Source organism: Ranitomeya imitator, chromosome 1 (genome assembly GCF_032444005.1).
Source record: "Ranitomeya imitator isolate aRanImi1 chromosome 1, aRanImi1.pri, whole genome shotgun sequence".
Taxonomy (NCBI): domain Eukaryota; kingdom Metazoa; phylum Chordata; class Amphibia; order Anura; family Dendrobatidae; genus Ranitomeya; species Ranitomeya imitator.
In genome coordinates, this window is record NC_091282.1 from 373,337,065 (window position 1) to 373,481,243 (window position 144,179).

Below are 144,179 nucleotides of genomic sequence, written 5' to 3' on the forward strand. Positions count from 1 at the left end.
CGGTGACGTCACCGCTCTGCTTTCCAGCCGCTGTGCTCACAGCCAGACCAGAGAAGCAGAGCGCCGAGGACAGACAGCGGTAGGTAAGTATGTAGTGTTTGTTTTTTTACTTTAACGATGGTAACCAGGGTAAACATCGGGTTACTAAGCGCGGCCCTGCGTTTAGTAACCCGATGTTTACCCTGGTTACCGGCATCGTTGGTCGCTGGAGAGCTGTCTGTGTGACAGCTCTCCAGCGACCAAACAGCGACGCTGCAGCGATCCGGATCGTTGTCGGTATCGCTGCAGCGTCGCTTAGTGTGACGGTACCTTTAGAGTGGAGGCCACAGAGCAGGAGGTTGCAGTAGTCAATGCAGGAGATGATGAGAGCATGGACTAGGGTTTTTGCAGATTCTTTGTTTAGGAATGTACGGATCCGGGAAATATTTTTTAGTTAAAGTCGGCAGGAAGTGAAAAGGGCTTGGATATGTGGTTTGAAGGAGAGATCAGTGTCAAGGATTACCCCGAGGCAGCGAGCTTGTGGGACTGGGGAGAGTGAGCAGTCATTTACTTTAATGGATAGGTCTGTTGGGGGAGTCGAGTGAGATAGGCGGAAAGATAATGAATTCTGTTTTGTCCATATTAAGTTTTAGAAATCTAGCGGAGAAGAAGGATGAAATAGCAGACAGACATTGTGGGATTCTGGTTAGTAGGGTGGTGATATCTGGTCCAGAGAGGTAAATCTGTGTGTCGTCGGCATAGAGATGATACTGAAAGCCATGGGACTCTGAGCTGTCCGAGGCCAAAGGTATAGATGAAGAAGAGCAGAGGCCCTAGGACTGAACCTTCCAGGACTCCGACAGATAGGGAGCGATGTGAGGAGGTGGTGTGAGAGTGGGAGACGCTGAATGTCCGGTCTGTTAGGTACGACAAAATCCAAGATATGGCCAAGTCTGTGATGCCAAGAGAGGAGAGGGTCTGTAGTAATAGGGAATGGGCCACTGTGTTAAAGGCAGAGGGCAGGTCTAGGAGGAGGAGGACAGTAGTGTCGCTTGGCTTTGGCAGTTAATAGGTCATTGGTGACTTTAGTTAGGGCAGTTTCAGTGGAGTGATGCAGCCAGAAGCGAAATTGAAAGCGGTCGAAAAGGGAGCAGGGGGAGGTGGAAGCACAGTTCAAGATGGATGTGTTGTTCCAGTAGTTTTGAGGCATAGGGGAGAAATGATATGTGGCAATAGCTAGATGCAGAGGATGAGTAAAGAGAGGGCTTTTTGAGGATAGGTGTGATTGAAGCATGTTTAAAGCTTGAGGGGAAAACACCAGGTGGTAGTGATAGGTTAAAGAGGTGGGTTAGGGTTAGGATGAAGACTATGGTGAGGTTTGGGATGAAGTGGGATGGGATCGGGTGAAGTGCACAGGTGGTGAGATGTGATCTTGAGATTAGAGTGGAGAGTCGATCTTCTGTAATGGTGGAGAAGTTGGTTTTGGAGGAGGAAAGCTGAGCAGTTAGGAGGAAGAGCTCTGGGGGTTGTCGACCAAAACTGTCTCTGATGTTATCAATCTTCTGATATATATATATATATATATATATTCACATTCAAATATATGTATGCCATGAAAATGCAATTTCGGAATCTATAGGCAGAGAAAGGAGGGTATGGGTATAATAGAGTACCAGCTCATGCTGTATAACCAGCAATTAGGCTAGGTCCACATTGTGCTAGGGCATTCCGTTTAACAGATCCGTTTCTAAGCGGCACTAACGCGATGTAACAAATCCGTTAACGTGCCCATAGACTTCAATTAGCGTAACGTATCCTAACGCATGTCAAAATCGGCATGCGTTAGCAATGGTCCGTTACTTTGTGATGCACCTTCGAACGCAGACTACCGTGTTTTCGGGTACGTTACGGCGAACGCACAGAAGAGTTCGCTGTGCATAGACCTCTATTGCTAACCTATGCCGACGCAATGCAACCATGCGTTAATGCATGCATTAGCGCGATTGCAAAAATATAGACAATTTGGGACACATCGCTAGCGCATGCCCTAACGCAATGTGAACCTAGCCTAAATCATGTACAAAAGTAGCAATGAAGAATAATAAACAATAAATAGTGATAAGATATAATCAATCTCCAACATATACTGGCTTGTAAAAGTTTGGCCATCCCTGGTCAAAATGACTGTCATTGTCAACAGTTAAGCAAGTTGAAATGATCTAAAATGACTAAAGTTAAAGATGAAACATTTCCTTTGTATTTTAGGCAAAATATATATAACGATGAACCAGCACCGCGCCATCCCGCCTGATGTCACTATTACGTCGGAGGGATCACGTAATGTGGTCTTCCCACTTTCACCAACGTGATGTTCCACCTCCCCTGGGGACATTTATGGTCAGCTTGGTACAGTTTTCCACAGACACCCCCTGTCCACATAGACCCAGGGAGGCATGGGGAGTGAGCGAATGTAGCCCTGCAGTCACTGGCGTGGCACCACACTCGTTCACAACCCTGACAGGCGGAGAGGTCCCTTTCACTAACACCAGTGAAACAGCACCTGGTCAGCCCGGTAGGACTGCCACTGGTTCCTCTTTAGATATAAGCCCGGTCCGTTAATGGGATTATATCGGGCCAGAAACCAGCCCCGGTAGCATGGAAAGATAAACCAAGAAACGGACATGTGCATTCGTGGACCGAGATTAAAGAGAAACCCAAGGTTAAATTATATATTTAATCACCTTAAGTGCACACTAGACAATACACTATATGCACAGTGGTTATGCATATACAATGGACAGATATGCAAATATAAGCAGATGGATAATAATAATTACCGGGTTGATGTTTGACCATGTGTGTGCTGGGCCACAGGGGGCATGGGCTACCATCTGTTTCCTAGGTCCTTCATAGCACGTTACTCAACATGGCCTCCACCTTCTAAGCGAACCGCAAACATAACAGAGAGAGCCCAGATGGAATTACGTTAGCTTTTATCCCCCTTGGGTCACTCCCTTCCTACCCTCTGGGCTGAGCCTAAATTCTGTCCCGTTACCTCTAGCAGCTAAAAACTCCAAAACCGAAGATGGGTCATAATTCCTAAATGGACGGTCCTAGGGAGGCAGTTTTGGGGACATGGCATCCGACCCGGCCCCTGCTACGCATTGAGACCAAGCACAGCTTTGCTGCCTGGCTCCTACTAGTCATTCTACGAATCTCCCCACTCTGTGGTGCTAGAACGGATCGAGACCCTGGGAGACGAGATCTTGAAAATGTAACTGGTGTGTGATCAGGATGTATTATAAATGACAGAAAAACGACTGGCACATCCAAACTAGTGTGAATAGGTGCATACCAGGAGCAGCTACCTCCATATACAATATACAAAAAAAGGTTGCACTCTATCGTGCCAAAGCATGCCGAATATGAAATACATGAAATATGAATAGCAAAATGGCTTTTTTAACATTAGGAAAAATTTGTGAGACGCTTTGCACAGAATTTGGCCAAATAGTGTGAGCCCATCAACCATCGTCAAGGTGGTCTCATTAATCTGATGGGTCCCTGACCTCCCTGTGCAAATGTGAACACTTACCGAAGGCTAATGTCTGTATGCTTGGGTGAATGTGGACACCTCTCTCAGCAAAGCCTACATATGGGTTGGCCGGAACTAAGTGTGATTAGATGTAATTAAATACCACATGGTGAAGGGAGGAGTGCTCAGTCAGTAAGATAACATAGAAATGACAGAAAAATGACTGGCACATCCAAACTAGTGTGAATAGGTGCATACCAGGAGCAGCTACCTCCATATACAGTATACAAAAAAAAGTGCCAGTCGTTTTTCTGTCATTTCTATGTTAGCTTACTGACTTAGCACTCCTAGCTTCACCATGTGGTTTTTAATTACATCTAATCACACTTAGTTTCGGCCAACCCATATGTAGGCTTTGCTGAGAGAGGTGTCCACATTCACCCAAGCATACAGACATTAGCCTTCGGTAAGTGTTCACATTTGGACAGGGAGGTCAGGGACCCATCAGATTAATGAGACCACCTTGACGATGGTTGATGGGCTCACGCTATTTGGCCAAATTCTGTGCAAAGCGTCTCACAAATTTTTCCTAATGTTCAAAAAGCCATTTTGCTATTTATATTTCATGTATTTCATATTCGACATGCTTTGGCACGATAGAGTGCAACCTTTTTTTTGTATACAGGATGTATTATAAGTCCATATTTTCCTTATGAAATAATAGCTGACTCAACAAAGCAGTTAGACAGCATGGTATCTATTTTGCAAGCAAGCCTTTTGATCTGAGCTTAGCTGGCTCAAGGTGTGAGATCTGTCACTCACAGCCTTTTGAGGCTTGACCACCTGCTGAATAAGGTGTCCTGTTACAGCTGCACATGGGAAGGGGGTTTTATAACCCCCTACCAAATAGGATACAAAGGATTGACATGAAATAAAATCTCCAATTTTTTCACATATACCATATTGTTCAGACTATAAGAGGCACAGGGCCATAAGACGCACCTAATGTGGTCAATTCTGTACTAATATCCCCTATCCTAGTATATATATCTCCATAATCCAGTTATACATGGTCCCCTCATCCCCTTCATGGTATGCATGGCCCCCTCATCCCTATCCTGGTATGCATAGCCTCCTCATGCCTATCGTGGTATGCATGACAACCTCATTCCTATCCTGGTATCTTGGCATGCATGGCCTCCTCATCCTTATCCTGGTGTACATGGCCTCCTCATCCCCATCCTGGGTTGCATGCCCCCTCATCGCCATCCTGGGATGCACGGCCCCCTCATCCCCATCCTGGGATGCACGGCCCCCTCATCCCCATCCTGGGATGCACGGCCCCCTCATCCCCATCCTGGGATGCACGGCCCCCTCATCCCCATCCTGGGATGCACGGCCCCCCTCATCCCCATCCTGGGATGCACGGCCCCCTCATCCCCATCCTGGGATGCACGGCCCCCTCATCCCTATCCTGGGATGCACGGCCCCCTCATCCCCATCCTGGGATGAAAGGCCCCCTCATCCCCATCCTGGGATGCACGGCCCCCTCATCCCCATCCTGGGATGCACGGCCCCCTCATCCCCATCCTGGTGTGCACGGCCCACCCATCCCCATCCTGGTATGCATGGAACCCATCACCATCCTGGTATGCATGACCCTCTCATCCCTATCATGATATCCATGGCCCCATCATCCCTATCCTAGTGTACATGGCCTCCTCATCTCTATCCTGGGATGCAAGGCCCCCTCATCCCCATCCTGGGATGCACGGCCCCCTCATCCCCATCATTGGATGCATGGCCCCCTCATCCCTATCCTGGTAGGCATGGTCCCAATCATTCCTATCCTCCTGGTATGCATGGCCCCCTCATCGCTACCCTGGTATGCAGCCGCCTCATCCCTATCCTGGTATGCATGGTCTGCTCATCCCTATCCTGGTGTGCATGGTCCCATTCATCCCTATCCTGCTATGCAGGGCTCCAATCTCCATCCTGGTATGCATGGCCCCCCATCAGAAAAATTTTAAAAAACTAAACCATTCCACTTACCTTCCTGTGCTCCCTCGCAGCTTCCTGTTCCGATGCTGGCAGCTGATTTATACTTGTAAGCAGCACAAGGCAGTGACATTATGCGCTGCCTACAAGCAGAGGACAGCTGCGAAAATACTCACTGCTCCCCACGCCAATATTATAGACGTGTAGAGCAGTGAATATTCACTGATCTTTAATAGCGGGCACAATGTTAGCCACAGCCGCCGGCTTCCTGCAGCTGCTGGGCGATCACGAGTGCCCGCTACTAAAGGGAAAGAATATTCATTGAGAGCAGTGAACATTCATTCTCTTTAACAGCGGGCACTCGTGTTCGCCCAGCAGCTGCTGGAGCTGGCGGCTGCTGCTCCTGTGCCTGCTATTAAAGATCAATGAATGCACAAAACCACCAGGGTATGTGAACTTTTGATCAGAGTCATTTGGATGTTTTGGGTTGTCATTATGATTTAAAAAGAGGCAACACAGTAGTTTGACAATAAATGGCTTCACACAATCACTAACCATGAGTGGAGAAAAGGTTTTGATGTTATCATTCATATTCTTTGAAAAAAGGCCAAGAAAGCAAAAATTCTGCCGGGGTATATAAACTTTTGAGCACAACTGTATACTTCTCTATGTGCCTATAGGAGTGGAGAGCAGTGAATATTCATTCCCTTAAGTAGCAGGCACACGAGAAAACCTGGCAGCTGCAGGAAGTTGGCGGTTGCAGCTAACAGCGTGTCCGCTATTAAAGAGAAATGAATATTCACTGCTTTCTACTCCCATGCCTTCTGTGACCTGCTGCTCTGCCGCCGCTGCTCCCCCACCACCCCATCCACAGCCAGAGCAGGTACATCTGGACTATAAGACGCACCCCCCTATTTTCCTACACAATTTGAGAGAATAAAGTGTTTTATAGTCCGAAAAATACACGGTATCGTAAAAATGACAACAAGGAAAATGGGCCAATTAAAAAGTCTGCACAAATATGGCCTTCATGGAAGAGTCATCAGAAGAAAACCTCTCCTGTGTCCTCACCATAAAATTCAGCATCAGAAGTATGCAAAAGAACATCTACACAAGCCTGAGGCATTTTGGAACCAAGTTCTGTGGGCCGATGAGCGTAAAATAGAACTGTTTGGCCACAATGATCAAAGGTATGTGTGAATATAAAAGGGCACAAAATTTCAGGAAAAAAACGGTAATTTGGAGAAAATTTTGAAAATTTCGCAATTTTCCAACTTTGAATTTTTATGCAATTAAATAACGGAGATATGTCACACAAATACTTAATAAGTAATATTTCCCACATGTCTACTTTACATCAGCATAATTTTGGAACCAACATTTTTTTTGTTAGAGAGTTATAAGGGTTAAAAATTGACCAGCAATTTCTCATTTTTTCAGCACCATTTTTTTTTAGGGACCACATCTCATTTGAAGTCATTTTTAGGTGTCTAGATGATAGAAAATACCCAAGTGTGACACCATTCTAAAAACTGCACCCCTCAAGGTGTTCAAAACCACATTCAAGAAGTTTATTAACCCTTCAGGTGTTTCACAGGAATTTTTGGAATGTTTAAAAAAATATGAACGTTTAACTTTTTTTCACAAAAAATTTACTTCAGCTCCAATTTGTTTTATTTTACCAAGGGTAACAGGAGAAAATTGACCCCAAAAGATGTTGTACAATTTGTCCTGAGTACGCAGATACCCCATATGTGGGGGTAAACCACTGTTTGGGTGCAAGGGAGAGCTCGGAAGGGAAGGAGCGCCGTTTGACTTTTCAATGCAAAATTGACAGGAATTGAGATGGGATGCCATGTTGCGTTTGGAGAGCCACTGATGTGCCTAAACATTGAAACCCCCCACAAGTGACACCATTTTGGAAAGTAGACCCCCTAAGGAACTCATCTGGATGTGTTGTGAGAGCTTTGAACCCCCAAGTGTTTCACTACAGTTTATAACACAGAGCTGTGAAAATAATTTTTTTTCCCACAAAAATTATTTTTAGCCCCCAGTTTTGTATTTTCCCAAGGGAAACAGGAGAAATCGGACCCCAAAAGTTGTTGTCCAATGTGTCCTGAGTACGCTGATACCCCATATGTTGGGGTAAACCCCTGTTTGGGCGCATGGGAGAGCTCGGAAGGAAAGGAGCACTGTTTTACTTTTTCAACGCAGAATTGGCTGGAATTGAGATCGGACGCCATGTCGCATTCGAAGAGCCCCTGATGTGCCTAAACAGTGGAACCCCCCCCCCAATTATAACTGAAACCCTAATCCAAACACACCCCTAACCCTAATCTCAATGGTAACCCTGACACACCCTTAACCCTAATCCCAACCCTATTCCCAACCGTAAATGTAATCCAAACCCTAACTTTAGCCCCCAACCCTAACCCTAACTTTAGCCCCAACCCTAACACTAACTTTAGCCACAACCCTAACTGTAGCCCTAACCCTAGCCCCAGCCCTAACCCTAGCCCCAGCCCTAACCGTAACGGGAAAATGGAAATAAATACATTTTTTTAATTTAATTTTTCCCTAACTAAGGGTGTGATGAAGGGGGGTTTGATTTACTATTTATAGCGTTTTTTTTATCGGATTTTTATGACTGGCAGCCATCACACACTAAAAGACGCTTTTTATTGCAAAAAATTTTTTTTGCATTACCACATTTTGAGAGCTATAATTTTTCCATATTTTGTTCCACAGAGTCATGTGAGGTCTTGTTTTTTGCAGGACGAGTTGTCGTTTTTATTGGTAACATTTTCGGGCATCGCTTTTTATTCTGATTTTTGTGAGGCAGAATGACCAAAAACCAGCTGTTCATGAATTTCTTTTGGGGGGATGAGGGGGGGGGGGGGGGGCGTTTATACCGTTCCGCGTTTGGTGAAATGGATCAAGCAGTTTTATTCTTCGGGTCAGTACGATTACAGCAATACCTCATTTATATCTTTTTTATGTTTTGGCGCTTTTATACGATAAAAACTTTTATAGAAAGAATAATTATTTTTGCACCTCTTTATTCTGAGGACTATAACTTTTTATTTTTTTGCTGATGATGCTGTATGGTGGCTCATTTTTTGCGGGACAAGATGATGTTTTCAGCGGTACCATGCTTATTTATATCCGTTTTTTTGATCGCGTGTTATTCCACTTTTTGTTCGGCGGTATGATGATAAAGCGTTATTTTTTGCCTTTTTTTTTACGGTGTTCACTAAAAGGGGTTAACTAGTGGGACAGTTTTATAGCATGGGTCGTTACAGATGTGGCGATACTAAATATGTGTACTTTTATTGTATTTATTGGAACAATATTTTTTTATTATTATTATTTATTTAGGAATTTTTTTTTCCACACATGTAGAAAATAATTTTTTTACTTTTTTATTTTGCCCCGGGGGGGGGGGGGCATCACATTTTATGGACAGATCGCTGATCTGACACTTTGCTGTGCACTGTGTCAGATCAGCGATCACACAGGCACAGCAAGAACGCTTACCAGCGTTTGCTCTGAGCAGGCGCTGGTAAGCCACCTCCCTGCAGGACCCGGATGCAGCCTTGCGGCCACTTTGGATCCGGGCCTGCAGGGACGAGGAGGTAAGAGACCTTCGCAGCAACGCGATCACATCGCATTGCTCCGAGGGTCTCAGGGAAGCCCGCAGGGAGCCCCCTCCCTGCGCGATGCTTCCCTATGCCGCCGGAACACTGCGATCGTTTGATCGGAGTGTGCCGGGGGTTAATGTGCCGGGGGCGGTCCGTGACCATTCCTGGCACATAGTGCCGGATGTCAGCTGTGATAGTCAGCTGACACCCAGCCGCGCTTCCCCCGTGAGCGCGACTGATCGCGCTGGACGTACTATTCCGTCCTTGGGAAGTAGGGCCTACCCCACATGGACGGAATAGTACGTCCAATGGCAGAAAGGGGTTAAGCATGAAGCTGGAGCAATCATGCTTTGGGGTTGTGTTGCAGCCAACGATGCAAACATAACACCATCTGTAAAAAAAAAGCTGAAGTTGAACAGAGGATGGCATCTACAAATGGATAATGATCCTAAACACATATCAAAATCCACAATAGACTATCTCAGAAGGTCCAAGCTGAAGGTTTTACAATGCACCTCACAGTCCCCTAATCTGAGCATCATTGAAAATCTGTGGCTAGACCTCAAAATAGCACTGCATGCAAGATGATCAGGAATCTCAGACCTGGGAGAATTTTCCAGAGAAGAATGAATGAAAATCCCTCAAACAAGAATTGAAATAGTCTTGGCTGGCTACCAAAAGCATTTACAATCTGTCATACTTGCAAAAAGTGGGTGCTTCTAGGTACTAACCATTTTCATTGTTGTAATTTTTAAAATGCAAAAAATGACTTTTTGTCTAAAATACAAAGGAAATGTGTCATCTTTAGGCCTTTTAGAGATCATTTCATCTTCAACTTGCTTAACTGTTCACAGTAATTTTAACCAGAGGTGCCCAAACTTTTACATGCCACTATATGTGCAAATTTGTACATCTATCAAAGATACTATATCAGGTAAAGCATGATCATTATAATCTACTAGATGGCAGCCCGATTCTAAAGAATCGGGAGTCTAGAATCCATATATACTTTATTTATTCAAATGTAAGAATAATACAATTAATAAATAATAGTAAGAAAGAACAAAAAATGGCTGCACTCACCAGCTCTTGACAATTCTTGTTATTTAAGGTACAGTTACACAGGATCCATGAACATGCTTATGAGGGGAGGGATGAAAGACATCAGACGACAACTTTGCGTGTTGTGGCAAATGCCACAACAACGGTTCTTTGCTTAAGAACAATAATGTAAATAATAAATAATATGTATCAATAACTATGTATATTGGTATGTACAGTGTCCAGGCGCTTGCATCTCTCCTCTGTACTCTTGTTAGCACGCTGTTTGCGCTTACGTGCGGCATCGGCGGCTTTTCGCTCTGCATCATTACCATACTTTATATCAGACCTGATCTTACGTGCGCCATCAGCAGCTTTGGACTGTGTCATTAGTATACTTAACAGTATCCAGGCACTTGCATCTATCCTCTGTACTCTTGTTAACACGCTGTTTGCGCTTACGTCCGGCACCGGCGGCTTTTCGCTCTGCATCATTACCATACTTTATATCAGACCTGATCTTACGTGCGCCATCATAAGCTTTGGACTCTGTGTCATTAGTATACTTAACAGTGTCCATGCGCTTGCATCTATCCTCTGTACTCTTGTTAGCACGCTGTTTGCGCTTACGTGCGGCATCGGCGTCTTTTTGCTCTGCATTATTAGTATACTTTCTATCAGACCTAATCTTACGTGCGCCATCAGCAGCTTTGGGCTCTGTGTCATTAGTATCCTTACTATTAGAGCTCATGTTGGCTAAGCTAAACAGCTTTAAGCGTGGTGGTGGCAAACAACAGGTTAATAAGAGGCAGTGTCAGGTAGTAGGAAAATAGCCAGTTAATAATAGGCAATAGTTCTTTGCAGGAATGCAGATATTAATAAATAGGCAGTTTATATTGCAGAGAAATTGCTGGGCAATAATGGACAATGTCCTTATGTGGCAAATAATAGAGCAATATACCCAATGTGGCAAAGAAGAGGTTAATAAACGGCAGTCTCTCAGTATAACAGTCAGTGAATAATAGGCAGTATATGGAGAAAACACCAAACAAAAGTTCAAAATTGGTGTGAAAATGTCACTGAACCACTTCACAACTAAATATATATAGTTTTGGTAAATGGTATTATCATTTTTTTGACGAAATTCGGCAGGAGCTTGAAGAGCAACGTCACTGGGCCCGCCTCCACGCAGTAGAAACTTGCTGTGAGGTAAAAATTCAAAAATCACACCAAAATGGCGGGCGGAGTGTGTCACAGTACGGCACGTTTCTGATTGGTCGCTCGCAGCAGGCGGCAACCAATCAGACACTGGACACTGTTGACGTCACTTATCTCCGGACATTAGCTCCGGACATTAGCTCCGGACATTAGCTCCGCACATTAGCTCCGGACAAAGCCACGGAAGTTGGCACAAATTGCAGGAAGTAGTATTCTAGGCAATTAATCTCCGGACATTAGCTCCGGACATTAGCTCCGGACATTAGCTCCGCACATTAGCTCCGGACATTAGCTCCGGACAAAGCCACGGACGTTGGCACAAATTGCAGGAAGTAGTATTCTAGGCAATTAATCTCCGGACATTAGCTCCGGACATTAGCTCCGGACATTAGCTCCGGACAAAGCCACGGAAGTTGGCACAAATTGCAGGAAGTAGTATTCTAGGCAATTATATATTAGATATACATAATTGTCTAAGGGGTACTTCCGTCTGTTTGTCCTTCTGTCACGGTTATTCGTTCACTGATTGGTCTCGGCAGCTGCCTGTCATGGCTGCCGCTACCAATCAGCGACGGCCACAGTCCGATTAGTCCCTCCCCTACTCCCCTGCACTCACTGCCCGGCGCCTGCTCCGTAATCCCCTCCGCTCACCGCTCACACAGGGTTAATGGCAGCGGTAACGGCCCGCGGTGTAACGCACACCGTTGCCACTGCTATTAACCCTGTGTGTCCCCAACTATTTACTATTGATGCTGCCTATGCAGCATCAATAGTAAAAATAGGTCATGTTAAAAATAATAAAAAAAAACAAAAAACCTGCTATACTTACCCTCTGCCGCCTTTCTTGCTCCTCGCCGCGCTGCCGGGACCGCTCCATTGCAAGCGGCAACTTCCGGTTCCGTCCCAGGGCTGGTGTGCGACAAGGACCTGCCGTGATGTCACGGTCATGTGACCGCGACGTCATCATAGGTCCTGCTCACACCAGCCCTGGGACTGCAAGCTGCCGCTTGCAATGGAGCGATCCCAGGAGCGTGGCGAGGAGCGGGAAAGGCGGCGGATGGTAAGTATAGCAGGACTTCAACGGGCTATAGGTGAGTATATGTTTTTTTTTTTTTTTTTTAAGTCTCTATACTACGTGGCTCTGTGCTGGCCAATATACTACGTGACTGGGCAATATACTACGTGGCTCTGCTATATACTATGTGGCTGGGCAATATACTACATGACTGGGCAATATACCATACTATGTGGGCTGTGCTATATACTATGTGGCTGGGCAATACGTGACTGGGCAATATACTACGTGGCTGGGCAATATACTACGTGGCTGGGCAATATACTACGTGGCTGGGCAATATACTACGTGGCTGGGCAATATACTACGTGGCTGGGCAATATACTACATGGCTGGGCAATATACTACGTGGACATGCATATTCTAGAATACCTGATGCGTTAGAATCGGGCCACCATCTAGTTAAATATTACCTGAATAAACCCACACAAACACAGGGAGAACCTCCTTGCAGATGATTTCCTTGGTGGGATTTTAACCCAGGACCCCAGCGCTGCAAAGCAACTGTGCTAACCACTGAGCCACCATGGTGCTCAAGAGATGACTACACCCCCAACGCCTGTTTTGCACACTTCTTTCTCATGGGGATGTGGAGTTTTTTTATGGCTAGTGTAATATTTTACCATGTAATGATGTGAACTAACTTACATTGTTTCTACCCCTAAAAACAACAGACGTGTCTTGTGAATACCGTTGTGAAGTTTTATGTAAATGTAATGTGTCTCCATTGTAATGTATTATGGTGATGTACAGTATCTACTATATAATTGTCTAAGGGTCACTTCCGTCTTTCTGTCCTTCTGTCTGTCTGTCACGGATATTCATTGGTCGCGGCCTCTGTCTGTCATGGAATCCAGGTCACTGATTGGTCTCGCCAGCTGCCTGTCTTGGCTGCCGCGACCAATCAGCGACGGGCACAGTCCAGCGGAAAAATGGCCGCTCCTTCCTCCCCGTAGTCAGTGCCCGCTCCGTACTCCCCTCCAGTCAGCGCTCACACAGGATTAATGGCAGCGTAACGCACTCTGTTAACGCTACTATTAACCCTGTGTGACCAACTTTTTACTATTCATGCTGTCTATGCAGCATGAATAGTAAAAAGATCTAATGTTAAAAATAATAAAAAAAATAAAATAAAAAATAGTTACATACTCACCTTCCGGAGCCCCCGGATTGAAGCAGCCAGTTACCGATGCTCCTCGCGACGCCCTGGTGACCGCTCCATGCATTGCGGTCTCGCAACATGATGACGTGCGGTCTTGTGAGACCGCTACTTCATCATCTCACGAGACCGCAATGCACTCTTCAGACTGGAGCGCGCGATGCGCATCGGTAACCGGCCGCTTCGATCCGCTCCGGAAGGTGAGTATGTAACTATTTTTTTTATTTTAATTCTTTTTTTTAACAGGGATATGGTGCCTACTACGTGACTGGCCAATATACTACGTGACTGGGCAGTATACTACGTGGCTCTGTGCTGTATACTATGTGACTGGGCAATATACTACGTGGCTGGGCAATATACTACATGGCTGGGCAATATACTACGTGACTGGGCAATATACTACGTGTCTGTGCTGTATACTACATGGCTCTGTGCTGTATACATGACTGGGCTATATACTACGTGGCTGGGCAATATGCTACGTGGTTGGGCAATACACTACGTGGCTGGGCAATACACTACATGGCTGGGCAATATACTACGTGGTTGGGCAATATACTACATGGCTGGGCAATATACTACGTGACTGGGCAATATACTACGTGGGCTGTGCAATATACTACGTGGACATGCATATTCTAGAATACCCGATGCGTTAGAATCGGGCCACCATCTAGTATAAAACGTTAATGTGTAATGCGAGTATAGCATAGGATAAGCTAAGGATAGCATAAGGTATAGAAAAAGGATAATAGGTTAAGATAGGAAATGGTTAAGGATAGGATTAGTTCAGTGGGTAAGCACAAATGCTGATAACAAGGGGCACTTCCTGTTTAGAGGGCGTTCAAGGTCAGCTAGTGACGTGTATAGTGAAGGCCAAGTTCAGGTGCGGAGGGCATGGGCCAAACATTGGAGGGCAAATGGAGTTCCCTGATGGCCATTCCAACAACGTCTAGAGTCTAGGGCACAGGCCAGGTACCAAGGAGCGTGCCTGGTCTTCTGACACTACGAGGTCAGTGGATGTAGAATTATATGGGGGGGCAGGTGGCTGGTCTCGGGTGCATTGCCGAAGGGGACAACAATAAAAATCCCTGAGACTGACAGAATCAGTGGACTTAGAGGTAATCCAGAATGAACGACTACTGTAACCTCCTGCTCTGTTGCCTCCCCTCGAACACTCTCGCACCCCTCCAATCTATTCTAAACTCAGCTGCCCAACTAATCGACCTGTCCCCCCGCTATTCCCCGGCCTCTCCCCTCTGTCAATCCCTTCACTGGCTCCCCATTACCCAGAGACTCCAGTACAAAAGCCTAACCATGACATACAAAGCCATCCACAACCTGTCTCCTCCATACATCTGTGACCTCGTCTCCCGGTACTTACCTACACGCAACCTCCGATCCTCACAAGATCTCCTTCTCTACTCCCCTCTTATCTTCCCTTACCACAATCGCATACAAGATTTCTCTCGCGCATCACCCCTACTCTGGAACTCTCTACCACAACATATCAGACTCTCACCTACCATCGAAACCTTCAAAAAGAACCTGAAGACCCACCTCTTCCGGCAAGCCTACAACCTGCAGTAACCACCTATCGACCAAACCACTGCTATGACCAGGTCTATCCTCACCTACTGTATCCTCACCCATCCCTTGTAGATTGTGAGCCCTCGCGTGCAGGTTCCTCTCTCCTCCTGTACCAGTTGTGACTTGTATTGTTCAAGAATATTGTACCTGTTTTTATTATGTATACACCTCCTCACATGTAAAGCGACATCGAATAAATGGCGCTATAATAATAAATAATAATGAACAGGGTAGATGAGGAGTTGTGCTAACTAGGAAGGAAGTGTGAATTGTTGTGCCCTATCCCACCTGTACCCACCTGATGAACTTGGACTGGTTAGTAAACATCTGACAGTTGCAAAGAACCTGGTGTGCTATGGCTCCTGAGGACAGAAACCTGGAGGCAGCAGAGACCTGCGGCCTACAAGTGAGTGTGATGCACCCCACACCCTGCAGTACACTGGGACACCCCTTGTCTGTAAAGTGCCAGACGCAACCGGACAGTAGCACTGTCTTGACTACTGCTCTGCAGCATTTTACAACCACATCAACCAGACATCATCCTGCAAACACGACATTAATGGCATTTCTGGAGTCTTCATTGTAAATGACTCTCTTAAAGGCTTGGTTCACATGTGGTGTATGTGCTGAGAAATTTATGCATGGATTTCCGTATGGCTTCTGCAACAAAAATCTAGTCTTATCCTCCTCACTTCTTCACTGATCAGCAGTTTAACCTGCAGGGTCTTCATTGAAATAAATGGGTAAAATCCACATCCCCCTTAATTCTTTGCGTGATACGAGTGTCATTTTACTGAAGCGGGGATCAGGAGGTGTTCGCTGTGTGCCAAAACTGAATTCTGGTCGCCATGAAACCCCTCTTCTAAATAGATGTCTGGGTGGAGTGTGTGATGTGGCGGAGTACGTTTCTTACTCACTTTTGCTTCAGGAGCACTGGTTACCTCCCCATATATAGGACCAGATCAGGCTACAAACAAGACAGAAGACCTTGGGTCTGGGTTAACAGGTGTGACTTTACTGTGCAATTAATTTACACATGACTGCGGCATACAGATTAAGACAATGTCTCTGTTTAGTGATGTTTCCTTGTTTTTGTGATCCACCAGTCCTTGTCCCCATCCACTCCTGAGCAGGGCTGCCACTAGGAATTTCAGGGCCCCATACTGGCAAAATTTTCGGGCCCCCTTGAGACTCTGCCCAGGCTCCACTCCTCGAACTGTCCACTTTCCCACCGCCCTCTCTTGGAAAAACTCCACTTCTCACCACACATTAACAGTTCCCATCACCAGATCACACACATAGCTAGCAGCTTTTGTTTTGGCCAAAATATTTTTCTAATCTGCCACCACAACAAGGTAGACTCTTTTGGGTGGGCTCTACTCTATGCTAACCTATTAAAAAAATTGTTAAAATATGCAATACAATTTAGGTATATTTTCATTTATTTTTCAATTTTTAAAATGACCAATAAGATCACATCCAAAAGGGACAAATACCACCGCACCATGATCAGACACCATGTTACCACCACACAGTGACCTATAATACCACATACAAGGAACACATACTGCCACACCATGTCCAGATCACATATTACCACCACAGTGACCGAATAATAGTACATACAAGGAACAAATACCACCGCATCATGTCAAGATCACATATTACCACCACATGGTGACCAATAATACCACATCCAGGAAACAAATACTGCCACACCATGACCAGACCACATATTACCACCACATGGTGATGAATAATACCACATACAGGGAACAAATACCGCCACACCATGACCAGACCACATATTACCACCACAGTGACCGAATAATAGCACATACAAGGGACAAATATCGTCACACCATGGCCAGACAACATATTACCACAACATAGTGACCAAATACTACAATTCTGATCATTAATAAAAACCCCAAATACTATCACTAAAAGTGCCATTGTACACAGGACATCTGTACTCAGTATGCAGTGTCTGTGTACAGGTAATACAGTGATCACCGGTGACATTATACACAGGAGCTTTGAATATAGTGTAAAGGTAACACCGTGATCTCTGGTGACATTGTACACAGGACCGCTGTATATAGTGTCAGTGTACAAGTAATACAGTGATCACCAATGACAATATACACAGGAGCTCTGTATATAGTGTCAGTGTAAAGGTAATACAGTGATCACTGGTGACATTGTACACAGGAACTCTGTGTATAGTGTATAGGTACTACACTAACTCACCAGTGACGTCTCTAGGTGAAGTCCTTCAGCTTCGCTTTTCATCTTAATCCAGCACAGACCGCCATCATGTCTTCCAGCCAGGACTAGTCTCCACAGGGAATAACACAGTTATCTTGAGCTCCGCTTGCAGAACATATTACTTAATTTTTTCCCAACTTCTGCACTACACCAGATAAAAAAAAAAGGCGACAGTGTTGCTCTGCACAGTAACAGGACCGCAACCCCATTTAAAACAGTATCCGCAAAAAATAAAATAAATTCATCACTGCAGTAATAATATCCCTTAATTAGCCCCTATGGTAATAATATCCCCCATCCTGGCCCCGTGTATCTCATTCCTGGCTCCAGCCATATGTTTTCCCATTCTGCCCTAATGAGATTCCATTCTGCCCCCATATGATCTCTCCATCCTGCCCCATCTGTCCCATGATCCTGACCCATCTGTCCCCATGATCCTGACCAATCTGTCCTATGATCCTACCGCCCCATTTGTTCCCATCGTATCCATCCTGCACCATGATCCTGCCCCATCTGTCTCACATCCTGCCCCCATGTCTCACATCCTGCCCCCGTGTCTCACATCCTGCCCCCGTGTCTCACATCCTGAACCCGTGTCTCAGTCTGCCCCGTGTTGTTTCCATTCCTGCCCCGTGTTGTTTTCATTCCTGCCCCCTGTGTTGTTTCCATTCCTGCCCCCTGTGTTGTTTCCATTCCTGCCCCGTGTTGTTTCCATTCCTGCCCCCGGTGTATTTTCCATTCCTGCCCCCTGTGTTTTTTCCATTCCTGCCCCCTGTGTTGTTTCCATTCCTGCTCCCTGTGTTGTTTCCATTCCTGCCCCGTGTTGTTTCCATTCCTGCCCCGTGTTGTTTCCATTCCTGCCCCGTGTTGTTTCCATTCCTGCCCCATTTCCATTTTTGCCCCATTTCCATTTTTGCCCCGTGTTCCCATTCCTGCCCCGTTTTCATTCCTGTCCCGTGTTTTCATTCCTGCCCCGTGTTTTCATTCATGCCCCGTGTTTTCATTCATGCCCCGTGTTTTCATTCATGCCCCCTGTTTTCATTCATGCCCCCTGTGTTTTCATTCATGCCCTGTTTTCATTCATGCCCCGTGTTTTCATTCATGCCCCGTGTTTTCATTCATGCCCCGTGTTTTCATTCATGCCCCGTGTTTTCATTCCTGCCCCCTGTGTTTTCATTCCTGCCCCGTGTTTTCATTCATGCCCCCTGTGTTTTCATTCATGCCCCCTGTGTTTTCATTCATGCCCCCTGTGTTTTCATTCATGCCCCTGTGTTTTCATTCATGCCCCCTGTGTTTTCATTCATGCCCCCTGTGTTTTCATTCATGCCCCCTGTGTTTTCATTCATGCCCCCTGTGTTTTCATTCATGCCCCCTGTGTTTTCATTCATGCCCCCTGTGTTTTCATTCATGCCCCGTGTTTTCATTCATGCCCTCTGTGTTTTCATTCATGCCTCTTTTCCATTCCTGTCCCGTGTTTTCATTCCTGCCCCCTGTGTTTCCATTCCTGCCCTCTGTATCTCCATCAAGCCCGCGTGTCTCCAAACTGCCACGGGCTTGCTGCATTCAGTAAAACAACAAACACCTTTCTCCTTATCTGGCCGCGCTCTAGTGCCAACGTCCATCCCAGGCATTTCAGTGTGGACTCACCGGCAAATGACAATGACGTCATACACCAGCGACGTGTACGCTGACGTCAGCTGCCAGCCTCCGATTGGCTGGGAGCTTTTACTACGGTCTTGCGGGCCCGCATGGGCCCACGAGGCAATAGAGTAACTTAACCTGCGTCTCGGACGCAGGTTCAGTTACTGTATCATCAGAAGCCTGCCGCTCGGGCCCGATGGGCAGATGAGACGGGGCCCGATTCAGGCCCCCTCTGCCCACCAGGCCCCATACGCCAGAAATGCCCTGATGGCGGCCCTGCTACTGAGACCCACCATCTTCTCCCCACTCTACTGACATATTCCTCATCAGGAAGACAAATGCACGACTCTTTATACCTCTTCTGGCCCAAGACTGTCCTGGCGTCCAGACATGGCTGGAGATGTGCCCTCATTCTTCTAAGAAACTTGAACTGACTGAGCTCATTCTTCTCTGCTGTAGCTACACTGCACTAGAACCTGCTAACTTAGCTTTGTTTAGCCTTGTTCTTTAACTCCACCAAGAACTTGCACTTACTGAGTCTTAGACTCTACCTAACTGACTGTAACCCGGAAACATTTTCTATAAAACCTGGTCTCACCCCTCCCAAACTGAAATTAATCCCAACTCTTAACTTTCTACTCCCTAATGTAGTGCAAACTGTATCCCTATCTACTGCATTGTTCCCCAAATTGACAGACCTCCCGCATTCCCAGGGATGACCTTAGGCATAGCCTGTAGGAGAACCGAACACACAACACTGGTCATAGGGATAAAACATAACATTACTTTTATCACACAAATAACCTTAATATATAAAACTTCACACAAGTTCCTAAAAGCTTTTGTTGCCACAAAGTTTTCATCATCCCTGCCTCCCCCCTACATTACTGTGAACCGATTCTCTTGCTTGCGAGAATAGAATCACAGGTGCAGAAAAGATGGAGGTCTTAATTTCTCCATCTTCTCCATTGTATGAGTCGGCATATATTAAACTGCAGTCGGATGACATCTGAGTGCAGTCCGATGTTTAGCACGCACCCATAGACTTGTATAGGTGCACAGTGTCCGATATACGCTGCCAATTGCGGCATGCAGCTATTTGTTTTCTCATGCTGGCTCGGCATGCTAGTCGGCGTGGCTCCATAGCATAACATTTGAGCTAGTGCTATCAGATGGCACTATTCTGAGTAATACGCCTGCCACTTGCCAGTGTCATTGTATCGTAACAGAAATGGACATGCAAGTAGTCCTAATTCACCATCACCCCTCATCCCCCCCAAAAAAAATCCTGTGCAGATCATGCACCAAAACCACACCAAAAACGCAGCATATGGATGAGAAAATTAAAATGCATCCATTTTGCGGGTTCTGTAAACTGCGACAGATTTTTATGCACATAAAGCAGGCACAGATAGTGTAAACACAGCCTGTGCTAAGAAACCCGCAATAGCAGGATGACCTAGAAGCAGGAAGCGATTGGAAAACATAGTCCGTTCACTTATCCAATCCTTTATGTAAGGCCTCATGCAGATGTTCTTGACTCATTTTCATGTTCTATTCATGGTTTTCACAGAAAGAGCACATAGCCATTATAGTTTATGGGGCTGTTCACATATGCATGATTTTCTCACTGAGTGTCCTCGAAAAAGTCATGGAGACATGTCGGATTATAATCCAAGTCAGAAATCAAAATCACTCAAAGGGTATGTGCACACGTCAGGATTTCTTGCAGAAACTTCCTGAAGAAAACCGGACATTTTCTGCAAGAAATAGGCACGCGTTTTTTTTTAGTGGTTTTACCGCGTTTTTGCGCATTTTTTCCGGAGCTTTCCCAATGCATTATTTAGCGGGAAAAACGTGAAAAAAACGCAAAATTAATGATCATGCTGCGTTTTTTTTACAGCCATGTGTTTTTTTTTCACGGAAAAAAACGCATCATGTGCACAAAAATTGCAGAATGCATTCTAAATAATAAGATGCATATGTATGCTTTTTATGCATTTTTATAGCGAAAAAATGCAAAACAAATGCGAAAAAACCACAACGTGTGCACACAGCCAAAGGCTAAGTTCACATGGCCGCAGAATTTATCAGGTCAATCATGTCAAACTGCAGATGTGAATAGATCCTTGTGCCCATCCCCAAAGGTCTATGTGAAAAGTAGCCTGTGTGCACTAGCACATAAGCCAGGAGTATATCGAAGGGGAGACTGGTGGGGCATGATGCGGCGGTCTGAGGTGTTGCCACGGCAGCTGCATTTTGTTGTCTCCCATCCCATGATGGGAGTCCGTCGTTGTCTGAGCCGTCCTTCAAGCTATTCCTGCACTGATGGTGGTTCTTGTTATGTGTTCCTGTACTGGTGAGGGTTGTGATGCTGTGTTTCTGTACTGCTGAGGCTTATACAGATGTATTTCTGTACTGCAGTTGGATCTGATGATTAATTTATGTACTGTGTGGTGCTCCTGGTGATGCATTTCTGTACTGATGAGGGTTGTGATGCTGTGTTTCTGTACTGCTGGTGGTTCTGGTGATGGAGTCTTGTGCGGTTATTGGTTCTGATCATGTACACATGTAACAATCCATAACTTGTAAGATTACGTGATACATGGCTATGTTAATAAAGTGTTGCTGCATCTGACAAGTTAAGGATTACTATGTTTTTATTTGTGTTAGGAGCATTAAAGGGGTTGTCCAAGTTTGTAATGAGTCTGCAGTTCTTCTATGTGACTGCAGACTTTTGAATTTTCACTGCACGCTGTCAGGATTCTCTGGTGCCGATGGTTTGCATACACACAGTCATGTGCCAACTACTAGACATACTTGGCCTCATTCAATGAAAATGAATTGAGCAAGACTGTACGTGTCTAGTCGGAATGTTGCCAGAAGTATACAAATCACATACTTGAGCTCACATGACCATCCACTCTTGCCACCGGCAAGGGAGAATCCTAAAAGTGTGCAGTGCATGCACTGTGAGAATTCAGAAGCCTACAGTCACCTAGAGTGACTGCAGACTTTCATCTCAAACCTGTACAAGCCCTTTAATTATAAAATGCAGCCTGAGTGTAATATACTCATTTTCAGGATTCAGTTCTGCTTGCAGGTTCCATTGGTCATAATATAGCAATATAGTGTAGTCCCCAGCTTCAAAGACTTTATGTGCTGCAGTATGCCACATGCATTCCTCACTAGAAGCAAGCAGTTAAGAAAAAATGCATCTACTGTGTAACAGATCCATTGGAACAAAGTCATTTTTTTTCTTGCTTTGTATGGAATTTGACAAACTGTAGAAAATCAGAGGCATGTAGGCCTACAGTAAATTAGAGTGGATCTTGAACCAGATTTCATAATACAAAGACATAATATTTGACATTATTGACCAAGAAGGAAAGGTCGTGGAATTATGAAAATCACAAGATCGATACACATGTTAATGGTATGCAATGGCAAAAAGAAATGCAAACATTTAAAAAAAAACACCAAGGTTACTTACTGGTAGCCGTTTTTTCCAGAACCCATGACACCACACCTGAGAGAGAGGGATCCACCCAGCCAGGACCCTACTGAACAAAGGCGGTTGTTCTTCCCCACTTCAGATGATTACAGGGTATGAGAGGACCTTCCGGTTAAGGTTAAAGGTACTGTCACACTAGACGATATCGCTAGCGATCCGTGACGTTGCAGCGTCCTCGCTAGCGATATCGTCCAGTGTGACAGGCAGCAGCGATCAGGCCCCTGCTGGGAGATCGCTGGTCGGGGAAGAAAGTCCAGAACTTTATTTCATCGCTGGATATCCCCGTAGACATCGCTGAATCGGCGTGTGTGACACCGATTCAGCGATGTCTTCACTGGTAACCAGGGTAAACATCGGGTAACTAAGCGCAGGGCCGCGCTTAGTAACCCGATGTTTACCCTGGTTACCAGCGTAAAAAAACAAACAGTACATACTTACATTCAGCTGTCTGTCCCTTGCCGTCTGGTTCCTGCACTGAGTGCTGGCCGTAAAGTGAAAGCAGAGCACAGCCACAGCGGTGAGTCACCGCTGTGTGACTCACCGCTGTGCTGTGCTTTCACTTTCACTTTACGGCCAGCACTCAGTGCAGGAACCAGACGGCAAGGGACAGACAGCTGAATGTAAGTATGTACTGTTTGTTTTTTTACGCTGGTAACCAGGGTAAACATCGGGTTACTAAGCGCGGCCCTGCGCTTAGTTACCCGATGTTTACCCTGGTTACCGGGGACCTCGGGATCGTTGGTCGCTGGAGAGCTGTCTGTGTGACAGCTGTCCAGCGACCAAACAGCGACGCTGCAGCGATCCGGATCGTTGTCGGTATCGCTGCAGCGTCGCTAAGTGTGACGGTACCTTAAGTCAGCAGAGGAGGATAGATCCAATCTATAGTGCCTAAATAAGGTGGATGGTAAGGACCAGGTAGCAGCCTTACTGATTTGATCAATTGATACCTCTGCCTTCTCTGCCCAGGAGGTAGCCACTGCTTTGGTGGAATTAGCCTTGATGCCAACAGGGATCGGAGCACCACTAGCAGAGTAAGCTAAACTAATGGCCTCCCTAATCCATCTGGCAGTGGTACCTTTTGACACCCCGTAACCCTTCCTACTACCCTAGAAGGCTACAAATAGGGACTGGGCTTTCCTCCACTGGCTAGTAACGGATATATACTGTAACAGTGCCCTTCTAACATCAAGATTATGAAACTCCCTCTCTCCCGGATTCTTAGGATTATTACAGAAGGAGGGTAGGCCTGGTCGAAAGTGTGCTTGGTCGTTCTCTGCTCTCCTTATGTGTAGTGCCGTAAGGGACAAAAGATGTTGTTCTGCCATCTGGAGGATGTTGTTTGCTGCTACCATTAAGGAGTGGGACCTTGTTCCCCCCTGGTAATTGACGTATGACACTGTGGCCCAGTTGACTGACAATGCGGACATGGCGACCCAGGAGGAGAGGGAGAAAGCTTTCTAGAGTCCTTTCTACCCCCCACAATTCTTTTAGATTGAATGATCTTTCCAGCTTTGAAGGTGTCCAAGACCCCTGAACTTACTGGTCTTACCCATGGGACTCCTGATGTCAAGTTCACCCTGTCTGTCTACCATCTGAGGGAGTTCCTGACTTCTGAAGAAAGATCTACCCTCCCTTCTTAACACCCTTTTAGCGATCTCTGTGCAAACAATATCTCCCATTGCAGCTGACTAGTATGGAATTGGGCCCATTTGACTGCTGGGATGCAGGACGTTAAGGTTCCCAACAGGGTCATAGTTTTCCTCAGGGACATCTGTGGAAGCTCTATGGCTGCCGAGGTTAGGTTCACCACCTTCTCTACCTTGTTGTCGGGCAAGAAACAAGCCTGCAGCTTGGAGTTCAGTACAAGACCCAAGAAGGTCTGCACCCTTAGGGGTTGTAGCCTTGATCTTTTGAGTGTTCATCATAAAGCCCAGCTCTTGTAAGACTACTGAAACCTCTTTCAACTGTGTAGCACAGGGGTCCTCCGCTTTTCCAATGACTGTGTTCCGGATACGAAAAAAGGCAGTCATCTCTGCTACCACTTTGGCGAACACTCTTGGGGCTATTGACAACCCAACGGAAAGGGCTCGGAACTGAAAATGTCTGACTTCGCCTTGTCAGTATAAGGGCTACCCTCAGATATTTCTGATGGTGCAGATGGATCGCAATGTGATAGTAAGCATCCTTTAAGTCGACTACCACCATAAAACAATTGTGATGAAGAAGCTTCATGGCTGTATTCACTGATTCCATCTTGAAGGTGTGATTTTTTTATCCAGCAATAGAGAACTCGGAGATTTATGATGGCTTATTTATCAGAAAGAGGGGGAATAAAATCCCCTTCCTTTTTGTTCACCCAAAACCTCGTGTAGGACTTGTTTCTCCACTAGACCCAGAATCTCTGTCTCTAGGGCAAGTTGTTCGCCTGCCGATTTTCTGATCGGGGTTACTACATATGTTTGATATGGCAGAGGGTAAAACTATTTTCAGGCCTTCCCTCACTATATCCAGGACCCCGATGCTGGAGATGTTCTCCCAGGCCCAAAGAGGGAAAGCCTCCCCCTACTGCTGTTCTGTGAGGACTTCTTGGAAGTGGAGGAAGGACCGCTGAACATGAATGAATCTGGACTCCCTTTTTTCTCTATCTTCCCACTTTCTCTTTTCTCACAGAGGATGTCCCCTGTTGAATTTTTTTCCACTGAAAGGAAGATCTTCTCTGCTTCCCAGAGACCCGTGGAAAACCATTATTCCTGTTACCAGCTTTTTCCAGGATGTCACCCAGCTTTTTTCCGAACAAAAACTGGCCATCACACGGTAAAGAACAAATTGTTCCTCGACTGCAGATCTCCTGGACAGCTCTTGAGCCATAAGGCCCATCTTGCCACGTTTGATAGACCAGCAGACCTGGCTGCTAGTCTCACAGAGTCAGCGGATGTATCTGCCAGGAATGCTGCTGCTCTGTGCAACAGACATATTGGACAAGATCTTGGACTTAAGCTGTTCCAGCCAAATATTAGGGAACGTGCAGTACAAGTTCTGGCGATTGCTGGTTTCAGTTCTCCCGCTGCCACTTCCCATGTGTCTCTTAGATAAGTGTCCGCCTTCGTATCTAATGGGTCCCTGAGTACCCCCGAATATTCCAAGGGAAGCGCTGACCTCAGATGACCTGGACACGGCGCCATTGATTCTAGGGACCTTGTCCCACAACGCTGTATCCTTCTCCTCCTCCTCAAAAGGATATCTCCTTTTCGAGGAGTAGGGCAGAACACCAGATTTCTTCGGTCTCCTCCACTCTCGGTTAATGAGAGCTCGCACCTTAGTGTTGACCAGGAAGGTGCGTTTTTTATTTTCCTCTAATCCTCCAAACACCACATCCTCAAGAGATTTGGCTGCTTTCTCCTCTCTTAGGCCCATAGTTGTTCTAATAGCCTTAAGTAGTTTATCTCTATCACTGTACGAGCATGAGGAGGATGAGGACTCTGTATAACATTGTAGAAGAAAACTGTTTTTTCAACAAGGTTTTAAGGGAGCCCTCCACTTCGGATCTAATAACAGACCGAAGGCTTGCTGCAAAGTCAGGGGTCTCCTCACTAATGGTTCTGTGGATGCAGTCGCAGCAGAGGTCCTTCTGCTAGTACACCGATCGAGGGCTTTTACATAGCGCGCACTCCCTGTTCCTCTTTACGCTAGCTTTCCTAGACCTCTCCTAATGATTTAAGCTAACAATAAGGGGCCTATTAACAAAATGATGACATTCACTCACCACCCATTGTCATTCAAGGGTACTGGATGCGGAGGCTGTGGTGGGACACGTTTCCTTTCTTGACAACGAGGAGTCTTGGGATGCCCTGTTCTTCTGGATGGGACGGCTGCTGCTCCTACCACTCGAATGTCTGCCTCCCTTGTGTCCATGCTGATGGTGAGCTGTTGGCTGCTGCTGAAGATTGCCTTGCTCCATGTTCATATGGTATGATGACCCGGGCCTTTAGCAGCCACCTGCTCTGCTGCTCACCCTTAAGAGGTAACCAGCACCATCTTGTGGGGCCTCCCTTCCGGTCCCAACGATTGCCCTCCCCCTCAAAAGCCAGCCGGGCACGCTGTCCTGTTGAGGAACCTGGCGTTGAATAGGGCGCCATCTTCTTTCCAGAGCACCTCCCTGATGTCACTCGGGCACGCCCATACCCAGTGTGCCCTGCGCCTGTGACATCAACGGTACTCACCGGATGTTGCCCCAGCCACTCTACCATGCTGAGACCAGCGGGGAGCGCAGCAGGAGGAACGACGCAGTGGACCGAGTCAGAACAGCGCTGACTGCCGCCTGCACGTACACCAAGCCCCCAGGGGACCTGTGGATGGCGCTTCCATCCACCCGAAGGCTGGCGCCAGAGATACGCAGCCTGCACTTCCGACGTCGGGATGAGCCTGGGACAATCCTTTTTTTCTCTTCACCCATTACAGGTTACCGCCAATTTCAGGGTGGGAATCCCATCAAGGACAAGAACCCAAATGAAGCTGAGGGAGAGGTACTGCTGTTTTATTTCAGTAGGTTCCTGTCCTGGCTGGGCGGATCCCTCTCTCTCAGGTGTGGTGTCATGGGTGAAGGGAAATTTTTGATTTATTTAGTATGGAACATGAGAGCTATGAACAGAAATACTTGCACTTACAGGTGCATCTCACAAAATTAGATCATCAAAAAGTTTATCTATTTCAGTTCTTCAGTACAAAGAGTGAAACTCATATAGTTATTGGAAACAGAGTGATCTATGTCAAGTGTTTATTTCTGTTAATATTGATTATGGCTTACAGCCAATGAAAACTCAAATGCCATTATCTCAGTAAATTAGAATACTTTTTAACACCAGCTTGAAAAAATTATTTTAAATTCCGAAATGTTGGCCTACTGAAATGTATCTTCAGTAAATGCACTCAATACTTGGCCGCGGCAACTTTGGCATCAATTACTGCATCAATGCAGTGTGGCATGTAGGCGATCAACTTGTGGCACAGCTGAGGTGTTATGGAAGCCCGGGTTTCTTTGATAGCAGCATTCAGCTCATCTGCATTGTGGGGTCTGGTGTCTCATCTTCCTCTTTACAATACCTCATAGATTCTCTATGGAGTTAAGGTCAGTAGAGTTTGCTGCCCAATCAAGCACAGTGATACTGTTGCTTTAAAACCAGGTATTGGTACTTTTGGCTGTGTGGACAGGTGCCAAATCCTGCTGGAGAATGAAATTTCCATCTCCAAAAAAGCTTGTCGGCAGAGGGAAGCATGATGTGCTCTAAAATTTCCTGGTAGACAGCTTGCGCTGACTTTGGTCTTGATAAAACACAGTGGACCTAAACTAGCAGATGACATGGCTCCCCCAAACCATAACTGATTATGGAAACTCTAGACCTCAAGCAGCTTGGATTGTCTGTCTCCCCAGACCCTGGGACCTTGATTTTCAAGGTCTAGTATGAAGTATCCACAATCAATGATGGTTTTGGGAGCCGTGTCATCTGCTGGTGTAGGTCTACTGTGTTTTATCAAGAAAAAAAGTCAATACAGCAGTCTACCAGAAAATGTCATAGCTAGGGTTGAGCGAAACGAGTAGAAATTGTTCAAAAGTCGCCGACTTTTGGCAAGGTCGGGTTTCAGGAAACCCGACCCGACCCCAGTGGGGGGGTCGGCCATGAAGTCGGCGATCTTTTGAATCTGGAATCGGAATTCCGATCCCGATATGTTTAAGATATCGGGAATTGGTATCGGAATTCAGATTAAAGTGTAAAATATAGAATTAAAATAAAAAATATTCTTATACTTACCCTCTGACGCGCCCTGGTACTAACCGGCAGCCTTCCTCCTTCGAATCCGCGCTTCTAGGACCTTGCCGTGACGTCGCGGTGACGTCGCGGCTTGTGATTGGCCGCGCGGCCGCCCATGTGACCGCTCGCGCGGCCAATCACAAGCCGCGACGTCACCGAAGGTCCTGGAAGGGCTGATTCTTAGGAAGGAAGGCTGTCGGAAGGAAGCAGGGCGCTTCCGAGGGTGAGTATATACCTAATAGGAATATACTCACCCTCGGAAGCGCCCTGCTTCCTTCCGACAGCCTTCCTTCCTAAGAATCAGCCCTTCCAGGACCTTCGGTGACGTCGCGGGTGACGTCGCGGCTTGTGATTGGCCGCGCGAGCGGTCACATGGGCGGCCGCGCGGCCAATCACAAGCCGCTACGTCACCCGCGACGTCACCGAAGGTCCTGGAAGGCTGATTCTAAGGAAGGAAGGTTCCCGGTTAGTACCAGGGCGCGTCAGAGGGTAAGTATAAGGATATTTTTTATTTTAATTCTATATTTTACACTTAAATATGGATCCCAGGGCCTGAAGGAGAGTTTCCGCTCCTTCAGACCCTGGGAACCATGGAAACCCAATGCACTGCATTGGGTTTCGAGTTTCGGCCGACCCCGACTTTTTTATAGGATCGGCCGATTTCACTCGACCCGACTTTTCCAAAAGTCGGGTTTCGTGAAACCCGACCCGATCCTATAAAAGTGAAGGTCGCTCAACCCTAGTCATAGCACTTCATGCTTCCCTCTGCCAACAAGTTTTTGGAGATGTAAGGCTACGTTCACATTTGCGGTGCGTCGGGCGCAACCGCGGCGACGCATGCGCCCCTATATTTAACATGGGGGGCACATGGACATGCGTTTTGTGACGCATGCGTTTTTTGGGCGCAAGCGTCAGGGCGCAGAGGACGCTGCTTGTTGCATTTTTTGTGCTCTAAAAATGAACGCATGCGTCACAAAACGCAGCGTTTTGCTGCGTTTTTGCGTGCGTTGTGTCGCCGATGCAGCACACAACAACGCAAATGTGAACGTAGCCTAAATTACATTCTCAAGCAGGACTTGGCACCTGTCCACACTGCCAAAAGTACCAATACCTGGTTTAAAAACATTATCACTGTGCTTGATTGGCCAGCAAACTCGCCTGACCTTAACTCCATAGAGAATCTATGGGGTATTGTCAAGAGGAAGATGAGAGACACCAGACCCAACAATGCAGATGAGCTGAAGGCTGCTATCAAAGCAATCTTGGCTTCCATAACACCTCAGCAGTGCCACAGGCTGATCGCCTCCATGCCACACTGCATTGATGCAGTAATTGATGTAAAAGAAGCCCCAACCTAATATTGAGTGCATTTGCTGAAGATGCATTTCAGTAGGCCAACATTTCTGATTTTATAATAACGTTTTTCAAGCTGGGGTTATAAAGTATTCTAATTTACTGAGATAATGACTTATGGGTTTTCATTGGCTGTAAGCCATAATCATCAACATTAACAGAAAAACACTTGAAATAGATCACTGTTTGTAATGACTAATAAATGAGTTTCACTTTTTGAATTGAAGAACTGAAATAAATTAACTTTTTGATGATATTCTAATTTTATGAGATGCACCTGTACATGCCTTGGCTGCCATCAGTGAGGTTATTAGTGGTTGTCTGAGGAATGTTTTGCTGAATGCACCAATGTTGTCCCAGATGTACTTAATGTTACGCCAGGCCGCATGATCATGTTTCGGTGAGCAGCCTGTGTGGCCTAAATGTGATACCATGCTCTGCAGACTCTGTGGAATTGTCTCCAATCTATCACATCTGGAACAGCAAGGGATCTGCCAGCAGCGGATGTTGATGATTTTTAGGCCCTTGTACATTGTGTGGCAGAACATTCCTCAGACAACTAATAACCTCATTGATAGTATGCCAAGGCTTTTAAATGCATGTATTTTTGCATGGCACTCAGACATGATACTGAATAAATCCAAGCGTTTTGAATTTTTTATTTTTTTCCCCCCATTTTTTAACCAATTCCATTAAGGCTATCAATCCTATGATTTCCATAATTCCATGTCATTTCCTAATTGGTGTTGCAATTTCAACATAGAGGTCTACACTCAAAGGCTGGTTTCACACTTGCGTTTTGATCTGCAGCGTTTGTACCGCATATAAACGCATGCATTTTTTTTTACTATGTTTAACATTAAAAAATTTTTTTGCTGCATGCGTTCGGTCGCAGAAATGCAACATGTAGTAATTTTCAGAGGCGTTTTTTGACGCATGAAAACGCATGCGTTCGTTTGCGTTTGATTTGCGTCAAAAAATACATTGGTGTCTATGGAAACGCATGCGTTTTTACGTACATGCGTTTGCATGCGTTTTAATTAAGATAACCATGTCTAGACACTGATAAGCCACCCCCTACCATCAAGGTGATAAAAGGGAGGTTGGGGAAAGTTTCAGGACACTTCTCATCAGACTCTCAAGAAGACAAGACACTGGCAGGCCGCATTTTGGAGGACAAGACCCAGATCAATGTGAGTATATCCCTATCAATGCCTTTATTTTCTATTTTTTGGCTCTACATGTCCTAATTTCTTCCATTTCTTTCTTTCTACATGCCTCAGAATGTCTTCTTCGGAGTCTTCATCTGGTAAGGAGTTTGAGCCACGTCAGTCGGAAGTGGAGCATGTCTGAGGTGAGTATTCACTGTCACATCAACACATGTGACAATTTGATTTTTCCTTTTTTTTAGGGCACTTTTACTGAGGCACAGACCTGGCAGGAGCAGCGGAGTCAAGGTCCGGTGGGAAGACGGCAGCGGGTATGTATACAAGGCTAACTGTCCTCATTGTAATATTCTTGAATCTTCCTTTCTTTACACTCGTATTTCTTTAAATTTTTCTTCTGGAATCCTTTTGTATGTTGACTTTCGTATTCATGCCATTTCTCATCATCGGTTCGCTTTCTTTTGATTTGTGATTGAGCAAACTTTAATGATTTTCTTTAATTTTTAGGTTTCACTACGGGAAGATGACCTTATCGACAACGACCTCCTAATAACCCTGGTCCAGGAGCGAGTTCCGTTGTGGGACAGCCGGGATCCACTGAATTCGATGAACAGCACGCTCCGCCGTTTATGGAATGAGATGGCCCAAGCGTTGTGGGATGGCTGGGACAATGCCCCGGCACGGGTCCGTAGTGCATTTGGTAAGTATTGCACTGCAGTGTGAAGCAGCAGAGACCTTGGCCATGCTCTCTTGACTGTGTGTGATGAAAGAAACTCTCCGGAGTTTCTCTCATCACACACAGTTGTCTTTGCACGGCAAAAAGTCCATTTCCTGACCATAATGTTTTTTTTTTTTTTTTTTTTTTTTAACAGTGGACAAAGTAAAAACACGTTGGCGTTCCATGAAGGACCACTTCAACAAGCACGTGCGCCAAGATAGTCGTGCTGCCAGTGGTTCAGGAGCAAGGATCAGACTGTACAAATATCATCGCGTGCTGTCATTTTTAAGACCGGTCCTAGTCCAGAGAACGTAAGTTTTTATCACATGCTTTCGGTTGTATTGTATTGACATAATCTGTATTTTAAAATTCCACAGGATTTAGCATCTGGTTATTTTTTGGTATTAATTTTCTGTTTCCTTTTTACACAGCACGACTGTCGGCCCAGGTTCTGGAGTGGTCCTTCATCCGGCAGCCACGGACCCGTCCCAGCCATCCAGCAGCGCAGCAGCAGGTGGGCCTTCCACACTAACTGGAGACCAGGGAGCTGGCCCATCAGGTCTTCCCCTTTCGCAGTCCTGCACCTTTTTTGGGCTCATCCCGGCAGCGACAGAGGGCTTCGGACAGGTCACTCATGCCCGAGTTTTTGCACTTGAGCTCGGTTTTACACGACGCAATCAAGGCTTTAGGTGACCGAATGGATGTTTCTCATAACCTCTTCAATTGCCGCATCCAGGAGGTCACCAAAAGCCTTGATCAAGTGAAAGCCGACCTCCAGAGGCCAGCTCATCATTTTTTTAACCAAATTGAGCAGGGCATGTCGGAACACCTTAGCCCTGATCTCCAGCTCAGTGTGATGCAGGCCTGCAATGCTGCTTTTGTGCAGGTTATGCAGCAGAGTCGTTATTTACAGGAGACAGTGGCGGCATATCCAACTGTGCCGTCACGATTAACCTCCATGCCGACCTCTGCTGCATACCACTGCATGGCCACTTCAATTCCTTCCACAGGCGGACTCCAATACAGAGCCAACACCATGATGAGTGCAGTTGGATATCCCACCGCCACCACCGCTGCTCCGGCTTGGACCTCCTCCACTGACACCACGATGCAGCAGGACCCTGGCGTGGCTTTTCGGACCGGCCCCACCACGATGCAGCAGGACCCTGCCATGGCTTTCAGGACCGCCCCACCACGATGCAGCAAGACCCTGGCGTGGCTTTCAGGACCGGCCCCACCACGATGCAGCAGGACCCTGGCGTGGCTTTCAGGACCGCCTCCACCACGATGCAGCAGGACCCTGGCGTGGCTTTCAGGACCGCCCCCACCACGATGCAGCAGGACCCTGGCGTGGCTTTCAGGACCACCCCCACCACGATGCAGCAGGACCCTGGCGTGGCTTTCAGGACCGCCCCCACCACGATGCAGCAGGACCCTGGCGTGGCTTTCAGGACCGCCCCCACCACGATGCAGCAGGACCCTGGCGTGGCTTTCAGGACCGCCTCCACCACGATGCAGCAGGACCCTGGCAGGGCTTTATGTTCCCCCCCACCACGACGCAGCAGGACTCTGGCATGGCCGAGCGCTCGACAAGCGCAATGGACTGTGAGACAGTGCAGCCGGACCCTGACGGGTCTACAACCACCACGCTACAGCATATGAGCCCACCAAGACATCCCCCTACCAGGCAAAACCAAAAACTCAGAAAAACAAAAAACTCTTAGTATTCCTCCCCCTACCGATATGTCTGTATTGTCAGTTTTGTCTCACCCTTCCAGTGTGTCTCAAGCCTCTCATGTGTCAAGCCCCATCCTCGAACTTCCAGACCGTTCTAGTTTCATTGCCCCTTCTCCTGCCACCTCTGCGTCGTCCACGGTTAGCCAGGCCTCAGTTCTTCACACCCCCAGTTTACATCACTCTACCCCAAGCCGGCGCGGTCCAAAAAAATAAGTTTTAGACTTTAACAAAATAAAACAGGTTTGATTTGCCACAATTATGTTTGCTTTATTGTGTCTATCGCCGCCGGCAACACACACCGTGCGCCAACAAACTTCGCCACACACTTATTTTTTGGGCCACAACATATCTCCAGTAGTTAAAAATACATGACTGCAGCTATATGTGTGTCTTTAGTATACAGATATGAGGTGGCCCCAAAAATATAACATGTATCTCCATAATCTCTTTTTGTATATGCCTAGTGTGGCAGTATGAAGAGAAAATGGTGGAAATACAGTGCAGTCCTCTACTGAACAGGTCAGGTGTCCAAAAACTCATAAGTTATGACACCTGACCTGTTGAGTAGATAACTGCCTTGTATAACCACCATTTTCTCTTCTTTATACATAATCTATTACACACCAATTGAGTGGACAATGGTTGTCACACGCTACATATCTATGCTCACCTGCCCAGGTGAATTCATGAGCCTGTATATGTTTATCATGAATTCATTATTTCTGACACCTGACTTGATGAGTATAGATAGCGTGACAGTGATTGTCTCTCCATTTTGTGTCCAATGGATACATGAGAAGAGAATCATGACGCAATGACGTCAACAAGCTTACCAATAAAGCAACATGGCTGCCATTACTAGCAGTATGTGGCCAGTTTTTTATATCAGTATTTGTAAACCAAAACAAGGAGTGGAACAATTAGAGGTCAATTATGATATTAACATAATAACTAGCACCTCTGCCTGTATCACCCACTCCTGGTTTTGGATTACAAAAAAATGGTATTAAATACAGATCTAACTGCCCGTTTTTGGGCAACCTTGGTTTGGAGAGGAAAAAGATAGGAGACACGGTCAACACAACCAACACTAAAGTTTATTAATGTGAAATATTTTCATTGTAGAAACTTACTGGTACAGATAAAGATACAACAGGACATTTACACAACATTGTCCTGCCATGACACCCGTCCAATATCTGAATCAAAATAGGCAGCAAATTGGTCCCGCATGAGACCAACGGCTGCAGGTGACCGCAGCGGGTGATGCTGGAAATCAGGCAGTGGGTGTGCAACTGGTTCATCCAGTTCAATGTGGGGTCGCTCCTTAGTAATTATGTAATTGTGGAGAACCACACAGGCTTTGACCACCTCGTCAACTGTTTCCACTTTTAGATTTATGGCTGATGCAAGAATGCGCCATTTAGTGACCAGAATGCCAAAGGTACACTCTACTGTTCTTCGGGCCCTGGTCAGTCTGTAGTTGAAGATCCTTCTAGTGTGGTCTAAGTCACGACTGGAATAGGGCTTCAGTAGATTTTCACACATCTGGAAGGCCTCATCCCCAACCATAACAAATGGCAGCGGTGGGCCTTGAGTGTTGGGGAGAGGCTGTGGAGGGGGAAAATTAAAATTGTTGCCATACACACGCCGGCCCATATCCGAGCTCTTGAAAGTCTGGGAATCGTTGCCACGGCCAAAAGCTCCAATGTCCACGGCGATGAAGCGACAGTCCGCATCAGCTATTGCCATGAGCACTACAGAAAAATATTTTTTGTAGTTGAAAAACTCCGATCCGGTTCTGGCAGGTTTGATAATGCGGATGTGCTTTCCATCCACTGCTCCTAAACAGTTGGGGAAATCGCACACATCCCAGAATTTTTCTGCAATTTCACGCCACATGTCCGCAGTGGGTAGTGGTATAAACTCATCACGGAGTACATTCCATAAAGCCCGACAGGTGTCCACAACTATTCCGGACAGGGTGGATATTCCAAGCCGGTATTGGAAGTGGAGGGAAGATAAACTCTCCCCTGTGGCAAGAAAATGAAGAAGAAAAACACAAACAAAAAACAACATTACAATCTACTCTTTTTATGGTGTGGTTAAAAAAAAAAGAAAAAAAAAAAGAGGAAAATACACAAAAAATACATGTCAGAATAACCAAAATTTGGACTGTCATTGGTTTAGATTTTGAATGTACCTTAATGTCACCAGCAGACGTTCCTCGGGTGGAATCGCTCTACGGAGCTGGGTGTCCTGTCGCCGTATGGCTCCTTGGACACGAGACAGCAAATCCCGGAACGATTCTTGCGACATTCTCGTGTACTCCTGGAATTTCTCCGGGTTGGCATTCAGCTCGGCATAGAGCGTGTGATAGGCTCCACGGCTCTCACGCACTTCAATAATGGGGTGCCTCCAAAAACGCCTACGTTGTCTCCTTCTCCATCTTTCGCGGTTTCGGTCTTGCTCCCAAGCAAAAGCACAGGCAAGAAACATCTTGAAGCTGAAGTCCAGGTTGAAATAAAAGCTCTCCATGCGAAGATCCATCATGACAGGGTATATATATAGAGAGCCCATCATATACGTCCTCTCTAGTCCCATTGGTGGTGTCTGGTTATCTTGTTTTTGCTCTTGTGAAATTTCTCTTCTTGCGCACAAAAAACACAAACGCAGGAAAAAACGCATGTAAATGCGTACAAACGCTGCTTTTTTTTTTTTAGACGCATGCGTTAACGCATGCGTCTAAAAAACGCTGCATTGGTACACGTTTACATGCGTTTTTTCCTGCACTTGCAGATGCGTTTAAAACGCTGCAGATCAAAACGCAAGTGTGAAACCAGCCTTAGACCCAATTGCATGGATTTTCACAGTTAGTCACAAGCCTCATAATGTAGGCAGTTTGTAGTGTAAAAATCTGAAGACAGATCTGCTTTTAGCTCCAAGCTTTAGTGAGACTAATGGAAAAAAACACATGATAAATGTATCACTGTACCCAGCTTATAAGACTGGTATAAAAGCTTTGGCACTTTTTTAAAATAAAAAGCTCCATGAACCCTGAATAGACAGATTTAGATGACTGGTTCCATGGCAATGATACATGTTTCATGATTGCACACCACTATGAATTGCAATAATGCATGCAGTGTTAGTCTACTGGGTCATATGTCATCATGAATGAATTATAAATTCACTCTGTTTTGTGGTTTGTTTTTACCATTTATCCCCAAGCCTGAGAGCAAACTTTAGTAGTGAAGACATTTCTAATAAATCGGTTAGACACCACATAATAGGAGCTCCCACACAGAGCAGCAATGGACCTGATAAGTAGGTCTCACAAGCTTTGACAAAGTAAATTCCCAACAAATCCTTTAGAACTTTCAAAGATTTATTATTGTACAATCACAGAAAATAAATAATTTTAGCACAGCGTACAAACCCACATCGATCATTAACCCATTCTCTGATAAAAATGAACCTCATCCACAACAAAGTGTGTGTTAAGTCATCCCCAACACGTGGCATTGCATAACTGCAGCAGAAATACTATCAGGCCAGGTCGACATGGTTGTTTTTTTGTGATTGGATCCACAAATTGTGGAGTAGAAGTCTATTTTTGCTCTGTGTAATGAAGTTGTGGTAAAAAACTGCAGCACAACAGCCATGTGTAAACCTGGCCATAATGTTACTCCGGTAAAATGTAGCACAATCAGCTGTGGACCCCATAAACATCCAGGGCACCGAATAAAATAAATATTCAGTGATTCAGTTATACTTTTCAATACTAAAATAAGAGGTTTAAACTATTTTCACACAAAGATTTTGGGAGAGAAATATTCAGGGCGATTCCCCTTTTGTAGAAAAGTCGACATATTATAGAAAAACAATTTCCCACTGATTGTCAAGACAGCAAAGACCTAGAAATGGGTGATGGAGTGAAGATAGTCATTAAAAAACGACTGCGCACACAGCACATATTCATTTTAGTGACTAATCCACTAATCCAGAAAGGGGGCCAGCCTGTGACGACAGTACCAATCAACATACGGCACCTATGAGTGGTGGGCGATTTCATTGCTCCAACGATGATGAAAGAAAATTGTGCATTATGTGCTTCATTATTGGCCCCCCTGAAATTGAGCAATGTGCTTTACCACAAAGCTGGTTACTCCAATAACGTACGTATACTCATGCAAAATATCTTACTTGCTTACAATGTCTTTGAAAGCAGCACATAATGCCTTTTTTCTCTCCGATTATTCCCACTATTACTACATTTACCTAGGGGGCCTGTGTAGTATTTCCTTCTGGTACGATGCCACATCAGGCAGGTGTGCAGTTTTACTATTTTACTCATTATGTGACAAAATGTGCAGCATTGACACTATTTCCATTTAACCATAATGTGTTCTGGCATTTATTGCCTCAGTGACTTCACTAGTTAAACAAAAAAAAAAAAAAAAATATATATATATATATATATATATATATATATATATATATATATGTGTGATCTCCTAAAACATTCCTTACCCAGTTTTATAGGACCTTTTTAAAGCCGGCATAGAAAGTGGTCTAGCACTTTGACTGCTCAGTTGCCTGTCTAAGGCAGCTCTATAATAAATGACAACGTATTATTATAAAGCAGAATTGCATAAAAAAATACTCATACATCAACAAAACTTATATTAACTGCTATCAAGGTGTCAGAAATATAACAAATGTTGCTATAGATCAATGAACAGAGCGGGAAAGCTGGAGGCAGGTCATCTAGTAAGCAAATTACTTTTATACACGGTAGGGATTATACACAAACCTCAAATTACTTTTCTTTTTAACAGGTATTTTCATAGCATGTCTTTTAATATCAGGTGGCTATGTACTCTGATAGACAGCCTCAATCTGGACTCTCACCATACACGCTGGACGGACATTCATCTAATGTGTATGGCCACGTTTATTTTTCAGTTCTCTCAACAAACATGATGGCTCACTTTACATTGTTTTAATGTCATGTCTAAGTTTTTTGCATTTTTTTTTTTTTAAAAGGAAAGCTTTTGTTTTGTAATTTACACAAGAAAAAAGTCCCTGTAGTGCCAGCTATGTAGCAACTGAGTACAGCAACTTCAGACCCATAGATGTTAAGAGCAGGGGTGGGGAAACTCAGGCCCCAGGGCCATTTACGGGCCTCAGTGACCTTTTATCAGGCCCCTGGGCAGATTCTCAGGGACCTCATTCTTGGGCAGGGAGGTGTATTTTGATTGTCACCAGCTCATTAATTTCTTCTTGCTCTGTTATCACACACACGCAGTGTTCACTACTGAACATTGAAGGGCATGCAATGAAAGATTATGTCCTGACTAGTGTTGAGCGATACCTTCCGATATTTGAAAGTATCGGTATCGGATTGTATCGGCCGATATCCGAAAAATATCGGATATCGCCGATACCAATACAAGTCAATGGGACACAAATATCGTAATGTATCCTGGAATGGTTCCCAGGATCTGAAGGAGAGGAAACTCTCCTTTAGGCCCTGGGATCCATATTCATGTAAAAAATAAAGAATAAAAATAAATATGGATATACTCACCCCTCCGGCGGACCCTGGACCTTAGCGGTGTAACCGGCAGCCTCCGTTCCCAAGAATGACCGCTCACGCGACCAATCACAAGCCGCGACGTCATCGCAGGTCCTTCACTCGCTCATTCTTAGGAATGGAGACTGCCGGTTGCAGCGGTTACAACCAGGGCACGTCCGAGGGTGAGTATATTCATATTTTTTATTTTTATTCTTTATTTTACACATAAATATTCATCCCGATTCCCGATATCGCAAAAATATTGGAACTCGGGATCGGAATTCCGATACCGCAAATATCGGCCGATACCCGATACTTGCGGTATCGGAATGCTCAACACTAGTCCTGACACCAGTGCCAGAGTCAGGATGTACTTTGTGGGTGGAGTTTGTACGGCCCCAGAAGAATGGTATAAATATCCAAATGGCCTTTCGCAGAAAAAAAGGATTCCCCACTCCTGTGTTAGAGCCTTGGAACATTACTAGCCAAACAAGATAGCCATCAATACTAGTGATGAGCGAGTGTACTCGTTGCTCAGGTGACCGAGTATTTGTTAGTGTTGAGAGATTTAGCTCCATCGCTGCAGCTGAATGATTTACAGCTACTAGACAGCTTGATTACATGTTGGGGTTGCCTGGTTGCTAGGGAATCATTCAGGTGCCGCGATGAAAACTAAATCTCCGAGCAGTCATAAATACTCGGAGGTCACCCAAGCAACGAGTACACTCGCTCATCACTAATCAATACGCAGCATTTTTCCAGGGCCCTTTGCCCTCATTTGTACAAAACAGGATACTGGTTAACTAGATGAGACTGGCTTACAGGAAAACTACCAACTACTAGTGTTGAGCGAAAGTACTCAGATAAGGTGTTATCCGAGATCACAGATGAAATCCAAAAAAGTGCATTTTATTATCCAAAGTACATGAAGCAAAGATTAAAATTGTGTGTTAACAAAAAAAACCAGAATACAGGCATCTTTTGACGCGTTTCCAGCGACATGCACTCTTTGTCAAGATAACAGAGCGCATGTTGCTCGAAACGCGGCAAAAGATGCCTGTATTCTCTTTTTTGTTAACACAATTTTAATCTTTGCTTCATGCACCTCGGAAAATAAAATGCACTTTTTTTGGATTTCATCTGTGATCTGGATTTTTCTGCTTTCTCCATTGGATGTTGCACCCTGCCCAGGTGCTATTCATGCTTCCATGCTCCAGAAATGTGGAATCGCAGGTGGTGAGCTGGATTTTGAGTTATCTGAGCATGCTTGTGTGCTAACAGTGTCTTTGAAAATTATGTTTTGAGTCCCCGCGGCTGCATGTCTCACGGCTGTTGTAACAGTCACAAGACATGCAGGCTCGGGAACTTGAAAATATTGGCTAGCACACGAGCATGCCCGGATAACACCTTATCCGAACATATTTGCTTATCACTACCTATATGCATCACTAGAGTTTTTCTTTTTGTAGATAGGAGATAAAAGGGGTTATCTTGATTTTTATTATTTTTGTGAATGGGGCTAAGAACTTACAGGCAGGTAGTTGTTAACCAACTGCTTGGTAATGATTTCTGCTGGGTCAAGTTTACATCCATTTTGGTGTTTACGGGGCATTTCTGCTAATGTCATGCTGATTGACAGCCTGCTCTCCACTGTCTAACTGCTGGGAGCAATCTGTCAATCAGCATGACATCTGCAGTAACGCCCTGTCAGTAAGAAGACTGGAAGAGAAAGAACTGCTATGTTGGCAAGAGGAGAAATAGAACAGAAGAATGGCAGGCCGAGATTGTTCCCGGGTAGAACAGACAGATAGTTAGCGACTACCTGCCTGTTAGTTCTTAGCCCCATAAACGAAAATAACATTTCTGTATGACCCCTTTATTCTGCATACTTTCCCCTACCTTGGGCACTCCATACAAGACTTCATACAGTTGGTCTCCTCAATGAGAACCAGCAGCCCTTAAACAAGCACAAATAGGGCTATATAAATTAATCTCTGCGTCATATTGCTAATGGCTGCAGACATACGAAGCAAATACAGAGCTAGGTATCATTTGGGTTTTCCTCATACTCCATTGACTTTTATGAGGGACATAGTATCAATAAGAGTGGTTAGAACATGATTCATACTGAAATTCTGACAAATGATAAACATCGTCATCTGAATACTCGGACTGCCTAATATTGAGGCCCCTCTCACAATGCTGTCATGGGCAAGTTTGAGTACTAGGGAACTCCTGTGGGTCATCATTATTGGAGGCAGAGCTCTATAGCCGCCTACAGGGCATTAACTTTAGAGGTCAAGATTCTGTGCCTGTAGCACAGATCTAAAAGCAGCTTAAGGCCACGTTCAGTATGTGGTCAGTATTTCACATCAGTATTTGTAAGCCAAAACCAGGAGAGGAACAATTAGAGGAAAAGTATAATAGAAACATATGCACCACTTCAGTATTTATCACCACTCCTGGTTTTGGCTTACAGATACGGAGGTTAAAATACTGAGCGTGTGAATGTGGCCTGACACTGTATTCAGAATCTACCAATATAACAACCTTTATTAAATGAGGTAAAAACATGAATGTGCTAATGAATACTTCGGGGTTTTGTGTCATCTATCCTTTTCTAAACACATGATTTGTATTCATGGTGTGGTGATAAATTAAGCAAAAACAAACCACTTGTTTCCTGTAGCTCATGGGATGCATCATAGCCTGCGAAATCCCTAAATGATTGATAATACTTGTGCGTATTCCCTAAGGTCTAATACTATGTCCAGAGCACAAATATCGCCTTTGATACATCCCAGACAAGTCTCGTCACCACGGTCTACCGTGATCTGTTTCGCCATTGACAGTAGTCACAAACTACTTCTGCTCATAGGAGGGAGAGAGGGTTGAGTAACCCTAGACAGAATAGCAGAGCAGGAGTGCGTACTAGTAAGGGAAATGTACGGGTTTGTACACATAAGCACACCCTATGGCCTCGTTCATAAAAGTCTCTCTAAATCACATTCCCTTACAAATGGTCATCAAAAACAAGTCGCAAAAGGAACATTTTGTTTTCCGAAAAGGACCTTACATTTACGTGTGTGATGGAACCTTGATAACGTATTGAACAACAGTTTACAGTTCCGATGTAAAGAGGACGAGAATCTTTGCAGATACTTCAGTTTCTAATCAGTATTTTTCTCTAAAGCATCTGCTCCATTAAGTCTTTCTGTATGTCAATCTCTCTATGGTTCTTTTTATTGCTGCTTCTATCTCCACTTATCAGAATGGAGAAGCTCCATGGCAACAGTGTTAATCACGATTTAGTAACAGATTTTACTTAAAGGGGTTGTCTGTCTGGGATTTTTCAAAATTGCGCTAAGGACAGAAAATTATATAAAATTATATAATTTGTTTTACTCGCCAACTCAAACCACAGCTATTTCGGCGATACCAACTGTCTTGAAGTGAAGCATCCATCATTCACATGAGTGCAGCCTGTGACTGGCTGCAGCGGTAACGTCAATGACGGACTTCACATCATTGCTGCGGGACATGAGAGGACCAAAGACCAACAGACAGGGAGGTTAAAAGGAAATTGCTTGACCACACACACTCTTCTGATGAAGGTCGGCCTACTTTCCAAAAATAATTCTGTTCCAAGCAGATAAATTGGGGCCTTAGTCTTACACCAGCCTTGCACAATGATGTGATGAAGCTTTAGGGAAGCACCCGCTGAGTGAAACGAATTGTGAATACTGCTCTGGGCTAGAATACAGGCTGGTGCTAGAGCAGCGTTTCTCAACTCCGGTCCTCCAGAGCCACCAACAGGTCAAGTTTTCAGGATATCTTAGTATTGCACAGGTGATAATTTCATCACCCGCTCAAGCATTCATTCCATTACCTGGGCAACACTAAGGAAATCCTGAAAACATGACCTGTAGGTGGCTCTTGGACTGGAGTTGAGAAACACTGTGCTAGAGGAACATGGACATGTACAAATTTACTAAACTGCATAGAGAGATTATAGCCATATATAAAACTGTAAATTGGTGTTCAAAGCGAAAACTAAAAGGACATTAAACACAGCGGATCTAGCCCGGCCTATGGGTTATACTGAATTCCAGCATCACAGCACTAAGTGTACACAGCTCAGCTGCACATAGATGCAAGACACATGTCATTACAGTCTCCGCACAATGCTGATGTATCGATGGTAGAATTCAATAACCCCTCCATCATCACATTGTTCTTCACTAAGTTTCAAGCACTGATCAGCAGCACTATGTGCAAATATTTAATAAGAAGATGGGGAAGAAGCTATGCTAACATAAAATTAACCCCACATCTCCTGTTGCCACATCATAACCTTCTGCAAGAGGCAACAGCAACATTTCATCTTCATCTTCAGTTCCTTCCAGTCCCACAGCATCATCCCCAAAACCCTCGCCTCTCCTTCCATTTAAAAGGTCTTCACCCTCAAGGGGATGCAAAGCCGATTCTCGCACAACCTGCATCATGCCCATCATGAGTCCACTCCTATCCTCCACGGGGAAGGCTTGAGGGGCAGATGAGGGCTCAGTCAAGGAAAAAGAATAATTCAGGGACTCTAAAGGAGTCTTCAGAGGGAGTAAAGGAGCAGAGGTATGATCGCTGCCTTCTGATGTTGGCTGCAAAGGACCGGTGCTTGGATTCTGCGGTGATTCAGTTTGTGTCCCCTGCGTTCGGGGAGGAAGAAGACCCCATCTACGAAGTCTCCGCAGAAGGCGCCTAACAGGTCGTGGGGGACGACGCCTTGGAGGCAGTTCATTTAGGCCTCCAGCTGGAAGAGGTGGTGTCTGATGAAGAAACTGTAGTAGACTGCGAAGGTTTCCCATAAACGAGCCCTATAAAGAGAAGAATAAAATGTTACATATTACTGCATTTTTAATGCTGGATGTCTTAATAATAATAATAATGTTTATTTTTACATAGCGCTAACATTCTGCAGCGCTTTACAGACATCATCCTTACATGAGAATGACAAAACATTAATATTTAAAAATGGAAGTCTTAAAAGGGAGTTTGGAAGATAGATTACTGGGCATAAACAATCTTCAATCTGCATGCACAAGATTTAAGCACAAACCATAGACACTTATCGCAAGGAAATTTCTAAAAAACAAAAATCATTGTATGTTCAAAATGCTAAATAGGGCTAAGAGAAAAACCTCCAACTTGACGATCTGGTAAATGAACGTCAAGAACATTTCCAGTGACCACTAGATGGAGCAGAGAGATGATTCACAGAGACAGAAAATGTTCAAGGAAACACAGCACCTCTCTTCCATTACAGGTATAATTGCCAGTCATTAAAATGATTGGTAGTGTCAGTGTGGGCCACTCCGAGAGAATGACTGTGTGCGTGCTTGTCTTTCTTTTTATTCTCCTCTGTGTGTGTGCTTCTATTCTGAACCACTCTCGTAGGTGTTCATATTTATGCATCCTTGTACATCCACCAAGCAATCTCTGTGCCCCATCCTCCCAAAATTTCCTGTCCGTTTCTCCCCAAAACTCTACATTTAAATAGTAGTCTTTAAAAAGTCTCAGGTCCGGTTTTAATCCCGGCAGGTATAGCAAACCCATCTATCTATATAATCGTCTAAGGGTCACTTCCGTCTGTTAGTCTGTCACCGAAATCCCACGTCGCTGATCGGTCGCGGCCGCCTGGCCGTGACCAATCAGTGACGGGCACAGTCAGGCGCGAATTCGCCCCGTCCTATTCCCGCTCCAGTCAGTGCCCACTCCCTACTGCCCTTCAGTCAGTGCCCCCATAGCGGTGTAACGCAGTCCGTTAACGCTGCTATTAACCCTGTGTGACCAACTTTTTACTATTGATGCTGCCTATGCAGAATCAATAGTAAAAAGATATAATGTTAAAAATACTAAAGAAAATAAAAAATCATTATATTCTCACCTTCTGTCGCCTTTCCTGCTCCTCACGACGCTCTGGTCCCAAGAATGCATTGCGGCAATGACTGGAGATGACGTAGCGGTCTCGCGAGACCACTACATCATCACATGTTATTGCCGCAATGCATTCTTGGGACCGGAGCGTCGTGAGGAGCATCGCTAAATGCCTGGGCTGGATCCGGGGGCCGCCGGAAGGTGAGTATATAACTATTTTTTATTTTAATTCTTAAACAGAGATATAGTGCCCACATTGCTATACACAGCGTGGGCTGTGCTATACACTACGTGGGCTGTGCTATACACAGCGTGGGCTGTGCTATACACTACGTGGGCTGTGCTATACACTACATGGGCTGTGCTATACACTACTATACATATTCTAGAATATCCGATGCATAAGAATCGGGCTGTTAGGGGGTGAAGAGGAAGAAGAGCCCAAAGGAGGTAGCTTTTCCTGCTCCTTACCTGGAACCACTTAGTTGGACAGCTGGGTTGTCGGGGGGAGGACTTTCTGCCCTGGACAAAGGAGACCATGTGACTGCTGGGGGCAGAGAGGAAGACGAAGGGGCGGTGGTCCAAAAGAGCGGGCAGGCAGAGGGCGCAAAAGCAGAGCACGCCAGAGAGAGGGGACAGCACACCAGAGAGAAAGCAGGCTGCAGCACCACGCTTCCCAAGAGAGTGCTCCCCGTGAGGGCACGGAGGCTGAGATACGAGCCATAGTGAAGGCTGGATGGGAGGGTGTGGACTCGGAAGCCTCCATGATCAGAGGAGACTTTCCCCCTGACAGGGCAGAGACAGTGACCCGAGCACGCAGCCCCGGTGACCGCAGTGACAAGCCGAGACCCTTGAGTGTGACAAGTAAACTGCTCAGTGTGTGTAGCATTGCTACTGCAGAGAGACTGTACGCTTAACATACAGAGAACCCTGCAGCAGTGTGGTTGTTCTACTTCCTGCTTCCAGTTTTCACCCTGAGAAGAGACTGCAAAGATTTAACCCCGGAGTTTCCAGTTCAATGGAGACAGAGGAGAGACTTCCGAGTCGACAAGTGCCGCTGTTTCTAGGCGCCTGCATTGGAGAAGTCGACCCTACAAGCAAGTCCTCATCAGACTGATAAGTGTTTTCTCAAGAAATTCCGTTTACTACTGTTACACTGTTTGACTGTCTGGGAACTTATACTACTTTCCATAAATGTGCACAGTTATATTATTAGTTTATATTCTAATGTAAACCCCCCAACAGTTGGTCTGTCTGTTCCATGGTGACATACTCAACACATGCATACTATTACAGGGCAACCATCTAGTTCCTTATAAACGCCAACTATAGATTGTTAACGGTGGAATATAACATAAAAGGAGATACAGATACAGCTGAAGGCTGGATTATACATATTTTTGTGAGTGGTGGTGCGATACTGTAAGCTTTCACAATATGACTATATTCTCAGGTTTTTACATTCTGATCTCAAGATATATGATGGGAAATACAAGAACACTGCATTGGGGCTTAATGATTAGAAATGCTGATCACTAATATTAATCATTACTTGGATAGTCAGCAATGATGTTACAGGTTACAAGTAATGGAAATGTGTTCCATGTCAGAATACGGTCTTGAGGAGCTTCTGTGGCCTTTCACAGCGTTTCTACTGCAGTTTATTGCCCCAACATCATACATTTTACTTCTGAAACTTCAGAGCTACATTTTCTCATTTTTCAGGGAAAAAAAATTGAAGTTTTTTTTTAACCCTTAGGTGATCAATTGTTTTGCGCCCCAATAACAAACAATTTGCCGTATTTTGCGGATTATAAGACGCACCCCAAATTTTGAGGAGAAAAATAGGAAAAACATTTTTTTTTTAAAATAAAATGGTGGTGCTTCTTACAATCCATGAGTCTTATTGCTTAACCCAGTAAGCTGCGGTGAAGAAGGGTCCCAGGGTCGCTGTTGGCAGAGGCAGGAGTGTCCATGAGTCTTATTGCTTAACCCAGTAAGCTGCGGTGAAGAAGGGTCCCAGGGTCGCTGCTGGCGGAGGCAGGAGTGTCCATGAGTCTTATTGCTTAACCCAGTAAGCTGCGGTGAAGAAGGGTCCCAGGGCCGCTGCTGGCGGAGGCAGGAGTGTCCATGAGTCTTATTGCTTAACCCAGTAAGCTGCGGTGAAGAAGGGTCCCAGGGTCGCTGCTGGCGGAGGCAGGAGTGGGACGATGCTGCGGACCCCAGACTGGGAGAAAGGGGTGCTCGGATGTGCGACGCTGCAGGTGTTTGGTGGTGCAGGGGCTCCATTGACATATTGTGAAAGCCCGGAGCCCCCGTACTTCCATGGTTTACAATGCGATGGAGTCCGGGAAAATGTCTGCTGGGGGCGACGCATGCACAGATGAAGATCTTGGCGACGAGATCTCATCTCCAGAGAGATCTGTGCAGAGATCACCATTTACGCATGCGCTTCCCCTGGCAACCATTTTCCCGGAGTCCACCGCATTGTAAACAATGGAAGTACGGGGGCTCCAGGCTCTCACAAAGTGTCGGCAGGGCACCCGCAGCACTGAACACCCGCTCATCCCAGCCTGCAGTAACGCGCCACTCTTACCTTCTCTTGGGACCCTGCTCCACAGCAGTCGGTAAGGTATATTCAAATTATAAGACGCCCCCCATTTTACCACCAAATTTTTGGGGGAAAAAAGTGCATCTTGAAATCCGAAAAATATGGTATTTATTTATAAACAGCATTCACTGTGTGGATTAATAATATGACAATTGTATAGCTCAGATCATTATGCATACAATACAGAAGATTTGGAGGCTATATTGGTCACTGGTATTTGTTTGGAAATTAAATGCATTTTCTACATTTTGAGTTGTTTTGTTATTATTCTCACGTTAACAGTTAACAATAAGCAACTGAGATGGAAAATTTACTTTTCTCATTTAGTAGCATAATAATTCTGCACACCAACAGTTGCCCAATAACTCGGAACACATAGATATTATCCTAAGGCTGCCGTCCACTATCAGTATTTGGTCAGTATTTTACATCAGTATTTGTAGCCAAAACCAGGAGTGGGTGATAAATACAGAAGTGGTGCATATGTTTCTATTATACTTTTCCTCTATTTGTTCCACTTCTGTTTTTGGCTTACAAATACTGAGGTAAAATTCTGAGCATATGAACGTGGCACAAGACAGACAAACCTCCCTTTTAATTTTCTTAGATATTCAAGTTAATTAACCATTTGTGTTGATCGGCAGTTGATCAATCTTAAAATTAATCAAAATTACAAACTGCCTAATAATTGTGTACACAGTGTAATGACTACCATAAAAAGACGCATTTGGGGCCACTACATAACTCTATTTTTTTTTTTTTACCCTGATAAGTCAACCCTCTTTACAATGGAGCGGATCTGGTGTGGCAATTAGCTGATCACTAATGGGTCTAGCTCCTAGCAAACAGCTGACTCTGCAGCTAGCCAGGCATTTCCCAGAGTTAACCACTCAGACCCTGCAGTGAAAATCCCTTTCTACTTTTTGCTGAACATTCATTTGGTAAGTTATGGGATTTGAACATTCTGTGCCGATATAAGTACCACTGCTCGGTGCATAAAGGTGAGGCTAATTATTTACATACACCTTCCCCCCTGCTTGGTTTCCCTCAATATCCACCCCCATCCTCTGACAGGCTTCATAGAGCCAGATAAGGGTGGAGATAAATGGAAACCAAGCAGGTGTGAAGGTGATGCACTGAGCACCTGTGCTTGGTTTTGAACAGTCATTCTGCGCTGACAGTGTCCCTTTCAAGTGACCGTCAGCGCAGAATGACTGTTCAAGCCAATTACAGGCACTCGGTGCTTCACGGCGGGGCCAATCATTTACATACATCATCCCACTGGCTTTGCTTCTATATATCCCCACTATTGATGAGCGAAAGTGTTATCCAAGCATGCTCAGGTGCTAACTGTGACTTCGGCTTGCTCGAATATGTTATTATAACAAACAGGCAATCCCTGCATGTGTTGCGTCTGTTGAACAGCCGCGAGACATGCAGCCATGGGGACTAACATTTTTTTCAAGCATGCCAAAATGAGTCGATTAGCACCTGAGAACGCTTGGATTACATGTTATCGGAGCACGTCCGTTCATCACTAATCTTCACCCTTCTCTGGTCATCAAATGGACTCCTCTGACTTTGAGTCTGGTTTTTTTTTCAGTAAATTTAATGGAAAAACTATTGCAGTGAAAATGAAAAACTTGTAATGGAGCCTCCTAAAGGAAACTCAGAAGCAACTGAGCACCTGGTCTAAATCTGCCTAAGAGCTATGGGATCAACATTGGAAATTTTTAATCAAAACTTAACACAGAATTTCATTTTAGATGCGTTGGGACAATGATAATGGAATAGGAGACTGGCTGCACAAGCTAATAAGTTTCTAGCACAGAGCGGTCACTTTCCATTTAAGCCTATGGCAGATAAAGATATCGCTGAGTGAATGTTCTCAGCTATTTTTACATCTTCTGTTCATCTCAATGGAGGTTGTCTGTTCATGTGGAGCCACTAATGAAACAGCAAAGATGGAGTACAAGGCCTCCGATTGGTCAGACTAGGACCTACCCGATACCCCGTATGTGGGGGAAAGCCACTGTTTAGGCGTATGGCAGGGCTCAGAAGGGAGGGAGCACCGTTTTGAACGCATAATTGGCTGGAATCAATGGCGGTCGCCATTTCGCGTTTGGAGACCCCCTGATGTACCTAAACAGTTGAAACCCCCCAATTCTAACCCAAGCTCTAAAGGTACCTTCACACATAACGATATCGTTAAGGATATCGCTGCAACATCACGCTTTTTTGTGACGTAGCAACGATCATGCTAACGATATCTTTATGTGTGACAGCGACCAACGATCAGGCCCCTGCTGGGAGATCGTTGGTCGCAGGGGAATGATCAGGACCTTTTTTTGGTCGCTTATCACCCGCTGTCATCGCTGGATCGGCATGTGTGACGCCCATCCAGCGATGTGTTCACCTGTAACCAGGGTAAATATTGGGTTAATAAGCGCAGGGCCGCGCTTAGTAACCCGATATTTACCCTGGTTACCATTGTAAAAGAAAAAAAAACACACTACATACTTACATTCCGATGCCTGTCACGTCTCCCGGCGTCAGCTTCCCTGCACTGTGTCAGCGCCGGCCGTAAAGCAGAGCACAGCGGTGACGTCACCGCTCTGCTTTATGGCCGGCGCTTACACAGTGCAGGGAAGCTGACGCCGGGGGACGTGACAGACATCGGAATGTAAGTATGTAGTGTTTTTTTTTTTTTTACTTTTACAATGGTAAGCAGGGTAACTATCGGGTTACTAAGCGCGGCCCTGCACTTAGTAACCCGATGTTTACCTTGGTTACCCGGGGACTTCGGCATCATTGAAGACAGTTTCGTTGGTCGCTGGAGAGAGCTGTCTGTGTGACAGCTCCCCAGCGACCACACAACGACTTACCAACGATCACGGCCAGGTCGTATCGCTGGTCGTGATCGTTGGTAAATCGTTTAGTGTAACGGTACCTATACCCTAGCCAAACCCCAACTCTAACCCTAGCCAAACCCCAATTCTAACCCTAGCCAAACCCCAACTCTAACCCTAGCCAAACCCAAACTCTTAACCGTAGCCAAACCCCATCTCTTAACCGTAGCCCAACCCCAACTCTTAACCGTAGCCCAACCCCAACCCTAGCCAAACCCCAACCCTGGCTCTAACCCTAGCCAAACCCCAACCCTAGCTCTAAGCCCAACTCCAACCCTAGCTCTAACCCCAACCCACATAGCTCTAACCCTAGATCCAACTCCAACAGAATTTCTTTATTATTATTGTTTTTACCTAACTAAGGGGGTGATAAAGTGGTGTTTGAGTTACTATTTTTTTTATTTTGATCACTCTGACAGGGTCCATCACAATGATCAAAATTAACCAATAAAAAAAAATCTATTGTTGCTGGGTGCCGGCCGGCAGATCCTGGAAGGTGCACTGCGCATGCGCCCACCATTTTCTTTCCGAAAGACGACGCCAAGGGCTGGGGGACAGGACCGGGGGATGCAGGAGGTGCTGTAGGTACAAGGGGGCTCAGAGGGACCCCATTTATCTCTCCTCTGATGTGTTAGATCATATCAGAGGAGAGAGAAATAAATCAGACTTTTTGTGCGGTCACCGTTATTCGGTGAATAACAGAGATTGCAACACTGGGGACTGTAAAAACTTACCCAAATCATGTTTTCCGGGGTCTCAGATACCCTCCCCCCCCCGGTAGCTGAGACCCCAGAGATTTTCCGACGCTGGAGGGCGCTATCCACTTATTTCTCAGTGCCATTAAAAAACGGCGCTGAGGAATAAATACACTTAACTGCCGCTGATAAAAGGCGTATCGGCGTTCGTTATGGGGTTGAGGCAGCGCGTCATATGGCATCACTGAATCCTAACATTTCCAGGTATTTTTTATTTAGGGAAATTGTTTATTAAAGGGGATACCTCTTGAGTTATTGCGCCACAAAAATAAATGTCAATAAAGCTAGAAAGCTTCTAACAATGACATGGTTAATGTCACCCTGCAGTCTCACGCGCCAGTAACATCAGATGGAAGTGCTGAAAATACAGCAGCTCTATATGCCTTTCTGCAATAAAGGACTTATTAGTACAAGGTATATGGCATGTACACTCACATCATTAGGACTCTCAGTGGGAAAGTCATCAACAGGTGGTATAGCTCCTTGAGCAATCAACTGCCCATAGGATGGAGGTGCTTGCTGCTGGATCAATTCTGCATCAATCCGGGATAAAGGTGCAAAGACGCTGCAAAAAAAAAAAAAAAATTTAGAATTGCTGTGTTGTCTTTATCAGTATTTATAATATCCTTCCATTAGTATTGATACTCACCTATACTCACGTGCACGTGAAGTATACAGTCGGCACGTACATCCTAAAGCTACAACAAGTAACGTAGCGCAAATTAGGCTTCCTATAACAGCCGCTGCAATTACTTTCCGGGGAAGTATGTAGCCACAGTTCTTTTCGTCACTTCCATCTCGACAATCAGCTTGGCCATCACATACCCATGCTTCATACACACAGCGCTCCAAATCACAATGGAAGCCTCCAGGCTGACATCCACGACAGTTTCTTTCATCTGTACCATCTTGGCAAGAAGTTTGGTAATTACACCTCTCATTGATCGGGTAACAGCCATGACTTGAAGCACATGGAAAGTGCCCCTCGGGACAGTTTGTACAGTTAACCTCATCTCTGCCATTGGCACAGTCCCAGATTCCATCACAACGCTGCGAGTCTGAAAAACAGCCACCACCTACCTCTACTCCGTCTTCAAATAAAAGACCTGGACTGGAGCCACATGGTTGGTCCCAAGGAAGGCAGTAGCCCCGTACACGGTAAGTGGCATTAAACCCTCGGGGCCGGAATGATGGAAACCATCCATTGGGCATGTTGAAGCTAGGAAAGTGAAGTTGAGATGGTGGTGATCCAATTTGGTCAGTAAGGCGTGGGCCAGGGTCGTGGTTCTCAGTGCCAGGAAATCTATAGTCAGAGCCATATGTTACGGAAGGATCAATAATCGTATAATGGGGTGTATTTGTGTTGTACTGATATACAATAGTTACTCTGCCCCCAACAGACTCCACTGTGACAGATTTGCCATTGCTTTGGTGGTACAAGGCACGGAGAAGGCGTGGAAAATCACCAACACCATTTTCATAAACCACAAGAGCATCTAGCTCTGAAAGCTGGAGGGAAGAAAACTGCAAAGCAAGTCCACGGCTATCTTCAGAGTCAATCAACCAACGGCAATAAGACGGTAGAGGAGAAGGTGGAGAATCTGGATACCCAGGAGGAGAGAAGACGCCATAGAAATCTTTTAGTGTAACGTTGCAATATGATGAACATGAAATTTCATCCAATTTATCATCACAGTCAAAAGAACCATCACAGACTGAAAACAGGGGAATACAGCCAGAGCTGCAACGGAAGAAACCGGATAGGCAGGGTGAGGAGTCTGTAAGAGGAGAAAGAAGTAAAACAGGTTACAATTAGCACTAAACAAATTAATCCAACACAACTACCTTAAGTTTTTAACTTTTAAGTAGGTGAACATGTTTAGGCAAGCTCCTAATGGTCATACACAAAACCCAAACAGGTAATACAAGCTGCTTTTTTGATGGCCATTGCATGCACTCCTGTTTCACATAATAAGGCCTCTTTCACACTTTTGTCTTTCAGCTTCCGTCGAGATACGACGATTTTTGAGAATGCAGGATCCTGCATTTTCTCACAGACTTGTATTAGCAACGGATTGTGACGGATGGCCATCCATTTCATCCGTCGTGCACTGGATCCTGCATTAAAAAAAATGGTCCGTCGGGCAGAGAAAACGTTCAGAGGAACGTTTTTTTCTGCACGTCGGGGAAAAAAAACTGAGCATGCGTGGAAGCATTTCCCGTCAGGGAAATTCTCTCTTGCCCTCTTTTCCTTATTGATGCTGCCTATGCAGCATCAATAGTGACAAGATATCATGTTAAAAATAATAAAAACAAAACAAAAAAACGCAATATTCTCACCTTGGTCTCGTGAGATTTCGCAATGTATTACTAGGAACGCTAGCTGCCGGGAGCATCGGTAACGCTGCACGGGACGAGAATATTGATTTTTTTTTTATTATTTTTAACCTGGATTGTGTTGTGTATGCGTTTTCGCAGCGGAAAACCGCTGCGAAGACACATACACAACAGGTGCACATAGCCTCGACGGGTCCGTCAGAAAGACGGGCCCAGTGCACCCGTCACATACGTTTTGCCACTATTTTGTAAACGTCCGTCGCTACGTCTCGGCGACGCAGCAGGATGGGAGAGTCCCAACGGAATTGTGAAAGAAGCCTAACAAATACATAAATGCCTTTCTATGGCTGGGTTTCCACCACGTTCTCCCAATCAGCGCTTTGTGGGGGTCTTCTGTCTGCATAGCTGGAAAACTATATGGATGTTCCCCTGATGAGGCAAACGAGTCTAAAATATGAAAACTTTGGACTCCATTTCACCTTCTTTCTAAAGGGGGTCTATATTTTTTGCTGGTCACAATGGCATATTACAGTATGGTGTCTACAATATACTGCCATACTTATATTCAAGCCAATGTATGAAGCCTGCGCCTTAAAGCAGGTAGAGCCACCTGTTAATATTAAAGCATGCCAGTATTATGTCTTAACATGCTTTACAAAAGAGGTCTTTATTTGGTCCTACGTTGTCTCTAAAAGGACACCAAATTCAGCATTCGTGTCCAAGGCTTGTATGATGGTCGGAGTATGGATGGGCTCTAAAATTGTGTTCAAATGCATCGGTGTGAACGATCATGGCCTACTATTACGCCATGGTGCATTTAAGTATTAAATAATTGATATGTTAAAAGATTATTTCAAACTGTTAGGAATATTCTTATTTTATAGCACAACAGCACTTTATATAAGAGGTAGGGCCAATTTTCTATCTTTTATTTGCATGATACTTAACCCCTTAAAGGGAACCTGTCACCCCGTTTTTTCAGATTGAGCTATAAATACTGTTAAATAGGGCCTGCGCTGTGCGTTACTATAGTGTATGTAGTGTACCCTGATTCCCCATGTATGCTGAGAAATACATTACCAAAGTCGCCGTTTTCGCCTGTCAATCAGGCTGGTCTGGTCAGGTGGGCGTGTTCACAGCGCTCTTTTCTTCCCCAGCTTTCCGTTGGTGGCGTAGTGGTGTGCGTATGTCCAAGGTCCGAATTCCCTGCGCCCACGTGAAGACACAGCGCGCGATCTGCGCTGTCATCCCTTTCATCGGTGGGGGCGGCCATCTTCCTGGGGCCACGCGTGCGCAGATGGAGTGCTCTGCTGCACGGGGCTTCAGGAAAATGGCCGCGGGAGATCGCGGCGGCCATTTTCCCAAAGCCGAGTTTGCATCTCGGCTTTGGGAAAATGGCCGCCGCGATCTCTTGTGCGCACGCGCAGCATCCCAGAAAGCTGGGGAAGAAAAGAGCGCTGTGAACACGCCCACCTGACCAGACCAGCCTGATTGACAGGCGAAAACGGCGACTTTGGTAATGTATTTCTCAGCATACATGGGGAATCAGGGTACACTACATACACTATAGTAACGCACAGCGCAGGCCCTATTTAACAGTATTTATAGCTCAATCTGAAAAAACGGGGTGACAGGTTCCCTATAAGGAGCAAGCAACTTTGTAGGTTAATGATCAGGTCTAAATTCTGAAATCTGACCTGTGTCACTTTATGGGGTAATAACTCTGGAACCCCTCAACGGATCCCACAGATTCTGAGATCATAATTTTTTGTTTTGCTAGGAAGATATAAGGGTTAAAAGTTGACCAGCAATTTCTCATTTTTTGCATCAAAATTTACAAAACCATTAAAAAAAAAAAAAAAAAAAAAAGGGACCACATTACATTTAAAGTGATTTTGAGTGGCGCATATGACCGAAAATACCCAAAGGTGACACTATTCTAAAAACTGCACCCCTCCAGACACTCAAAACATTATTCAACAAGTGTATTAACCCTTCAGGTGCTTCATAGGAACTGTTGCAATATGGAAGAAAAAAAATGAACATTTAATTTTTTTTCACAAAATTTTTACTTCGGACCTAAATTTTTTATTTTCACAAGGGTATCAGATGAAATTGCACAGCAAATATTGTGGTTAATTTTCTCCTGAGTGCGCAGATACCCCATATGAAAACCACTATTTGGGTGCACAACAGGGCTCAGAAAGAAGGATTGAAGTTTGACTTTTTAATGTAAAATTGGCTTTATCCCATTTCTGACATTAGACGTACTATCTCATCGAGGTGGGGTGGACCCATATAACCACCGACGGGATAGTGCGTCATATGCGATCGGCCGCGCTCACGGGGGAAGCGCGGCCGGGTGTCAGCTGACATCCGGCACTATGTGTCAGGAGCGGTCACGGACCGCCCCCGGCACATTAACCCCCGGCACACATGATCGCAGTGTTCCGGCGGTATAGGGAAGCATCGCGCAGGGAGGGGGCTCCCTGCGTGCTTCCCTGAGACCCCTGGAGCAACGCGATGTGATCGCGTTGCTGCGAGAGTCTCTTACCTCCTCCCTGCAGCAGGCCCGGATCCAAAATGGCCGCGGGGCTGCATCCGGGTCCTGCAGGGAGGTGGCTTACCAGCACCTGCTCAGAGCAAGCGCTGGTAAGCCTGCCTGAGTGCACGTAAGATCGCTAATCTGACACAGTGCACAGCAAAGTGACAGATCAGCGGTCTTACACTATAACATGATGCCCCCCCTGGGGCAATGTTATAGTGTAAAAAAAAAATATTCACATGTGTAAAAAAAATTCCTAAAAGAGAAAATATATACACACAATATATATATTGTTCCTATAAATACATTTCTTTATCTAAATAAAAAAAAAAAAAAACAATAAAAGTACACATATTTAGTATCGCCGCGTCCGTAACGACCTGCCTATAAAACTGTCCCACTAGTTAACCCCTTCAGTGAACACCGTAAAAATAAAAAAAAAACGGGGCAAAAACAAACGCTTTATTATCATACCGCCAAACAAAAAGTAGAATAACACGCGATCAAAAAGATGAATATAAATAACCATGGTACCGCTGAAAACGTCATCTTGTCCCGCAAAAAATGAGCTGACATACAGCGTTGTTGTGAATTCTGTGGTCAAGCTCCCTCCTGTGGTCATGAGTGGCACTTCAGCTGGTTCTGTCTATGAGCTTCCGCTGGTGGATGTGAGTGGGGCTGCGGCTTCTGAGTTTCCTTCCTCAGGTGATGAGGTTAAGTCGTTAGCTGCTCTATTTAACTCCACCTAGTTCTTTGTTCCTGGCCTCCAGTCAATGTTCCAGTATTGGTCTGGCTCTCTCCTGGATCGTTCTTGTGGCCTGTCTGCCCTGCATAAGCTAAGTTCTGCTTGTGTTACTTTTGTTTGCTATATTTTCTGTCCAGCTTGCTATATTGGTTTTTCTTGCTTGCTGGAAGCTCTGAGACGCAGAGGGAGCACCTCCGTACCGTTAGTCGGTGCGGAGGGTCTTTTTGCCCCCTCTGCGTGGTTGTTTGTAGGTTTTTGTGCTGACCGCAAAGCTATCTTTCCTATCCTCGGTCTATTCAGTAAGTCGGGCCTCACTTTGCTAAAATCTATTTCATCTCTGTGTTTGTATTTTCATCTTAACTCACAGTCAATATATGTGGGGGGCTGCCTTTTCCTTTGGGGAATTTCTCTGAGGCAAGGTAGGCTTATTTTTCTATCTTCAGGGCTAGTTAGTTTCTCAGGCTGTGCCGAGTTGCATAGGGAGCGTTAGGCGCAATCCACGGCTACCTCTAGTGTGGTATGATAGGATTAGGGATTGCGGTCAGCAGAGTTCCCACGTCTCAGAGCTCGTCCTATGTTAGTAACTATCAGGTCACTTTGTGTGCTCTTAACCACTAGGTCCATTGTGGTTCTTAATCACCTGTTCATAACAGTACTGGAGGCCCAAAGTACTAATGCTTCTCAATAGAGGGAAAAGAGAACTTCTGAGACCATTTTTTTTCTTTGCACTGTGTTCTGTCTTTCTTTTCCCCTTTACATCAGGGTGGTTCAGAACACAGGTGTAGACATGGACATTCAAGGTCTGTCCTCTTTGATGGATAATCTCGCTATAAGTGTTCAGAACACTCAAGATTTAGTGGTTCAGAATCCTATGTTAGAACCTAAAATTCCTATTCCTGAGTTATTTTCTGGAGATAGAGCTAAGTTTCTGAATTTCAAAAATAATTGTAAACTATTTCTGGCTTTGAAACCCCGCTCTTCTGGTGACCCAGTTCAACAAGTAAAGATCATTATTTCTTTATTACGTGGCGACCCTCAAGACTGTGCATTTTCCCTTGCGCCAGGAGATTCTGCATTATGTGATATTGATGCGTTTTTTCTGGCGATCGGGTTGCTTTATGATGAACCTAATTCAGTGGATCAGGCAGAGAAAATCTTGCTGGCTCTGTGTCAGGGTCAGGATGAGGTAGAGATATATTGTCAGAAATTTAGGAAGTGGTCAGTGCTCACTCAATGGAATGAATGTGCTCTGGCAGCAATTTTCAGAAAGGGTCTCTCTGAAGCCCTTAAGGATGTCATGGTGGGATTTCCTATGCCTGCTGGTCTGAATGAGTCTATGTCTTTGGCCATTCAGATCGATCGACGCTTATGTGAGCATAAAACTGTGCACCATTTGGCGGTATTATCTGAGCATAAACCTGAGCCTATGCAATGCAATAGGACTTTGACCAGAGCTGAACGGCAAGAACACAGACGACGGAATGGGCTGTGTTTTTACTGTGGTGATTCCACTCATGCTATCTCCGATTGTCCTAAGCGCACTAAGCGGTTCGCTAGGTCTGCCACCATTGGTACGGTACAGTCGAAATTTATTTTGTCCGTTACTTTGATCTGCTCTTTGTCATCCTATTCTGTCATGGCATTTGTGGATTCAGGCGCTGCCCTGAATTTGATGGACTTGGAGTATGCTAGGCGCTGTGGGTTTTTCTTGGAGTCCTTGCAGTATCCTATTCCATTGAGAGGAATTGATGCTACGCCTTTGGCCAAGAATAAGCCTCAGTACTGGACCCAGCTGACCATGTGCATGGCTCCTGCGCATCAGGAGGATATTCGCTTTTTGGTGTTGCATAATCTGCATGATGTGGTCGTGTTGGGATTGCCATGGCTACAAGTCCATAACCCAGTATTGGATTGGAAATCAATGTCTGTGTCCAGCTGGGGTTGTCAGGGGGTACATGGTGATGTTCCATTTCTGTCTATTTCATCATCCACCCCTTCTGAGGTCCCAGAGTTCTTGTCGGATTACCGGGATGTATTTGATGAGCCCAAGTCCAGTGCTCTACCTCCGCATAGGGATTGTGATTGTGCTATCGATTTGATTCCTGGTAGTAAGTTTCCTAAAGGTCGACTGTTTAATTTGTCTGTGCCTGAGCACGCCGCTATGTGGAGTTACGTAAAGGAATCCTTGGAGAAGGGTCATATTCGCCCGTCGTCGCCGCCATTGGGAGCAGGGTTCTTTTTTGTGGCCAAGAAGGATGGTTCGCTGAGACCTTGTATTGATTACCGCCTTCTAAATAAAATCACGGTCAAATTTCAGTACCCCTTGCCGCTGCTGTCTGATTTGTTTGCTCGGATTAAGGGGGCTAGTTGGTTCACCAAGATAGATCTTCGTGGTGCGTATAATCTTGTGCGCATTAAACAGGGCGATGAATGGAAAACAGCATTTAATACGCCCGAGGGCCATTTTGAGTACCTGGTTATGCCATTCGGGCTTTCTAATGCTCCATCAGTGTTTCAGTCCTTTATGCATGACATCTTCCGAGAGTACCTGGATAAATTCCTGATTGTATACTTGGATGATATTTTGGTCTTCTCGGATGATTGGGAGTCTCACGTGAAGCAGGTCAGAATGGTGTTCCAGGTCCTGCGTGCGAATTCTTTGTTTGTGAAGGGGTCAAAGTGTCTCTTTGGTGTTCAGAAGGTTTCATTTTTGGTGGCCGTCTCTGTCGCGGGATGTGCGTTCGTTTGTGCAGTCCTGTGAGATTTGTGCTCGGGCTAAGCCCTGCTGTTCTCGTGCCAGTGGGTTGCTTTTGCCCTTGCCAGTCCCGAAGAGGCCCTGGACACATATCTCTATGGATTTTATTTCGGATCTCCCCGTCTCTCAAAAAATGTCGGTCATTTGGGTTGTTTGTGATCGCTTCTCTAAGATGGTCCATTTGGTACCCTTGTCTAAATTGCCTTCCTCCTCTGATTTGGTGCCATTGTTCTTCCAGCATGTGGTTCGTTTACATGGCATTCCGGAGAACATCGTTTCTGACAGAGGTTCCCAGTTTGTTTCGAGGTTTTGGCGAGCCTTTTCTGCTAGGATGGGCATTGATTTGTCTTTTTCCTCGGCTTTCCATCCTCAGACAAATGGCCAGACTGAACGAACCAATCAGACCTTGGAAACATATCTGAGATGTTTTGTTTCTGCCGATCAGGATGATTGGGTGTCTTTTTTGCCTTTGGCTGAGTTCGCCCTTAATAATCGGGCCAGCTCGGCTACTTTGGTTTCGCCGTTTTTCTGCAATTCTGGTTTCCATCCTCGTTTCTCTTCAGGGCAGGTTGAGTCTTCTGACTGTCCTGGTGTGGATACTGTGGTGGATAGGTTGCAGCAGATTTGGACTCATGTGGTGGACAATTTGACATTGTCTCAGGAGAAGGCTCAACGTTTCGCTAAGCGCAGGCGCTGTGTGGGTCCCCGACTTCGTGTTGGGGATTTGGTTTGGTTGTCATCTCGTTATATTCCTATGAAGGTTTCCTCTCCTAAGTTTAAGCCTCGTTTCATTGGTCCGTATAGGATTTCTGAGGTTCTTAATCCTGTGTCTTTTCGGTTGACCCTTCCAGCTTCTTTTTCCATCCATAACGTATTCCATAGGTCATTGTTGCGGAGATACGTGGCACCTGTGGTTCCATCCGTTCATCCTCCTGCCCCGGTTTTGGTTCAGGGGGAGTTGGAGTATATAGTGGAGAAGATTTTGGATTCTCGTATTTCGAGACGGAAACTTCAGTACCTGGTTAAGTGGAAGGGTTATGGTCAGGAAGATAATTCCTGGGTCTTTGCCTCTGATGTTCCTGCTGCTGATCTGGTTCGTGCCTTTCATTTGGCTCATCCTGGTCGGCCTGGGGGCTCTGGTGAGGGTTCGGTGACCCCTCCTCAAGGGGGGGGTACTGTTGTGAATTCTGTGGTCAAGCTCCCTCCTGTGGTCATGAGTGGTACTTCGGCTGGTTCTGTCTATGAGCTTCCGCTGGTGGATGTGAGTGGGGCTGCGGCTTCTGAGTTTCCTTCCTCAGGTGATGAGGTTAAGTCGTTAGGTGCTGCTCTATTTAACTCCACCTAGTTCTTTGTTCCTGGCCTCCAGTCAATGTTCCAGTATTGGTCTGGCTCTCTCCTGGATCGTTCTTGTGGCCTGTCTGCCCTGCATAAGCTAAGTTCTGCTTGTGTTACTTTTGTTTGCTATATTTTCTGTCCAGCTTGCTATATTGGTTTTTCTTGCTTGCTGGAAGCTCTGAGACGCAGAGGGAGCACCTCCGTACCGTTAGTCGGTGCGGAGGGTCTTTTTGCCCCCTCTGTTATGCTGTGCTATCAGGCAACACAGTGTGCAGTAATCAGCGCACATACAGTGATATGGCAATAACCCAAAAAACAATAGAACAAGCTCTGAGACGTGGAATCTCTGCAGACTGCAATACCTGAACCTATCCTCACACAACTAAAAGCAGCAGTGGATTGCGCCTAACACTACCTATGCAACTCGGCACTGCCTGAGGAGCTGACTAGCCTGAAGATAGAAATACAAGCCTGACTTGCCTCAGAGAAATACCCCAAAGGAATAGGCAGCCCCCCACATATAATGACTGTTAGCAAGATGAAAAGACAAAACGTAGGGATGAAATAGATTCAGCAAAGTGAGGCCCGATATTCTAGACAGAGCGAGGATAGCAAAGAGAACTATGCAGTCTACAAAAAACCCTAAAGCAGAACCACGCAAAGGGGAGCAAAAAGACCCACCGTGCCGAACTAACGGCACGGCGGTGCACCCTTTGCGTCTCAGAGCTTCCAGCAAAAGAGAAAAGCACAGCTGGACAGAAAAAACGGAAACAAAAACAAAGTAACACTTATCTAGCAGAGCAGCAGGCCACAGGAAAGATGCAGTAGCTCAGATCCAACACTGGAACATTGACAAGGAGCAAGGAAGACAGACTCAGGTGGAGTTAAATAGCAAGGCAGCCAACGAGCTCACCAAAACACCTGAGGGAGGAAGCCCAGAGGCTGCAATACCACTTGTGACCACAGGAGTGAATTCAGCCACAGAATTCACAACACCCCTCTGCGTGGTTGTTTGTAGGTTTTTGTGCTGACCGCAAAGCTATCTTTCCTATCCTCGGTCTATTCAGTAAGTCGGGCCTCACTTTGCTAAAATCTATTTCATCTCTGTGTTTGTATTTTTATCTTAACTCACAGTCATTATATGTGGGGGGCTGCCTTTTCCTTTGGGGAATTTCTCTGAGGCAAGGTAGGCTTATTTTTCTATCTTCAGGGCTAGTTAGTTTCTCAGGCTGTGCCGAGTTGCATAGGGAGCGTTAGGCGCAATCCACGGCTACCTCTAGTGTGGTATGATAGGATTAGGGATTGCGGTCAGCAGAGTTCCCACGTCTCAGAGCTCGTCCTATGTTAGTAACTATCAGGTCACTTTGTGTGCTCTTAACCACTAGGTCCATTGTGGTCTTAATCACCTGTTCATAACACAGCGTCAAAGAAAAAAAAAAGTTATAGTCCTCAGAATAAAGCGATGCAAAAATAATTATTTTTTCTTTAAAATAGTTTTTATCGTATAAAAGCGCCAAAACATAAAAAAAAAATATATAAATGAGGTATCGCTGTAATCGTACTGACCCGAAAAATAAAACTGCTTTATCCATTTTACCAATCGCGGAACGGTATAAACGCCCCCCCCCCCAAAAGAAATTCATGAATAGCTGGTTTTTGGTCATTCTGCCTCACAAAAATCGGAATAAAAACCGATCAAAAAATGTCACGCGCCCAAAAATGTTACCAATAAAAACGTCAACTCGTTCCGCAAGAAACAAGACCTCACATGACTCTGTGGACCCAAATATGGAAAAATTATAGCTCTCACAATGTGGTAATGCAAAAAATATTAATTTTGCAATAAAAAGTGTCTTTTAGTGTGTGACAGCTGCCAATCATAAAAACCCGCTAAAAAACCCGCTATGAAAGTAAAATCAAACCCCCCTTCATCATCCCCTTAGTTAGGGAAAAAATTAAAAATTAAAAAATGTATTTATTTCCATTTTCCCATTAGGATTAGGGCTAGGGTTAGGGTTGGGGCTAAAGTTAGGGTTTGGATTACATTTAAGGTTGGGAATAGGGTTGGGATTAGGGTTAGGGGTGTGTCAGGGTTAGGGGTGTGGTTAGGGTTACCGTTGGGATTAGGGTTTGGGGTGTGTTTGGATTAGGGTTTCAGTTATAATTGGGGGGTTTCCACTGTTTAGGCACATGAGGGGCTCTCCAAACGCGACATAGCGTCCGATCTTAATTCCAGCCAATTCTGCGTTGAAAAAGTAAAACAGTGCTCCTTCCCTTCCCAGCTCTCCCATGCGCCCAAACAGTGGTTTACCCCCACATATGGGGTATCAGCGTACTCAGGACAAATTGTACAACAACTTTTGGGGTCCAATTTATTCTCTTACCCTTGGGAAAATAAAAAATTGGGGGCGAAAAGAATTTTTGTGAAAAAATATGATTTTTTATTTTTACGGTTCTGCATTATAAACTTCTGTGAAGCACTTGGTGGGTAAAAGTGTTCACCACACCTCTAGATAAGTTTCTTAGGGGGTCTACTTTCCAAAATGGTGTCAATTGTGGGGGGTTTCAATGTTTAGGCACATCAGTGGCTCTCCAAACGCAACATGGCGTCCCATCTCAATTCCTGTCAATTTTGCATTGAAAAGTCAAACGGTGCTTCTTCCCTTCCGAGCTCTATCATGCGCCGAAACAGTGGTTTACCCCCACCGCTAATCCACCAGTTCGCCCGCTATTCCCCGTCCTCTCCCCTCTGTCAATCCCTTCACTGGCTCCCCATTACCCAGAGACTCCAGTACAAAAGCCTAACCATGACATACAAAGCCATCCACAACCTGTCTCCTCCATACATCTGTGACCTCGTCTACCAGTACTATCCTGCACGCAACCTCCGATCCTCACAATATCTCCTTCTCTACTCCCCTCTTCCCACAATCGCATGCAAGATTTCTCTCGTGCATCACCCCTACTCTGGAACTCTCTACCACAACATATCAGACTCTCACCTACCATCGAAACCTTCAAAAAGAACCTGAAGACCCACCTCTTCCGACAAGCCTACAACCTGCAGTAATCACCGATTGACCAAACCACTGCACGACCAGCTCTATCCTTACCTACTGTATCCTCACCCTTCCCAGCTCTCCCGTGTGCCCAAACAGTGGTTTACCCCAACATATGGGGTATCATCGTACTCAGGACACATTGGACAACAACTTTTGGGGTCCAATTTCTCATTACCCTTGGGAAAATACAAAACTGGGGGCTAAAAAATAATTTTTGGGTGAAAAAAAAAGGATTTTTTTATTTTCACGGCTCTGCGTTATAAACTGTAGTGATACAGGAAAGATATTGGTACCGTGTTAGCCAGTAGATAGAATTCTAGAATTCTCAATTCTAAATATTTTTCTAAACTGTAGTGAAACAATTAGGGGTTCAAAGTTCTCACAACACATCTAGATAAGTTCCTTGGGGGGTCTAGTTTCCAATATGGGGTCACTTGTGGGGGGTTTCTACTGTTTAGGTACATTAGGGACTCTGCAAATGCAATGTGACGCCTGCAGACCAATCCATCTAAGTCTGCATTCCAAATGACGCGCCTTCCCTTCCGAGCTCTGCCATGTGCCCAAACAGTGGTTACCCCCCACATATGTGGTATCAGCGTACTCAGGACAAATTGGACAACAACTTTTGGGGTCCAATTTCAACTGTTACCCTTGGAAAAATACAAAACTGTGGGCTAAAAAATAAGTTTTGTGGGAATTTTTTTATTTTTTATTTTCATGGCTCTGCGTTATAAACTGTAGTGAAGTAGTATAGAAAATGTTCAGCACAGCCTCATAGGGGGAGGTGCATAGAGACAGGTTCCCAAACCTTAATACGGGACAATGTTAACAACTAGCACACTCCAAAGAATTGTGATGCAAAAAAGGGGTTTGTTTAATATACATACAGTAATCACAAACGTTTCGGTCTGTAATGGACCTTCATCAGTGTGCTAGATTTGTAGCGAGCATAGTGTAACCCCAGTAAAAATTAGTAGGTTTCATTTGCATCAAAATTGTGGTGAAATGAAACTGTAGTGAAACACTTGGGGGTTCAAAGCTCTCACAACAGCCCCTGATGTGCCTAAACATTGAAACCCCCCCCCAAGTGACACCATTTTGGAAAGTAGACCCCCTAAGGAACTTATCTTGATGTGTGGTGAGCACTTTGACCCATTAAATGATTCACAGAAGTTTATAATGCAGAGCCGTAAAAATAAAAAATCATTTTTTCACAAAAATGATCTTTTCACCCCCAATTATTTATTTTCCCAAGGTTAAGAGAAGAAATTGGAAGTTGTTGTACAATTTGTCCTGAGTACGCTGATACCCCATATGTGGGGGTAAACCACTGTTTGGGCGCTTGGCAGAGCTCGGGAATGGAAGGAGTGCCATTTGACTTTTCAATGCAAAATTGACTGGAATTGAGATGGGACACCATGTTGCGTTTGGAGAGCCACTGATGTGCCTAAACATTGAAACCCCCACAAGTGACCCTATTTTGGAAACTAGACCCCCCAAGGAACTTATCTAGATGTGTTGTGAGAACTTTGAACCCCCAAGTGTTTCACTACAGTTTATAACGCAGAGCCGTGAAAATAAAAAAATCCTTTTTTTTCCCACCAAAATTATTTTTTAGCCCCCAGTTTTGTTTTTTTTCCCAAGGGTAACAGTTGAAATTGAACCCCAAAAGTTGTTCAATGTGTCCCGAGTACGCTGATACCCCATATGTTGGGGTAAACCCCTGTGTGGGCGCACGGGAGAGCTCGGAAGGGAAGGAAAACTGTTTTGCTTTTTCAACGCAGAATTGGCTGGAATTGAGATCGGACGCCATGTCGCGTTTGGAGAGCCCCTGATGTGCCTAAACAGTGGAAACCCCCCAATTATAACTGAAACCCTAATCCAAACACACCCCTAACCCTAATCTCAACGGTAACCCTAACCACACCCCTAACCCTGACACACCCCTAACCCTAATCCCAACCCTATTCCCAATTGTAAATGTAATCCAAACCCTAACCCTAACTTTAGCCCCAACCCTAACTGCAGCCCTAACGGGAAAATGGAAATAAATACATTTTTTTTACATTTTTTAATTTTTCCCTAACTAAGGGGGTGATGTAGGGGGGTTTGATTTACTATTTAATATTTTGTGTTACCACATTTTGAGAGCTATAATTTTTCCATATTTTGGTCCACAGAGTCATGTGAGGTCTTGTTTTTTGCGGGACAAAATGAAGTTTTTATTGGTAACATTTTTGGGCACGTGACATTTTTTGATCGCTTTTTATTCCGATTTTTGTGAGGCAGAATGACCATAAACCAGCTATTCATGAAATTTTTTTTTTTTTTTTTTGGGGGGGGGGGGAGGTGTTTATACCATTCCGCGTTTGGTAAAATGGATAAAGCAGTTTTATTCTTTGGGTCTGTACAGCGATACCTCATTTATATCATTTTTTTGTGTTTTGGCGCTTTTACACGATAAAAACTATTATAGAAAAAATTATTTTTGCATCACTTTATTCTGAGGACTAACTTTTTTATTTTTTCGCTGATGATGCTGTATGGTGGCTCGTTTTTTGCGGGACAAGATGACTTTTCAGCGGTACCATGGTTATTTATATCCGTCTTTTTGATCACGTGTTATTCCACTTTGTGTTGGGTGGTATGATAAAGCGTTGTTTTTTGCCTTTTTTTTTTACGGTGTTCACTGAAGGGGTTAACAGTTTTATAGGTCGGGTCGTTACGGACGTGGCGATACTAAATGTGTACTATTGTTTTTTTTATTATTTAGATAAAGGAATGTATTTATTGGAACAATTTTTTTTAAAAATTATTTATTTATTTAGGATTTTTTTTTTTTTTTTACTTTGCCCCAGGGGGGGTTAAAAATTCCTGTTAAACACCTGAAGGGTTAATAAACTTCTTGAATGTGGTTTTGAGCACCTTGAGGGGTGCAGTTTTTAGAATGGTGTCACACTTGGGTATTTTCTATCATATAGACCCCTCAAAATGACTTCAAATGAGATGTGATCCCTAAAAAAAAAATGGTGTTGTAAAAATGAAAAATTGCTGGTCAACTTTAAACCCTTATAACTCCCTAACAAAAAAACAATAAAATTTTGGTTCCAAAATTGTGCTGATGTAAAGTAGACATGTGGGAAATGTTACTTATTACCGTATATACTCGAGTATAAGCCGAGATTTTCAGCCCATTTTTTTGGGCTGAAAGTCCCCCTCTCGGCTTATACTCGAGTCATATACCCGGGTGTCAGCAGGGGAGGGGGAGCGGGGGCTGTGTAGTCATACTTACCTGCTCCCAGCGCGGTCCCTGCAGTCCCTGGCTTCTCCGGCGCTGCAGATTCTTCCTGCACTGAGCGGTCACATGGCTCCGCTCATTACAGAAATGAATAGGCAGCTCCACCCCCATAGGGGAGGAGCCGCATATTCATTGCTGTAAATGATTGGTGCCATGTGACCGCTCAATTACAGGAAGAAGCTGCAGCGGCGGAGAAGCCAGGGACTGCAGGGACCGCGCCGCAGCAGGTAAGGGGAGCGCAGCGCTATAATTACCTGCTCCTCGCTCCGGCTCCGTCTGCAGCGTCCTCTAGCAATGACGCTCAGGTTAGAGGGCGCTGTGACGTAGTCAGTGCGCACCCTCTGCTGAGCGTCAGTGCTGGAGACGGAGCCGCAGAGGAGCAGGTAATTATTGAAAGCGCTGGCGTCCTGAGAAGAGAGGTGAGTATGTGATTTTTTTTTTTTTATGGCAGCACCAGCAGCATTCTAAGGAGCACCTATGGGGCCATAAAGGTGCAGAGCATAAATGGGGCACAGCATTATAAGGAGCACCTATGGGGCCATAAAGGTGCAGAGCATATATGGGGCACAGCATTATAAGGAGCACCTATGGGGCCATAAAGGTGCAGAGCATATATGGGGCACAGCATTATAAGGAGCACCTATGGGGCCATAAAGGTGCAGAGCATATATGGGGCACAGCATTATAAGGAGCACCTATGGGGCCATAAAGGTTCAGAGCATATAAGGGGCACAGCATTATAAGGAGCACCTATGGGGCCATAAAGGTGCAGAGCATATATGGGGCACAGCATTATAAGGAGCACCTATGGGGCCATAAAGGTGCAGAGCATATATGGGGCACAGCATTATAAGGAGCATCTATGGGGCCATAATCAAAGGTGCAGAGCATATATGGCACAGCATTATAAGGAGCACCTATGGGGCCATAAAGGTGCAGAGCATATATGGTACAGCATTATAAGGAGCACCTATGGGGCCATAATGAACGGTGCAGAGCATATATGGCACAGCATTATAAGGAGCATCTATGGGGCCATAAAGGTGCAGAGCATATATGGTACAGCATTATAAGGAGCATCTATGGGGCCATAATCAAAGGTGCAGAGCATATATGGCACAGCATTATAAGGAGCACCTATGGGGCCATAAAGGTGCAGAGCATATATGGGGCACAGCATTATAAGGAGCACCTATGGGGCCATAATCAAAGGTGCAGAGCATATATGGCACAGCATTATAAGGAGCATCTATGGGGCCATAATCAAAGGTGCAGAGCATATATGGCACAGCATTATAAGGAGCATCTATGGGGCCATAATCAACGGTGCAGAGCATTCTATATAGCACAGTTGTATATGGAGCATCTATGGGGCAATAATGAACGGTATGGAGCATCTATTTTTATTTTTGAAATTCACCGGTAAATGCTGCATTTTCTACCCTAGGCTTATACTCGAGTCAATAAGTTTTCCCAGTTTTTTGTGGCAAAATTAGGGGGGTCGGCTTATACTCGGGTCGGCTTATACTCGAGTATATACGAGTATTTTGTGTGACATATCTCTGTGATTTAATTGCATAAAAATTCAAAGTTGGAAAATTGCGAAATCTTCAAAATTTTCGCCAAATTTCTGTTTTTTTTTCACAAATAAATGCAGGTAATATCAAAGAAATTTTACCACTATCATGAAGTACGATATGTCATGAGAAAACAATATCAGAATCACTGGGATCCGTTGAAGCGTTCCAGAGTTATAACCTCATAAAGGGACAGTGGTCAGAATTGTAAAAATTGGCCTGGTCATTAACGTGCAAACCACCCTTGGGGTTAATTGACAGCGGACACCATGTCGCATTAGGAGAGCCCCTGATGTGAGTAAACAGTGGAAACCCCCACAAGTGACCCCATTTTGGAAACTAGACCCCTCAAGGAACTTATCCAGATGTGTGGTGAGCACTTTAAACCTTCAGGTGCTTCACATAAGTTTATAACGTAGAGCCATGAAAAAAAAAAATCTAATTTTTTCCACAAAAAACATCTTTTCGCCCCAATTTTTTTTTTTCATTTTAACAAGGGTAGCAGGAGAAAATGGACCCACAAAACTGTTGTGCAACTCTCCCGAGTATGCCGATACCCCATGTGTGGACGAAGACCACTGTTTGGGCGCACGGCAGGGCCCAGAAGAGAAGGAGCAAGGTTTCACTTTTTGAGCATGAAATTGGTTGAAATTGAGAGCAGACGACATGTCACGTTTGGAGAGCCCCTGATGTGCCTTAACCGTGGAAACCTGTCACAAGTGACTGCAGTTTGGAAACTAGACCCCTAAAAGAACTAATCTAGATGTGTGGGGAGCATCTTGAACCCCAAGGTGCTTTACAGAAGTTTGTAGCATAGAGCCAAGGAAAAAAAAACATTTGTCCCACAAAATTATTCTTTTAGTTTCAAGTTTTTTTTCCTCAAGGGTAACAGGAGTTAATGGACCCTAAAATGGGTTGTGCAATTTCTCCCGAGTGTGCCAATACCCCATGTGTGGGTGAAAACTTATTTTGAGGCACAGTGCAAAGCTCAGGGAAGAAGTGTCATATTGGAGTTCAGATTTTGCTGGAATGGTTTGAGGGTGCCTTGTCACATTAGCAGAGCCCCTGAGGTGCCAGAACAGTAGAATCTCCCATAAGTGACCCCATTTTACAAATCAAACCTCAGAATGAATTTATCTAGGGGTGCAGTGATCATATTGACACCACAGGTGTGTCACAGAATTTTATTCCATTGAGCAGTGAAGAAAAAATTATTTTTACCACCAAAATTTTGTTTTAGCCCCAGATTTTACATTTTCACACGGGAAAATAGGTAAAAAATGGCACCAAAATATGTCCCACAATTTCTATGGAATGTAGAAATACCACACATGTGGCTGTCCAGTACTGCTAAGCCTAAGCCACACTGCGAGACTTTAGAGGGACGGAGCACTGATTTTCCTAGACTAGTTTGCAGAATCCCCCCTCAAGTGACCCCATTTTGGAAATTTTACCCCTGTCAAACATTGACGCTAAAGGTGGTTTATGCACACTGGGGCGAGGAACCATTTCGCTTTTACAAAGCATTTGCGCTACCGTAATGGGCGGGTGCTTTTCTGTGGATTAAATGGAAGCTTTTATTGCAAACATTTTACATAACATTTATGATCACATTTATCCGGCACTCTACGCCGAGTACTTACTTTGGGGTTTCCATCTAAATCTCTGAGTGATGTGACAGAGGAAACCCCCAAGGAATCGAATCACAGTAAGGCAACAGTTACTCTGGACTCCATTTGGCCTCTGTTCAGTGGTGTCCTTTTTAAAAGTGCACAAAGCTGTGGTGGACCGCACGCCTAAAAAGATGGACCCCGCTGGATCATAGAACATTTGGCATCCATTGCCTCATTATAGGAAATCTTCCTCTGGGATTCTGTCTGAATCACGTATTTCAGAGATTTACATGGAATCTCGATGTAAGTGCTCAGAGTAGAGCACAGGATAAATCTGAGCCGAGCCTTACTGCAATATTTGGAGGCAAAAGAACAAATCAACAGAAGGTGAAAAATTGGTTTTATATATTTTCTACGCCATTTGTGGTGCAGTATAACCGATTAGACAACTTTATTCTTTGCGACTACAGCGATGCCAGATTTATATCGGGTTTTTATGTTTGGCTGCTGTCACACACTAAAAGGTGCTTTTTAATTGCATCTCCATAGCTATAATTTTTCCATATTTCGGCTGACAGTCAGGTGACAGCATGTTTTTTGCAGGATGACGATGTTTTAATTGGTTCCATTTTCAGTCAAATAATGTTTTTTGATCGCTTTCTATTCTGATTTTTGTGGATACCGTTTGGGTATGGTAAAATTGATAAGGCAGCTTTATTATTTGGGTCAGTACAATTACAACGATACCCCATTTATATAGTTTTTTATGTTTTGGCTCTTTTACACAAAAACTTTTATAGAAAAAAATAATTATTTTTGCATTGCTTTATTCTGATAGCTATAACTTTATTTTTCGCTGATGGCGCTGTATGGCAGCTTGTTTTCAGCGGGACAAGATGATGTTTTCAGCTATACCATTTTTATTCACATTCGTCTTTTTCGTTTCAATAGATCATTATTTTTCCCCCCCCAAAATTTTTTTTTTTTTAACAATAAGCTGTGTATGTGGCACGTCACTTCTATCTTTTAAGTATATTTTCTCTTAATATTGTACTATACTTAAGACATTTATTATAATGGGAGAGTTAGGCAGGGGAAGGGCAAGAAAGACAATAGGAAATTCTATTAAGGAGGGTAGATTAGAAGGGTAAATGGGTATATCCAAATCTAGGATAAAAACAAGAGCAAATGCTGTATAGTCCATTTTCTTGAAAATAAATATCTGTAAAAAAAACAGTTACAAGCATACTATTACATATTAAGGCTATGTGCGCACGTTGCAGAATAGAAGATTTTTCCGCACCAAACCGCACACCCTTGACAAGGGAAACGCATGGGGATTTTGGCGCGTTTTTGATGCGTATTTGATGTGTTTTTCAAGCTTTTTTTCAATACAAGTCTATGGCGGTAGAATCGCTGCAATTCCGCAAAATTAATGAACATGCTGCGCATTTTTCCGCAATGCGATTCCGCTGCGGAAAAATACGCAGCATGGGCACAGCAATTGCGGAATGCAATTAAAATTAATGGGATGCGTTTTGTTAGCATTTAAGCATTTCCGCAGCAGGCACATAGCCTAAAGAAAATTTATTTATACCAACTTTATACCCACAAATAATACACATTCGTCTTTTTGATCCTGTTTTATTCCACTTTTTTCCAGTGGTGTAATAAAGCATAGTTTGCTACTTTTTTTGTGTTTGTTTTTCCTTTCACTACAGAGTTAATTAGTGTGACACTTTTATAGATCGGGTTGTTCCGGACGTGGCAATACCAAATGTGTGGGGTTTTTTTTTTTTTTTTAAACAAAAATAATATTATACTAATAAATACACATTTTTAATTATTACTTTGTAATTTTTTTTCTACATATATCTTTACTTCGGGGACTTTAACTATTTTCCCTAGCTCTACATCTAGCCCCGCCCTTCCCTAGCTCTACATCTAGCCCCGCCCTTCCCTAGCTCTACATCTAGCCCCGCCCTTCCCTAGCTCTACATCTAGCCCCGCCCTTCCCTAGCTCTACATCTAGCCCCGCCCTTCCCTGGCTCTACATCTAGCCCCGCCCTTCCCTGGCTCTACATCTAGCCCCGCCCTTCCCTGGCTCTACATCTAGCCCCGCCCTTCCCTGGCTCTACATCTAGCCCCGCCCTTCCCTGGCTCTACATCTAGCCCCGCCCTTCCCTGGCTCTACATCTAGCCCCGCCCTTCCCTGGCTCTACATCTAGCCCCGCCCTTCCCTGGCTCTACATCTAGCCCCGCCCTTCCCTGGCTCTACATCTAGCCCCGCCCTTCCCTGGCTCTACATCTAGCCCCGCCCTTCTCTGGCTCTACATCTAGCCCCGCCCTTCTCCAGAGCTGTCAAAGCGGGAGTGGAGCATGAGAGAAAACAAGCAGATGGGGTGAATTTAAAGGATTGGCCTCACCATCAAGCACAGAGCAACGGGACCTAGTTTGAACAGTCATTTTGTGCTGACAGGAGAATGGCTGTTCAAACCAAGTACAGGACTTTAGTGGCATCATGGAGGGGCCAAGCCTTTATGAAAACTATCTCACCTGCTTGTTTACCCACAATCTCCCTTTTTTGATTAGACCCCGAGAAAAGCGGAGATTGATGGAAACCAAGAAGGTGTATATAAATGATTGGCCCAGCCATGATACTGAGCATGATGCATCAATCTACTTTGGACAGTCATTTTGTGCTGACAGCTACTTTACGTGCAACTTTCCACCTACTTGTTTTCCCTTTAACCTCCACAAAACCTCTTATTTGATTGACAGCTCTAGCTTTTAAGTCAGAACGGCGTAGTTAAATGGAAAACAAGTAGGAGAGATGGTGCACATAAATGTTTGGGCATTTCAACAGTGTGCCAAGCGCTTGTATTTGGTTTGAACAGTCATTTTGTGGAGACAGAATCCCTTTAAGGGTTGTATGTTATCTGTCAACAGAATCAGCCCTACCAAGTCGTCTATATGAGCATGTAGGGCATAGAAAGTTGAATAAAATGATACCTTGATATTTGAGATGCAAGGTCTTATTCCAAAAGGTATCCACATTTTTCTTCTATGCAAATGAGCTGTTAAGATCTCTGGATCGGTCACAGATCTCCCTGAGAATCTTTTTCAGACTTTATTTCAAACAAAAGGGGACATTACCAGTGTGAGACATGCAAGTACTGACAGTCTGCTCTCTTGACGTACATGTCTCACACTGGTAACACCCACTTTTGTTTGAAATAAGCTCTGGCGGCATATTCTCATGAAGATCTGTGACTGGGCCATAGATCTTATCAGCTCATTTACATATTTTAAAAATGTGGATTTCTGTGGAATAAAACATCGGATTGCATATGTCAAGGTTCATTTTAGCCAATTTTCTACAGCCTATATGCCCATAGAGACTACTTAAGAGTGTTCATTCCACTGACAGGTTCTCTTCAAAGGGAATCTGTCAGTCATTTCATGCTGCGCAAACCATGGGCAGTATTAATCAGAGCCTAGCTGCACAATTGCAAGCAGGTTTGTTTTTCTCTGAAATGCTCTTGCTTTCAGAGAAAACAAATTTTAAAGATCTGGCTTTGGACTATAGAGAGAGACCGAAGTAGTCTAGCTGAGCCTGGCTTCTTCCCGCATCGCTCTAGTTGATTGACAGAAGTCTCATGTAACTATGTTTTCTCTGAAACACCAGAGTTTTTCAGAAAAAAAAACCCATACCCGGCTGCAATCGTGTAGCCAGGCTCATCTTCATGCTGCCCAAATGACGGGCAGCATGAATAAACCGACAGGTTCACTTTATGAATTTCAGTTAAGAAATTAAACAACCTTTATTTCAAACAAAATTCGATACCACTTATCAGGTCTGACACTTACCATAAATGGACTCCCCTTCAATGAAAACTAGGTGTCCTAGAAAAGAAGCCAAAAAAGAAGACGTTCAAAGAAAAGTAAGTCACTTATTTTAAAAACTACTTTGAATAGCAAGTCACATGGGACAAAGTGGGTAGGAAAGTCTACACACCCTTAAAATGTGTTAAAATGCCAGTTTTCGTCATGTAAAAAGTCATTTCAGAACTTTTTCCACGTTTTAAGAAGCTCTCCCAAAGTTTTTATCTTAATATGTTGCAATCAAATAATATAGCACTGTGTACTTACAATTGCTCATTTTTCCATTCTATAATTCTTCTCTTTTCTCTGCTCTATGTAGAAACAGGAATTGTCTTGTACCTGCAGAAATCATTCCTCTCCTGCTCCCTATCCCCCCATCTGCCAGGGACTTTTGCAGTGACTGATGAATCATGGAAAAGAGAAAAATTAAGTTGGGTGGAAAGGCAAAATGAGCAATTGTAAGTACACAGTGCTATATAATATGATGAAAGCAATATATTAAGAGGATAAAAACTTTGATGGGCGTGCTTCTTTAATGTCACCCATAATCTATAAATCTCAAATTACCTTGTTAGGGATATGGTTGTGTTCAGAATTAGAAAATCACAATTTATAAGTCGACAGTACACTGCTGCATTTACATAATTTAAAGTGATGCTGATTAACCCCATATAAAGTAAATGTTTCAGCAGATTTTCCATGACATTTTCTGAGTTGCATTTACAACAAAAACCATGGTCCATAAACAGCTTGCAAGACAACAAAGGGATCTCGTTGTCAGAATGTATACATTTTTTTCAAAATTCCAAAGAATTAGATACACCATGGAACACTGAAGATGGTCATCAAAAAGTAGCTTAAATTTGGCACTAGTCACTTTAACTAGAACTGTTTGTCCCTCAAAAATTGATGTAGAGAAAAAAAGAAAATTGATTTGGGAGGCTGCAAAGAGGCCTATAGCAACTTTAATGAGATGCAGGAATTTCTGGCAAGTACTGGTTGTGTATTGCACCTGACAATCTCCCATATTCTTCACATTTGGCCTGTGGGGTAGGATGGCAAGACAGAAACCTTTTCTTACAAAGAAAAACACCCAAGCCTGGCTATGATTTGACAAATGGATGTGGGAAACAAGTTAAAGTCTCATGACACGACAGTTGACCTTTTCGAATTGTGGCAAAAAAGTTATGTTTGGTGCTAAATCAACTGCACATCATCAAATGAACACCATACCCAGATTAAAGCATGGTGTAGACAGAATTATGCTTTGGGCTGTTTTTTTGGCAGCTGGAACTGGGGCTTTAGTCTAAGGTGGAGGGAACTACACCGTGTGCAGAATGATTAGGCAAGTTGTATTTTGATCACATGATACTTTTTATACATGTTGTCCTACTCTAAGCTGTTCAGGCTTTTGAAGCGTGATCACCGAACAATGAACCGTTTCATGGCAAATAGCCAACAGGGTCGCAAGAAGCGTGCTGGGCAAAAAAGGCGCAAAACAACTGCCCTTGAATTGAGGAAAATCAAGCGTGAAGCTGCCATTGGCCACCAGTTTTGCCATATTTCAGAGCTGCAACGTTACTGGAGTAACAAAAAGCACAAGGTGTGCGATACTCAGGGACATGGCCAAGGTAAGGAAGGCTGAAAAACGACCACCTTTGAAAAAAAAATACATAAGATAAAACGTCAAGACTGGGCCAAGAAATATCTTAAGACTAGACTTTTCAAAGGTCTTATGGACTGATGAAATGAGAGTGACTCTTGATGGGCCAGAGGCTGGATCAGTAAAGGGCAGAGAGCTCCACTCCGACTCAGACGCCAGCAAGGTGGAGGTGGGGTACTGGTATGGGCTGGTATCATCAAAGATGAACTTGTGGGACTTTTTCGGGTTGAGGATGGAGTGAAGCTCAACTCCCAGACCTACTGCCAGTTTCTGGAAGACAACTTCTTCAAGCAGTGGTACAGGAAGAAGTCTGTATCGTTCAAGAAAAACATGATTTTCATGCAGGACAATGCTCCATCACATGCCTCCAACTACTCCACAGCGTGGCTGGCTAGTAAAGGTCTCAAAAAAGAAAAAAAATAACGACATGGCCCCCTTGTTCACCTGATCTGAACCCTATAGAGAACCTGTGGTCTTTCATAAAATGTGAGATCTACAGTCCACCTCTCGGAACAGTGTCTGGGAGGCTGTGGTGGCTGCTGCACGCAATGTTGATCGTAAACAGATCAAGCAACTGACAATCTATGGATGGAAGGCTGGTGAGTGTCATCATAAAGAAAGGTGGCTATATTGGTCACTAATTTTTGGGGGGTTTGTTTTTGCATGTCAGAAATGTTTACTTCTAAATTTTGTGCAGTAATATTGGTTTACCTGGTGAAAATAAACAAGTGAGATGGGAATATATTTGGTTTTTATTAAGTTGCCTAATAATTCTGCACAGTAATAGTTACCTGCATAAACAGATATCCTCCTAAGATAGCCAAATCTAAAAAAACCCACTCCAACTTCCAAAAATATTAAGCTTTGATATTTATGAGTCTTTTGGGTTGATTGAGAACATAGTTGTTGATCAATAATAAAAATAATCCTCTAAAATACAACTTGCCTACTGATTCTGCACACAGTATTAACAGTTCAAAAACAATAAGCCAATTTAGAAACAAAATCTTGAGGCCTCTGCTAAATAGATGAAGATGAATTTCACCTTTCACTGCGACAATGAACCCAAGCATGCTTCCAAAGCAACAAAAGAATGGCTTCGACAGAAGATGATCAAAATTTTGGAATAGTCCAGAACTGAATCCAATTAAAAATCTGTGTGCACCCTGAAGAAAATCTGACACATTTGGAGCAAGGAAAAGTGTGCAAACATTGCAAATTCTAGATGTGCCATGCTGATAAATTTAATTTGAGTAGGAGTCTATGACAGCATTCAGTCTAAGAGTACTTTAATAAATTATTAATTTAAGACTGTGCATATTTATACAACCCCACTATTTTAGTTCTTTCATCTTCCATCCAAACAGATTGCCGTTTATTTTTCAATTAAATTGTACAGATTGTAGGTGACATTACAGGTGCAAAAAGTTCTGAAACGATTCTTCTCGGTATGATTTTCTGTTCACATGACAAAACTACACACTATTAAAATGCCAGTTTTTTGTATCCACTATATCTATTGCAAATCTTTTGCAGTGCGAAATCTGTACTGCCAAAATCTGCATATTCCTTTGTGGAAATGCTGCAGATTTCACTGTTCACATTGGAAAGGGTTAAATCCGCTGTGAAAATGTGCAGCATAAATTAACATACTGTGTTAGACAAATCCGCAGCACTAGTTAATCTATGCAGCAGATTTTCTCTGCATCATGTGAATGAGATTTTGGAAAATTTGGACCTAAAGGGTATGTGCACACGTTAACTGCATCATATCTGCATTTGTTGGTAGGAAAAAGGAGATTTTTGTGTACTTACCGTAAAATCTCTTTCTCTTAGCCTCTAATTGGGGGACACAGAACCATGGGTGTTATGCTGCTGTCCACTAGGAGGCGACACTATGCATAATCTGAAAAAGACTAACCGTGGCTCCTCCTCTGGAGGCGTCAGCCTTCTCCAGTTTTGTGCAAAGCATTAGGAGGAACGTAACATGAATAACGTAACCACGCCTATAAGAAGGCAACTATGTAGGAGCTCAAGAAAACAATATGAGAACTCAACAGCTGGGTCTCCCAATTGGAGGCTAAGAGAAAGACTTTACGGTGAGTACACAAAAATCTCCTTAACTCTGTCGCCTCATTGGGGGACACAGGACCATGGGACGTCCCAAAGCAGTCCCTGGGTGGGAAGCAATGGACGAATATTGTGTAGACAGGCCCCTACACTTGGGGCACCGCCGCCTGCAGAACACCTACCCAGGCTCGCGTCCGCTGAGGACTGGGTATGAACTCTGTAGTGTTTAGTAAACGTGTGTAAGCTAGTCCAAGTGGCTGCCTTATACACTTCTTGTGCTGAAGCCTGGTGCCGAATGGCCCAGGAGGCCCCTACCGCCCGTGTAGAGTGTGCCGTAACACCGGCTGGAAGAGGAGAATTTTAAGGCCTCTTGTATGGTGGATTTCATCCACCTGGCAAGGGTAGCTTTGGAAGCTGGCAGACCCTTGCGGCCGCCTTCCGGAAGAAGGAAAAGAGAATCAGACCTCCGGAAGGACGCAGTCCTAGACACATATATACGCAATGCCCTGACAAAGTCAAGCGTATGCAGAGCCTTCTCCACTCTATGAACCGGGACCGAACAAAGGGAAGGCAGAGAAATTTCCTCATTGGGAGGTGGAAGTTGGACACAACCTTCGGAAGGAAGGATGGGACCGTACTGAGGACTACTTGTCTTGGTGAAAAACCAGAAAGGGACGTCTGCAGGAGAGTGCCACCAGGAAAACCACCTTCTGGGATAGAAGGCGGAGCGGGACCTCCTTAAGGGTTTCGAAGGGTGGTTCCTGCAAAGCTATCAGGACCAGGTTGAGGTCCCACGTGTCTAGTGGTCGTCTGTAGGGTGGAACCAATCGGGAAACCCCCTGAAGGAATGTCCTTACTTGCAGCTTGGTAGCAAAGCGCCTTTGAAAAAGCACTGAGAGGGCTGACACCTGGCTCTTAAGCGAGCCCAGGGACAGCCTGGCCTCCAGACCTGATTGGAGAAAACCAAGTAGTTTGGGGAGGGAATAATGGAATGGAGTCTGGCCACGAGATTCGCACCAGGTAAAGAAAACTTTCCAGGTACGGTAATAGATCTTGGCAGAGGCTAGCTTCCATGCCCTGATCATGGTCCTAATAACGTCCGGCGAGAGCCCTGCCTGGGTTAGAACCCAGGTTTCAAGGGCCACACTGTCAAATTGAGGGTCCCTGAGTTCTGGTGGTAGAATGGGCCTTGTGATAGAACATCCGGGCGGTCAGGGAGGCGCCAGGGGGCGTCTGCTGTAAGTGGTACAATGTCGGCATACCATGTACGTCTGGACCAGTTTGGTGCGATTAGGATGGTTGGAACTCCCTCTTGCTTAATCTTCCCCACCACTCTGGATATCAGGGGGAGAGGTGGAAAAATGTACAGAAGCTGGAACTGGGTGCAGTCCTGAACCAGAGCGTCTGCTCCGAACGACCGCGGATCGTGTGTTCTGGCCATGAAGTTGGAGACCTTGGCATTGAAGTGTGATGCCATTAGGTCCACATCCAGGGTCCCCCAGCGATGGCAGATCTGGCGAAAAATTTTGGGATGGAGAGACTCTCCTGAGTCTATTCCTTGTCGGCTGAGGGAGTCTGCTTCCCAGTTGTCCACACCCGGAATGTGGACCGCCGAGAGAACCGAACCCGTGTCCTCCGCCCAGTGGAGGATGTGTGACACTTCTCACATCGCCTGGGTGCTGCGGGTCCCCCCTTGGTGGTTCACATATGCCACGGCCGTGGCATTGTCCGACTATATTCTGATGTGAGAGGCTGCTAGAAAGTGATGGATGGCCCTCCATGCCAGGAGGATCGCACGAATTTCCAGGATGTTGATGGGCATGGTCGCTTCCACTGAGGACCACTTGGCCTTTGCCCTGTGGTGTAGGTGCACCCAACCCCAACCTGTCAGGCTCGAATCGGTGGTCAGAACCTTCCATTGACCTGTGAGAAAGGATTTCCCCTTTGCTAGCAAGGTTGGCTTGAGCCACCAGTGCAGGGACCTCCTGGTTGGCGACGTTAGCTGGAACTCCCTGTCAAGAGAAAAGGGATTCCTGTCCCAGGACTGGAGAATGGTTAGTTGGAGAGGTCTGAGGTGAAACTGGGCAAATGGGACCGCTTCTATTGCTGCCCCCATCCTGCTGAGGACTCGTGGCAAACCGGAGAGATTGAAGGGGTTTGCGGAGGAGGGGGCGAACTCCTAGGCCGAGAGCCAGTGCCTTGTCCTTGGGAAGGAGCACTAGACCCCTGGAGGTGTTGAATAGCATTTCCAGGAAGGTCAGAGACTGACTCGAGGTTGGTGATGACTTTTGTAGGTTGACTAACCAGCCCATGCGACTCCGTGTCGATTGTGATTGAGACGCTGAGCTCGCAGTCCCTGAAGGTGGGAGCCTTGATGAGTAGATCGTCCAAGTATGGAACGACTGCTATGCCTCTGGAGTGCAGGACGTCCATGGTGGCTGCCATGACTTTGGAAAACACTCTGGGAGCCGTGGCGAGTCTGAACGCGAGAGACACGAACTGGAAGATGCAAGGGCAGGTGCAATCGGTATATGCAGGTATGCCTCTTGTATGTCTATGGAGGCAAGATATTCTCCCTTCTCCATGGACGCAATGATGGACCAAAGGGACTCCATGCGGAAGTGACGAACCGGTACATATTTGTTGAGTTGTTTTAGATCCAGTATGGGCCGCACACTGCCTCCTTTCTTGGGGACTACGAATAGATTGGAGTAGAACCCTCGGAAGCGCTCGGCCGTGGGGACCGGTACTATGACACCTGCTTGAAAAAGCGAGGAGACCGCTTGTTGGAAGGCACGAGCCTTGGCTGGTGGTTTTGGGGGGACAGAGAGGAAGAATCGGTCCGGTGGGTTGGAGGTGAACTCTATCTTGTATCCGGAAGACACTAGTTCTCTGACCCACCTGTCTTCTGTAATAGGCAGCCAGACTTGATGAAAGAGCAAAAGTCGGTCGCCTACGGGTGTGGTGTCTTCCGGAGTCCGTGAGTAATGATGAGGAGAAAGTCTGAGATTTTCCTCCTCTGGGCTTAGACGGGGCTGCTTTTGACTGCCAGGTCTTGTTCGACCTTTGTGTCAATCATGAGTTGTCCCTGCGTGGGGAACAGTTACGATTTTGTGCTGGACGCGAGACGGACCAGACCGAGGAGTTCCGAAAGGATCGGAATCGAGTTTGGTTACGCTTCTTGTAAGTGCGTTTAGGTTTCAGTTGGGGAAGAGAGGTACTCTTACCCCCGGTGGCGTTGGATATCATCGTGTCCAACTGTTCACCGAAAAGTCGCCCACTGAGGTAGGGGAGGTGCATGAGGGACTTCTTTGAGGCTGCGTCCACTTTCCATTCCCGCAGCCAGAGGATATGCCGAATTGTGATGGCGTTTGATGCTATCCCCGCTACACCCCTTGCTGAATTCAGAGCTGCATGAAGCATGTAAACTGCTATTTGAACCGCTTGGTCCGACAGCTCAGGAGCGGATGCATGGAGGCCAGCTTGTAAATTTTTGGCCCAGGCCAGAGTGGCCTTGGCAGCCCAAACTGAAGCGAACGCAGGAGCCAGGGATGCCCCCTGCAGCCTCGAAAATTAAACGAGCCATGCGTTCTACATGCTGGTCTGCTGTGTCCCTGAGGGTTGAGCTATCTGGCAGTGAAAGGAGGGTCTGTGCTGCTAGTCTAGAGACTGGGGGGGGTCCACTTCGGGTGGGTCTGTCCATTCCTTGGTGTCCTTCTGCGGGAAGGTATACCTCGCCTCCAGATATTTGTGATTAGCAAATTGTTTCTCACGCTGTGAGAGCTGCTTTTTAAGGATCGCCTTAAACTGTGGGTGGTTAGAGAAAACCTTAGGCGGCTTCAGAGGTTTTTCAAAGGAAATCTTGTGTTCTTCGGCCTCTGGTGGCGGATCAGAAATGTCCAGTACCCAATGAATGGAAGAGATTATGTCCTCAACTAGCGCTGTATTGCTAGGGGGATTGGGATCAGGGACCCTTCAGTTTCCTTGTCTGAGTCGGAGTCACAGATGCCTTCCGAATCCTGTGTATCACTGAGGCGTCCCCTGCTGGGGGAGCTGGGGCGGAGGCCTTCTCTGGTCGGGGATTGCGGTGATCTGCATTGTCTGCCCCTGGAAGGGGACGGTCTAGATGACCTGGAACTACGGTGTCTCTCCCTAGAAGGCAATGACCGTGTGCTATGGGATGACGCAGATGGACTTGACCTATGGGTCCGTTTGCGTCCTGACCTAGACGTGGATGTGCCAGGGTCTTCCTGTTCCTGAGTCAAGCTCTCCCTTTGCTGGGTAACGGTCATAACCGAGGCATGACTCTGCAAAGCCTGAAGCAATGTGGAGGTTAGGTTATCTATAGACTGCGTCAGATTGCGACATCTGAGTGACCCATTCTGGCGTGGCATTAGACACCGAAGCATTGGCAGGGGCTTCTTGGGGCTCTGACACAGTAGTCTGGATGCAGTCCTGGCAGTGCGGGTACGTGCTGCCACTGGGGAGAGTGGTCCTGCAGACTATGCAGAATGCATAATAGCAGTCCTGCCCTGCCTGGTTCTCTTGGACCTTGAGCCCGGCATAGTGCACAGAGTGCAGAAGGGCTGGCTATGCAGAGGACCCTACAGCGGTAGCTATGCAGAGGAACCTATAGGGGAGCCTTATAGGGAATATGGAGTCACAGCCGAGTAAAAAACCCAGCTGTGATCTTACCCCACCAGTTTGCCCCTAGGTCCAGCGCCGAAGATCCACAGTCCTGTGCCCCCCGGAAACTGGCCGGCCTGGTCCTGGTGGCCAGGAGATGCAGGGTTAATCTTTGCCGCAGCAGAAATGGCCGCCGAGAAGAATAAAAAAGGGGGAGAAGGTGGCGGAGAGCTGAGAAAAAGGCAGCAGAGCTGTGTAAAAACACGCCCTGTCTCGATACGCCACCCTCTATGACATTGTATAGTGTCATATTTGTCATCCGGGGGCGGAGAGGAGGCGGCGGCTTCAGCTAGGCCGAAGCCGGGGCCTAAGTTAGATGCCTGATGCCCAGAAAGACTCCAGGCCGGCGTGAAAGTCCGGGAGGGGGTCGGATCTGAACCAGACCCCCCCCCCCCCCCCGGATTTAAAGGCAGGATAGCGGTGGGGCTATAAGCGGAAGGGGGGCCCGGTGAGGGGACCCCCCTAGGCAGTATAGAGCTGGTGCTGCCGCGGAGACAGGGGCGCAGGGGGCCCTGTGTCTCTATTGTGCCATGCCTGCCTGCACTGCCCGCAGCTGGGCTGGGGTACACTGCAGAGGAGTAGCCACGGTTAATCTTTTTCAGATTATGCATAGTGTCGCCTCCTAGTGGACAGCAGCATAACACCCATGGTCCTGTGTCCCCCAATGAGGCGACAGAGTAAAACGTGCTTTTTTTCACATGTGATATTGGTGCAGATTTTTCCACACTCATTAGTATAAGTGAAATCTGCAGCAAAAACCCTGAAAGAATTGACATGCTGCAGATTTAGGGTAAGTTCACACAGGGCGTTTTTTTTTATGCTAATTTTCAGATGCTTTTTCCATTACCAGCAAAGCCCATGACATTTCAGAAATCTCATACACACACATTGGTTTTTTGTGTCATCAGGATTTTGTGCTTTGCTGCTTTTTTTTTTTTAGACAAAGAGCATGTTCCTTCTTTCAGCTGTTTTGCAGCGTTTTTCACCAATTGGCTTGAATGGGTGTTGAAAAAACGGTGCAAAAACACAGCAAAAATGCAGGTACCATTATTTGCAACATTTTTTCTGCAGAAAAGTCAATGGACAAAGGCATAAAAATGCACCAAAAAACGCACCAAATCTGCAACAAGAAACGGACCAAGGGAAAACACACCTAAACCTGCGTTTTTGCCGCAGCTTCTTTCCTGCAAAAAAAAAAAAAAAAAAAAAGCAGCAAAAACGCCTTGTGTGAACTTACCCTGAAGTCTGCAAATCACAAATAAGCAAAGTGTGCATGAAACTTCAGGACCCTCATTCACTTTGCTGGCGTCAGGAAACCCTTTAGGTTTTGTGACAAATCTGTACTGAAAGAAAAGAAAAGTGTGCACACAGCCAAATTCTGCTGAAATGGATGCGCCATATAAATATATCTTTAACCCAAGTTTACACAAAGCAGATTCACTGCAGAAATGTATGCACTGAAAATCCTTTCCACACATCTGAATGGGGATGTTCGTGGTATCGGCTTATGGATTTCTGCAAACCTCTTCAGATGCATGGAGCAGTACCTGAAATTTCTGCCACAAAGCTGTTACATGAATATACATAAGGACTCCTGTTAACATTGTCATTTTCCACTTGTCATCTCGAATTCTGCGATTTTTGACAGCTTGAACAGTGAAGTCTATATTTCTATTATCCTTTCAAAAGCATTAGAACCCTAATGGAAACCTGGCAGATATCGGTTTTTCACGTACATGTTATAATAACCATGTTTTTCATGGATAGAACAGATATCCATTATTTATTATATGTTCACATGTCCGTGTATTTTTACAATCCATATGTCTGTAGAAAAAAAACAAAACACTGTGTGTGTATAAAAAGAAACCCAGAACCCCAGACCTTCACTTGAACGGCAACTTGAGCTCTGACAACATGCCAAACATCCACCCTGCGACCAAAGCCTGGATTATCAAGAGGCTGAAGACCAGATCCACTGCAGAGGTGGCTGGCACCTTTAATGTGTCTCAGCGTCCAGTACAAAGAATTAAAAAAAGATTTGAAGAGACTGGAGATGTTTGACAAGCCCAGGTTCGGCAGACCCCGCAAGACAACTTCTCAGGAGGAACGTTTGTTGGTATGTTGATGGAAAATTAAAGAAAAGTTATTACTCTTGGAAGAAGGGAAGGAAAATTGAAAACCTAAAACGAAGATTGGCTCTGCCGGGAAGGGGTAAATGCAATTCAATAAAGTTAGTAACAAGCAGGAAATGTGAAGAATCTGCTGGTTGCATGAACACCCTCATGGTCTTTGCTCCTCTGGATATGCATGACCAACAATAAGGCAAAGTTTACACAAGTGTTTGTATATATATTAAAAAAAAAAATTGTTCAGAGTTTCATCCAGAAAACTTTTTTCTCATTGTCATCCATATGCAATCTGTGTGGCTTCCTTATACTGCAGAAGTTATTGAAAACTTAAAAGAACAAATAGTTTCCAATATTAAAGAGTTGTAATGTATCTGTTAGAAAGGATGCTGCACTGTGGCTTCACAAGGAACCAAATTTTTTTGCGCACCCATAAACTTTAATATGTGAGTCGCATTTTTTTGTCTGCTCATCTGCACTGGCCCATTGAATAACGTTTTTTACGGACAGAACTTAGAGCAAACGTTTGGTGATGTGAATGAGCCCCGATGTCAAGCTCAAACACAAATTTAAAGTATGGCATTGGCTATTGCATCACCAAAATCACATTTGGATTAAAACAAAAAATTACTGTAAAGACCTGTATTCATTTAATGTAATGTGCAGCTAAAACGTCATTTGTTTTGCCAAGCAACGCTGGTGCATAGCGATACTGCTAAACTTTACCAAACATACATTTTTCTTTTTAATACATATAAATGGTGATTCCCACAAGGCAGAACCATCCATTAGGCAGCTTTGTCTTTACTACTTCTGTCCTGGATTTAGGGGAACCTGTTCTCTCGTGCATGTAATAGCTCTGTGATTCTTGATGTATGAAGGCCGGGTGCCCACGAGCTGGAACTAGCAGCACTTTGGACGCAGAGCATGTTCGCTGCAGTCTATTAAACGCAGGTGAATCTACATGTGTTCACATCTGGCCGCTGAGGGTTTGACGCTGCACAAGAACACAGCGTCAAACATGCAGCAACTCCGGGTTGTGGACACATACCCTTAGGCTAGGTTCACATTGCGTTAATGGGTGTCCGCTAGCGGACTCCATTACATGGTGCAATTGTCGCAATTAACGCTATGTAACGGATCCGTTAGCGCACCCATTGACTGCAATGTGCTAACGGATCTCTAGCGCATCGCTAGCGTGTGACATTTTTGGCATGCGCTAGCGATGTCTGGTTAGTTTCGGACGGACCACGGATGCTGCTTGCAGCGTCCGAGGTCCGTTCCTCGCTAGCGCAGATCGGGTATCTGCGCTAGCAGGATCGCCAAACGTGATCCCTTCCGGGACATTGCGTTCGCTAAACGGATTGCCCTAACGCAATGTGAACCTAGCCTTACAGTAGACTTTGGCAAGTAAAAAGTAATTGGAAACGCCCCATCGTGTTAAATAATCAAGTTGCTCTTTTCAACGACTGCATCGATCCATCCACCGCTGACCACCAGTAAATTTGGCACAAAAAGGGAAAATTGGATTGACATAGAAAATATAAAATATGCAACATTATATTTCATTAAATTAAAAATTCGGATGTCCATAGTGCCAGTTTAAAATCATGTACACTCTGATGCGTTTCAGTAAGGATCAGTGAACAGGATTTTACCCTGGGATTATGGATATACCGTATATACTTGAGTATAAGCCGAGATTTTCAGCCCATTTTTTGGGGCTGAAAGTCCCCCTCTCAGCTTATACTCGAGTCATACCCAGGGGTCGGCAGGGGAGGGGGAGCAGGAGCTGTCTAATTATACTCATCTGCTCCTGACACGGTCCCTGCACGTCGTTTCCCCGGAGCCGGCAGCTTCTTCCTGTACTGAGCGGTCACATGGTACCGCTCATTACAGTAATGAATATGCGGCTCCACCTCCCATAAGGGTGGAGCCGCATATTCATTACTGTAATGAGCGGTAACGGTGACCGCTCAGTAGAGGAAGCAGCAGCGCCGGGAAGCAGGTGAGTATAACGGGGAGGGGAGCGCTGCGCGATGGAGCGGCGCCGTAACATAGTAACATAGTTAGTAAGGCCGAAAAAAGTCATTTGTCCATCCAGTTCAGCCTATATGCCATCATAATAAATCCCCAGATCTACGTCCTTCTACAGAACCTAATTGTATGATACAATATTGTTCTGCTCCAGGAAGACATCCAGGCCTCTCTTGAACCCCTCGACTGAGTTCGCCATCACCACCTCCTCAGGCAAGCAATTCCAGATTCTCACTGCCCTAACAGTAAAGAATCCTCTTCTATGTTGGTGGAAAAACCTTCTCTCCTCCAGACGCAAAGAATGCCCCCTTATGCCCGTCACCTTCCTTGGTATAAACAGATCCTGATGTTCGCTGCAGTCTATTAAACGCAGGTGAATCTACATGTGTTCACATCTGGCCGCTGAGGGTTTGACGCTGCACAAGAACACAGCGTCAAACATGCAGCAACTCCGGGTTGTGGACACATACCCTTAGGCTAGGTTCACATTGCGTTAATGGGTGTCCGCTAGCGGACTCCATTACATGGTGCAATTGTCGCAATTAACGCTATGTTACGAACGAAGTCAGGTGAATATTGAAAGTGCCGGGGGCCTGAGCGACGGAGAGGTGAGTATGTGATTTTTTTTATTTTTATCACAGCAACAACAAATGGGGCAAGTATCTGTATGGAGCATCTTATGGGGCCATAACGTTTGTGCAGCATTATATGGGGCAAGTGTCTGTATAGAGCATCTTATGGGGCCATAACTTTTGTGCAGCACTATAATGGGGCAAGTGTCTATATGGAGCATCTTATGGGGCCATAACGTTTGTGCTTTTTTTAGTCTGTCACTTTACTGCTGCTCACAGACGCTGGAGACAGATTTGAGGAACGTGGACTGCATCGGTCCAGCATGGCAACATTTTGGGTAATAAATTAGTGAATGAGTGAGTGTCTATTGACTTTATTTCTTTCTTTTTGTATCTTTCAGGCTTCCTTTTCTTGTCTACTATGGATTCGGTGGACTACTGCGGACCTCCATGGGATTTTTTTGTTTTTAAATAAATTGGTGATTGAGGGATAGTGTGGGGGATTCTATATTCAAATAAAGTATTTTTGTGTGTTTGCTATTTTTTTTAAATTTTTGACAAATCACAGTTGTCGTCATCCCCAACGACCATTACTTCGATTGCTACCGCACCAGGGTAATTGGGAAAAGCCAATGCGCCTATCTGGGGTGGCTGCAGGCTTGTATTTTTAGGCTGGGAAGGGCTCGATAACCAGGGACCTTCCCAGCCTGATTATACCGTATAAACCTCAGGATGTCTGCTTTACCTTAGCTGGTTATCAAAAATTGGGGGGGCACAACGTTTTTTTTTTCATTCATTTATTAGGTTAATCCATGTACAGTAATCTACATATGCACAGCACTAATTATATATCTACACACCTTTGCACATAATACCAAAGAGACAAAAACGAATGCATCAAAAACACATCCAAAAAACACACAAGCTGAGGTGAGGGATTCATGCGGAAATTCAGCTGCGTAAAAGCAAACACTGATCGTGGGCATGCACCCGTATAATAAAGTTATCTCCAAAACTATTATGTTACATGAGCTGTTATGAGCAGGTAATTCAGAACCACAATGGACCTTGAAGTTCAGAGCACACAAAGTGACCTGACATTTACCAAAAACATATGACGAGCTCTGAGACGTGGAAACTCTGCTGACCGCAATCCCTAATCCTATCACACCACACTAGAGGTAGCCGTGGATTGCGCCTAACGCTCCCTATGCAACTCGGCACAGCCTGAGAAACTAACTAGCCCTGAAGATAGAAAAATAAGCCTACCTTGCCTCAGAGAAATTCCCCAAAGGAAAAGGCAGCCCCCCCACATATAATGACTGTGAGTAAAGATGAAATACAAACAGAGATGAAATAGATTTAGCAAAGTGAGGCCAGACTTACTGAATAGACCGAGGATAGGAAAGATAGCTGTGCGGTCAACACAAAAACCTACAAACAACCACGCAGAGGGGCAAAAAGACCCTCCACACCGACTAACGGTACGGAGGTGCTCCCTCTGCGTCTCAGAGCTTCCAGCAAGCAAGAAAAACCAATATAGCAAGCTGGACAGAAAATATAGCAAACAAAAATAACATAAGCAGAACTTAGCTTATGCAGGATAGACAGGCCACAGGAACGATCCAGGAGGAAGCAAGACCAATACTAGAACATTGACTGGAGGCCAGGATCAAAGCACCAGGTGGAGTTAAATAGAGCAGCACCTAACGACTTAACCTCATCACCTGAGGAAGGAAACTCAGAAGCCGCAGTACCACTCTCATCCACCAAAGGAAGCTTATAGACAGAACCAGCCGCAGTACCACTCACGAACACAGGAGGGAGCTTGGCCACAGAATTCACAACAATGAGCGTCTTGTGACACTATATATATATATATATATATATATATATATATATATATATATATATATATAAATAATTGTCTAAGGAGTACTTCCGTCTTTCTGTCGGCAACTTCCGTAACGGAAATCCCACGTCGCTGATTGGTCTCACCAGCTGCCTGTCATGGCTGCCGCGACCAATCAGCGACGGGCACAGTCCGATTAGTCCCTCCCTTACTCCCCTGCAGTCAGTGCCCGGCACCCGCTCCGTAATCCCCTCCAGTCACCGATCACACAGGGTTAATGCCAGCGGTAACAGACCGCGTTATGCCGCGGTGTAACGCATTCCGTTACCGCTGCTATTAAACCTGTGTGTCCCCAACTTTTAACTATTGATGCTGCCTATGCAGCATCAATAGTAAAAAGAGGTCATGTTAAAAATAATTTAAAAAAAAAAAACCCTGCTATTCTCACCTTCCGTCGTCCGACGATGCGCTCGTGCCGGCCGCCATCTTCCGTTCCCAGAGATGCATTGCGAAATTACCCAGAAGACTTAGCGGTCTTGCGAGACCGCTAAGTCATCTGGGTAATTTTGCAATGCATCCTTGGAACGGAAGATGGTGGCAGCCGCATGCGCATCGCCAGAGCTTCGCTGGATCCCAGGGGGTGAGTATATAACTATTTTTTATTTTAATTATTTTCTTTAACAGGGATATGGTGCCCACACTGCTAAATACTGCGTGGGCAGTGTTATATATCGCGTGGCTGCTGTGTGATACACTCCGTGGGCTGTGTGATACACTCCGTGGGCTGTGTGATACACTCCGTGGGCTGTGTGATACACTCCGTGGGCTGTGTGATACACTCCGTGGGCTGTGTGATACACTCCGTGGCCTGTATTAACGCATCGGGTATTCTACAAAATGTATGTATGTATATAGCAGCCACATAGTATTTAGCACAAGGCCACGTAGTATTTTCTATATACTATGTGGCTGCTATATACATACCTACATATTCTAGAATACCCGATGCGTTAGAATCGGGCCACCATCTAGTCTACTAAATAATTGTGTAAGGGTCACTTCCGTCTTTCTGTCTGTCTGTCATGGACATTCATTGGTCGTGGCCTCTGTCTGTCAAGGAAATCCAAGTCGCTGATTGGTCGTGGCTTTTTTTCCGCGACCAATCAGCGACGAGCACAGTCCGGAAGAAAATGGCCGCTCCGTACTCTCCGCAGTCACTGCCCAGCGCCCGCATACTCCCCTCCAGCCACCGCTAACACAGGGTTAATGCCGGCGGTAACGGACCGCGTTATGCCGCGGGTAACGCACTCCGTTACCGCCACTATTAACCCTGTGTGTCCTCAACTTTTTACTATTGATGCTGCCTATGCGGCATCAATAGTAAAAAATCTAATGTTAAAAATAATTAAAAAAAAACATAAAACCTGCTATACTCACCCTCCGTTGTCCGCCGAGCCGCTCGCGGCTGCCTCCATCTTCCGTTCCCGGCGATGCATTGCAAAACTACCCAGAAGACTTAGCAACCTCGCGAGCCTGCTAAGTCATCTGGGTAATTTCGCAATGCATTCTGGGAACGGAAGATGGCGGCAGCCGCGCGCTCATCGCCGGTGGCAGCCGTGCGCTCATCGCCTGCGCCAGATCCGAAGTATGTTACAACTACAATGGGCCCTCGGATCCGAAGGGGAGTATGTTTATTTTTTAACCTGTGACATACGTGGCTGGGCAATATACTACGTGGACATGCATATTCTAGAATACCCGATGCGTTACAATCGGGCCACCATCTAGTAGTTACATAACAGTCATGAGAAACACCCTGGTATGCAAGTGATCATTGTGTGAATTCTAAAACAAGCGTACATCACCTTCTGCACTGAAATGTTGACATATTGTGCAACTACTTGCTGAGAATCTGCAGAGTAAAGGTACCTTCACACATAACGATATTGTTAACGATATCGTTGCATTTTGTGACGTAGCAACGATATCGTTAATGAAATCGTTATGTGTGACAGCGACCAACGATCAGGCCCCTGCTGGGAGATCATTGGTCGCTGAACAAAGTCCAGAACTTTATTTCGTCGCTGGATCTCCCGTGGACATCGTTGGATCGGTGTGTGTGAAACCGATCCAGCGATGTCTTCACTGGTAACCAGGGTAAACATCGGGTAACTAAGCGCAGGGCCGCGCTTAGTAACCCGATGTTTACCCTGGTTACCATCCTAAAAGTAAAAAAACAAGCACTACATACTTACCTACCGCTGTCTGTCCCCGGCGCTGTGCTCTGCTCTCCTCCTGCACTGGCTGTGAGCGTCGGTCAGCCGAAAAGCAGAGCAGTGACGTCACCGCTCTGCTTTCCGGCCGCTGTGCTCACAGCCAGTACAGGAGGAGTGCAGAGAAGCAGAGCGCCAGGGACAGACAGCGGTAGGTAAGTATGTACTGTTTGTTTTTTTTACTTTTAGGATGGTAACCAGGGTAAACATCGGGTTACTAAGCGCGGCCCTGCGCTTAGTTACCCGATGTTTACCCTGGTTACCGGCATCGTTGGTCGCTGGAGAGCGGTCTGTGTGACAGCTCTCCAGCGACCAAACAGCGACGCTGCAGCGATCCGGATCGTTGTCGGTATCGCTGCAGCGTCGCTTAATGTGAAGGGGCCTTTACAGTACCAGCTAAGTAAATGAGTGCATCAGTGCTGAGCTGGCTGACAGTCAGTGCCAGGTTACACTGAGCTGAGCGGTGACTGAAGCTGAGCCTCTATGGCTGAAAACCAGGAGGGAATAAAGGTCATTTCCTCCAGTTAACAGTGTTAGGGTATGTGCACACGTAGTTGGAAGCTCTGCAGATTTTTCCGCACCTGTTTTGAGAAATCCGCAGGTAAAAAGCACTGTGTTTTACCTGCGGATTTAATGCGGATTCCACCTGCGGTTTTACACCTGCGGATTCCTATTATGGAGCAGGTGTAAACCGCTGCGGAGTCCGCACAAAGAATTAACATGCTGTGGAATAAACAACGCAGCGTTTCAGCGCAGTTTTTTCCACAGCATGTGCACTGCGGATTTTATTTTCCATAGGTTTACATGGTACTGTAAACTCATGGAAAACAGCTTCAACCCCTTCACCCCAGGCCATTTTCTGGTTTTCCTTCCGCTCCTTCCAAGAATCGTAACTTTTTTCATTTTCAATTGACAAAGCCGTGTGAGGGCTTATTTTTGTGGGACTAGTAGTACACCAATAGTATGACAACATTCATTTTTTCATGTGATGCAATGGAAAGCAGGAAAAAAATTCCAAGTTCGTTGAAAAGTACAAATACAATCCTTCTGAGGCTTTTTTTTTTTTTTTTTTATTTACCACGTACACTGTATGGTAAAACTGACCTGGCAATGTGATTCTCCAGGTCAATACAAGTACAGAGATACCAAACGTATAGTTTTTTTTATTTAGGGGGTGAAACATTTTCAAAAAGTTGTATGAAAAATAATTCTTTTTGCTTTTTGTCGCCATTTTCCAAAACCCGTAACAGTTTCATTTTTTGCGATATTGGGCTGTGTGTGGACATTTTTACTGATACCATATTGAAGCAGATATGACGTTTTGATTGCTTCTTCTTGCATTTTTCCTGCAATGTCACGGCAGTCAAAAAAACTTAATTCTGGCATTTTTTCCCCCCGTTATGTCATTTTCCGATCTGATTAGTTTACTTTATATTTTGATAGATCGGACTTTCATGAATACAGCTATACCAAATATATATATATATATATTTTTATGGGGCAAAGGGGGTGATTTGAAGTTGAAGGTGTGATCGTCTGATCGCTTGTGCTTCACCACTGCTATGTATAGCTAAAATCACAATCTCCTATGAACACCAGCCAGGGGGATCATAATGACAGGCACGGAGGCCGTCAGCAGACCCCGGCTGTCCTGACAACCCAACAGTGCCCTATGATCACATCATGGGAGCATGGAATGAAGATCCCCCCGACGACACGTGTTAAACCTGGGTTAACCCGCGTGCGAGCCCACATCACAGTGAGGGACATGACTCTCAATACACATGTACATCAAAACTCATTTTTACATAAAATGCATGTGTTCATTCTTTTAAGTATTTAGTTAGCGCTTTTTCAGGTTGTTTTTAGAGCAAAATACGCCTGAAAAAGAGGTGTGCACACAGCGTCTTTTTGAGATGGATTCCGCCAGGAACCCACATGAAAAAGTGCTCAATAGATAATGAAAATAATACATTTATGCACAGAAATGTCAAAACTACTTGATGTGCACGTGGTGGTGTTGTTTTTTTTTTAATCGCTTCAGACTTCATAAAGTGACCTGACCATCGGTTTTAAAATCTTCCAATATTTTATATTTATTATAAAAAAAAAAAAAAACACACTGACAGCAAAGACAGTAAGGGCAACAAAAAAAGATGCTTCAGAAAAGACACCTTTGGTGGTTTTCTGAGGCGTTTCCAGCTTAAAAACCTATGAGGGTTAGCAGCTGCCCATTAGCCGTCGTATGCACGCACCCATCCAGCAGGCTGTGGAGATGGCTTTCCTGATCCCATGCTTAGGTCCAAATTTCTTCTCAGGCATAAAAAACGTAAGCCTTTGCTCATTTTGACTGTTGTGAAAGATTTTAAAAATTAAATTTGCACATTAGCATTGAGCGGCAGTCCTGCAGCAAAGGCCGGCTTCAGACAGCCATATTTCACAATTCAGAAGTGAAGGACAGCATCCAATCCGGGTGAAAAAGAATAAAACACTTTATTGTGCCTTAAATGCGACGTTTCAACCCCATTGGGGTCTTTATCAAGCATGTATAACATTCAAAATGACGGCCTTATAAAGGAAGTGGATCACCACCACCTGAAGGATCCGCCTACAAAATTTACATACATAATAACTGGTGATCGTATTAACAATAAAAAACATATACAAAGTGAAACATACATAATTAAAATCTCATTGCATTCATAACACATGATCACATTGTTGGCAATATTGTTCGAGCACATACTAATATACACATGTCAATGGTGAAAGGTAAATAAACAAAACTCGCAAGTCACTCGACGGCCTATCAGAGGACACATGGGGGCTATTGTGAGCGTGAGCTGCCTATCACTATACCCATAACACATCAATACTTAATTAGCCAATCCATGCCTCTGGTGAAAATCCAATCCAGGGCCCTGACCCATATCGAGCCCAAGCTTCGGAGCCAATCAAAGCTCCATAAACGCTTACATAGTAACACCCTCCAGGCTGACTACCGTAGTGCTACATAATCGTACACAATCGTATATAGTGACATAAGTGATAGTATTACAAGCTCCCATTACTCACCCCCAGGTATATCCAATTAACTTGCGCAAATCTGCCGGCCACACAGCAGCGCCAGACATGTAAACACATGTAGCTACGCCGACAGCCGCCGAGAGGCACGCCCATCCAGACCGGTACACGCCCCATGTATTCGAATCACCGCAGGCTCTGCATCAGCATCCGCCCTTACTCAGGTCACATGACCGACCAGCGCGTCACCTCACCATACTCACGTAAGTCCAGGACCGAGTACGCATGACCGTCGGCCCACCAGCGGCCCATGTAAACATAGCGCCGCTAGAAGGCCGACAGACACGCCCCCCGGACCCCATAGCGCCGCTAGAGAAGGCCGAAAAACACGCCCCCCGGACCCCACAGCCACGCTAATGTGCTAATGTTCCATCTGTGCCCTAGCTCTCACTAAAGGGCAAATGCCACTAGCTATGTGAAAATACAAAAAAAGGGAGATGTGCAAATATTACGCTCCCCAGCTCAAGGTTATAAAAGGAGGTCCTCATAATCACCCCTCAATCAATAAATGGGGCCATAAGTAGCTAAACTTAGCTCAGACCCGTCCTACTTGACAAACTATAATATGGGGAAGCATAAAGATGAATCATTTTGAATAACATTACGCCATATCCATGGCTATATATCCATCAAGAAAACAAAACATCATGTCCAACAGACAGAAGAAAGATCAGCCCATCAACCAAATGTCAATTCACATTCTAGAAAAAATGCAATAAGTAATATAACCATCACCACATTAAAAACAATCTAAACGGATGTGAGCCACACAGGACCATATATGGATATATCAAGAAACACATACTGAGAGATTGTAGTCAACATTTAACCCCCCAGGCTGTCGAGAACCCAACCTCGATATCCATCTGAGTTCTTTCTTTTTTAATAGTTTGACCCTGTCCCCACCCCTACGTAGAGGAGGCACGCCATCTATCACCCTAAATCGTAACTGACTGATCGAATGCCCACTATCAATGAAATGTTTAGGTATTGGTAATTCCAACATTTTGGTCCTGATAGTACTCTTATGTTTACTAATGCGGGCCTTGATTTCCATTGTGGTCTCACCCACATACGCAAGTCCACAAGGACAAACAATAAGATAAATAACAAAACTTGAGGTACACGTGTACCTCCCCCTGATGGAGTATCTCTCACCTGTGTGAGGATGATTAAAAAAATCACCCTTGATTATATTCCCACAACACGCGCATCCCAAACAGGGAAAATTACCAAATTTAGGGGGACCCAATGTCCTCTGTACCTTGGTCACTATAGGGCCAACATCGGATTTGACCAATTTGTCCTTAAGGTTGCGTCCTCTTTTGTAGGATAAAATCGGTGGCAGGGCAAATTCTTCAATGTCAGGCAGACCTTGATGCAAAATGTGCCAGTGTTTCAAAATCACGTTCTTCATCAACCCACTAGCAGTATTAAAAGTGGACACAAAGGGAATCCGCTTCTCTCTAACCCTAGATTTTTTCTCCCTTAAGGCCTCTCTAGATGTCCCCTTAGCCCGTTCCATATGCCATCTAACTCCACCCACAGGATAACCCCTACTCAAAAATTTATGGCACATCTCATCCAATCTAGAGTCAAGACGTGAGTCCTCCGCCACTATCCTCCTCACTCTAAGCATCTGGCTCCATGGTAACGACTCAAGCATATTCCTTGGATGATGGCTATTAAACCGTAATAAGCTGTTTCTATCCGTGCGCTTCACATATAGATCAGTTTTTAGAGAAGACCCGACTTTGTACACCAGTGTGTCCAGGAATTGCACCTGTTCCTGAGAATATGTGATCGTAAAACTGAGTTCAGGATCCTGGACTTACGTGAGTATGGTGAGGTGACGCGCTGGTCGGTCATGTGACCTGAGTAAGGGCGGATGCTGATGCAGAGCCTGCGGTGATTCAAATACATGGGGCGTGTACCGGTCTGGATGGGCGTGCCTCTCGGCGGCTGTCGGCGTAGCTACATGTGTTTACATGTCTGGCGCTGCCGTGTGGCCGGCAGATTTGCGCAAGTTAATTGGATATACCTGGGGGTGAGTAATGGGAGCTTGTAATACTATCACTTATGTCACTATATACGATTGTGTACGATTATGTAGCACTACGGTAGTCAGCCTGGAGGGTGTTACTATGTAAGCGTTTATGGAGCTTTGATTGGCTCCGAAGCTTGGGCTCGATATTGGTCAGGGCCCTGGATTGGATTTTCACCAGAGGCATGGATTGGCTAATTAAGTATTGATGTGTTATGGGTATAGTGATAGGCAGCTCACGCTCACAATAGCCCCCATGTGTCCTCTGATAGGCCGTCGAGTGACTTGCGAGTTTTGTTTATTTACCTTTCACCATTGACATGTGTATATTAGTATGTGCTCGAACAATATTGCCAACAATGTGATCATGTGTTATGAATGCAATGAGATTTTAATTATGTATGTTTCACTTTGTATATGTTTTTTATTGTTAATACGATCACCAGTTATTATGTATGTAAATTTTGTAGGCGGATCCTTCAGGTGGTGGTGATCCACTTCCTTTATAAGGCCGTCATTTTGAATGTTATACATGCTTGATAAAGACCCCAATGGGGTTGAAACGTCGCATTTAAGGCACAATAAAGTGTTTTATTCTTTTTCACCCGGATTGGATGCTGTCCTTCACTTCTGAATTTTGGTATGTACTCCTCCACTTGGATCCTGTGGAGTTAGGACGAGCACCACTATATACCACGGAGTGCTGTCTGCCGCTATTTTTGTTGTTTGGACTGTGCTGGGATCCCTGGCTGACGTGCACCTGGTAATTATGACTGAACTTAATTTGAATCCAGATATGGGTGAACTGGATGGTGCCAGTAATATTTTTTCCTATACGGATGATGATGCCGCTCGGATCATTAATGTTGCACAGACTGACGTGACTTTCTTGAGTGTCCCCTCTGGTGACATGTTGAAAAGGAAGTATGAAAATGAGAAACGGAGATTGTTCTCACTGGAACTGCATGTTTCAACTTTAACTGAATATTATAAAGTGCACAGGATACCACGTGGCCTGCGTCCACATCTCCGGCCCACACTAATGGCTGAGAATGTGTTGTTCTGCTCAAGATTTGAGTCTATAACAAATACCGTATATACTCGAGTATAAGCCGAGATTTTCAGCCCAAATTTTAGGGCTGAAAGTGCCCCCCTCGGCTTATACTCGAGTCACGGTAGCGGTGGGGTCGGCAGGTGAGGGGCTGAGGGCGCTGAGGTATACTTACCTAGTCCCAGCGATCCTCGCGCTGTCCCTGCCGTCCCACGGGCTTCGGCGCTGCAGCTTCTTCCCCTCTTCAGCGGTCACGTGGGACCGCTCATTACAGAAATGAATAAGCGGCTCCACCTCCCATAGGGGCGGAGCCGCTTATTCATTTCTCTAATCAGCGGTGCCGGTGACCGCTGATAGAGAAAGAAGCTGCAGCGCCGAAGACAGGAGGGGACAGCGCGAGGATCGCCAGGACTAGGTGAGTATGTTATATTCACCTGTCCTCGTTCCAGCCGCCGGGCGCCGATCCATCTTCCCGGCCGGCGCCTCCATCTTCCCGGCGTCTGCGCTCTCTGACTGATCAGGCAGAGGGCGCGATGACGCATATAGTGTGCGCGGCGCCCTCTGCCTGATCAGTCAGAGCAGAGACGCCGGGAAGATGGAGGCGCCGGAACGAGACGCTGGGAGCTGCAATCAAGGGAGGTGAGTATGTGTTTTTTTTTTTTTATTGCAGCAGTAGCAGCGGCAGCACAGATTAATGTGGAGCATCTATGGGGCACAGTGAACGGTGCAGAGCACTATATGGGGCACATCTATGGGGCACAGTGAACGGTGCAGAGCACCGTATAAGGCACAGCTAGGGGGCACAATGAACGGTGCAGAGCACCGTATAAGGCACAGCTAGGGGGCACAATGAACGGTGCAGAGCACCGTATAAGGCACAGCTAGGGGGCACAATGAACGGTGCAGAGCACCGTATAAGGCACAGCTAGGGGGCACAATGAACGGTGCAGAGCACCGTATAAGGCACAGCTAGGGGGCACAATGAACGGTGCAGAGCACCGTATAAGGCACAGCTAGGGGGCACAATGAACGGTGCAGAGCACCGTATAAGGCACAGCTAGGGGGCACAATGAACGGTGCAGAGCACCGTATAAGGCACAGCTAGGGGGCACAATGAACGGTGCAGAGCACCGTATAAGGCACATCTAGGGGGCACAATGAACGGTGCAGAGCACCGTATAAGGCACAGCTAGGGGGCACAATGAACGGTGCAGAGCACCGTATAAGGCACAGCTAGGGGGCACAATGAACGGTGCAGAGCACCGTATAAGGCACAGCTAGGGGGCACAATGAACGGTGCAGAGCACCGTATAAGGCACAGCTAGGGGGCACAATGAACGGTGCAGAGCACCGTATAAGGCACAGCTAGGGGGCACAGTGAACGGTGCAGAGCACCGTATAAGGCACAGCTAGGGGGCACAGTGAACGGTGCAGAGCACCGTATAAGGCACAGCTAGGGGGCACAGTGAACGGTGCAGAGCACCGTATATGGCACAGCTAGGGGGCACAATGAACGGTGCAGAGCACCGTATATGGCACAGCTATGGGGCACAGTGAACGGTGCAGAGCACTGTATATGGCACAGCTAGGGGGCACAGTGAACGGTGCAGAGCACTATATGGGACACAGCTATGGGAAAATATGAATGGTGTAGAGCACTATATGGCACAGCTATGGGGAAATAATGATCTATTTTTATTTTTGAAATTCACCGGTAAATGCTGCATTTCCACCCTAGGCTTATACTCGAGTCAATAAGTTTTCCCAGTTTTTTGTGGCAAAATTAGGGGGGTCGGCTTATACTCGGGTCGGCTTATACTCGAGTATATACGGTAAGTACTGTTTCGATCTGATGTTGCTAAACATTGAATTTTTGAGTAAAGAAATTGAGACTCTTAAAAGGAATATTGTTGAATGTGAACAGTTGCTTACAGCCCATTTGACAACATCAGAAATGAGTGCTTATATGACACGATTGAATGTTAATCTATCTAAATTTCGTGCAGACAATGAGAGCACTAAAAGGACTAAATGGTTCCGTGATAATGAGGACTATAAGACAGGTCGAGTTTTTCCATGGCATATGGGGAAACAGTCCTCACAAAGAAATAACAGGACTTTTCAATCACGTCGACGAAAGAGAGCCCCTGAGGGTAGACAACAATTTGGCTTCACTACTGGGGAATCTGACTCCACTGATGATTCTAATATGGGAGCCTCAACATCAACGAATTTTTTGGAGAGAGAAATAGCGACAGATACTGCCCCCGGAGGAGATACCGAAGGGGGGGCAGGAAACATAAAAGGAACAAAGTCAGCACAAGGACAGAGAGTGATGCGGAACACTACAATGAAGCAGAGGAATGGAGAGGAGAGACGGAGGTTCAACAATCGATAGAAAAAACCCTTGTGGTGAACATTTCCTCTGTTATTTTGTCTACGATTGAACTGAGTGTTTTGGAAAAGGGCCTTTCGTTTTGCCCCACTAATTTACCTGATTGGTTTCAATTAGAGACTGACTTGTTTGCTTTTTTTAGGAGGTGTCGTTTAACTTCTTTCTTTGCAGATAAAAAACAGGATATAATGAGACCAGTTGATGTTGGGAATGCTAATCTCTTTTCTTTACAGGGTGTTGGTTTATATGGCAGAAGTGATTTTCAGCCACCTACCAGAACCCATATAGTGGAAGCATTTATACAGTTGGTTGAAAAAGATTTTGAGACACTATGAAAGACACATAGAAATCGTTGTCGGCATAACCTGACTATGGCTGAGAGAAAAGCTCTGGATAATCTTTCCAATAACACATCCATTACGATCAAGGCCGCCGACAAAGGTGGGGCGGTGGTTGTGATGGATACTGTTAAATACAAAGCGGAGATATTACGACAATTGTCAGACACTGATGTTTACTGTAAGTTGTCAGGGGACCCCACATTACGCTTCCAGAAGGAGCTACAGCTTATAGTCAATGAGGCCTTGACCAATGGCCTGATTGACTCTAAGCTGTCGGAATATTTGATCACCAACTGTCCGGTTAGGCCTTTGATATATGTTTTGCCCAAAATTCACAAAGATTATTTTAACCCCCCGGGCCGGCCGATTGTTTCAGGCCGTGACTCCATTTTCAATAAAGTTTCGATTTTTTTGGATAAGGTGTTGTCCAAGTTTGCATCAGGTGCAAAGTCGTATATCCGTGACACTGATGATTTTTTGAATAAACTTGAGAGTGTAAATGTTACAACTGATACACTGTTGGTGTCCTTTGATGTGGTGTCGTTATACACCTCCATAGAGCATGACAGGGGTTTGGCAGCCGTTGATGTGGCGCTATCGGGCTCGGACGTGGGGCCGGACCGTGCACGTCTGGTCCTCCAGCTGCTGGAGTTCATTCTCAGAAAGAATTATTTCCTTTTTGGGGATGATTACTACCAGCAGCTGAGGGGTACCGCCATGGGGTCCAATGTGGCCCCCACCTATGCTAATATCTACATGGCGGTGCTCGAGGACCAGTACGTGTATGTTTCGCGGTTTTGGCCCCAGGTCCGGGCCTGGTGGCGCTACATCGACGATGTGTTCGTGGTATGGGAGGGGCACCTCAGTGAACTACTTGATTTTCACCAAGAGTTAAACAACATTTTTCCTGAACTCAGTTTTACGATCACATATTCTCAGGAACAGGTGCAATTCCTGGACACACTGGTGTACAAAGTCGGGTCTTCTCTAAAAACTGATCTATATGTGAAGAGCACGGATAGAAACAGCTTCTTACGGTTTAATAGCCATCATCCAAGGAATATGCTTGAGTCGTTACCATGGAGCCAGATGCTTAGAGTGAGGAGGATAGTGGCGGAGGACTCACGTCTTGACTCTAGATTGGATGAGATGTGCCATAAATTTTTGAGTAGGGGTTATCCTGTGGGTGGAGTTAGATGGCATATGGAACGGGCTAAGGGGACATCTAGAGAGGCCTTAAGGGAGAAAAAATCTAGGGTTAGAGAGAAGCGGATTCCATTTGTGTCCACTTTTAATACTGCTAGTGGGTTGATGAAGAACGTGATTTTGAAACACTGGCACATTTTGCATCAAGGTCTGCCTGACATTGAAGAATTTGCCCTGCCACCGATTTTATCCTACAAAAGAGGACGCAACCTTAAGGACAAATTGGTCAAATCCGATGTTGGCCCTATAGTGACCAAGGTACAGAGGACATTGGGTCCCCCTAAATTTGGTAATTTTCCCTGTTTGGGATGCGCGTGTTGTGGGAATATAATCAAGGGTGATTTTTTTAATCATCCTCACACAGGTGAGAGATACTCCATCAGGGGGAGGTACACGTGTACCTCAAGTTTTGTTATTTATCTTATTGTTTGTCCTTGTGGACTTGCGTATGTGGGTGAGACCACAATGGAAATCAAGGCCCGCATTAGTAAACATAAGAGTACTATCAGGACCAAAATGTTGGAATTACCAATACCTAAACATTTCATTGATAGTGGGCATTCGATCAGTCAGTTACGATTTAGGGTGATAGATGGCGTGCCTCCTCTACGTAGGGGTGGGGACAGGGTCAAACTATTAAAAAAGAAAGAACTCAAATGGATATCGAGGTTGGGTTCTCGACAGCCTGGGGGGTTAAATGTTGACTACAATCTCTCAGTATGTGTTTCTTGATATATCCATATATGGTCCTGTGTGGCTCACATCCGTTTAGATTGTTTTTAATGTGGTGATGGTTATATTACTTATTGCATTTTTTCTAGAATGTGAATTGACATTTGGTTGATGGGCTGATCTTTCTTCTGTCTGTTGGACATGATGTTTTGTTTTCTTGATGGATATATAGCCATGGATATGGCGTAATGTTATTCAAAATGATTCATCTTTATGCTTCCCCATATTATAGTTTGTCAAGTAGGACGGGTCTGAGCTAAGTTTAGCTACTTATGGCCCCATTTATTGATTGAGGGGTGATTATGAGGACCTCCTTTTATAACCTTGAGCTGGGGAGCGTAATATTTGCACATCTCCCTTTTTTTGTATTTTCACATAGCTAGTGGCATTTGCCCTTTAGTGAGAGCTAGGGCACAGATGGAACATTAGCACATTAGCGTGGCTGTGGGGTCCGGGGGGCGCGTTTTTCGGCCTTCTCTAGCGGCGCTATGGGGTCCGGGGGCGTGTCTGTCGGCCTTCTAGCGGCGCTATGTTTACATGGGCCGCTGGTGGGCCGACGGTCATGCGTACTCGGTCCTGGACTTACGTGAGTATGGTGAGGTGACGCGCTGGTCGGTCATGTGACCTGAGTAAGGGCGGATGCTGATGCAGAGCCTGCGGTGATTCGAATACATGGGGCGTGTACCGGTCTGGATGGGCGTGCCTCTCGGCGGCTGTCGGCGTAGCTACATGTGTTTACATGTCTGGCGCTGCCGTGTGGCCGGCAGATTTGCGCAAGTTAATTGGATATACCTGGGGGTGAGTAATGGGAGCTTGTAATACTATCACTTATGTCACTATATACGATTGTGTACGATTATGTAGCACTACGGTAGTCAGCCTGGAGGGTGTTACTATGTAAGCGTTTATGGAGCTTTGATTGGCTCCGAAGCTTGGGCTCGATATGGGTCAGGGCCCTGGATTGGATTTTCACCAGAGGCATGGATTGGCTAATTAAGTATTGATGTGTTATGGGTATAGTGATAGGCAGCTCACGCTCACAATAGCCCCCATGTGTCCTCTGATAGGCCGTCGAGTGACTTGCGAGTTTTGTTTATTTACCTTTCACCATTGACATGTGTATATTAGTATGTGCTCGAACAATATTGCCAACAATGTGATCATGTGTTATGAATGCAATGAGATTTTAATTATGTATGTTTCACTTTGTATATGTTTTTTATTGTTAATACGATCACCAGTTATTATGTATGTAAATTTTGTAGGCGGATCCTTCAGGTGGTGGTGATCCACTTCCTTTATAAGGCCGTCATTTTGAATGTTATACATGCTTGATAAAGACCCCAATGGGGTTGAAACGTCGCATTTAAGGCACAATAAAGTGTTTTATTCTTTTTCACCCGGATTGGATGCTGTCCTTCACTTCTGAATTTTGGTATGTACTCCTCCACTTGGATCCTGTGGAGTTAGGACGAGCACCACTATATACCACGGAGTGCTGTCTGCCGCTATTTTTGTTGTTTGAGCCATATTTCACAGTCCATGCCTGGACTCTTGCTGTGGGTCTAGCCAAAGGCATGTATGAGGTTGCAAATTAAAGGGAACCTGTCACCCCCAAAATCGAAGATGAGCTAAGCCCACCGTCATCAGGGGCTTATCTACAGCATTCTGTAATGCTGTAGATAAGCCCCCGATGTATCCTGAAAGATGAGAAAAAGAGGTTAGATTATACTCACCCAGGGGCGGTCCCGCTGCGGTCCGGTCCTATGGGCATCGCAGTCCGGGGCCTCCCATCTTCTTACGATGACGTCCTCTTCTGGTCTTCACGCTGTGGCTCTGGCGTACTCTGTCTGTCCTGTTGAGGGCAGAGCAAAGTACTGCAGTGCGCAGGCGCTGGGAAAGGTCAGAGGCCCTGCGCACTACAGTACTTTGCTCTCAACAGGACAGACAGAGTACGCCAGAGCCACAGCGTGAAGACCAGAAGAGGACGTCATCCTAAGAAGATGGGAGGCCCTGGACGGAACCACGACGCCTATCGGATCGGACCGCCCCTGGGTGAGTATAATCTAACCTCTTTTTCTCATCTTTCAGGTTACATCGGGGGCTAAGCCCCTGATGCTGGTGGGCTTAGCTCATCTTCGATTTTGGGGGTGACAGGTTCCCTTTAAGGTCACGAGACTCGCAGTTTTGCCGGGGTCACATTAGTGCATAATAGCGGATGTGATGCGCCAATGACACTCGGCTCCTGCTCTGCTGCGAGTGTGATCGAAGTGCAAGTGCTCCGATCCTCTCACGAGAGATTCGCAGACAGGTGTGGAAGAAACGGGGAAAGGAATTTCTCCATCTCCTCCATGGCCTGAATCGGCATATATCGGACTGCACTGGGATGACATCCGAGTGCAGTCTGATGTTTCACTCAAACCTATAGACTTGTATAGTTGTGAGTGAGCCGAGTCTCGCTGACAAATCGGCATGAGAAAATAATCGCAGACCTGAGCGAACTCATCATATAACACTGGGCCGAGAGCTATGCGATGTTTTATCACATAGCATGCCGCCGTGTTATACGCCAGTGTGACTCCGGCCTTAGTCCAGGCATTGCAGTCCGAATATGGGCAGTGAAATATGTCCATTTGAACTGGTCAAAAAAGCTCAGCCCGGCCCCAATGTGCACTTATTGCTGATTTTGCCTCCTAAGACCTCATCTGGACCGATTGTAATCAGCGTTTTGGATCAGAATTTCAGTCGTTTTTCTCATGTGCAAAATAAAGTGACGTTTTCCCCAAGCCTCTCTATGCAGTGAATGAAAAACACATAACTAGGATGCAACTAGGGCGAGTTTCATCAGTGACTCAGAACAAAATCGGCTATTTTTATCATGGTCCGGACATGCGACCAGCCCCATAGACCATAACGGGCAGGTATTTTATCCATGAGAAATACCGATGCAACACTTAGGTAAAGCACAGTATGCAGCACATGAAATGGCGCTGTACTCCGCCTCTGCTCACACCTGTGCTTCCTTCTATAATAGAAGCTATTATAGAGAAATCACACAATGGAGACCACCGACGTACCCCAATGCCTTAGAAAGGGTTCTGTCAGGGTCTACAGAGGCGACCATCGTTCTCATGTGAAAACATTTTTCGGCAACGATAGCATTGACACAGGTTATGCGGCCAAAGATGGCGGCACAGCGCTGCTACACCACAGCATGGTGCTAGTGAATGGGGCACAGTGCCTAAGGCGGTACCACAGCGACAAGCAAGACGGAAAGAAGAAAAAACCCAGAATCCGACTTGCTCTCCCCGGTACCTCACGTGTCACCGTGAGACCCCCACTCACTGGCACGTTGCTGCGGCAAACACTGACCCTTGGCCACACAACACCGCCATATGTGTGCACACTGCTAGTGCAGCACCTATTCATCACAGTCACCCACAGCAACCAATCAGCTCCCCGCTCTCATTTTTCAGACACTTTTGGAAGATGAAAGCATCGACCTGATTGGTGTGGTTTATTAAACAGGAAAAGAGGGAGGAGTTACAGCAGGCAGTGTGGTGGTCTAGCTATATAGTCACCACCGGGGCAGGAGGCTGGGAGTTGTAGTCCACAACAGCCACAGTCAGCCGTCACCAACGTGAGGGTTTATCGTCGCTAGGACAAGTGACCACACAACACAGAGCAGAGTGGGGGAGGCGAGCTCTTACCATAGAGAAGCAGTGTGACGAGGAGAGACATGCTGCTGGCCGGCGGAGGGTCACTTCCTTACAGTCTGCACTCTGTCTAACCATTTAACAGACTAGTTTCCCAACTTTGCCAGTATTCCTGCGCGGTCTCCTGCGCTCCACACTCCCTCAGTCTCTTCCTGTTTCTTATTTTTCTCTCTCCACTTCCTGCTTCCTAAACACGAGTGTCTTCCGTCTCGCTGGCTCCCCCTGGCGGGCGGCGCTGCTGCTCACACACGCTCCTCAGTTCTCGCCTGTTTTCCTCTGCTGCGCTCCAGTCCCCACCCAAGGCTGGTGTGTCAGTGTCCTCTAATGTTCTGGTGGCGTAATGGCTGAAGAGAGAAGTGCTGTGAGGAATAACCACATAGAGAATCAGTTCAGGGTCCCCCGAAGGGCTCATACCCATATGCCAGAAAAAAACTGTCCGATTTCCAGACCGAAAAAACGGATGAGTGCTATGCGAGTGTAATGCGATTTTGAAATGCAACATCCGTATGACATCCGTATGCAATGCGATTTTAACATGAGCTTTTACATACAGCAGTTCTATGTCATGTTTAAAAATAAATATTCTTCAAAAAACGCACACACAAAAGCTGGCAAATGATCTGCCGCGTACGGTATAATCACAGTGACAGGATGGAATAGATATATACACATAGAATACATATATATAGATGCCAGTGACACACACATATAGATATGTATTTATATTGAACTGAACTATAGAATAAAAGCCGGTAATTCATCTGACGTGTTCTGTAAAATCACTGCAGGAGCCGACAGGATAGAAGAGATGGATTACATACGGTAAATACATATAGAATAGGTAGATATATAGATGTGTGTGACAAATACAATTAGTACAGTGTGTGTGCAAATTACTGTACATGTATTTAATAAAAGATTATTTTGGGGAAAAAAATGGCGTGGGTTCCTGTGCAATCTTCGCAACCAGCAGAGGGAAAGCCAGCAACTGGGGGCAGATGTTTATAGCCTGGGAAGGGGGTAATACCCATGGAGCTTCCCAGGCTATTAATATCAGCTTACAGCTGTATACTTAGCCGTTATTAGTTATTAAAATTTAATCCACATTTAACATTGCAAAGTATAGGAGAAGCTTTGTAAATTATTTTTTATCCATCAAAACACTGATGACACACTGATGGAAAAAACAGACACAGACAACATACTGATGGCACACTGATAGTAAAACAGACACGGATCACACGCTGATGGCACACTGATGGTAAAACAGACACGGACCACATGCTGATGACACTGATAGTAAAAACGTACATGGACCACATGCTGATGACACTGATGGTAAAAACGTACATGGACCACATGCTGATGACACTGATGGTAAAAACAGACACGGACCACATGCTGATGACACTGATAGTAAAAACGTACATGGACCACATGCTGATGACACTGATGGTAAAAACAGACACGGACCACATGCTGATGACACTAATGGTAAAAACAGACACGGACCACATGCTGATGACACTGATAGTAAAAACGTACATGGACCACATACTGATGACACTGATGGTAAAAACGGACACGGACCAAATGCTGATGACACACTGATAGTAAAAACGTACCTGGACCACACGCTGATTACACACTGATAGTAAAAACGTACATGGACCACATGCTGATGACACTGATGGTAAAAACAGACAAGGCCACATGTTGATGACACACTGATGGGAAAAACAGATGCGGATCACACTCTGATGACACTGATGATAAAAACGGAGATGGTCCACATGCTGATGACACACTGATGGTAGAAATTGAGACGGACCACATACTGCAGCTCCAATGTCTTTAGTTAAAAATGTCCGTTTGCTATTACAAATATACTAGAGTTGCAGCTGCAGCCATGTCTGGTAGCCTATGTCCCATCAGAGAGCCATGGCTGCAGAGAGTTGTAGCTGTAGCACAAGTACTGGAGGGGATGTGGACCCTGCAGATGTGATGGCTGCTAAAGTGATCAGACTGGAAAATTTAAAGGATACGGAGGCTTCATTCCCATATTGATGTGAGTGCTGAATCAGAACCAGGGTCCATCATGGAACATGCAAGGGTTCTTGACACTGTGAAGCGATGGCCGGGGGACCACCACGGTGCAGGAAGACTACTGTACACAAGATGAGGTGCAAACAACATTTATTGGAAGGCACAGAATGAAGTGGATGAGGAAGCTGCAAACAGGGGTATGCAATGGCAAAAGATAATTTACAAGAGTTATATTCTTTAGCTTGTCAGTAAAATAGCACGGTGCTCCAACTGTTACAGACTCAATATATGTCACACAAGTAAATGCAAACAATAAACAAAGAATAATGCAACTCTACATATAACCTCCCTGGCCTCTACTAAGCAGGCCCCATGGCTGCCGTGTTCTGACTATTGAAGCCTACACTAGGCCCTGACATGTGCACAAAACAGGAACAAACTCACGGTGATGTTGGGGACTCAGATCCACTCCCGAGGGGCCCCCTACAGTCTGCCAGCTCTGTGAAACGTGGTCTTCTCCTTGCTTTGGGGTCCTGGAGGTGCTCCTGGAAACTGTAAATCCCTTTCTTGGTATCTTCGTGGCTCCTCGAACTAACACAGGACAGCCACCCTCGCTGCACCCGGAAAAGTCTGGGAAATCACTTCGTTACAGGCTGGGGGTCCTCTCTTGCAGCTATATCAGGACACAGTTCTTCTCTCTTGCAGCTATAAGCACAAAGTTCTCTCTGCAACAGCCTCAGCTCACACACGCTGTTCAGGCTCCACCCCTGCCATCTGCACAGTCCAGTTCTTTCACACAGTATATCCCAGGGGAGAAGCAGAACATTCCATCCTGCCAGACAAGGGGGTGCAGTCTCTTAAAGTAACAGCGTGTTCCTTACTGTCCATAACAGCACCACCCTCCTACAACTGCCGCAATTGAGAGCAAAGGTCTTGAGTTCTGTGGCAACGTCTATAGTTCCTGTCCTATATGAGTAAGGAATCCCCCATGTAAAGAGGCCAAAGTTGCAGAGACATCAGACACACCAATTATTTCCCTGCATCAAGGGAACTAATAGGAACTACTGTATGGATATAGGTCAAGATAGAAAAGAAGTGTGCTCATCTGGAGCGCCCCATTAGGGCAGTGGGGTACTCGGTACCGGGTCCTGCGGTTCACAGGGGGATGTCACGGTGGCTTATCCGGTCCGTGGCCCTGGGACGTCCATATAAAAGGGAAAGGTCTTTAAAGGGGAAAAGTCTATGTTCGTGATGCCACCTGTGGTATTTGGTCAGGGTGACCGACGCTGCTTTAACCCCTTTACCCTCAAGGGTGGTTTGCACGTCAATGACCAGGCCAATTTTACAATTCTGACCACTGTCCCTTTATGAGGTTATAACTCTGGAACGCTTCAACGGATCGTGGTGATTCTGACATTGTTTTCTCGTGACATATTGTACTTCATGATAGTGGTAAAATTTCTGCGTTTATTTGTGAAAAAAATGGAAATTTGGCAAAAATTTAGAAAATTTTGCAATTTTCCAACTTTGATTTTTTATGCAATTAAATCACAGAGATCTGTCACACAAAATACTTAATCAGTAACATTTCCCACATGTCTGCTTTACATCAGCACAATTTTGGAACCAAAAATTTTTTTTTGTTAGGGAGTTATAAGGGTTAAAATTTGACCAGCAATTTTTCATTTTTACAACACCATTTTTTTTTTAGGGACCACATCTCATTTGAAGTCATTTTGAGGGGTCTTTATGACAGAAAATACCCAAGTGTGACACCATTCTAAAAATTGCACCCCTCAAGGTGCTCAAAACCACATTCAAGATGTTTATTAACCCTTCAGGTGTTTCACAGGAATTTTTGGAATGTTTAAATAAAAATGAACATTTAACTTTTTTTCACCAAAAATTTACTTCAGCTCCAATTTGTTTTATTTTACCAAGGGTAACAGAAGAAAATGGACCCCAAACGTTGTTGTACAATTTGTCCTGAGTACGCCGATACCCCATATGTGGTGGTAAACCACTGTTTGGGTGCATGACAGAGCTCGGAAGCGAAGGAGGGCAATTTGACTTTTCAATGCAAAATTGACAGGAATTGAGATGGGACGCTATGTTGCGTTTGGAGAGCCACTGATGTGCCTAAATATTGAAACCCCCACAAGTGACACCATTTTGGAAAGTATACCCCCTAAGGAACTTATCTAGAGGTGTGGTGAGCACATTGACCCACCAAGTGCTTCACAGAAGTTTATAATTCAGAACCGTAAAAATAAAAAATCATATTTTTTCACAAAAATTATCTTTTCCCCCCCTAATTTTTTATTTTCCCAAGGGTAAGAGAAGAAATTGGACCCCAAAAGTTGTTGTACAATTTGTCCTGAGTACGCTGATACCCCATATGCGGCGGTAAACCACTGTTTGGGCGCATGACAGAGCTCGGAAGGGAATGAGCGCCCTTTGACTTTTCAATGCAAAATTTACAGGAATTGAGATGGGACGCCATGTTGCGTTTGGAGAGCCACTGATGTGCCTAAACATTGAAACCCCCAACAAGTGACACCATTTTGGAAAGTAGACCCCCTAAGGAACTTATCTAGAGGTGTGGTGAGCACTTTGACCCACCAAGTGCTTCACAGAAGTTTATAATGCAGAACCGTAAAAATAAAAAAATCATATTTTTTCACAAAAATTATATTTTTGTCCCCAATTTTTTATTTTCCCAAGGGTAAGAGAAGAAATTGGACCCCAAAAGTTGTTGTACAATTTGTCCTGAGTATGCTGATACCACATATGTGGCGGTAAACCACTGTTTGGGTGCATGGGAGAGCTCGGAAGGGAAGGAGCGCCGTTTGACTTTTCAATGCAAAATTTACAGGAATTGAGATGGGACGCCATGTTGCATTTGGAGAGCCACTGATGTGCCTAAACATTGAAACCCCCCACAAGTGACACCGTTTTGGAAAGTAGACCCCCTAAGGAACTTATCTAGAGGTGTGGTGAGCACTTTGACCCACCAAGTGCTTCACAGAAGTTTATAATACAGAACCGTAAAAATAAAAAAATCATATTTTTTCACAAAAATTATTTTTTAGCCCCCAGTTTTGTTTTTTTCCCGAGGGTAACAGGAGAAATTGGACCCCAAAAGTTGTTGTCCAATTTGTCCTGAGTACGCTGATACCCCATATGTGGGGGGGGGAACCACCGTTTGGGTGCATGGGAGGGCTCAGAAGGGAAGGAGCGCCATTTGGAATGCAGACTTAGATGGAATGGTCTGCAGGCGTCACATTGCGTTTGCAGAGGCCCTAATGTACCTACACAGTACAAACCCCCCACAAGTGACACCATTTTGGAAAGTAGACCCCCTAAGGAACTCATCTAGATGTGTTGTGAGAGCTTTGAACCCCCAAATATTTCAATACAGTTTATAACGCAAAGCCGTGCAAATAAAAAATATTTTTTTTCCACAAAAATTATATTTTAGCCCCCAGTTTTGTATTTTTCCAAGGGTAACAGGAGAAATTGGACCCTAAATGTTGTTGTCCAATTTGTCCTGAGTATGCTGATACCCGATATATTGGGGTAAACCCCTGTTTGGGCACACGTGAGAGCTCGGAAGGGAAGGAGCACTGTTTTACTTTTTCAACGCAGAATTGGCTGGAATTGAGATCGGACGCCATGTCGCGTTTGGAGAGCCCCTGATGTGCCTAAACAGTGGAAACCCCCCAATTGTAACTGAAACCCTAAGGCAAACACACCCCTAACCCTAATCCCAACGGTAACCCTAACCACACCTCTAACCCAGACACACCCCTAACCCTAATCCCAACCCTATTCCCAACCGTAAATGTAATCCAAACCCTAACTTTAGCCCCAACCCTAACCCTAACTTTAGCCCCAACACTAACTGTAGCCTTAACCCTAGCCCCAGCCCTAGCCCTAACCCTAGCCCTAACCCTAGCGCTAACCCTAGCCCTAACCCTAGCCCTAACCCTAGCCCTAACCCTAACCCTAGCCTTAACCCTAACCCTAGCCCTAACACTAGCCCTAGCCCTAACCCTAGCCGTAACCCTAGCCCTAAACCTAGCCCTAACCCTAGCCCTAACCCTAACCCTAATGGGAAAATGGAAATAAATGCATTTTTTAATTTTTCCCTAACTAAGGGGGTGATGAAGGGGGGGTTTGATTTACTTTTATAGCGGGTTTTTTAGCGGATTTTTATGATTGGCAGCCGTCACACACTGAAAGACGCTTTTTATTGCAAAAAATATTTTTTGCGTTACCACATTTTGAGAGCTATAATTTTTCCATATTTGAGTCCACAGAGTCATGTGAGGTCTTGTTTTTTGCGGGACAAGTTGATGTTTTTATTGATAACATTTTCGGGCACGTGACTTTTTTTATCGCTTTTTATTCCGATTTTTGTGAGGCAGGATGACCGAAAACCAGCTATTCATGAATTTCTTTTGGGGGAGGCGTTTATACCGTTCCGCGTTTGGTAAAATTGATAAAGCAGTTTTATTCTTCGGGTCAGTACGATTACATCGATACCTCATTTATATCTTTTTTTATGTTTTGGCGCTTTTATATGATAAAAACTATTTTATAGAAAAAATAATTATTTTGGCATCGCTTTAATCTGAGGACTATAACTTTTTTATTTTTTTGCTGATCATGCTGTTTGGTGGCTCGTTTTTTTGCGGGACAAGATGACGTTTTCAGCAGTACCATGGTAATTTATATCTTTCTTTTTGATCGCGTGTTATTCCACTTTTTGTTCGGCGGTATGATAATAAAGCGTTGTTTTTTTGCCTCGTTTTTTTTTTTTTTTCCTTACGGTGTTTACTGAAGGGTTTAACTAGTGGGACAGTTTTATAGGTTGGGTCGTTATGGACGCGGCGATACTAAATATGTGTACTTTTATTGTTTGTTTTTTTATTTAGATAAAGAAATGTATTTATGGGAATAATATATATATTTTTTTCATTATTTAGGATTTTTTTTTTTTTTTTTTACACATTTGGAATTTTTTTTTTTACTTTGTCCCTGGGGGGAACATCACTGATCGGTGATCTGACAGTGATCACCGATCTGACTTAGAGCACTGCAGGCTTCACAGTGCCTGCTCTGAGCAGGCTCTGTGAAGCCACCTCCCTCCCTGCAGGACCCGGATGCCGCGGCCATCTTCGATCCGGGCCTGGAGCAGGGAGGGAGGTAGGGAGACACTCGCAGCAACGCGATCACATCGCGTGGCTGCGGGGGTCTCAGGGAAGCCCGCAGGGAGCCCCCTCCCTGCGCGACGCTTCCCTGCACCGCCGGCACACCGCGATCATGTTTGATCGCGGTGTACCGGGGTTTAATGTGCCGGGAGCGGTCCGTGACCGCTCCTGGCACATTGTGCCGGATGTCAGCTGCGATAGGCAGCTGACACCCGGCCGCGATCGGCCGCGCTCCCCCCGTGAGCGCGGCCGATCGCTATGACGTACTATCCCGTCGATGGTCAGATAGGCCCAGGGCACCTCGATGGGATAGTACGTCTAAGGTCAGAGAGGGGTTAAGGGGTCCGCTGGGGTGATGTTATGGCAGCTAGATGGTGTAACTTCCCACAGGTGAAGTGTATCCCCAGGGCTTCCCGGTGTATAGATGGTGAATGGTGAGTAGTGCGGTGAAGAACAAAGACACAAGGTTGCAGTCTCTTTACCTTTACTGAAGGCTTCAGCATCCGCATTCCAGAGCACCAGACCACAGGGCAGGCAGGGTCCAGCCGGTTTGGCGGCAAGTCCAAAGTCCCCTTTTCCAGGTGGAGAATAAAAGCCTTCTCTTTGTCCCCCGGATAAGATAGGACAAAACCCGTATGACTGGTGACTTGAGCCTGTTTATAGGATCTCTTAGATGACCCGGCTCTATGGGTGTCACCATGCCTCCTGGGTGTAGGTGCGGACAGGTAACATGCAATTAGCTGTCCTGCCGGTCTTTGCCGTAAGGCGTAGAGGTCCTCACAACCTCGGTGTTCCAGCTACCGGCGTTTCTGCGCCTCAGAATTAGGCAGCCCTACTCGGGGCTGATCCCCTTCTGGTATCCTCTCCTGTGCTTCCTCTCCTGCACGCTCGCTGCAAACAATTCGTCCCTCAATGTCTCTTTCTGGGAGCTGCAGCTCTGTGGGCATGCAGAGCTCCGTGAACCTTCTATCCTCCTCAGATGGCTGTCTGGAACTAGCTGAGCTGAGCTCAACCAGCAACCATCTTCTGTCTGGAACTGACTAACTTTCCCTACGGACCATCAGTTATATATATGTGGGGAGTGACCTAATAAATAGGAGCAAAAGCTCCCCCTGGTGGCCTGGAGTGTGAAGTGTTGCATGTTTGTGGTACCTGGATGCAGTTATCCTTCTTTGCCTCCAAACGTAGCATCACTCTCCCCGAGAGGAAAGCAATACTACTGTGACAACCAGGACCCTGGGGCACCACACATCTATGGAGAGAAAACTTAATAAAGTCTTGTGCTGCTTTTGTGATGCCCCAGGGTCCTGGTCATCACAGTGGCATTGCTTTCCTCATGGGGAGAGTGATGTCAAGCTTGGAAGCGATGAAGGAACTCTTCTATCAGGTAAACACAATGCACACAACATGTTCACACTCCAGGCCAGAAGGGGGAGCTCTGAACCCAGATTAAGGGGAACTTCCCTATATTCTGGTCTGCAGGGAAAGGGAACTCAGCAGTCTGTCAGAAGACAGAGGAGAGAACAGTCAGACATTGAGTATCGGAAGGACTGAAGGGACCATGTAGCCAGAGTTGCTACAGCTCCTGGAGAAAGAGAGAGAGAGAATACAAAAGGAAGAATATTGTTTAGTGAGAGTGCAGGAGAGCGAAGCACAGGAGAGTGACATTAAGGGAGGACAGCTGCGAGTGAGCTATATTCCTACAGAGCACAGACACCGGTAGCCGGAAGACCGAGGTTGTGAGGGACTCTAAGACTTACAGCAGAAACCGGCAGGACAGCTGGGTTACATATCACCTGTCTGCCCTAATACCCAGGAGACACAGTGACACATAGAGCTTGTGTCGTGATAGAGACCCTATAAAAAGACTCGAGCCACCTGTCATATGGGTTTGTGTCCCAAGTTTATGGAGGACAGAGAGAACTGTGAGGACCTTGCCAGAAGCCATAGGCAGTAAAGGACTACAATGCCACTGCACTGTGAGGAAGGCTTTTAACTTCACCTGGTAAAGGGGACTCTGGATTCGCTTCTAAGCCGGCCGGACCCTGCCTGTACCTGTGATCTTTTGCTCTGGACTGTGGCTGCCTGAAGTCTTCAGTAAACCAGGTAAAGAGACTGCAAACCTGTGTCCTCCGTTCTTTACTGCACCACTCACCATCTTCATCCATACACCGGGAGCCCTGGGGACATACTTCACCTGTGGGAAGTTATACCATCTCAGCTGCCTTAACATCACCCCAGTGGACCCCTTTAATCAGCGTCGGTCCCCACTGACCGAATACCACAGGTGGTGTCAAAAGCACAAACTTTATTCAAAACCCATTTAAGGATGTTCCCTTTAACATGGGCGCCCCAGGGGCCACAGACCGGGTTGCCATCACTGTGACATCCCCCTGTGAATACCGGACCCGGTACCGGGTTACCCCACGGCCCTGGCGGGCGTTACATTTTGGCATCACGAACAGGATTGACTGACCCATTGAAGTGGGTCATGTGCACCTAAGAGACTGTGTTGTGCTGAGAGACTGTTAATTGTGAATTGCCACCAAAACTGCCACCATTATAGCGCCATGAGGAGTGCTGGAAAAGAAAAGTGCGCCATCGTGAGCGGGGACTAACTGTGTGGCGCGAAAACAATGGCTGTCCATTCCAGATACTTTTGCAACCAGAGGACATGCCCGTCAGCCAGTGAGATCCGCCTCCTGAATGGCGGAAGAAAGAGGAAGAAAAAGCTCCACCCCCACATGAGAGAGCGGGAACCAGACGAGGAAGCAGGAAGGAACACGGAGGACGAGATGGCGAGCAGCCCGGACCCAAAGTATGGGGTGGAAACCGAGGACTCCCCCAGCTACCAGGATGGAAGCCGCGGTAAGCTGTCACCAAAGGTCCCGAAGTTCTTGAAAGCGGAGGTGGAAGAGCTGAGCGACCAACTCCTGCAGACACAGCTGAGCACCGTGACCAAGTGGAAGGCGGCGCTGGGAGTGAAACTGCAGGAGCAACGTCTTAGGCTAGGGTCACATTGCGTTAGTGCAATCCGTTTAGCGCTAGCGCTAGCGGATTGCGCTAACGCAATGTTTTTTATGGGGCCGCGTTCGGGGTCGCGGTAACGTCCCCGCTCTCGCAGATCCCCGATCTGCGAGAGCGGGGAACGGACCATGGGCGCGCCTCGGACGCTGCAAGCAGCGTCCGCAGCGCGCCAGGAATCTCCGGCGCGTCGCTAGCGCGTGCCAAACATGGCACGCGCTAGTGTAGCGCGTTCCCATTAGCGTGAATGGGCGCGTTAACGGACGCGTTGCACGGCGTTAATTTCGCCGTGCAATGCTGTCCGTTTAACGCGGTCCCATAACGCAATGGGAACCCAGCCTTATCTGGTGGCCCCTGATGTCAGCGGAGGAGACCGACACCGGAGACACAGCAGCGGCAGGTAAGGAGTCCGACCCTGCCCCGGTAGCCGATGAACTCCTAGTGGGCCCGCTAGTCGCACCGCCACGCTATGGATCCGGTCGGATTCAGATTCTGGGGGAATGGGACCAGGCCACGGGTATGGAAAGCCACATGGGAGCCCCAATCCAGCCCACCAATAAATCAGGCTAGATATACGCCGAGAAGACTGTATACCGCTGGGTGAACCCTGGGACAGATCTGATTGGGTTCCCCGGAGTAGAAAGAAAAGAAGGAGAAGTGTTAGAAGTCCTCAGCTGGGAGGAATATCAGCAGCAGTTTGCCTATAAGTGGGGAGAGAAGGATAAAGAATACTAGGCCAGGCACAAAGCGTTTGATGAGAAAGATCTGTACGCTAAATCTCAGGCCCGCAGAGGCAAACAAATAAATGAGGCTCCGCTGAGACAGAGCACTGTAATGACCTTCAGACTGAAAAGAGGCTGGGGGTTCATCAAAGAGCCAGATCTGTATCCAGAGGTGTTTGTTAACAGGAGAGATGTGGAATCTCACCTCAGGAAAGGACATCCGGACAGAGACTTGTATCCAGGGGACACTGTAACTTACACCCGGCATTTTGGTGACAAGTGATGGTATGCCTTGAACGTGAGGAAACGCAAAGAATCTGCTCCTAATTTAAAGGGTACCAGGCCTAAAACACCAGCAGCACCATTTAGTGCCAAAGTAGTCCCAACTACTGCTCCAACTGTGACACCAACCCCTAAAGCCATCACCAAAACCACAGTTTGCACCATGACAACTACTGAGACTGCAGTCGCTACATCACCAGTTACCGTGCGTACCCAGGCCACGCAAACCAGACAGTACATGAGTACAAAACCTGAACTTCCCAGGTCAGGAAGCACTCAACACCAAGTGTTACCATGGAAACAGCCAAAGTAAATTAGGAGAACCTGACTGTGAATAGATAAAAGCTGAGAGTTAACCTTCTGCAAAAGCTAAATGACTGTTAAAGTTTGAAAGTTTGCTAAACCTGACCAGGTTTTCTTTAAAGGAATCATTTGTTTAAAGACAGTGAGATCATGGACAGTGTATGATCCAAAAACTTTCTATTCTATATAGTTGGCAAGTCTTTAGGTGCTTCTTACTGGTTTTACAAAGAAGCTTTAAAGGAACTGTTTCAAATGTTGCCTTAAATGTTGATTTGTTTACAGAGACCTGAAGAAAAACCCGTTTTGCGTGGCAGAACACCAGGTCTGGATATACGCCTTGTAGCCCGCCCAATTCTACACTGGGGGTTGATGACGGGTCCCTCGCATCATTGCTGCTGTTATAAACTTATTAATTGACTTGAGTATTAATTGCACAATTAAATGCACTACCACAGAAAATGTTGAAAATTGTTCCACTTTGAGAGAGTGAAAATGCTTAGTAGAGAGCTGATATAGTATATATTTGATAGCTAGAATATACAGATAGTGTTTGGTAATATTAAAGTGAGAGATAGTGAATAGGAATAGAGCTGAAACTTTGCACTTTTAGGAAAGCAATATTGTTGGAAGAAGAGAGTTAGTTGTTATGATCAGGTGGCCTTGGAGCAGCATGAAATGACCTTCGCTGGAGCAGTGGTAACTTTACTGACCGCAAACCCTGATCCTATCACCGCAACTAGAAGTAGCCGTGGGGTGTGCCTAACCAGACCTAGACACCACGACACAACTAAATATCCCTAAAGATGGAAATAGGAAAACTCTCTTGCCTCAGAGCAGACCCCCAAAGGACAGGTAGCCCCCCACAAATAATGACTGTGAGTAGGAGAGGAAAAGATACACGCAGACAAAAAACAGGGATAAGCAAAGGAGGCCACTTCTACCTAGATAGGAAAGGATAGTACAGGATACTATGCGGTCAGCATAAAACACTACAAAATATCCACAGCAGAAAAATACAAAAACTCCACCACCTAACTAAAGATGTGGAGAGTATATCTGCGACTCCAGCGAATCCAACTAGACTGAGAAAAACATCAGGCACAGTCTAGCAGGAACAAAATAGAAGCAAGATCAGCACAGAAAATAAACACACAGCCGTGTGTCTAAAAAAAGAAGCAAACACTTATCTTTTGCTGGATTGGCAGCAAGCAGGAGGGGCCAGGCAGAGGACCAACACTTCCAAAGGAACATTGACTACTGGCAAGGACTAATGAGTCCTGCACAGCTAAATACCCCAGTCCGAATTGCAATTAGCAGAAACACCTGTCCAAGACTGCTGCTCAGGAATAACTGCATTACCATCAACAACCACCGGAGGGAGCCCAAGAGCAGAATTCACAACAGTTAGTATAATTATATTCAGATAGTATTGTGATACAGTAGAGTTAGTGAATTAGCGCAAAAGCTGAAAAATGTTTGTTTTTGCACTTTAAGTAGAATACCCGTAAGGGTAGTCGCCGTTTCATAGTAAAAGTTCTATTTTTGTAGGTTATTTATATATTTATGTATATATGTTCCAGCAACGTTCCAGCTAGCAAGACAAAATCATGATAACCAGGACAAGGAAACAATTAACAAATAATAACTATCAGGAACTTAGCTTCTGCTGGAGAAGACAGGTCACCAGAAAGATCCAAGAGCGAACTGAACCAATGCAGGAACATTGACAGCTGGCATGGAGTAACGATCTGAGTGGAGTTAAATAGAGCAGCCAACCAAAGGATAAACCACATCACCTGTGCAAGGAACCTCAGAAGCAGCAGCTTCACTCACAGCCACCAGAGGGAGTCCATGGACAGAACTCTCCGAAGTACCATTCACGACCACAGGAGGGAGTTCGACAACAGAATTCACAACAACATAGGCCTCCACTATCACAATTCTTAGGGTGCTTTCACATTGCGATTAGTACATTCCTAGTGGCTCCGTTGGGGCATAGATCCGAACCTCACCCACAAAATGAGATTTGGACGTATGCACTAACGGGGCCATATGCTATAATGGTGCCGGCAGAGCAAACGTACGCTCTGCTATGCATCATTTTCAAGCATGTACACTATGTTAATGTTTTCCTGGTGTGTACTTTCAGCTGAGTTCACCTACACAGTGTACACTACTTATAATGCTAACCCCCCTCTCCCTTCTTCAGGAGATTTTCTCTCGTACTGCACAAGTTTTCTGGAACGCACTACCAAAGACAATCCAGTTAATTCCCAATATCCACAGTTTCAGGGGTGCCCTAAAACACTTTTCTTTATAGTCTGTCACCTCACATCACTAATCTAACTATCTCTGTTCTCTCTTCCACACACTCAGTAGCACTTGGTATCTGTACTTGTACACATACTGGCTGGTGACCGATTCATGCAGCATTATGTTATTTATTATATTGATGGCTGGACCATACATATCAAACTATTTATATTTACCTTTCTTGTAGCCTATATTTCCTCTAGGCCGGTTTCACATGTCCGTTTATTTCCAGTGTCGGAAAAAACGGTACAGGAGATATCTGTGTCCGTGTGTCCATGTGTGTAATACTTGCGGCACACGTGTGTCAACAGTGTGCCGCATCAGTACCACATGGACAGCCGGCAGGGAAGAAGCTCTACAGTAATCGCTGTCCCCGGGTGCTGAAGATGGCTCTCATCATTCTCCCCTGCAATATTGGATTGAAGTTCATTCTCTGTCCTCCGTAGTACACGCCTGCGCAAGGCAATCTTGCCTTGCGCAGGCGTGTACTAAGGAGGACAGAGAATGAACTTCTATTCAATATTGCGGCCAGCATGCAGCCAGCGGGTAAGGAAAGGGTGAATCAAACACCTGAAAACTCTGCCCATATCACCGAAAACCGGTCCCGCCAAATTCAGGTGACAGGTTCCCTTTAAAGGGGTTGTCTGGTCCAAACTGATAAGTCTGCAGTCACTCTGTGTGGCTGCAGACATATGAATCCCCCCGCGCATGCACTGTGCATTGCGAGGATTCACAGGTTTCGGAGCTGGGACAGATGATAAGTATGTGTTATACATACTCCCGGGAAGAACCCGTCCAGTGGGCTTGACCTTGCTCTGCCCCCTAGTCATACATGTCCACTGGACAGCCGCACCACTAGGCGGGAGCAGCCTCACTCAATACAAGTGTATACAGCAATACGCGCTCACCGGATGGACCCTAGCGTGGAGTATGTATGACACATATATACCCTTGGGTCCTGGCTCCGAAACCAGCAAATCCTCACAGCACACAGTGTATGTGCTGGGTGGATTCATAAGTTTGCAGTCACTCAGAGATCTGGACTGGACAACCCCTTTAAAGAATCTAAAAAGTTTTCCAGGCTTACTATATTGATGACCTATCTATAGTATAAACAAGAACCAAACCAAAGAATGGTAGCCGTGCGGCACTAGAACCACAATTTTTCACAGGTGTGTGGAAAAGCGGCGGCAGCGGCGGCGGCAGCACTATCCAGAAAACACAGCTCGGGGTGGTGCTCACAGAACAATCTACAAAGGACCAAAGGCTTCACTGACGGTATATCAGAAAAGAAAGTATGGCACTCACCCCTGGAGATGCTGTGATGAAGTCCTTTATTTGCTACGAACAGCAATCAGGTACATATGGAGAGGCGGCAGGACGTGAACAGGAGAGGGTGCGGGGAACCGGTAAGGACTACGGCCGTTTCGCGCAAGGCGCTTCAACGGGTCCAGGACACACTGGGGCACACTGGGGCAGATTGCTGGACACACTGGAGGCAATGCTGGACACACTGGGGCGGATTGCTGGACACACTGTCTGGGGGCAATGCTGGACACACTAGGGCAGACTGCTGGACACACTGGGGGCAATGCTGGACACAATGGGGCAGATTGCTGGGCACACTGGGGGCAATGCTGGACACACTGGGGCAGATTGCTGGTCACACTGTCTGGGGGCAATGCTGGACACACTGGGGCAGACTGCTGGACACACTGGGGGCAATGCTGGACACAATGGGGCAGATTGCTGGACACAGTGGGAGCAATGCTGGACACACTGGGGCAGATTGCTGGACACACTGTCTGGGGGCAATGCTGAACATACTGGGGCAGATTGCTGGACACAATGGGGGTAATATGCTGGACACTGGGGCAATATGCTGGACATACTGGGGCAGACTGCTGGACACACTGGGGGTTATATGCTGGACACACTGGGGGTAATATGCTGGACACACTGGGGCAATATGCTGGACATACTGGGGCAGACTGCTGGACACACTGGGGGTAATATGCTGGACACACTGGGGGTAATATGCTGGACACACTGGGGCAGATTGCTGGACACACTGGGGGCAATGCTGGACACACTGGGGCAGATTGCTGGACACACTGGGGGCAATGCTGAACATACTGGGGCAGATTGCTGGACACACTGGGGTAATATGCTGGACACTGGGGCAATATGCTGGACATACTGGGGCAGATTGCTGGACACACTGGGGTAATATGCTGGACACACTGGGGGTGATATGCTGGACACACCGGGGCAGATTGCTGGACACACTGGGGGCAATGCTGGACACACTGGGGCAGATTGCTGGACACAATGTCTGGGGGCAATGCTGGACATACTGGGGCTGATTGCTGGACACACTGGGGGTAATATGATGGGCACTGGGGCAATATGCTGGACATACTGGGGCAGATTGCTGGACACACTGGGGTAATATGCTGGACACACTGGGGCAGATTGCTAGACACACTGGGGGCAATGCTGAACATACTGTATACAGCAATACGCGCTCACCGGATGGACCCTAGCGTGGAGTATGTATGACACATATATACCCTTGGGTCCTGGCTCCGAAACCAGCAAATCCTCACAGCACACAGTGTATGTGCTGGGTGGATTCATAAGTTTGCAGTCACTCAGAGATTTGGACTGGACAACCCCTTTAAAGAATCTAAAAAGTTTTCCAGGCTTACTATATTGATGACCTATCTATAGTATAAACAAGAACCAAACCAAAGAATGGTAGCCGTGCGGCACTAGAACCACAATTTTTCACAGGTGTGCGGAAAAGCGGCGGCAGCGGCGGCGGCAGCACTATCCAGAAAACACAGCTCGGGGTGGTGCTCACAGAACAATCTACAAAGGACCAAAGGCTTCATTGTCAGTCGCTGGCGAGTGCGCGCTGCTGAAGGGAGCTCGCCGCTGGAGCGCACAGGTCAGGTGAGGAAAACTCGGGCGGGCTAGAATGCTGGACACTGTCTGCGGGCAATATGCTGGACACACTGGGGCAGATTGCTGGTGGACACACTGTCTGGGGGCAATGCTGGAGACACTGGGGCAGATTGCTGGATACACTGTCAGGGGGCAATTGTTATGACCTGGTGGTCAGGACAATAATGGACCTGGTGGTCAAGAGCACACGGAATGACCTGATAGTTTCTGATAATAAAGGACCAGCTCTGGGATGTGGGAACTCTGCTGACCGCAATCCCTAATCCTATCAAACACACTAGAAATAGCCGTGGATTACGCTCCCTATGCAACTCGGCACAGCCTAAGGAACTAGCTAGCCCTGAAGATAGAAAAATAAAGCCTACCTTGCCTCAGAGAAATTCCCCAAAGGAAAAGGTAGCCACCCACATATAATGACTGTGAGTAAAGATGAAAATACAAACACAGAGATGAAATAGATTTAGCAAAGTGAGGCCCGACTTACTGAACAGACCGAGGATAGGAAAGGTTACTTTGCGGTCAGCACAAAAACCGACAAAAAGACCACGCAGAGGGCGCAAAAAAGACCCTCCGCACCGACTCACGGTGCGGAGGCGCTCCCTCTGCGTCCCAGAGCTTCCAGCAAGCAAGACAACAATAAAAATAGCGAGCTGGACAGAAAAATAGCAAACCAAAGAAATACAAGCTGGAACTTAGCTACTGCTGGGAAGACAGGTCACAAGAACGATCCAGGAGTGAACTAGACCAATACTGGAACATTGACAGGTGGCATGGAGCAAAGATCTAAGTGGAGTTAAATAGAGCAGCCAGCTAACGAATTAACCTCGTCACCTGAGGAAGGAAACTCAGAAACACCCACCAGAGGAAGTCCATGGACAGAACCAGCCGAAGTACCATTCATGACCACAGGAGGGAGCCCGACAACAGAATTCACAACAGTACCCCCCCCTTGAGGAGGGGTCACCGAACCCTCACCAGAGCCCCCAGGCCGACCAGGATGAGCCAAATGAAAGGCACGAACCAGATTGGCAGCATGAACATCAGAGGCAAAAACCCAGGAATTATCTTCCTGACCATAACCGTTCCACTTGACCAGGTACTGGAGTTTCCGTCTCGAAACACGAGAATCTAAAATCTTCTCCACCACATACTCCAACTCCCCCTCAACCAACACCGGGGCAGGAGGATCAACGGATGGAACCACAGGCGCCACGTATCTCCGCAATAACGACCTATGGAACACATTATGGATGGCAAAAGAAGCAGGAAGGGCCAAACGAAATGACACAGGATTGATAACCTCAGAAATCTTATACGGACCAATGAAACGAGGCTTAAACTTAGGAGAGGAAACCTTCATAGGAACATAACGAGACGACAACCAAACCAAATCCCCAACACGAAGTCGGGGACCCACACAGCGCCGGCGGTTAGCGAAACGTTGAGCCTTCTCCTGGGACAATGTCAAATTGTCCACCACATGAGTCCAAATCTGCTGCAACCTATCCACCACAGTATCTACACCAGGACAGTCCGAAGACTCAACCTGCCCTGAAGAGAAACGAGGATGGAAACCAGAATTGCAGAAAAACGGCGAAACCAAAGTAGCCGAGCTGGCCCGATTATTAAGGGCGAACTCAGCCAACGGCAAAAAGGACACCCAATCATCCTGATCAGCAGAAACAAAGCATCTCAGATATGTTTCCAAAGTTTGATTAGTTCGTTCGGTTTGGCCATTTGTCTGAGGATGGAAAGCCGAGGAGAAAGACAAATCAATGCCCATCCTAGCACAAAAGGATCGCCAAAACCTCGAAACAAACTGGGAACCTCTGTCAGAAACGATGTTCTCCGGGATATTATGTAAACGAACCACATGCTGGAAAAATAATGGCACCAAATCAGAGGAGGAAGGCAATTTAGACAAAGGTACCAAATGGACCATCTTAGAAAAGCGATCACAAACCACCCAAATGACCGACATCTTTTGAGAGACGGGGAGATCCGAAATAAAATCCATAGAAATATGCGTCCAGGGCCTCTTCGGGACCGGCAAGGGCAAAAGCAACCCACTGGCACGAGAACAACAGGGCTTAGCCCGAGCACAAGTCACACAGGACTGCACAAAAGAACGCACATCCCGTGACAAAGACGGCCACCAGAAGGATCTAGCCACCAAATCTCTGGTACCAAAGATTCCAGGATGCCCAGCCAACACTGAACAATGAATCTCAGAGATAACTCTACTAGTCCATCTATCAGGGACAAACAGTTTCTCCGCTGGGCAACGGTCAGGTCTATCAGCCTGAAATTTTTGCAGCACCCGCCGCAAATCAGGGGAGATGGCAGACAAAATTACCCCCTCCTTGAGAATACCCGCCGGCTCAGGAACACCCGGAGAGTCAGGCACAAAACTCCTTGACAGGGCATCAGCCTTCACATTCTTAGAGCCCGGAAGGTACGAAACCACAAAATCAAAACGGGAGAAAAATAACGACCATCGAGCCTGTCTCGGATTCAACCGTTTGGCAGACTCAAGATAAGTCAAATTCTTGTGATCTGTCAAGACCACCACGCGATGCTTGGCTCCTTCCAGCCAATGACGCCACTCCTCGAATGCCCACTTCATGGCCAACAACTCACGATTACCAACATCATAGTTACGCTCAACAGGCGAAAACTTTCTAGAAAAGAAAGCACATGGCTTCATCACCGAGCCATCAGAACTTTTTTGCGACAAAACAGCCCCTGCTCCAATCTCAGAAGCATCAAACTCAACCTGAAACGGAAGCGAAACATCTGGCTGGCACAACACAGGGGCAGAAGAAAAACGACGCTTCAACTCCTGAAAAGCCTCTACAGCTGCAGAAGACCAATTGACCACATCAGCACCCTTCTTGGTCAAATCAGTCAACGGTTTAGCAACAGTAGAAAAATTAGCGATGAAGCGCCGATAAAAATTAGCAAAGCCCAGGAACTTTTGCAGGCTCTTCACAGATGTCGGCTGAGTCCAATCGTAAATGGCCTGGACTTTAACAGGGTCCATCTCGATAGTAGAAGGGGAAAAAATGAACCCCAAAAATGAAACCTTCTGAACTCCAAAGAGACACTTTGACCCCTTCACAAACAAGGAATTCGCACGAAGGACCTGGAACAATATTCTGACCTGCTTCACATGAGACTCCCAATCATCCGAAAAGACCAAAATATCATCCAAATACACAATCAGGAATTTATCCAGGTACTCTCGGAAGATATCATGCATAAAGGACTGAAATACTGATGGAGCATTGGAAAGCCCGAATGGCATAACCAGGTACTCAAAATGGCCCTCGGGCGTATTAAATGCTGTTTTCCATTCATCGCCTTGTTTAATACGCACAAGATTATACGCCCCTCGAAGATCTATCTTGGTGAACCAACTAGCCCCTTTAATACGAGCAAACAAATCAGACAGCAACGGCAAAGGATACTGAAATTTGACAGTAATTTTATTAAGAAGGCGGTAATCAATACAAGGTCTCAAAGAACCATCCTTCTTGGCCACAAAAAAGAACCCTGCTCCTAACGGTGATGACGAAGGGCGAATATGGCCTTTCTCCAAGGATTCCTTTATATAACTCCGCATAGCGGCACAGATAAATTGAACAATCGGCCCTTAGGAAACTTACTACCAGGAATCAAATTAATTGCACAATCGCAATCCCTATGAGGAGGTAGGGCACTGGCTTTGGGCTCATCAAATACATCCCGATAATCCGACAAAAACTCTGGAACTTCAGAAGGAGTGGAAGACGAAATAGACAAAAATGGAACATCACCATGTACCCCCTGGCAACCCCAGCTGGACACAGACATAGATTTCCAGTCCAATACTGGATTATGAACCTGTAGCCATGGCAACCCCAAAACGACCACATCATGCAGATAACACCAGAAAGCAGATATCCTCCTGATGTGTAGGAGCCATGCACATGGTCAATTGGGTCCAGTACTGAGGCTTATTCTTGGCCAAAGGCGGAGCATCAATTCCTCTCAATGGAATTGGATACTGCAAGGGCTCCAAGAAAAAACCACAGCGCCTAGCATACTCCAAGTCCATCAAATTCAGGGCAGCGCCTGGATCCACAAATGCCATAACAGAATAGGATGACAAAGAGCAAATCAGAGTAACAGACAATAGAAATTTAGACTGTACCGTACTAATGGTGGCAGACCTAGCGAACCGCTTAGTGCGCTTAGGACAATCGGAGATAGCATGAGTGGAATCACCACAGTAAAAACATAGCCCATTCCGACATCTGGGTTCTTGCCGTTCAGCTCTAGTCAAAGTCCTATCACATTGCATAGGCTCAGCCCCATGCTCAGATAGTACCGCCAAATGGTGCACAGCTTTACGCTCACGCAAGCGTCGATCGATCTGAATGGCCAAGGACATAGACTCATTCAGACCAGCAGGCATGGGAAACCCCACCATGACATCCTTAAGGGCTTCAGAGAGACCCTTTCTGAAGATTGCTGCCAGGGCACACTCATTCCACTGAGTGAGCACAGACCACTTTCTAAACTTCTGACAATATATCTCCGCTTCATCCTGACCCTGACACAGAGCCAGCAAGATTTTCTCTGCCTGATCCACTGAATTAGGTTCGTCATAAAGCAATCCAAGCGCCAGGAAAAACGCATCAACATCACGCAATGCCGGATCTCCTGGCAATGCTGGACACTGGGGCAGATTGCTGGACACACTGGGGGCAATGCTGGACACACTGGGGCAGATTGCTGGACACACTGTCTGGGGGCAATGCTGGACACACTGGGGCAGATTGGTGGACACACTGGGGGCAATGCTGGACACACTGGGGCAGATTGCTGGACACACTGTCTGGGGGCAATGCTGGACACACTGGGGCAGACTGCTGGACACACTGGGGGCAATGCTGGACACAATGGGGCAGATTGCTGGACACACTGGGGGCAATGCTGGACACACTGGGGCAGATTGCTGGACACACTGTCTGGGGGCAATGCTGGACACACTGGGGCAGACTGCTGGACACACTGGGGGAAATGCTGGACACAATGGGGCAGATTGCTGGACACACTGGGGGCAATGCTGGGCACACTGGGGCAGATTGCTGGACACACTGTCTGGGGGCAATGCTGAAAATACTGGGGCAGATTGCTGGTCACAATGGGGGTAATATGCTGGACACTGGGGCAATATGCTGGACATACTGGGGCAGACTGCTGGACACACTGGGGGTAATATGCTGGACACACTGGGGGTAATATGCTGGACACACTGGGGCAATATGCTGGACCTACTGGGGCAGACTGCTGGACACACTGGGGGTAATATGCTGGACACACTGGGGGTAATATGCTGGACACGCTGGGGGCAATGCTGGACACACTGGGGCAGATTGCTGGACACACTGGGGGCAATGCTGAACATACTGGGGCAGATTGCTGGACACACTGGGGGTAATATGCTGGACACTGGGGCAATATGCTGGACATACTGGGGCAGATTGCTGGACACACTGGGGTAATATGCTGGACACACTGGGGGTGATATGCTGGACACACTGGGGCAGATTGCTGGACACACTGGAGGCAATGCTGGACACACTGGGGCAATGCTGGACACACTGGGGCAGATTGCTGGACACACTGTCTGGGGGCAATGCTGGACACACTGGGGCAGATTGCTGGACTCACTGGGGGCAATGCTGGACACACTGGGGCAGATTGCTGGACACACTGTCTGGGGGCAATGCTGGACATACTGGGGCAGATTGCTGGACACACTGGGGGTAATATGCTGGACACTGGGGCAATATGCTGGACATACTGGGGCAGATTGCTGGACACACTGTCTGGGGGCAATGCTGGACACACTGGGGCAGATTGCTGGACACAATGTCTGGGGGCAATGCTGGACATACTGGGGCTGATTGCTGGACACACTGGGGGTAATATGATGGGCACTGAGGCAATATGCTGGACATACTGGGGCAGATTGCTGGACACACTGGGGTAATATGCTGGACACACTGGGGCAGATTGCTAGACACACTGGGGGCAATGCTAGACACACTGGGGCAGATTGCTGGACACACTGGGGGCAATGCTGGACACACTGGGGCAGATTGCTGGACACACTGTCTGGAGGCAATGCTGGACACACTGAGGCAGATTGCTGGACACACTGGGGGCAATGCTGGACACACTGGGGCAGATTGCTGGACACACTGGGGGTAATATGCTGGACACTGGGGCAATATGCTGGACATACTGGGGCAGATTGCTGGACACACTGGGGGTAATATGCTGGACACACTGGGGGTAATTGATGTGAATTCTGTGGCCAAGCTCCCTCCTGTGGTCGTGAGTGGTACTGCGGCTGGTTCTGTCTATAAGCATTTGTTCAGACTGGCCTACCGCCTCAATGCATTAACCTAACTATCCCTGTGTGGCCTATTTATAAAAAAAAACAAAAAAAAACTATCAGGTTCCTCGCATCATGTTCTCATTCACTTTATGCAGTTAATAGCCCACTGTGTCTGTACTGCAACATACTTAGGCAGTTAACTGGTTCATGCAGCTTTACATGAACACCCGAGCCTTACACTATGGCCGGTCCGAATAACTAAAGCAATTGTTACCATCCACCTCTCGTGTCTCCCCTTTTCCTCATAGTTTGTAAGCTTGCGAGCAGGGCCCTCATTCCTCCTGGTATCTGTTTTGAACTGTATTTCTGTTATGCTGTAATGTCTATTGTCTGTACAAGTCCCCTCTATAATTTGTAAAGCGCTGCGGAATATGTTGGCGCTATATAAATAAAAATTATTATTATTATTATTATAAGCTTCCTTTGGTGGATGAGAGTGGTACTGCGGCTTCTGAGTTTCCTTCCTCAGGTGATGAGTTTAAGTCGTTAGGTGCTGCTCTATTTAACTCCACCTGGTGCTTTGATCCTGGCCTCCGTTCAATGTTCTAGTATTGGTCTTGCTTCCTCCTGGATCGTTCCTGTGGCCTCTCTATCCTGCATAAGCTAAGTTCTGCTTGTGTTATTTTTGTTTGCTATATTTTCTGTCCAGCTTGCTATATTGGTTTTTCTTGCTTGCTGGAAGCTCTGAGACGCAGAGGGAGCACCTCCGTACCGTTAGTCGGTGCGGAGGGTCTTTTTGCCCCTCTGCGTGGTTGTTTGTAGGTTTTTGTGTTGACCGCAAAGCTATCTTTCCTATCCTCGGTCTATTCAGTAAGTCGGGCCTCACTTTGCTAAATCTATTTCATCTCTGTGTTTGTATTTCATCTTTACTCACAGTCATTATATGTGGGGGGCTGCCTTTTCCTTTGGGGAATTTCTCTGAGGCAAGGTAGGCTTATTTTTCTATCGTCAGGGCTAGTTAGTTTCTCAGGCTGTGCCGAGTTGCATAGGGAGCGTTAGGCGCAATCCACGGCTACCTCTAGTGTGGTGTGTTAGGATTAGGGATTGCGGTCAGCAGAGTTTCCACGTCTCAGAGCTCGTTCTATGTTTTTGGTAAATGTCAGGTCACCTTGTGTGCTCTGAACTTCAAGGTCCATTGTGGTTCTGAATTACCTGTTCATAACAGTACTGGAGGCCCAATGTACTAATGCTTCTCAATAGAGGGAAAAGAGAAGTTCTGAGACCATTTTTTTTTCTTTGCACTGTGTTCTGTCTTTCTTTTCCCCTTTACATCAGGGTGGTTCAGAACACAGGTGTGGACATGGACATTCAGGGTCTGTCCTCTTTGATGGATAATCTCACTATAAGAGTACAGAACATTCAAGATTTAGTGGTTCAGAATCCTATGTTAGAACCTAAAATTCCTATTCCTGAGTTATTTTCTGGAGATAGAGCTAAGTTTTTGAATTTTAAAAATAATTGTAAACTGTTTCTGGCTTTGAAACCCCGCTCCTCTGGTGACCCAGTTCAACAAGTTAAAATCATTATTTCTTTATTACGTGGCGACCCTCAAGACTGGGCATTTTCCCTTGCGCCAGGAGATCCTGCATTATGTAATATTGATGCGTTTTTTCTGGCGCTCGGATTGCTGTACGACGAACCTAATTCAGTGGATCAGGCAGAGAAAAATTTGCTGGCTCTGTGTCAGGGTCAGGATGAGATAGAGATTTATTGTCAGAAGTTTAGAAAGTGGTCCGTGCTCACTCAATGGAATGAATGTGCGCTGGCAGCTATTTTCAGAAAGGGTCTCTCTGAAGCCCTTAAGAATGTCATGGTGGGATTTCATATGCCTGCTGGTCTGAATGAGTCTATGTCTTTGGCCATTCAGATCGGTCGACGCTTGCGCGAGCGTAAATCTGTGCACCATTTGGCGGTATTATCTGAGCATAAACCTGAGCCTATGCAGTGCGATAGGACTTTGACCAGAGCTGAAAGGCAGGAACACAGACGTCAGAATGGGCTGTGTTTCTACTGTGGTGATTCCACTCATGCTATCTCCGATTGTCCTAAGCGCACTAAGCGGTTCGCTAGGTCTGCCACCATTGGTACGGTACAGTCGAAATTTCTTTTGTCCGTTACTTTGATCTGCTCTTTGTCTTCCTATTCTGTCATGGCATTTGTGGATTCAGGCGCTGCCCTGAATTTGATGGACTTGGAGTTTGCTAGGCGCTGTGGGTTTGTCTTGGAGCCCTTGCAGTGTCCTATTCCATTGAGAGGAATTGATGCTACGCCTTTGGCCAAGAGTAAGCCTCAGTATTGGACCCAGCTGACCATGTGCATGGCTCCTGAGCACCAGGAGGATATTCGCTTTCTGGTGTTGCATAATCTGCATGATGTGGTCGTGTTGGGGTTGCCATGGCTACAAGTCCATAACCCAGTATTAGATTGGAAATCAATGTCTGTGTCCAGCTGGGGTTGTCAGGGGGTACATGGTGATGTTCCATTTCTGTCTATCTCATCATCCACCCCTTCTGAGATCCCAGAGTTCTTGTCTGATTACCGGGATGTATTCGATGAGCCCAAGTCCAATGCCCTACCTCCGCATAGGGATTGTGATTGTGCTATCGATTTGATTCCTGGTAGTAAGTTTCCTAAGGGTCGACTGTTTAATTTATCTGTACCTGAGCACGCCGCTATGCGGAGTTACGTGAAGGAGTCTTTGGAGAAGGGTCATATTCGCCCGTCATCGTCGCCATTGGGAGCGGGTTTCTTTTTTGTGGCCAAGAAGGATGGTTCTTTGAGACCTTGTATTGATTACCGCCTTCTAAATAAAATTACGATCAAATTTCAGTACCCCTTGCCGCTGCTGTCTGATTTGTTTGCTCGGATTAAGGGGGCTAGTTGGTTCACCAAGATAGATCTTCGTGGTGCGTATAATCTTGTGCGTATCAAACGGGGCGATGAATGGAAAACAGCATTTAATACGCCCGAAGGCCATTTTGAGTACCTGGTTATGCCATTCGGACTTTCTAATGCTCCATCAGTGTTTCAGTCCTTTATGCATGACATCTTCCGAGAGTACCTGGATAAATTCCTGATTGTATACTTGGATAATATTTTGGTCTTCTCGGATGATTGGGAGTCTCATGTGAAGCAGGTCAGAATGGTGTTCCAGGTCCTGCGTGCTAATTCTTTATTTGTGAAGGGGTCAAAGTGTCTCTTTGGTGTTCAGAAGATTTCATTTTTGGGGTTCATTTTTTCTCCTTCTACTATCGAGATGGACCCTGTTAAAGTTCAGGCCATTTATGATTGGACTCAGCCAACATCTCTGAAAAGTCTGCAGAAGTTCCTGGGCTTTGCTAATTTTTATCGTCGCTTCATCGCTAATTTTTCTAGCATTGCTAAACCGTTGACTGATTTAACCAAGAAGGGTGCTGATGTGGTCAATTGGTCTTCTGCTGCTGTGGAAGCTTTTCAGGAGTTGAAGCGTCGTTTTTCTTCTGCCCCCTGTGTTGTGCCAACCAGATGTTTCGCTTCCGTTCCAGGTCGAGGTTGATGCTTCCGAAATTGGAGCAGGGGCTGTTTTGTCGCAGAGAAGTTCTGATTGCTCGGTGATGAAACCATGCACCTTCTTTTCCAGGAAATTTTCGCCTGCTGAGCGAAATTATGATGTTGGCAATCGAGAGTTGCTAGCCATGAAGTGGGCATTCGAGGAGTGGCGTCATTGGCTTGAAGGAGCTAAGCATCGCGTGGTGGTCTTGACTGATCACAAAAACTTGACTTATCTCGAGTCTGCCAAACGGTTGAATCCTAGACAGGCTCGTTGGTCGCTGTTTTTCTCCCGTTTTGACTTTGTGGTTTCGTACCTTCCGGGCTCTAAAAATGTGAAGGCGGATGCCCTGTCTAGGAGTTTTGTGCCCGATTCTCCGGGTTTGTCTGAGCCGGCGGGTATTCTCAAAGAGGGTGTAATTTTGTCTGCCATCTCCCCTGATTTGCGGCGGGTGCTGCAAAAATTTCAGGCTAATAGACCTGACCGTTGCCCAGCGGAGAAACTGTTTGTCTCTGATAGGTGGACGAATAAAGTTATCTCTGAGGTTCATTGTTCGGTGTTGGCTGGTCATCCTGGAATCTTTGGTACCAGAGATTTGGTGGCTAGATCCTTTTGGTGGCCGTCTCTGTCGCGGGATGTGCGTTCTTTTGTGCAGTCCTGTGGGATTTGTGCTCGGGCAAAGCCCTGCTGTTCTCGTGCCAGTGGGTTGCTTTTGCCCTTGCCGGTCCCGAAGAGGCCTTGGACGCATATCTCTATGGATTTTATTTCGGATCTCCCCGTCTCTCAAAGAATGTCGGTCATTTGGGTGGTTTGTGATCGCTTCTCTAAGATGGTCCATTTGGTGCCCTTGTCTAAATTGCCTTCCTCCTCTGATTTGGTGCCATTGTTTTTTCAGCATGTGGTTCGTTTACATGGCATTCCAGAGAACATCGTTTCTGACAGAGGTTCCCAGTTTGTTTCGAGGTTTTGGCGATCCTTTTGTGCTAGGATGGGCATTGATTTGTCTTTTTCCTCGGCTTTCCATCCTCAGACAAATGGCCAGACTGAACGAACCAATCAGACCTTGGAAACATATCTGAGATGTTTTGTTTCTGCTGATCAGGATGATTGGGTGTCCTTTTTGCCTTTGGCTGAGTTCACCCTTAATAATCGGGCCAGCTCGGCTACTTTGGTTTCGCCGTTTTTCTGCAATTCTGGGTTCCACCCTCGTTTCTCTTCAGGGCAGGTTGAGTCTTCGGACTGTCCTGGTGTGGATACTGTGGTGGATAGGTTGCAGCAGATTTGGACTCATGTAGTGGACAATCTGACTTTGTCCCAGGAGAAGGCTCAACGTTTCGCTAACCGCAGGCGCTGTGTGGGTCCCCGACTTCGTGTTGGGGATTTGGTTTGGTTGTCATCTCTTTATATTCCTATGAAGGTTTCCTCTCCTAAATTTAAGCCTCGTTTCATTGGTCCATATAGGATTTCTGAGGTTCTTAATCCTGTGTCTTTTCGTTTGACTCTTCCGGCTTCTTTTTCCATCCATAACGTGTTCCATAGGTCATTGTTGCGGAGATACTTGGCACCTGTGGTTCCATCTATTGATCCTCCTGCTCCGGTTTTGGTTGAAGGGGAATTGGAGTATATTGTGGAGAAGATTTTGGATTCTCGTGTTTCGAGACGGAAACTCCAGTATCTGGTTAAGTGGAAAGGTTATGGTCAGGAAGATAATTCCTGGGTCTTTGCCTCTGATGTCCATGCTGCCGATCTGGTTCGTGCCTTTCATGTGGCTCATCCTGGTCGGCCTGGGGGCTCTGGTGAGGGTTCGGTGACCCCTCCTCAAGGGGGGGGTACTGTTGTGAATTCTGTGGCCAAGCTCCCTCCTGTGGTCGTGAGTGGTACTGCGGCTGGTTCTGTCTATAAGCTTCCTTTGGTGGATGAGAGTGGTACTGCGGCTTCTGAGTTTCCTTCCTCAGGTGATGAGGTTAAGTTGTTAGGTGCTGCTCTATTTAACTCCACCTGGTGCTTTGATCCTGGCCTCCGTTCAATGTTCTAGTATTGGTCTTGCTTCCTCCTGGATCGTTCCTGTGGCCTCTCTATCCTGCATAAGCTAAGTTCTGCTTGTGTTATATTTGTTTGCTATATTTTCTGTCCAGCTTGCTATATCGGTTTTTCTTGCTTGCTGGAAGCTCTGAGAGGCAGAGGGAGCACCTCCGTACCGTTAGTCGGTGCGGAGGGTCTTTTTGCCCCTCTGCGTGGTTGTTTGTAGGTTTTTGTGTTGACCGCAAAGCTATCTTTCCTATCCTCGGTCTATTCAGTAAGTCGGGCCTCACTTTGCTAAATCTATTTCATCTCTGTGTTTGTATTTCATCTTTACTCACAGTCATTATATGTGGGGGGCTGCCTTTTCCTTTGGGGAATTTCTCTGAGGCAAGGTAGGCTTATTTTTCTATCTTCAGGGCTAGTTAGTTTCTCAGGCTGTGCCGAGTTGCATAGGGAGCGTTAGGCGCAATCCACGGCTACCTCTAGTGTGGTGTGTTAGGATTAGGGATTGCGGTCAGCAGAGTTTCCACGTCTCAGAGCTCGTCCTATGTTTTTGGTAAATGTCAGGTCACCTTGTGTGCTCTGAACTTCAGGGTCCATTGTGGTTCTGAATTACCGGTTCATAACAGGTAATATGCTGGACACACTGGGCAGATTGCTGGACACACTGGGGGCCATGCTGGACACACTGGGGCATATTGCTGGACACACTGGGGGCAATGCTGAACATACTGGGGCAGATTGCTGGACACACTGGGGGTAATATGCTGGACACTGGGGCAATATGCTGGACATACTGGGGCAGATTGCTGGACACACTGGGGGTAATATGCTGGACACACTGGGGTAATATGCTGGACACACTGGGGTAGATTGCTGGACACACTGGGAGCAATGCTGGACACACTGAGGCAATGCTGGACACACTGGGGCAGATTGCTGGACACACTGTCTGGGGGCAATGCTGGACACACTGGGTCAGATTGCTGGACACACTGGGGGCAATGCTGGACACACTGGGGCAGATTGCTGGACACACTGTCTGGGGGCAATGCTGGACATACTGGGGCTGATTGCTGGACACACTGGGGGTAATATAATGGACACTGGGGCAATATGCTGGACATACTGGGGCAGATTGCTGGACACACTGGGGGGTAATATGCTGGACACACTGGGGCAGATTGCTGGACACACTGGGGGCAATGCTGGACACACTGGGGCAGCGGCAGATTGCTGGACACACTGTCTGGGGCAATGCTGGAGACACTGGGGCAGATTTCTGGACACACTGGGGCAATATGCTGGACATACTGGGGCAGATTGCTGGACACACTGGAGCAATATTGGAGACACTGGGGCAGATTGCTGGACACACTGGGGCAATATGCTGGACACACTGGGGCAGATTGCTGGACACACTGGGGGCAATATGCTGGAGTCAGAAACTGGGGCAGATTGCTGGACACTGGGGGCAATGCTGGACACACTGGGGCAGATTGCTGGACACACTGGGGGCAATGCTGAACACACTGGGGCAGAGGCAGATTGCTGGACACACTGTCTGGGGGCAATGCTGGAGACACTGGGGCAGATTGCTGCACACACTGGGGCAATATGCTGGACATACTGGGGCAGATTGCTGGACACACTGGAGCAATATTGGAGACACTGGGGCAGATTGCTGGACACACTGGGGCAGATTGCTGGACACACTGGGGGCAATATGCTGGAGTCAGACACTGGGGCAGATTGCTGGACACTGTCTGGGGGCAATGCTGGACACACTGGGGCAGATTGCTGGACACACTGGGGGCAATGCTGGACACACTGGGGCAGATTGCTGGACACACTGGGGGCAATGCTGGATGCAGCACTCCAGAGTCCTGGTCGTTGCAGTAATGTCGCTCTGCCACTAAGGGGAGTGATGTTATGTCTGATTGCACTAAAGGAGTTCACCTGACCAGGTATCACAGTCACACATTACACTTCACACTCCGGCCACCAGGGGGAGCAAAAGGCACTATGTATTAGGCCACTCCTCACACTTTGGTAAAACTGGGGGTTGGATAGGAAGTTAGTGAGAACGCAGCCTGGGAGAGCTCCAGGGAGGACCTGTCAGGGGTGGGTTCCTGGCAGGTACCTAGCAAAAAGGACAGAACGTACGGAGCCGCGCCTGCACCACCTTGCGGCGGCATCCTAAGGAAGGACACGAAGCGAAGGATATTGTAGAGAAGTGAGAAACGAAATCGCAGCACAAGGAGATATCCAGTAGGAGTCGTGCCCTGAGATCGGCAACATCCTACTGAGGCGCGTAGCCGGTGGCCGCAACGCCGAGGAAGTAACAGACTTCAAACACTACTTCAAACTGCTGCAGGACAGTTGATTTTAGGTTGGCTGTCTACCTTACATCAGATACGAAAGTTGTGAGGACTATCCCGAATGCTCAGCAGGGAAGGACTACAACACACAGGCACTAGTTGGTAGGCACTGATTTCCACTTGCAAAGGGAACTCTGGATGTGCCTTTGGACCGGCCGGACTCAGCCAGCCCTGTTAGCAGTGCTCTGGATTGCGGATCCCGAAGTCTTCAGTAAAAAGAAGAGACTGCAACCCTGTGTCTTCGTTATTCACCGCGCCTCACATCATCACCACCTACACTACTGGGAAGCCCTGGGAATATACTTCACCTGTGGGAAGGTATACTATCTAGCTGCCATTCCATCACCCCAGCGGACCCCTAAGCAGCGTCGGTCACTCTGACCGATTACCACAGGTAGTGTCACAAACCCTTGACAAACTTTCATCATCCTTTTATTGGACGCCCCTTAGAAGGGTCACGGACCGGGTCCAGCCACCGTGACAACCCCAGCACCGAGACAGAGAGGACCGGTACCGAGTACCCCGCGGCTCTGCGTCTGGGGGCGCTCCACTGGACATACTGGGGCAGATTGCTGGACACACTGGGGGTAATATGCTGGACACTGCGGCAATATGCTGGACATACTGGGACAGATTGCTGGACACACTGGGGGTAATATGCTGGACACACTGGGGCAGATTGCTGGACACACAGGGGGCAATATGCTGGAGTCAGACACTGGGGCAGATTGCTGGACACACTGTCTGGGGGCAATGCTGGACACACTGGGGCAGATTGCTGGACACTGGGGCAATATGCTGGACATAATGGGGCAGGTTTCTGGGCACACTGGGGTGTTGTGAATTCTGCTCTTGGGCTCCCTCCGGTGGTTGTTGATGGTAATGCAGTTATTCCTGAGCAGCAGTCTTGGACAGGTGTTTCTGCTAATTGCAATTCGGACTGGGGTATTTACCTGTGCAGGACTCATTAGTCCTTGCCAGTAGTCAATGTTCCTTTGGAAGTGTTGGTCCTCTGCCTGGCCCCTCCTGCTTGCTGCCAATTCAGCTAAGATACGTGTTTTCTTCATTTTTTAGACACACTGCTGTGTGTTTATTTTCTGTGCTTATCTTGTTTCTATTTTGTTCCTGCTAGACTGTGCCTGATGTTTTTTCTCAGTCTAGTTGGACTCGCTGGAGTCACAGATATACTCTCCACACCTTTAGTTAGGTGGTGGAGTTTTTGTATTTTTCTGCTGTGGATATTTTGTAGTGTTTTATGCTGACCGCATAGTATCCTGTACTATCCTTTCCTATCTAGGTAGAAGTGCCTCCTTTGCTTATCCCTGTTTTCTGTCTGCGTGTGTCTTTTCCTCTCCTACTCACAGTCATTATTTTTGGGGGGCTACCTATCCTTTGGGGGTCTACTCTGAGGCAAGAGAGTTTTTCCTATTTCCATCTTTAGGGATATTTAGTCCTTAGGCTGTGTCGAGGTGTCTAGGTCTGGTTAGGCACACCCCACGGCTACTTCTAGTTGCGGTGATAGGATCAGGGTTTGCAGTCAGTAAAGTTACCACTGCTCCAGCGAAGGTCATTTCATGCTGCTCCAAGGCCACCTGATCACAACAGTACTACTGGCCAACAATGAGTTAATTGCATCTCAGAAGAAGGGAGGAAAGATCTTGAGCCATTTTTTTTTCTTCAGTCTGTTTTGTCTTATCCTCCCTCTTTATCTCTGGGTGGCTGAAGAGCCTTGTGCTAGCATGAGTGTTCAGGAATTAGCTTCTCGTGTAGACCAGCTTGCTGCTAGACTACAGGGTATTTCTGATTACATTGTTCAGACTCCTGCTTTAGAACCGAAGATACCTACTCCTGATTTGTTTTTTTGGTGACAGGTCCAAATTTTTGAGTTTTAAAAACAACTGTAAACTGTTTTTTGCATTGAAACCTCGATTATCCGGTGATTCCATTCAACAAGTTAAAATCATCATTTCCCTGCTGCGTGGTGATCCACAGGATTGGGCATTTTCCCTGGAATCTGGGGATCCTGCTTTGCTTAATGTAGACTCCTTCTTTCAGGCGTTAGGATTACTGTATGATGAACCTAATTCTGTGGATCAAGCTGAGAAGACCTTGTTGGCCCTGTCTCAGGGTCAAGAGGCGGCAGAATTGTATTGTCAGAAATTCAGAAAATGGTCTGTATTGACTAAATGGAATAATGATGCTTTGGCGGCAATTTTCAGAAAGGGTCTTTCTGAATCCGTTAAAGATGTTATGGTGGGGTTTCCCACACCCTCCAATCTGAGTGATTCTATGTCTCTGGCCATTCAGATTGATCGGCGCTTGCGGGAGCGCAGAACTGTGCGCGCTATGGCGTTATCCTCAGAGCAAATTCCTGAGCCAATGCAATGTGATAGGATTCTGTCTAGAACGGAACGACAAGGTTTCAGACGTCAGAATAGGTTGTGTTATTATTGTGGCGACGCTTCCCATGTCATTTCTGTCTGCCCTAAGCGGACCAGGAGGATCGCCAGTTCATTTACCATCAGTACTGCACAACCTAAATTTCTGTTATCTGTGTCCTTGATCTGTTCATTGTCATCATTTTCTGTCATGGCGTTTGTGGATTTAGGTGCCGCCTTGAACTTAATGGACTTTGAGTTTGCCAGGCGTTGTGGTTTTCCCTTGCAGCCTTTGCAGAACCATATTCCTTTAAGGGTCATTGATGCTACACCCTTGGCTAAAAATAAGCCCCAGTTTTGGACACAGGTGACCATGCGCATGGCGCCAGCCCATCAGGAAGATTGTCAATTTCTGGTGTTGCATAATTTGCATGATGCTATCGTGCTGGGTTTTCCATGGTTGCAAGTACATAATCCTGTTTTGGATTGGAAGTCCATGTCTGTGACTAGTTGGGGTTGTCAGGGGGTTCATAATGTGCTATTGACTTGATTCCAGGCTGTAAGTTTCCTAAGGGCCGACTTTTCAACCTGTCTATACCTGAACATACCGCCATGCGGAGCTATATTAAGGAGTCTTTGGAGAAAGGGCATATTCGGCCATCTTCTTCACCGTTGGGAGCGGGGTTCTTTTTTGTTGCTGAAAAAGATGGTTCCTTAAGACCCTGTATTGATTATCGCCTCTTGAATAAGATCACGGTCAAGTTTCAATATCCTTTACCTTTGCTTTCCGATTTGTTTGCTAGGATTAAGGGAGCTAGTTGGTTTACTAAGATTGACCTTCGGGGGGCTTATAATCTTGTTCGTATTAAGCAGGGTGATGAATGGAAAACTGCGTTTAACACGCCCGAGGGCCATTTTGAATACCTTGTGATGCCATTCGGACTCTCTAATGCTCCATCTGTTTTTCAGTCCTTCATGCATGATATCTTCCGGGATTATCTTGATAAATTCCTGATTGTATATTTGGACGATATTTTGATTTTTTCCGATGATTGGGAGTTTCATGTGCAGCAGGTCAGGATGGTATTTCAGATCCTTCGTGACAATGCCTTGTTTGTGAAAGGGTCTAAGTGCCTTTTTGGGGTGCAGAAGGTTTCCTTTTTGGGCTTTATTTTTTCTCCCTCGTCTATAGAGATGGATCCGGTTAAGGTTCACGCCATTCATGATTGGATTCAGCCCACATCCGTGAAGAGCCTCCAGAAATTTTGGGGTTTTGCAAATTTTTATCGCCGTTTCATAGCTAATTTTTCCAGCGTGGTTAAACCCTTGACTGATTTGACGAAGAAGGGCGCTGAATTGGTCCCCTGCGGCTGTCTCTGCCTTTCAGGAACTTAAGCATCGTTTTACTTCTGCTCCTGTGTTGCGTCAACCGGATGTTTCTCTTCCATTTCAGGTTGAGGTTGACGCTTCTGAGATTGGGGCAGGGGCTGTTTTGTCTCAGAGGGATCCTGTTGGTTCCTTAATGAAACCGTGTGCCTTTTTTTCCCGTAAGTTTTCGCCTGCTGAACGCAATTATGATGTCGGCAATTGGGAGTTGTTGGCTATGAAGTGGGCGTTTGAGGAGTGGCGACATTGGCTTGAGGGAGCTAAGCACCGTATTGTGGTCTTGACCGATCATAAGAATCTGATTTACCTCGAGTCTGCCAAACGGTTGAATCCTAGACAGGCTCGATGGTCCTTGTTTTTTTCTCGTTTTGATTTCGTGGTCTCGTACCTTCCGGGTTCTAAGAATATTAAGGCTGATGCCCTCTTTAGGAGTTTTTTGCCTGATTCTCCTGAGGTCTTGGAACCAGTCGGTATTTTGAAGGAAGGGGTGGTCCTTTCTGCCGTTTCTCCTGATTTACGACGGGTTCTTCAGAAATTTCAGGCTGACAAACCTGATCGTTGTCCTGTGGGGAAGCTGTTTGTTCCTGACAGATGGACTAGTAGAGTGATTTCTGAGGTTCACTGTTCTGTGTTGGCTGGTCATCCTGGCATTTTTGGTACCAGAGACTTGGTTGGTAGGTCATTTTGGTGGCCTTCTTTATCGCGTGATGTGCGGTCTTTTGTGCAGTCCTGTGGGACTTGTGCGCAGGCCAAGCCTTGTTGCTCCCATGCTAGTGGGTTGCTTTTGACATTACCGGTCCCTGAGAGGCCCTGGACGCATATTTCTATGGATTTTATTTCCGATCTTCCTGTTTCCCAGAGGATGTCGGTTATCTGGGTTGTTTGTGACTGATTCTCTAAGATTGTTCATTTGGTGCCTTTGCCTAAATTGCCTTCTTCTTCTGATTTGGTTCCGTCGTTTTTTCAGCATGTGGTCCGTTTGCATGGTATTCCTGAGAATATTGTGTCCGACAGAGGTTCCCAGTTTGTTTCTAGGTTTTGGCGGGAGTTTTGTGCTAGGCTGGGCATTGATTTGTCTTTTTCTTCTGCATTTCATCCTCAGACAAATGGCCAGACTGTTGTGAGTTCTGTTTTTGGGCTCCCTCTGGTGGTTACTGATGGTACTGGGTGACTTGTCTTTCCTGGGTTTCTGGGTTCCACCTGTTCCATCAGCATATGGGAGTTTCCTATTTAACCTGGCTTTGCTGGCATTTCCTCGCCGGTTATCAATGTATCCAGTGTGTCTTGTTACCTCTGCTCCCTGCTCCTAGAACCTTCTGGACAAGCTAAGTTTGGATTTTCCTGTTTTGTGTTTTGCTTAATTTGGTTTTTAGTCCAGCCTGCAGATATTTGATTCTCTGCTGCTGGTTGCTCTAGTGGGCTGAAATTGCTTTTCATGTACCATGAGTTGGCACATGAGTTCAAGTAATTTCAGGATGGTTTTTTGAAGGGTTTTTCGCTGACCGCGCAGTTCACTTTTGTATCCTCTGCTATCTAGCTTTAGCGGGCCTCATTTTGCTGACACTGTTTTCATAGTACGTATGTGCTTTCCTCTCATTTCACCGTCATTATATGTGGGGGGCTGCTATTTGCTGTGGGGTATTTCTCTGGAGGCAAGAGAGGTCTGTGTTTCTTCTGATAGGGGAAGTTAGATCTTCGGCTGGAGCGAGACGTCTAGGATCATCGTAGGCACGTTCCCCGGCTACTTTTATTTGTGTGTTAGGTTCAGGGTCGCGGTCAGCTCATGTTCCATCGCCCTAGAGCTTGTTTGTATCTGTGCTTGTCATTTTTGTGATCCCCTGCCATTGGGGTCATGACATCTCTCTAGCTTCTCCCTCTTTTCACCTGTATGTCTGTGTCTGCCTCTAGCTCTTCTCTTCCCCTTTATGGCTGTGTCTGCCTCTATCTCTTCCCTCCTTCTTAGCCCTCTGGTATCCTTAGGGATGGGGTGATTTTGTCTGCTGTCTCCCCAGACTTGCGACGTGCTTTGCAGGAGTTTCAGGCGGGTAAACCTGATCGTTGTCCGCCTGAGAGACTGTTTGTTCCGGATAATTGGACCAGTAGAGTCATCTCCGAGGTCCATTCTTCTGCGTTGGCAGGTCATCCTGGAATATTTGGTACTAGAGACTTGGTGGCCAGGTCTTTTTGGTGGCCTTCCTTGTCGAGGGATGTGCGTTCTTTTGTGCAGTCTTGTGAGGTTTGCGCTCGGGCTAAGCCTTGCTGTTCTCGGGCCAGTGGATTGTTGTCACCTTTGCCTATCCCGAAGAGGCCTTGGACGCACATTTCCATGGACTTTATTTCGGATCTCCCTGTCTCTCAAAAAATGTCCGTCATCTGGGTTGTGTGTGATCGCTTTTCTAAAATGGTTCATCTCGTACCCTTGCCTAAGTTGCCTTCCTCCTCTGAGTTGGTCCCTCTGTTTTTTCAGAATGTGGTTCGTTTGCATGGGATTCCTGAGAACATCGTTTCTGACAGGGGATCCCAGTTTGTGTCTAGATTTTGGCGGACGTTCTGTGCTAAGATGGGCATTGATTTGTCCTTTTCGTCTGCATTCCATCCTCAGACGAATGGCCAGACTGAACGAACTAATCAGACCTTGGAAACTTATTTAAGGTGTTTTGTTTCTGCTGATCAGGATGACTGGGTTACCTTTTTGCCGCTGGCCGAGTTTGCCCTTAATAATCGGGCTAGTTCTGCTACCTTGGTTTCTCCTTTCTTTTGTAATTCGGGGTTTCATCCTCGTTTTTCCTCTGGTCAGGTGGAACCTTCTGATTGTCCTGGAGTGGACATGGTGGTGGATAGGTTGCATCGGATTTGGAGTCATGTGGTGGACAATTTGAAGTTGTCCCAGGAGAAGGCTCAGCAGTTTGCTAATCGC

General features: G+C 46.0%; 1 protein-coding gene across 1 annotated transcript; it reads right to left on the reverse strand.

Annotated features, from left to right (window-relative positions):
• Positions 1–37,963: 37,963 nt before the first annotated feature.
• On the reverse strand, positions 37,964–106,412 carry LRP10 (LDL receptor related protein 10). The gene is made up of 5 exons (XM_069761784.1): positions 106,231–106,412; positions 74,371–74,406; positions 51,883–53,011; positions 51,669–51,798; positions 37,964–43,898 (listed from the first exon to the last, which is right to left on the reverse strand). The coding sequence occupies exons 1-5, from the start codon at positions 106,259–106,261 to the stop codon at positions 43,338–43,340; spliced, it is 1,887 nt and encodes a 628-aa protein (XP_069617885.1). The 5' UTR covers positions 106,262–106,412; the 3' UTR covers positions 37,964–43,337.
• Positions 106,413–144,179: the final 37,767 nt, after the last annotated feature.

Excerpts from the sequence above, each read along its gene's own strand:
- LRP10 (XM_069761784.1), bottom strand. The coding sequence starts at position 106,261 with ATGTCTCTCCTCGTCACACTGCTTCTCTATG. Across the intron at positions 74,407-106,230 it reads CGTCACACTGCTTCTCTATG|GACACCTAGTTTTCATTGAA; the intron begins GTAAGAGCTCGC and ends CTTCTTTTCTAG. Across the intron at positions 53,012-74,370 it reads TGAAGGGGAGTCCATTTATG|ACTCCTCACCCTGCCTATCC; the intron begins GTAAGTGTCAGA and ends CTCCTCTTACAG.